The sequence below is a fragment of the Balaenoptera borealis genome (assembly GCF_965194805.1).
Source record: "Balaenoptera borealis genome assembly, chromosome: 9".
In the NCBI taxonomy this organism is placed as follows: Eukaryota; Metazoa; Chordata; class Mammalia; order Artiodactyla; family Balaenopteridae; genus Balaenoptera; species Balaenoptera borealis.
This window is the reverse complement of record NC_138873.1, coordinates 117179518-117323696: the sequence shown is the minus strand read 5'-3', so window position 1 is coordinate 117323696 and position 144179 is coordinate 117179518. Positions and strand designations below refer to the sequence as shown.

At 36.1% G+C, this 144179-nt stretch overlaps 1 long non-coding RNA gene across 1 annotated transcript; it reads right to left on the bottom strand.

Moving 5' to 3' along the window:
* Positions 1-42676: 42676 nt before the first annotated feature.
* LOC309634725 lies at positions 42677-136388 on the bottom strand. The gene is made up of 3 exons (XR_014248375.1): positions 136218-136388; positions 112295-112406; positions 42677-61758 (listed from the first exon to the last, which is right to left on the bottom strand). It is a non-coding gene; the product is annotated as an uncharacterized lncRNA (long non-coding RNA).
* Positions 136389-144179: the final 7791 nt, after the last annotated feature.

Here is a 144179-nt window from a genome sequence, read left to right as displayed (position 1 = left end):
TTCTTAACAACTAGACCAGAGAGTAGTAACTTCTTATGTCAACAGACAGATAGTAAACTTTTAGGCTTTTCAGGGATATCATCTTGCAACTATTCAACCCTGATGTTATAGCATGAAAAGAGCAATAGACCATGCTTACTAGCATTATGTCTGTGTTCTAATAAAACTTAATTTACAGCAATAGGTGGTAGCTGGATTTGGCCCACAGATCATAGTTTTCTGACCCCTAAACTTGACCAAAATATTTGAAAAAAATTAAATAATTTGAGAAATTTATAATGATAAAAATGTTCATATTTTTGGGAAAAAGTAGTAATTGTTTATATTTATAATGTTTATTGGTGTATTTGATGTACTATATTTATTATTTCATTTTTATAACTTATAGATCTGAGAATTATTTAAACTTGTAATCAGTGAAATTATTTGCTTATTAGATCACCCCTTTTTTAGCCTGTTTAAAGAGTCAGATGGTTTTGTATTTTTACTGTGTTTTATCCTAATTTATTTTATTGACTTCATTATAAGAAGTATTCTTGTGAGGAGTATGTCAGCAGTTATTGTGGCTTCCATTTGATCTCTATATCATGTTTTAATGACCCTGGTGTAATCTTAGAACAATAAAAAACTGTGCATAATGCCCACTTCAATCATCAACACTTCATCAGAAAGGAAATGTCTGTACATGTTCCAATGGCACAGCCAGAACAAGCAGAGGACAGAAAACCACAAGGGTTTTCATTTCTTGTTTCTTCCCATTAAAATTCTCTGAGCTGATGATCAAAAACAAAAATTATGATGGCAATGTGGTTTAGGAAATTCACAGCCATCATGTGTTTTGAAATTTTGAGACATTGTCTGGCCCACCAAGACAGTGATAAATAATGGTTCTTTTACCAGGGGACCATATATACAATTTAATGATCTTTCTACACTTGCCCTAATTATGTCCTCACAAAATTTGAAAAATGAATTTTGGTTGAAAATATATTCTGTGGAATCAAGAAAAGACTAAGTCAGAAGATATATAAATGGACTATTGGAAACTGAATCCAGTTTCACCCCAGACTTTTCTAATGATTTATTTACCCTTGTTCTCTTAAAGGATTTAGCTCAGCAATCGAATTTTTGACCTTATACCAAAGAACATGGCTTTAAAAAGTAAGACTATTAATCCTCCATCTGAACTTTAGGGGAAGATTTTTTCTTCAGGATATTTAATATTTCTTTGAAATAACGTAACCAAGAATGAGAGAAAGCATAATATTTTATAAGCTAAATGGACCTCTAAAATTGATGTAAAATGCCTAAGAAAATTTGAAATCTGCTGGAGGTTCTTCATTTTTTTTCTCTTTAGCCTGACCTCTTGAAAAACTATTGTTAATTTGGAAAAAAATATCATTTGATGTAGAATTTAACATTCTGCTTCATGTTGAGATTCTATAACACATGAAAATTAGACCATATATGCATAAAAATGCAACATCTCAAAAGATACATTTTAGCAAACCCAAATTAAACTTGAATATTTTAAGTTGAGCTATAATTTTAGAAGTTATAATGTCTCAGTATATTCAACATTTGTAAAAATAAATCCTTCTGTACTCACTGTAAAGTAGCTGCAGTTTCCTCTGGCAAATCACACTTAAAGGGATTCCCTAATTGACTGATACCTAAGATTTTGTTTTAGACATCCTATCTTGGCCAATGTCTTCTTCAACTTGACCTGTCTGCAAAACTCTTGGAAACCCAAGCCAAAGTTTTATAGCCAGAACAAAATACTGCTCTCATGAGCACCAGGAATTATCAGCAGTGTTGTTGCAGTTTAATAAATTTTGAGAAAGTCAGCCTAGATTTAAGTTTGGCTTATTTTTCCCCTAAGCTATAGTTTTCTATCTCTTGTTTTTTCTCTTTTCTAAAGAAATCATGTATAGAAAAAGAAATGTTATTAAAATGTTATCGTTAACTTATTTAACAAACATTTTCTGAGCACTACTTTGTGTCAGACATTGTTATAAGTTCAGAGAAACCAGATACAAAGGAGCACAAAAAGTTATTACTTTCATGGAGCAATTTTTGATTCTGGAATCTTCACCAATGTCTATTTTGGTTTTGATTTGTTTTTAAGAAAACACATAACATTTGTTTAAGCCAGAAGCTATTATAAGTGCTTCATTTAGAGTAAATCATTTAACCTTCAGAATACCCTTGTAATATTGAATAGATACATAGATGGATAGATCCCCGTTTTTTCAGAGAATTAGAAAACAAAGCGATCAAGTCAATTTTTCTAAGATCACATAGCCAGAAAATGGCGCCGACAAGACTGAGACCAGGAAGACTGACTCCAGAGACTTTGTACCTAATGATCATGTTCTATGTCTGCTTCATGATTATCAGCAGAGACAGATACTTCTCAATATATTTTGTCAATTGTTTTTACACATCCTCTCATCTTTATTCAGATGTTGATACTGTCCTTATAAATGTCTAATGAAAATTAATATAATATTTAAAGGAATTTGTTAACAGTATTAACTTTGGAATCATACAGACCTGAGTTTGAGTTCAGCCACTGCACATTAAACCTTTGTCATCGTGGGCAAAATAGTCTCTCTAACACTCCCTTTCCCCATCTACAGGAATAATGCTAGGTCTGCTTGAAGGGTTGTGGTTAGGGTCAAGTGGGATAAGAGATGTGAGCTTCTAGCTCAGTGTCTAGCACCTAGGGAGTGTTCACTATGTTTGGTTTCTTACTATAAATATTAAATGACCTCAAATATTTGATAGAGTAAAAAATTTACTATAGAACGCATGAGGCATTGGAAATCTTTGGCATAACACAGATATTGGGGTGTCAGAGAGTGTGGGACTTTAGCCAGTCAAAGCCTAACATGGAGATTCAGACCCATCAATGGCAAGCTTTGTAAATTTCAAAACTGTGCATTGATGGAGGGAACCCTTATATCACTAAAATCTAGGACAGGCTTTCTGGGCCATTGCTGTCTAGCTTCTGGCTCCTGATTGGACCACAGCTGTGATAGACAAGTCATGAACTGATAACCTTGGTATATGTGTTTCAAGGTGTGCTGACTACTCTTCCTTTAACAAGGAGCTCTGTCCATCTACATGTGTGTTTATAAAGCACTTGCACTGCTTTGTTGAATGCTATGACAGTATTTAGAGTGATACTATTTGCGGTACACCTATACAGTATTAATGCATATGCATCTCTAAGTGATTATGACATAGCAATTTATGATAACTTGAATTTAGGTATTTGATGAAGAGGGAAAAGTATGCTGACAATTCCTTTGGGGCTCAACAGCGTTTCAGTTATCTCAGTGGTCATTTAAAGATCACTGCTTGAAAAATTAGTGTTTCCAGGTCTTAAGAGTTTCCTCAAGTACAAGCCCCAGATATTCTTCTCCAGAGTCCTTCTTTATGCACACGTCTTCTTCCAGACAGTAATCTGGATGAAGCTTTTTGGATCCCCTCCACATGGGTAGACCGCCTATCTCTTCTGGCACATTAAGAGAAATGAGTGGATTTAAACTTCTCAATCTTATTCCCACTCCCATTTTTTCCCCCATCCACAAAAATGTGCGATTAAAAGAAATGATTGGGGTATGACAAACTCATTTTCAATTCACACAGAATTGTGGGTGCATTAAATTCAGTAAAACAGGAAAGAAAGTTTGGAAGAGAGATTGGTCCTGTTTCATGGTCTTCGAATGAGCCTGGCCCCCATCATCATTTTCGTGTACTTGGTAGGAAGATGTACAGTTTATGATCTCCTGACTGGAAAAGCTCTAAGGCCAACCTCCTCTACTTTTACCTCCCATACAGTAGATACCCACATTGAATGAAGTGAAGAGAGTATCTACATCTGAGTTTTACAGAAACTACGTTAATTTGGCTCACGGATGGAAGAGAGTGAGAGAGGGGCTGATACATGTACGTAGTAACATGACACAGCTCTCCAGGATTTGGGGGAGTTTCATAGCAAGCTACTTTCACTTGAGACTTCGGAGCTATAGAGCATGAATAAAATGGATGCCTACATTTTAAATCACCCCCTCCTTATTAACGTTTAATGCCTTGCAAAACTTTAGTTTTCAAGATAACTAAGCTGGTTAAGTGTTAGCGGCCGTATGAAATTATTTGCGCCTTTATTCCTATTTTAATATGAGAAAATTTTGTCACATAAGGAAGACAAATCACTTTCCCAAGCACACAGAATCAATCAATGGCTAGTGTTGGTCCCACAAATCTTGATCTTTTCCATCTGCTGCTTCTTTCAATAAACATCATTTCAAATGCATGGGTGTTTTAAGAATGTTCTGACACGAATGCAAAGACCTAGGGAGCTATAATTGAGCTGAGAGAATGACTAGGTTTGCAGCTGTCTTTAAAACAGTTCAACAGAGAATCTCAGGAATTAAAGGAACTGTGCTGCTGTAACAGAAGCTAAAATGGATTCTAAAAGTCCTCAAAAAGCTAAAGGTAAGTGTGGAGACACAAAGGAGATAATGATACTTGGAGGCTCCGTATATTGGGAATGTCCTCATCTGTCTCTGATGTACTGAAAAAAACTGGTGGTTTTTAGGTTAGCATCTTCAGTTCCTAACTATATAGATGAGCTTATAGGAGAAGGTGGGGATATACAGGATAGGGGGACAGGGAAGAAAGGAGAATAGACTCATTTCCGGGGGATGGAAGGAGAGGGTAGATGGCGAAATGTGTTTCATTCACTCTCCTTTCATTATGGACCTAAACTGTAAATCTTGGAATGTCATTGCATAGAGATCCTTTCAAATTACTTCATGCATTTTTTACATTATTATCTCCTTTTATCAGCCAGTCTAAAAAATGGGTATGTGTGTGTACATGTGTACATGTACATGTAGGTATGCATATATATGTATACATGCATATAGATACCTACTACTTATTGGTGCTTACCTATAGGTGTCTCTACACACAGATCTATACACATATTTGTAAATATAGCTGTCTTGAGTACTGCTCTGATTCAACCATGTGTGACATCAGAAAACAGCAAAGATACAATCCCTGCCTTCATGAAGCTAATAGTCTGATGAAAGACAGGCAATAAAGAAATACTAAAATTTTATTAATGTGTCAACAAGAAAAAATACAGACAGTTCAATTCTTCTTAATATCTAGTTAATCTACCACTTAAATATGATAAATATGCATAAATCTATTGAGCCTTTGCTAATAATTTTTAAGCTATTGAACTGTTATAAAAGTAATTCAGATTCTTCATGGCACTCAGTAATAAGTGAAATATTAATTTAACTATCAAAAACAAAGTCATATATAAGCTAAAAGAAACATGGACATTGATAAAGTATGGATGGCAGAGTCTGCAATCTTATAAAGCATTTAAGATATCAGAAAGAGAAATATCAATATATGTGCTTACCTGAATTTTGTGGGTTTTTTAAAATTAATTTTTAATGTATCAGTTATACATATACATATATCCTTTCTTTTTTGGATTTCCTTCTCACTTACGTTACCACGGTGTATTAAGTAGAGTTTCCTGTGCTATACAGTAGGTTCTCATTAGTTATCTATTTTATACATAGTATCAATAGTGTATATAGTCAATCCCAATCTCCCAAATCCTCCCACCTCCCCTTTCCCCCTTGGTATCCATACATTTGTTCTCTATGTCTGTGTCTCTATTTCTGCTTTGCAAATAAGATCATCTATACCATTTTTCTACATTCCACATATATGCATTAATATACGATATTTGTTTTTTCTCTTTCTGACTTACTTCACTCTGTATGACAGACTCTAGGTTCATCCACATCTCTACAAATGATCCAATTTAATTCCTTTTTATGATTGAGTAATATTCCATTGTATATATGTACCACCTCTTTTTTATCCATTCATCTGTTGATGGACATTTAGGTTGCTTCCACATCCTGGCTATTGTAAATAGTGCTGCAATGAACATTGGGGTGCATGTGTCCTTTTGAATTATGGTTTTCTCTGAGTATATGCCCAGGAGTGGGATTGCTGGGTCATATATGAATGTGAAATGTTTATTCATTAAAAAAGGAAAGTAAAAAAATTTTTAAGTCTTTATAAGCATATAATAGACCAAATGCTCATGTTTTTAATAGATGTAGAGCTCAGGCCAATAAATAAGAAGCCCCCAGTATTTGAAATGTTTAACTGATATAGAAATGAAAAGGCAAATTTTTTCTAAAAAGTAAAAAACAATGAATACTTATAAAAGATATTCAAACTCACTAAAACTCAAGAATGTGCATTTTTAAATGTAATAAGTATATTTTACATAATAATTATCTATAATTTAACAAATATAAATAATAATATTTGATACTATTATGAGAAAACCCAAACCTTAAAAAGAGTGTAAACTGCTACAACTTGTTTGGGAAAAAAATGGCACTTGTATCCAGAATCTTGAAACATTTTTACCTTGCCACTACTTGGTAATCTTTTGCAAGAAACAATCTATAGCATAATATAAGAAATATTATATATATATATATAAGAAAATAAATAAATATAAAGATTTTTGATGCAACACAATGTGGAGCATAAAAAAGTAAGAAAACGATCTACTCATTTCTATTTTTATATAATGTTTATCAGCTTCAGGTAGTCAGACAAATTTGAACTAGAATCTTGACCTACTGCAAATTACATAAACTTCCAGAACTGACATCATCATTAAAATGGAAATAAAAATAGTATCTATGGAAATAAAAATAGTATCTAACTCATGGAACTGGTTGTAAACTTTGAATGAAACAATGAAAGTTAAGTTATTAGCACAGTGCATGGCAAGAGATCAATTACAAAAAATATATTTTTCTTCAAAATTCACAAACACAAGAGTAATTAAACAAGTATGGCGTATAGATAAGAGCAGTATGCAATCTTTACAACTATGATTTTAGAGAAAATTGAAATAGGATTATAGTACCCATAGTATTTCATAATTTAATAAATGCTATACATAGACTGAAACTTTTTATCAAAATGTGAAATTTTGCTGCAATAAATTGGTATAATAATAAGATTTGTTTCTCTTTCCAAACTTTCTTTAAGCTTTCTAGATTTTCTATTATGATTTGATTATTTTACAGTGGAAGAAAACAAACTTTATTAATACACTCATAAAAGCAAATCTAATTAAGAGTTTTTTAGGTGTCCTCATGGACTAAACTAATGTAATTTGTTCTCATTTGAGATCAACAACAATTTAATTGCATCTTACTATATAGGCCATGTTAAAATTTATGTTCAATGAAAATGACATTCTGCCCTTAGCACTGATCCAAGAGCTTTCATTAATTATACGTCTTTAAAAAGGCAAATGGAGTCATCTCTCAGCCACAAGAAAATAAACTTAAATATGGTAGCAGCAGTATTTTTTTTTCACTTTTTTATGATGGGAAGAATTAAATGATAAATTGTAGCTTCACCTTTTACTAGATCTGTAAGTTATCAAACTAGGGAATAAAAATTACATTTATTATTATATCTTTTTTATCAGAACATTTTTTCCCTTTTCACATTAATCATAATATAATAGATGGAAGGGCAAGATGGCGGAAGAGTAAGACACGGAGATCACCTTCCTTCCCACAGATACAGTAGAAATACATCTACACGTGGAACTGCTCCTACAGAACACCCACTGAACGCTGGCAGAGACCTCAGACCTCCCAAAAGGCAAGAAACTCCCCACGTACATGGGTAGGGCAAAAGAAAAAAGAAATAACAGAGACAAAAGAATAGGGACGGGACCTGCACCAGTGGGAGGGAGCCGTGAAGGAGGAAAGGTGTCCACGCACTAGGAAGCCCCTTCGTGGGTGGAGACTGCGGGTGGCAGAGGGGGGAAGCTTCGGGGCCGCGGAGGAGAGCGCAGCCACAGGGGTGTGGAGGGCAAAGCGGAGAGATTCCCGCATGGAGGCTCGGCGCCGAGCAGCACTCACCAGCCCGAGAGGCTCGTCTGCTCAGCCGCCGGGGCGGGCGGGGCTGGGAGCTGAGGCTCGGGCTTCGGTCGGATCGCAGGGAGAGGACTGGGGTTGGCTGCGTGAACACAGCCTGAAGGGGGCTAGTGCGCCACAGCTAGCCGGGAGGGAGTCCGGAAAAAGGTCTGCAGCTGCCGAAGAGGCAAGAGACTTTTTCTTACCTCTTTGTTTCCTGGTGCGCGAGGAGAGGGGATTCAGAGCACCGCCTAAATGAACTCCGGAGAAGGGCGCGAGCCGCGGCTATCAGCGCGGAGCCCAGAGACGGGCAAGAGACGCTAGGGCTGCTGCTGCCGCCTCCAAGAAGCCTGTGTGCGAGCACAGGTCACTCTCCACACCGCCCCTCCCGGGAGCCGGTGCAGCCCGCCACGGCCAGGGTCCCGTGATCCAGGGACAACGTCCCCGGGAGAACGCACTGCGTGCCTCAGGCTGCTGCAACGTCACGCCGGCCTCTGCCGCCGCAGGCTCGCCCCGCCTCCTCCGTACCCCTCCCTCCCCCCAGCCTGAGTGAGCCAGAGCCCCCGAAGCAGCTGCTCCTTTAACCCCGTTCTGTCTGGGCGGGGAACAGACGCCCTCAGGTGACCTACACGCAGAGGCGGGTCCAAATCCAAAGCTGAACCCTGGGAACTGTACGAACAAAGAAGAGAAAGGGAAATCTCTCCCAGCAGCCTCAGAAGCAGCGGATTAAAGCTCCACAAACAACTTGATGTGCCTGCATCTGTTGAATACCTGAATAGACAACGAGTCATCCCAAATTCAGGAGGTGGAAGATATAACAATTGTAAGTATTTATGCACCCAACATAGGAGCACCTCAATACATAAGGCAAATGCTAACAGCCATAAAAGGGGAAATCGACAGTAACACAATCATAGTAGGGGACTTTAACACCCCACTTTCACCAATGGACAGATCATCCAAAATGAACATAAATAAGGAAACACAAGCTTTAAATGATACATTTAACAAGATGGACTTAATTGATATTTATAGGACATTCCACCCAAAAACAACAGAATACACATTTTTCTCAAGTGCTCATGGAACATTCTCCAGGATAGATCATATCTTGGGTCACAAATCAAGCCTTGGTAAATTTAAGAAAATTGAAATCGTATCAAGTATCTTTTCCGACCACAACGCTATGAGACTAGATATCAATTACAGGAAAAGATGTGTAAAAAATACAAACACATGGAGGCTACACAATACACTACTTAATAACGAACTGATCACTGAAGAAATCAAAGGGGAAATCAAAAAATACCTAGAAACAAATGACAATGGAGACACGACGACCCAAAACCTATGGGATGCAGCAAAAGCAGTTCTAAGAGGGAAGTTTATAGCAATACAAGCCTACATCAAGAAACAGGAAACAACTCGAATAAACAACCTAACCTTGCACCTAAAGCAATTAGAGAAAGAAGAGCAAAAAAACCCCAAAGCTAGCAGAAGGAAAGAAATCATAAAGATCAGGTTAGAAATAAATGAAAAAGAAATGAAGGAAACAATAGCAAAAATCAATGAAACTAAAAGCTGGTTCTTCGAGAAGATAAACAAAATTGATAAACCATTAGCCAGACTCATCAAGAGAAAAAGGGAGAAGACTCCAATCAATAGAATTAGAAATGAAAAAGGAGAAGTAACCACTGACACTGAAGAAATACAAACGATCATGAGAGATTACTACAAGCAACTCTATGCCAATAAAATGGACAACCTGGAAGAAATGGACAGATTCTTAGAAATGCACAACCTGCCGAGACTGAACCAGGAAGAAATAGAAAATATGAACAGACCAATCACAAGCACTGAAATTGAAACTGTGATTAAAAATCTTCCAACAAACAAAAGCCCAGGACCAGATGGCTTCACAGGCGAATTCTATCAAACATTTAGAGAAGAGCTAACACCTATCCTTCTCAAACTCTTCCAAAATATTGCAGAGGGAGGAACACTCCCAAACTCATTCTACGAGGCCACCATCACCCTGATACCAAAACCAGACAAAGATGTCACAAAGAAAGAAAACTACAGGCCAATATCACTGATGAACATAGATGCAAAAATCCTCAACAAAATACTAGCAAACAGAATCCAACAGCACATTAAAAGGATTATACACCATGATCAAGTGGGGTTTATTCCAGGAATGCAAGGATTCTTCAATATACGCAAATCAATCAACGTGATACATCATATTAACAAATTGAAGGAGAAAAACCATATGATCATCTCAATAGATGCAGACAAAGCTTTCAACAAAATTCAACACCCATTTATGATAAAAGCCCTGCAGAAAGTAGGCATAGAGGGAACTTTCCTCAACATAATAACAAACCCACAGCCAACATTGTCCTCAAACCCACAGCCAACATTGTCCTCAATGGTGAAAAACTGAAACCATTTCCACTAAGATCAGGAACAAAACAAGGTTGCCCACTCTCACCACTATTATTCAACATAGTTTTGGAAGTTTTAGCCACAGCAATCAGAGAAGAAAAAGAAGTAAAAGGAATCCAAATAGGCAAAGAAGAAGTAAAGCTGTCACTGTTTGCAGATGACATGATACTATGCATAGAGAATCCTAAAGAGGCTACCAGAAAACTACTAGAGCTAATCAATGAATTTGGTAAAGTAGCAGGATACAAAATTAATGCACAGAAATCTCTTGCATTCCTATACACTAATGATGAAAAATCTGAAAGAAAAATTAAGGAAACACTCCTATTTACCATTGCAACAAAAAGAATAAAATACCTAAGAATAAACCTATCTAAGGAGACAAAAGTCTTGTATGCAGAAAACTATAAGACACTGATGAAAGAAATTACAGATGATACAAACAGATGGAGAGATATACCATGTTCTTGGATTGGAAGAATCAACTTTGTGAAAATGACTCTACTACCGAAAGCAATCTACAGATTCAATGCAATCCCTATCAAACTACCAATGGCATTTTCCACAGAACTAGAATAAAAAATTTCACAATTTGTATGGAGACACAAAAGACCTCGAATAGCCAAAGCAATGTTGAGAAAAAAAACGGACCTGGAGGAATTACGCTCCTGGATTTCAGAACATACTACAAAGCTACAGTAATCAAGACAGTTTGGTACTGGCACAAAAACAGAAATATAGATCAAAGGAACAGGATAGAAAGCCCAGATGTAAACTCATGCACATATGGTCACCTTATTTTTGATGAAGGAGACAAGATTATATAATGGAGAAAAGACAGCCTCTTCAATAAGTGGTGCTGGGAAACCTGGACAGCTCCATGTAAACGAATGAAATTAGAACACTCTGCAACACCATACACAAAAATAAACATAAAATGGATTAAAGACCTAAATGTAAGGGCAGCACTATAAAACTCTTAGTGGAAAACATAGGCAGAACATTCTATGAAATAAATCACAGCAAGATCCTTTTTGACTCACCTCCTAGAGAAATGGAAATAAAAAACAAAAATAAAAAAATGGGACCTAATAAAACTTGAAGGCTTTTACACAGCAAAGGAAACCATAAACAAGATGAAAAGACAACCTTCAGAATGGGAGAAAATATTTGCAAATGAAGAAACTGACAAAGGATTAATCTCCAAAATTTACAAGTAGCTCATGCTTGTATCAAAAAAACAAACAACCCAATCCAAAAATGGGCAGAAGACCTAAATAGACATTTCTCCAAAGAAGATATACAGTTTGCCAAAAAACACATGAAAAGATGCTCAACATCACTAATCATTAGAGAAATGCAAATCAAAACTGCGATGAGGTATCACCTCACACCAGTCAGAATGGCCATCATCAAAAATTCTAGAAACAATAAATGCTGGAGAAGTTGTGGAGAAAAGGGAACCCTCTTGCACTGTTGGTGGGAATGTAAATTGATTCAGCCACTATAGATAACAGTATGGAGGTTCCTTAAAAAAAAAAACTAAAAATAGAACTACAATACGACCAAGTAATCCCACTACTGGGCATATACCCTGAGAAAACCACAATTCAAAAAGAGTCATGTACCACAATGTTTATTGCAGCTCTATTTACAATAGCCAGGACATGGAAGCAACCTAAGTGTCCATCGACAGATGAATCAATAAAGAAGATGTGGCACATATATACAATGGAATATTAGCCATAAAAAGAAATGAAATTGAGTTATATGTAGTGAGGTGGATGGAGTTAGAGTTTGTCATACAGAGTGAAGTAAGTCAGAAAAACAAATACCATATGCTAACACATATATATGGAATTAAAAAAAAAAAAAAAAAAGTTCTGAAGAACCTAAGGGCAGGACAGGGATAAAGATGCAGATGTTGAGAATGGACTTGTGGACATGGGGAGGGGGAAGAATAAGCTGGGATGTAGTGAGAGAGTGGCATGGCCATATATACACTACCAGATGTAAAATACATAGCTAGTGGGAAGAAGCCACATAGCACAGGGAGATCAGCTCTGTGCTTTGTGACCACCTAGAGGGATGGGATAAGGAGCGTGGGAGGGAGATGCAAGGGAGACATGGGGATATATGTATATGTATAGCTGATTCACTTTGTTATAAAGCAGAAACTAACACACCATTGTAAAGCAATTATACTCCAATTAAGACATTAACAGTAAATAAATACATAAAAATAAAGATGAGTTTCAAAAAAAACCCATGAAACTGTAATATTTGTCTTATTCTGTCTTCTATAGTGCCTAACGCATGGTGACCTCAGATGAGAAAGGCAAATGTTTATTCCAACTCTTTGGAGACTTTTGCCTCGTAAATATATATTTGAGTATCAAAGAAAAGTTGAACAACATATATCATTAAGATTTAATGTATGAAAGAATTTTAATTTTCTTTTCTTTTCTAATCAATATCTTCTTTTGCTAACCATCCCACTTCGGGGAACTTGGGGATTGTATTGCAATTTGACTTTAACATATTATGATTTTATTTTGTACAATAGTGGGATAAACTTGCCTTTAATATGTTTCAAAAATTAATGTGCCATATGTAATCTTAAGTCTGGGAAAAGCCTTTCCAAACTTGAAAGGAAAATCCTTAGAGAGCATGATTGACTGGGCTACATTTTGACCAAAAATTTGTAAAAGTAGAATTTAAAAATTACCCTGGAAGAGTTATCTGCATATGTATGATAAACAAAAGTTAATCTAAATTTTAAAAATCTTTTTTTAAGTAAATAAGGAAAAGACCAATATACCACAAGAAAAATGACAATGATCAAAACAATCAAACGATGATTAACTAAATAAAATTCAACCTCACTGTCAAAGATGGGAACAATTCAACATGGAGTAAAATATTTGTTTTCATCTATCAGTCAAATATTAAAAAATGAATCATTAGCATTCCCAAGGACACAGAGATATTGACACATTATAAACACATGCAGGCACACTTAATAATACTATAATGATTTCAAGAAAAAACATTCAGAAATGTACACTTTAAACTCATTACTGTGTTTGCCTTTAAGAGATGAGGCAGAGACAGAAGTAAGATTTCATCAAAGCAGACTTTACACTTGTATGTGATGTGTTAATTTTGTTCTTGCTTTTTGCTTTGTTCAATTTTGAGAAGATATTCTTTTACAGTACTCAGGTGATTAAAATTGACACGATAAAGCCATGCAAAAATTTTCATTCTTTATGATGGCATTTGTAACTCAGAACTTAGTAATAAAATGTACCTGCCAGTCACAGCATCCTAAAACAGAGAGAGACACATGTACCAGTAGTAAAAGTTGACAAACCTTTGGGAGCCAGCCAGGTACCTGGACAGTGTCCAGGGATGCCCCAGCTTCAGCTTCATTTTGGATTTACTCAACTGTAGGTTGAGATTGCATTCATTCAGATGAAAAGCACAATGGTGGGCGTCCAGGTGTCAATCAAAACTTAAGAGTCAACCAGGAAGACTGCCATCTCTGCACAGCCATTGCAAAGACCCAAGTCAGGGGAGGAAGAAGAGCCACCTTGATGCAGAGTAGCAAAGATCCTGAGAATAATGGCAGGATAATTCTATATGAGGTTTGGGCTAGTAGGCAAAACTAGAGAAGGAGGCTGAAGACCAGTCCTGTGGTCTAGGACACAGGCATTCAGAGAAATGAAAAGTTGAGACCCACAGACAACCCAGGCAGCTTGGAATTGTCCCTGGGTTACTTGAGTACCGGTGTCATTAGAGCAAGATGATCTGGGGAGCAAATTCAGGGGGATGGCTTTAGTACTGGGCCAGTTCGTCACAGGTCTAAGTGGGTCATTTATTCTTTCCTCCATTAGACAGTAAGACACTTGAGTGTGACAGATGGAGAACCTCATGGACAAATCCAAGAGGGACCAGAGAAGTAAGCAGAGACCGGAGAAATATATAATATCTGGTTATGTCTGGGTTCTTTTTATTTATGAAAACAATATGTGTGCACCACTTCAGAAAAGAACAAATAAAAAGCGAATTTTCATCCTCCTCCTTCCCTGTCCCACGTCTGATGGGTAGTAAACTCTTTCATTTACTTTCTGATTTAAATCTTGTTATGGTTACTATGCCTAATTCCAGATCTTTCAATTTTGTCTTGATTTGTTGATTTCTAAATCCTGGGACACATAAATGTCTTTTTGCTAAGAAAAATGAGGAATGTAGCTTATGATAGCCCTACACAACTTCCTGCATGATTTCTGTTATGTTATTTTTTAATTCTTCTACTGGCTAATTTTTATAAATGTATTTAATAATCTTGAATTGCTACTCCTTTTTTTTAATCAATTTTGAGCTTAGGGAGTGAGTCTCTATAATTTAACATGTGTTAAACAGTCTTAGTAACTACATAACAAACAAACCCACAATCCAAAAGGCTTAAGATAAAACGTTTAACTTCTCACCCACATCACAGTTTCTCACACATTTTCTCACCCCAAGTTCCAGACTGATGGAGCACGAGCATTTTGAAATTTGCTAGTTGACCTGACAGAGGAAAGGGAGCTTTGCAGAGTTTCCAACTGGTAATTAAATGCTCTGGCCCAGAGGTAATGTTTGTCACTGTGTTCAGAACTCACAGGCCCAAATTGCTAAAACTTAGAATTCATATTTTTACAGTCTTCTTAGATCTCACAAATACACACAGGAATCTTCAGTTGACTTTTACAGCAACAACAAAATGAGATGAAACTACACATTATAGGAACTATGTTTTGTTTTTTTTAATTGGAGTATGATTGCTTTACAATGTTGTGTTAGTTTCTGCTGTGCAATGAAGTAAATCAGCTATATGTATACATATATACCCATATCCCCCCCCTCTTGGACCTCCTTCCTCCCCACCAATCCCACCCATCTAGGTCATCACAGAGCACCGAGCTGAGTTCCCTGTGTTATACAGCAGGTTCCTACTAGCTATCCATTTTACACATGGGAGTGTATTTATGTCAAACCTAATCTCCCAATTCATCCCATCCTCCCCTTCCCCCCCATGTCCACACATCCATTCTCTATGTCTGCATCTCTATTCCTGCCCTGCAAATATTTCATCTGTACCATTTTTCTAGATTCCATATATATGCGTTAATATACAATATTTGTTTTTCTCTTTCTGACTTACTTCACTCTGTATGACAATCTCTAGGTGCATCCACGTCTCTACAAATGACACAATTTCATTCCTTCTTATGGCTGAGTAATATTCCATTGTATATATGTACCACATCTTCTTTATCCATTCATCTGTCGATGGACATTTAGGTTGTTTCCGTGTCTTGGCTATTGTAAATAGTGCTGCAATGAACATTGGGGTACATGTGACTTTTTGAATTATGGTTTTCTCTGGGTATATGCCCAGTAGTGGGATGGCTGAGTCATATGGTACCCAGCATTTTTATTTTTTTAAGGAACTGCCATACTGTTCTCCATAGTGGCTGTATCAGTTTACATTCCCACCAACAGTGCAAGAGAGTTCCCTTTTCTCTACACCCTCTCCAGCATTTACTGTTTGTAGATTTTGTAATGATGGCTATTCTGAAGGTGTGAGGTGGTACCTCATTGTAGTTCTGATTTTCATGTCTCTAATAATTAGTGATGTTGAGCATCTTTTCATGTGCCTCTTGACCATCTGTATGTCTTCTTTGCAGAAATGTCTATTTAGGTCTTCTGCCCATTTTTTGATTAGGTTATTTGTTTTTATGATATTGAGCTGCATGAGCTATTTGTATATTTTGGAGATTAATCCTTTGGCCGTTGTTTTGTTTGCAAATATTTTCTCCCTTCCTGAGGGTTGTCTTTTCATCTTGTTTATGGTTTTCTTTGCTGTGCAAGGAACTATGTTTTTAAACTATATAACTCTCTAGGTAAAAATATATAGATGTAACTCACTTTTTAAAAAAATGTTATTGGAGTATAGTTGATTTACAACGTTGTGTTAGTTTAGGTGTAACTCACTTTTTAAAACCAAATAATATTCTATAGCTTTGCTATCCAAAATAATACTAGCCACAGGTAGCTATTTAAATTTAGATTTTAATAAATTAAAATGAAATAAACTTTAAAATATAGTTCCTTAGTCATACTAGAAACATTTCAATTGATCAAGAGCCCACTATGTCTAGTGTATATCATACTGATGGTGCAGTTATAGAACATTTCCATCATTGCAGAAAGTTTTATTGGTCAATTTTAATCTATTGTGTGAACACACAATAATCCATTCAACCATCTCCCTCTTAATTAATTAGTAGATTGTATCCCGTACCATGCCACTATGAAAAATGCCGAATATACCTACTTGCTCATAATAGCACATATGTTATTTGATTTCTATTTGATAGAATCCCAAAACAAGGCTACTGGACAAAAAAAAAGTAGGTACATTTTAAATGTTAATAGATACTGTGGATTTTTTGTTCTAAAAATATCATTGCCATTTATCTTTCTGCCAGCAGTATATCAGAGGACTACTTTATCGATGCTTTTTAAGCTCTAAGCAATATAATTCTCTTTATTTTTTTTTTCAGGCTGGTGGACAAAATATAGGCTTTTCATTGATATTTTAATTTGCATTTCCCTTATCTCTAGTGAGGATGAGAATCTTTTCATATGTTTAATGGTAATTAGCATTTTCTCTACCAAGGAGTTTTCTATTCATAGCCTTTGTCTACTTTGCTATTGATTTATTAGTCTAGTTTCTTATCAACTGGCTGAACTGGTTTTTTAAAAAAAAATATTAACTCATTTTTGCCATATGTGCTTACTTTTTCACTTTGTTTACTGTTCTTTTGTAAACTTTTTGAGTGTTTATGAAGTTAAATTGTCTTTTCATCAGTGGCATTTGTATCTTTTTATCTAGCTTTTAACACCTCCACCTGCTGGAATTTGGCAACACTGTCCCCCACTTCACAAACTTTTCCTGAAATGTCACCATTGTCTACTTGACAAAGACAGTAAACATAACTCAGTCTTTATGTGACTGACTTTCTTTGCTGAACTGACCACTCCTTTCCTTTTTAAACTTCTTCCTCTTTTCTTTTTTCCTAAACCAGTCTTTCTTCATTTTCCTTCTATGTCCTGGCCACCCCACTTCTCAGTCCCATTTCCAAACATTCTCATTCCATTTGTTTCCTTCTTGGTAGCATTCCTTAGATAATCTTTGTCAGTCTTATTGCTTGATAACCTTCTACATATTATTGATTTCTAAGGTGATAACTGTATCTAACTTTTCTCCTGGAATTCTTAACCACCTATTGCAAATATCCTGGTTTGCCTGAACCTGGAAGCTAATGTTTCAAAAACAGAACTCCTCATTTTATACCTTTACCTCTAATCTATTCCCTGTCTTAATAATCCAGTTATCTACGGCAGAAACTTGCAAGTCTTTTTTCCATTTCTATTACTTTTTATTCGAACATGTCTATATTGCATGTCTTACCAATTATACATAGTTATTCAGATATCTCCCCTTTGCTATTACCCATTGCTTCTGCCTTTGTTCAGGCCCTGATAATTTTTTTCTGATTACACCAATATCTTTCAATAGTCTTCCTATCTTCAATTTTGTTTCTTTCCAGTTTTCTTTCTACACCACCTGTAGAATGATGGAAAGTAATTTGCCCATGAAAAAATACCTAATATTATTAAACCAATAGGAAATTGCAAACTTAAACTAAAATTGGTACATGTCTATTAGAACAACTAAAATTAAAAAGACTGATGATACCAAATGTCAGTGAGAATGTGGAGTAACAAAGAACCTCATAGAGTGAGAATGTCAAATGGTATAACCTCTTTGGAAAACAGGCTGTTTCTTTTCATATTTTTAATATTTTTATTGAGATAATATACACATACCATAAATTCATCCATTTCAAATACACTGCTGAATGGTTTTAATACATTCAGAGTAGTGCAATCATCACCATGATCTAATTTAAAACATTTTCATTTCCCCAAACAGAAACCCCATACACATTTGCATTCTTTCCCCATTACCTTCCCTTCCTCCTCAGCCCATGTCTCAGGTTCAAGTCTTTAATCCATTTTGAGTTGATTTTTGTCAGTGGTGTAAGATAGAGGTCTAGTTTCATTCTTTTCCATGTAAATATACAGATTTCCCAGCACCATTTATTGAAGAGACTATCCTTTCCCAAACTTGGCTCCTTTATTATAAATTAATTGACCATATATGCATGGGATTATTCTGGGGTCTCTATTCTGTCCTATTGACTTGTGTGTCTGCTTTTATGTTGATATCATATTGTTTTGATTACTATAGCTTTGTAATATAGTTTGAAATCATGAATTTGTGATGTTTCTAGCTTTGTTCTCCTTTCTCAAGAGCACTTTTGAGAGTTCTTTTGTGGTTCTCTACAAATTTTAGGATAGTATTTTTCTATTTCTGGGAAAAATCCCGTTGGAATTTTGATAGGGATTGCACTGAATCTGTAGATTGCTTTGCACAGTATAGACATTTTAACAACATTAATTATTCCAATCCATGAACACAGAATACCTTTCCTTTATTTGTGTCTTCTTCAATTTCTTTCATTAATGTGTTATAATTTTCAGTGTACGGGTCTTTCACCTCCTTGGTTAAATTTATTACTAAGTATTTTATTCTTTTTGCTACAATTATAAATGGAATTGTTTTCTTAATTTCTCTTTCTGATAGTTTGTTGTCAGTGTACAGAAACACAATTGATTTTTGTTTTAGATTGATTTTGTATCCTGCAACTTTACTGACCTTGTTTGTTAGTTCTAGGTTTTCTGGTAGTGTCTTTGGGGGTTTCTATATATAATATTATGTCACCTGCAAAAAAAGGCAATTTTATTTTTTCCTTTCTGATTTTGATGACTTTTATTTCTTTTTCTTGTCTAATTTCTCTGGCTAGGACTTCCACTACTATGGTTTATAAAAGTGCTAAGAGTAGGCATCCTTGTCTTATTCCTGATCTTAGAGGAAAAGCTTTCAGCTTTTCACCATTAAGTATGATGTTATCTGTAGGCTTGTCATATATGGTCTTTATTATGTTGTGTTATGTTCCCTTTAACCTCACTTTGTTGAGAGTTTTTATCATGAAAAGATGTTAAATTTTGTCAAGTGCTTTTTCAGCATTATTGAGATGATCATATGATTTTTATCCTTTATTTTGTTTAGGTAGTGTATCGTATTAATTGATTGGTGGATGTTGAACTATTCTTGCATCCCTGGAATAAATCCTACTTGATCAAGGTGTATAATCCTTTTAATGTGCTGCTAAATTCACTTTGCTTATATTTAATTTAAAAATTTTGCATCTATGTTCGTCAGGTATATGGGTTTGTAGTTCTCTTTTCTTGCAGTTTCCTCTTCTAAATTTGTATCTGGGTAATGCTGGTCATGTAAAATGAGTTTGTGTTTCCTCCTCTTCTACATTTTGGAAGAGTTTGAGAAGGATTGGCATTAGTTCTTCTTTAGATGTTTGGTAAAATTCACCCATGAAGCCATCTGGTCCTGGACTTTATTGGGAGACTTTTGATTACTGATTCAATCTCCTTATCGTTATTTGTATCTTCAGGTTTTCCATTGTTCCATTATTCTGTCTTGTTAAATTGTATGCTCCTAGGAATTTATCCATTTCTTCTAGGATGTCCTATTTCTTGGAATATATTGGGTGGGCCAAAAGGTTCGTTCAGTTTTTTCCATAAGATGGCTCCAGTAGCACTTAGTTGTCTTTAACTTCATTCAAAACAATTTTGTTAGATTGTATGTTACAGCTGTCATATCAGCATGCATTTAAAAAAAGACTTATCAAAATTGACGAATTTTTGTGTAGCCATTTTAATATTGAAGATGGAAGAAAAAAAGCAACATTTTTGGTATATTATGCTTTATTATTTCAAGAAAGGTAAAAATGCAACTGAAACGCAAAAAATATTTGTGCAGTATATGGAGAAGGTGCTGTGACTGATCGAATGTGTCAAAATTGGTTTGTGAAGTTTAGTGCTGGAGATTTCTCGCTGGACGATGCTCCACGGTCGAATAGACCAGTTGAAGTTGATGGCGATCAAATAAGAATAATAATTGAGAACAGTCAACATTATACCACGTGGGAGATAGCTGACATACTCAAAATATCCAAATCAAGCATTGAAAATCACTTGCACCAGCTTGGTTATGTGAATCACTTTGATGTTTGGGTTCCACATAATTTAAACGAAAAAACCCTTCTTGACCATATTTCTGCATGCGATTCTCTACTGAAACGTAAAGAAAATGTGCCGTTTTTAAAACGAATTGTGATGGGTGATGAAAAGTGGATGCTGTACAATAATGTGGAATGGAAGAGATCATGGGGCAAGCAAAATGAACCACCACCAACCACACCAAAGGTCGGTCTTCATCCAAGGAAGGTGATGTTGTGTATATGGTGGGATTGGAAGGGAGTCCTCTATTATGAGCTCCTTCCAAAAAACTGAACGATTAATTCCAACAAGTACTGCTCCCAGTTAGACCAATTGAAAGTGGCACTTGACGAAAAGCATCCAGAATTAGGCAACAGAAAACGCATAATCTTCCATCAGGATAAAATACTGCATGTTTCTTTGATGACCAGGCAAAAGCTGTTACATCTTGGCTGGGAAGTTCTGATTCATCCGCCTTATTCACCAGATATTGCACCTTTGAATTTCCATTTATTTTGGTCTTTACAAAATTCTCTTAATAGAAAAAATTTCAATTCCCTGGAAGACTGTAAAAGGCACCTGGAACAGTTTTTTGCTCAAAAAGATAAAAAGTTTGGGAAGATGGAATTATGAAGTTGACTGAAAAATGGCAGAAGGTAGTGGAACAAAAGGATGAATACGTTGTTTAATAAAGTTTTTGGTGAAAATGAAAAGTATGTCTTTTATTTTTACTTAAAAAACTGAAGGCACTTTTTGGCCCACCCAATAATTGTTCATAGTAGTCTCATGATCCTTTGTGTTGTATCAGTTGTAATTTCTCTTTCATTTCCAATTTTTTTTTTTCCCTCGGTTAGTCTAGACATCAATTCAGTGTGTCCACTGGAGGGCATGAGTTCAGGAGTTTCTCATGTCACCATTTTGGACCTTAGCATATTAAGCATAGTTATCTTAAATTCCAGCTCTGCTTGTTCCAAAATTTCTGCCATTTCTGAACCTGGTTCTGATGATTACTTTGTATTTCTATATTGTGTTTTTAGGTTTTTCTCCTTTTGCATGCCTAATTTTTTTTTGTTGAAAGCTAGACTTGATGTAATGGGTAAGTGGAACTGAAGTACAAAGACCTTAAGTGTGCGATTTTATGTTTATCTAGTTAGTAATTAGGCTGTGCTCATTGTTTGCTGTAGGTCTGTACCAGAGTCTATTTCCTGTAATGTCCTTGTGTCTGTCTCCCTTGTTGTTTTTGCGTTTCCCTAGAGACGGTCTTAAATAAAGTCCAAGGTGTGCAGGGAATTTTTTTAGCTGTAGTATCCTGTTATTATACTTGAGGCTTATAGATGTGGTAAGGTATGGGGGAAAGGTAAGCATTCTCTAGTTCTATGAATAGTTCTCAGTCTTTTGGTGAGCCTGTGACCCTGGACAGTGTCACTCACAAGCAAGTCTCAGTTTCACTACCCTTAGGTGAGACTAGAATGCTAGGGGACACTGGAGTTGGGTATGTCCCTTCCCCTCAGATTGTGAGGCTCTCATAAAACCAAGTTTGTTAAGTTCTAGTAAAATCACCTTTCTTGAGGAAAAACTTATGTTGAGGACAGACTAGTCTGGTGGCATCTCAAAATCATTATTTTTTTCTTCTTTCTGTCGGAAGCACATGGGGATTTTTCTTCAGTCTTTACCCTGACAACCTGTTGGAACACCTGAAGATAAAACTCACCAAAGCCTGGGCCCCCAGAAGGTTTTATATCTCAAGCTAGTCCATATTCATTCTCCAGCAATAGGTCAATTACCTTTTTTCAAACTGAAATATAGCTGATTTACAATATTGTGTTAGTTTTAGATGTACATCAAAGTGAGTCAGTTATACATACATACACATATATATGTATATATCTATATTCTTTTTTCTATTCTTTTCCATTATAGGTTATTACAAGATATTGAATATAGTTAGTTCCCTGTGCTATACAGTAAATCCTTATTATTTATCTATTTTATATATGGTAGTATGTATCTGTTAATCTCATACTCTTAATTTATCCCTCTCCCCTTCCTCTTTGGTAACTATAAGTTTTTTTTTCTATGTCTGTGAGTTTGTTTCTGTTTTGTATATAAGTTCATTTGTACTATTTTTTTAGATTCCATATATAAGTCATATCTTGTAATATTTGTCTTTCTCTGTTTGACTTACTTCACTTAGTATGATAAGCTCTAGGTCCATCCATGTTGCTGCAAATGACATTATTTCATTCTTTTCTTATGGTTGAGTAATATTCCATTGTATATATGTACCACATCTTCTTTATCCATTCATCTCTTGGTAGACACTTAAGTTGCTTCCATGTCTTGGTTATTGTAAAATACTAAAAAATGCTTTAATTGTTCCTTCTAGTTGCTGGCTCCAGTAATGGTTTCTGCTCCTGGTAAGCTGTAAATTTCTGTTTTTGCCTGCCTCTCCAGTTTTTTGGGTAGCACTTCATGTTTAGCTGTGGTCTCAATTCTCTGATAGATGTAAGAGAAGAGTTATTGATTTTCATTTGTTCAGCTTTTTTCTTTTTTCTTTTTGCAGGAATGGGATGAATGACTTCCAAGCTCTTTACATGTGACACCAGAAACCAGAAGCCTGTCACTTTTCCTTATTTCTGTTTTTTGAAAAACAAAATTGTAAAACAATTACCCTAATGCTTATTTTTAACAAATGCTGAGTGTCTCCATTATGTTAGACACTGAGCTAAGAACTGGCGACTCAAATCTGAGTCCCTGTCCTCCAAAAACCTATGACTTAATGGTCAACCATGTCCAATGCTACCAAGGGGTCAAGTGAGGTAAGGACAGGGACAATATCCATTGGTTTTGGCAATGGAGACCAGTTTCAGTCAAGAATGGATGGCAGCCAGGCACAGTCTAGAGGCTCATAACTAAGTGGAAGGAGATGGGTAGGAAGTAGATGAATGAGACTATTGAGTTGAAAGCAAGATGTTTTTAAGATCATGAAGATTAAGGAACTTTTAAATACTGATGGCATAAAATGAGTTATGATGGAAATATTGAAAATTAAGGGAAATGAGAGGATAATTGGAGCACTAAGACACTCAAAGATAGAAGAGAATGGGACTCAAAACACAGGTGGTAAAACTGGTTTCTGGCAGGAAAGAACAGAAGATCAATTGAGACACAAGCAGTTGTGTATTTTGGTTCAGAAACCAGTAGAGTTTCTTTCCAATAAATCTAATTTCTTTTCCTCATGAGAGACAGAATCTCTGTTAAAAAGGGAGTCTCTTCTACTAGAAAAGCAAGTATTTGCCAGAAAAGAGAGAGGTGAAGAGAAAATGGTGGGTCAAATCTTTAAAAGTACAGACCTTTGAAATAGTTTTTATTACTGATGAGATTTGACTTAAAAACAGCAACAGAATATAGTGATATTGTCAAGTAGCAATAAGGCTCCCTTGGGTTAGCTACTATAATTGTATAAAAAGACCAAGATATCTAGTTGTGGAGTTTTCTTCAAGCAAGAATGAAGCAGTTACCAGGATTCTTCCATGCATGTGCAAAAAAAATGTCATTGAGCAAATGAGTTTAGAATCTGAACAGGACAATAGTCAGAGATAGCCCAATCTCAGTAAGGAGGAAATGAAGTAGACAGAAGTAGGATGAATAGAAGTTCCAAAGTAGGGAAAGAACATGTACTTGGGTTGTAACTGAGTCTACAACTCAGCTGGACTCAGAAGGATCCCTGAGTTGTAATTTCAAAGATAAGACCAAGGATGCAGCTATGTGAACGCTGACCAAAAAAAAAGAGGAGAAGAGGGTTGTTGGAGATATGGACATAAATGTGCTCAGAAAAGTGGAATAGTCAATCTTGTGGATGTTGGTTTTGCTTGGGACAATATTAACACTTGGAGTGTTATGAGGTTAAGAACAGGTGAAAAAGACTTCAAAAATTAGGAGAATAATCAGGAGGTGAATAGAAGTTAGTAAACAAGATGAATAGATAATTATAGCCTAATGCACTAGCCTCAGAACAGCTGGACTATTTCATGAGGGTGGAGTGAAATGTTCTGAAAAAAAGAACCATAAAAACAATGAGAAAGAGAGAGGTGAAGTAAATGCATAGGACATGGACCCCAGAACTGCTGAGTACAGTGCTGTCTAAATAATGGATTTATTATTTGACATTTTATATACCTTGAATTTAGAGACATAACTTTATCATTTTATGTAACATAGAAGATGTTTCCTAAATACTTTGTATTTATATGAAAACAAATATTGACTTTAGAAAAATAGAAAACATATTTCCCAAAGATCTATTCTTGCTGACCTCAACATTTCCTGCCACATTTGCAGGTCTTTCAATTATGTGAATCTTATTTGGGAAAAGCAAGGCACAGGTTTTCTCTACTCTGAGATTCTAAACTCAAATATGCAATTACATTGTCTTTCTTCACCTTCAAGATGCAGCCCAAAGAGCAGGGCAAAAGAATTCACCTACTTTTTCTAATAACTTTCAACCAGACTATATTTTCTCTTACAACTTCTTTGTAAGTTTGGGAATGTAAAACACTGAATCAGTGTTTTAGGAAACCAATAATTCAATGTTTTTGTCCTTCAGCTTCAACCTGAAAATTCACTCTTAGAGGAAAGAAAAAAAAGTGGTCTTGTGTCACATGACCCAAATGATCTGATCAAGGGGATGGGTGAAGTATGGCTGTTGGTAAAGAGTATCTTGGTTGTTTTAACTAACAAATTATAAGAGGATAAAGAGAGAAAGCTATGAAATGAGAGTCGGCAGACTTGACGTCAAGATGTTTCCTGTGTCTTCCATGATGTAGCTATTTAGAAAGTCATTTAACTTCTTTGTGCTGCATTTCCTACAATTATCTGATCACAAAGGTCCCTTTATAAGTCTATCATAAAATATTTTGTTACGCTTTCTAGACCCTAAATAAACTCATGGCCTCTGTCTAATACAAGTGATGGCACCGCGTTCCCTACTTCAGCTTTGCAATACATTCTCTCCTTTGCTTTGTCACAGGACATCTCGGGTGTCCCAAATTCTGGCCCAAAGCACTCTACTTGGCAAAATTTAGGATAAGGGGGTTAAAAGATTGCACCCAAACTAGATGAGTTAACTTTTGATCATTGCAAGCTAAAGGACTCTAAACTAAACAACTACCTCCTTTGACTAGAAAACGAGATACCCTCTCACTTCATCCCAGCTTAGTAGCATTGACATATATACACTACCAAATGTAAAATAGATAGCTAGTGGGAAGCAGCCGCATAGCACAGGGAGATCAGCTCTGTGCTTTATGACCACCTAGAGGGGTGGGATAGGGAGGGTGGGAGGGAGACGCAAGAGGGAGGGGATATGGGGATATATGTATACATATAACTGATTCACTTTGTTATACAGGAGAACCTAACACACCACTGTAAATCAATTATACTCCAATAGAGATGTTAAAAAAAAAAAACAAAGAAAGAAAATGAGATACCTTCTTGGGTTGTGAAATTGCCTTGATACAGTACTTGGCACATGGTAAGTACTAGTTAAATATTAGTTTCCTTATTTCTGGGCCATATGTGTCTTTGGCTAGAGCCTAATTATATGCCTGCTTTTAGCCAGAGTGAAACCCAGAGTTTCAAACTGAAATTGACTTAAGCTCAAGGCAAGACCAGAGAGGTTACCTGGCCCTGATCCTGTTCCTATAACTCTCTTTTTCACTAAGAGGTGGAGCTTGGTTTGAGATGAAGGTGGGAGTGCCTTTCCCTCCTCTAGTAACAGTTCTCTAAAGCACAAATGGGAAAAATTAAACTGCTCCTTTTAAGCCTCAGCCTCAGCTCAATTTCATACCCAGTCTTCTTGTTTCCATCGCGGAGGCTTAACTAGGCTGCTACTGACAACAGTACAGTTGTTGTATAAAAGAAAAAATATATATCATTTTGAGCAAAGTACAAATGACCAATGCACAGATATATACATTTCACACACACACACACACACACACACACACACACACACACACACACACCTTCAGTGTCCTTGACAGTTCTGCCTGCCCCTCCTCTCCCAATTTGGCTTTTCTAATCACACAGAAAAACAACACTATAAGAAAAGAAAAACACCCTAAGTTACCTTTTAAAGTCTCTAGAAGGGATTACCAAAAAAAAAAAAAAAATTAACCAGGTGCCAAAAAGGAAAATGAAGGCAACTAAAAGCTGATCAGGGGTCAAAGCAATTCAGTCTGCTGTAGGTCACTGACATAGAACAAAACCACATGCAACATGAAATGGTCTGTATATGTCCACACGGTGAAGCAAGGGCACCACAGTGTCCTAAGTACCGTGTTAATGCTTAAGAGCTTAACAGAGTTATTCCACATAAAATAGGATTATCTTGTATTCATAAAAATTGTCATAATAAGTATGGAAATAGTACTTAGCTCTATAATTACTAAAGCACTAGAATGTAATAGAGATTTTCAATATATAGATTTTCCCACAATAATTTTATTTACATGAAGAAATATAATATAGACTCTTAGAAGAAGAAAAAAAATGTGACAAAAATATAGAGAGTGAGCTCTGTGTGTGTACGTGTGTATATCATTATTATACATTTGCATGCAATGAAATAAGTGAAGGTTAAAATAAGTTTTACTTTTGGGATGTATTGGAAGATACATTAGGAGAAAGGTAAGGGGACAGAGAAATAATTCCTGAATGACAGTCTTAAAAACATCACATTAGCCAGAATAAAAGACACATTTTCCTGAAAATTTTGTCTCAGAGTTACCCTGCATCAACTGCCCCGTTGTTATGGATGTACACTAGCACAAAAAACAACAACAAACAGCGTACTGATTTAACTTCAAACAGAAGTTCACACCCTCTTACTGTATCTTCTTCCCGATATGTAGAATATACAAGAGTAATATTTTATTACTCATTTAACTATTGAGCTAACGCTTTAAATATATGGTTAGGTTATCTTTTTCTTGTCCTATACATTTCTTTTTTATAGTTGGTAAAATAATAGTGAATATCCTAATAAATATTCATACTCAATTCTCCTATATAGTGTACTGTATTTACACAAACACATAAAATTATTTTCTCCCCAAAACTACTTTAAAATCCCTTTACATAAATATAAAAGGATTTAAATTCCTTTTTTTTAAGATTTGCATTTTTTAATTAGAATTTTTTTATATCTCTGTCCCATATAGGAAAATATGGGAAATTTCTGAAGACTCAATCCCATCATTAACACAATTCTGGAATGCTAGAGGCTCTCTATAAATATAGGTAAACATAAATATAGATAAATACTAGTCTCATTCACAAGCAACACTACTCAAATTGTGAAAGTAAACATGGTCCTTTGGGCATTTCCTGTTTGATACAAACTAAAAATGAGATAAAATGTCACACTGTCAAAACCGACCATGGGTCTATATAAAATGTGATGCTTCCTTCTATTTGATCCAATGGAATACATTAAGGGAACCGAGTCGAATTATTTTCCATTTGAAAGTGTTAAGTGCATGAAAAATTCACCCAATAAAAGGAGGTGTTAGACACAGGTTACCAATAACTCTAGGTCTAATGGCTAGAAATTTTACTTAATGCCTACCAAAAATGAAATAAATGTTGCCTCTGACAAAGGTCTCATTCTCCATATATTAGCAGCTCTCTTACAGAACAAATAGGATGGAACTGGCCTGGGCCCAGCCTGGCTGAGCCCCATAGATGCCCATCTCATAAGAAAGGTAACATTCCAGTGGCACCACTGAGTTTGTGGATAGAGTCTGATCTCTGCAGTTTCTTCTCCTTGTACTTTATTCTGTTCTCTGGAATTCTTTTTGGATGAACCATACTTGTTCCTATTTTGAAATACTGTAGCTCTTAGATGTTTTTTCTCCAAACATCATCTAGGTTGGTAGCTATCTCTGTGACATAGCAAATCTCTCAGAATAACCCTTATGTGCACGGACCATGACTTTATGTAGAGACAGTACTCACTGGTGCTTAAAAGACATGCTCTAGAATCTGGCTGCAGGTTCAAATCCTGCCTTTTATCACTTACTGGCTGGGTCATCGTAAACAAGTTAATTAATTCGTCTGTGTCTAGGTATCCTTTTTTGTGAAATAAGAATAAGAGTACATTAGCTCAACAATTTGTGACAAATAACATTTATAAAGTGTTTGAAGACTGCCTGGCACATAGTAGGCACTTAATACATATTAGCTGTTATTAATTTGCAGGTGTGAGGTTGCGGCAGAAAGGGAGGGAGGGAGGAATTAATGTTCCCTCTTTGGCTTCTGCTATGTTTTCTGATTATCCTCTCCTCCCTGTGTACAGCCAATGCCTTCAGAAAACAGTCTAGTACAGAGGGCTTATAGATTCTTAGATTATTATGTGCTGGGTAACTCAGATCTATATACAGTGATTTATTCCCAAATTCTCTGTCTTACGAATGCTTCACAGCACTTCAGAGACCCAGGCATTATGCGCTTACTTACACAGAAGCGATGCATGTCTTTTCAAACATGAGATCTTTGTTATCACTGATAAGATACAAAGGGCTTAATAATTTCTTTCCATAGGGGATATTACATCATGCAGTTTGCCATTAAGAAAAGTTACATTTTACCTCTACATTTTTATTATCACTAAGATTTCCCCAGTCATCACTAAAGATTTCCCCCAGTTCCTTATACATCATTTTAAATAACATTTGGCAATAAAACTTTGGCAAAGGAACTTGTTCAATTCTTTTTTTCTCTTTTCCAAAACTGAAACAACATCCACTTATTTTTCCATATGCTCACATGCTCAATTATTTCTGAATTTTTTTACTATAGAGAAACAGACCAAAAGTGTTAAGATTAAAGTGAATGAAACCACAAATGTAATGAAGAAGATAAACTTAGATTTCTTGATTAAATCCCAGGAGACACTAACAGATTTGTGGAATTTCTCTTGAATTTTATAGAATGAATTTTTTAAACTTAAAAAAATATTCAGCAACTCTATGTCAATAAAAATTTGTTTTTAATTTAAAAAAATTTTAAAAATCCTTTCACAGAAAAAAATGGAAACAAAAAAACAACAACAAAAAAATGGAGAGCCTGGATAATTACATCTCCCCACAACATGATGTCATTGTTAAATGTGCATATACACATATATTTCCTTTGAATATTATAGCCAGAACAAGTTGATATTTTATACTTTTAGATATAGTACCAGTTGACTCCCCTCCCCACATCTCTTGGACATAAACCTACAGGTCCCTTGGCTTACAAACTCTCTAGCTGCAAAAAAAAATTTTTTTAATTAAAAAATAAAGTATTCTACTTTAATCAATAGGCAATAAATGAAAGAAATTGTCCACTTCAAAGAAACAGAGCAGGTTAATACTAAATAAGCATATAAATCAAATAGTTCCCAGGAAGATCCCATTCTGAGATACTGGAGAAAACTAGAATTAGCTGATATTTATCTTTAATGATAATTTTTTGACATTTCAGATAAGATGATGTGAGCTTTCGTAATTTGCCTGGGAGTCATCAGGCTCAGACCTATTAAACACAGTAGGGAAATTTCATTTTCAGCCAACCCTTTCTCAGTACTTTTGAAGAATTCCACATTTTTCTTCTGGGGTTTTTATTCAATGGTTATTGCCAAAGCCCTTTGGTTGTTTAGCATCTGGCAGGAGAATCTTGAGAATCTGGTTATTTTAGTTATGTGGGTACTAGGGAAGGGAGGTAATTCTAGATATGCAAATCACATGAGCTTGGACTTACAGATCACATCTAAACCTTTGCATATTTGAGTTTATTTGCCTTTGGCAAAACAAGTCCTTCTGTTGTTAAAAGGGAAAAGTACTGAAACATACCTTATGGGAAGGCAGCTAAAGTTGGTTGTATATCAAAACACTCATAAAACTAAAATTTGGTGGTATAAATGTAAATGAATTAAAAGCACATGCATGAAAATGCCCTTAAAATACACAAAGTTATATGAAATATGTATTGGTTTTTTCTTAGCCTGGCATGGTAGAAAATTAATTTAGGATCATTGGAACATTAAAAATGTGGCCAGGTTCACTGACTCTTCAGACATATGCTGAAAGAATGGCATGTTATTTCAAGAGCAGAATTCTTGTGACCTGAGAGTGTATCCATCCATTTCTTTTTATGGGTCCTCCAATTGTAAAGAGCCTCTGGGACACTTCAAAGATTATGCAAGAAGAATCAGGATCTAAGGCATTCTTGTTACAACTGAGACAGATAAAAAAAGAAAAATCTACCTCTCAATGATCCATGCCAAACCATATGTAGGTCTCTACTTATGATCCATTAAATTCATAAAAATGCTGCCACGGTTGGTAGATCATCAGCTTACAGCATGCACATTTTATTTGGAGTTTCTCTTGTTTCCACAAAACTCTGATATTTTTGTGCCATGCAAGTAGGTTATTGTTGATGAAAAGATTGCTAGAGTCACTCAAAGCTATATATTTTATATCGATCTTAATCTTTACTTCCCTTTTCCTAGCTAAGAGCCGTAGTCACATAGATGGTGTTGCCAATGGATGCAACTTTATAGAAAACCACAGACTAATTTCAAGATTCGCATTTTCTATGTGTGCATACATACAATCCCCCTGACTTCTGTGAGACACGCAGCTCTGCAAGAAAGATGTGCTAGGGGTACAGATGGCCAAAAGGCACATGAAAAGATGCTCATCACCACTATTAGAGAAATTCAAATCAAAACTACAATGAGGGGGCTTCCCTGGTGGCGCGGTGGTTGAGAATCTGCCTGCCAATGCAGGGGACACGGGTTCGAGCCCTGGTCTGGGAAGATCACACATGCCGCGGAGCAACTGGGCCCGTGAGTCACAACTACTGAGCCTGCGTGTCTGGAGCCTGTGCTCCGCAACAAAGAGAGGTCGCGACAGTGAGAGGCCTGCGCACCGCGATGAGGAGTGGCCCCGGCTCGCCGCAACTAGAGAAAGCCCTCGCACAGAAACGAAGACCCAACACAGCCAAAAAATAAACAAATAAATGTAGTCATTAAAAAAAAAAAAAAACTACAATGAGGTATCACCCCACACCGGTCAGAATGGCCATCATTAAAAAGTCTACAAATAATAAATGCTGGAGAGGGTGTGGAGAAAAGGGAACCCTCCTACACTGTTGATGGGAATGTAAATTGGTGCAGCCACTAAGGAGAACAGTATGGAGGTTCCTTAACAAACTAAAAATAGAGTTACCATATGATCCAGCAATCCTACTCCTGGGAATATATCCAGAGAAAAACGTAATTTGAAAAGATACATGCACCCCAATGTTCGTTGCAGCACTATTTACAATAGCCAAAACATGAAAGTAATCTAAATGTCCATCGACAGATGAATGGATAAAGAAGATATGATATATATATATATATATATACGAATATTACTTAGCAACAAAAAAGAATCAAATAATGCCATTTTCTGCAACATGGAAAGACCTAGAGATTATCATACTAAGTGAAGTAAGCCAGACAGAGAAACAAAAATGTCATATGATATCACTGGAATCTAAAAAAAGGATACAAATGAACCTATTTATAAAATGGATATAGACTCACAGACATAGAAAACAAACTTATGGCTACCAAAGGGGATGCGGGGAGAGGGATAAATTAGGAGTTTTGGATTAGAATATACATACCACTATATATAAAACGCATAACCTACAAGGACTTAATTTTAGCATAGGGAACTCTACTGAATATCTTGTAATAACCTATAATGGAAGAGAATTTTAAAAAGAATATATATATTTATATATATGTAAAAAAATAAAAATAAAGTAAAAATTATTCCAAAACAAAAAAAGATGTGCTATGGGTGACCTAGGTTTGCTAAGCACTCTCCCCTGTAGATTCGTCCACACCTCATTCCCTGAACTCTGTCCTCTCTCTGTCACCCGCCTCACAGCTTGCTCTTCCTGCCTGGTTCTTCCAGTATCTTCCCACCCTTCCACTCTCTAAAGCCCGTTTATCCTCCATGACTGCTTCAAAGCCTTCTGTTTCCATGAAGACATTCTAAGGATGGCAGCCTACACTGATTACTCCCTTGCCAAACTTGCATTATCTTATATTTTATTATTTTATATTTCTCCTCTCCACCCGTTTGTTTGATCTATGTGGACAAAGCCATCTCAACAACCCACTCTTAAACGGGTAGAGGACAAGACGATGCTGGCCCTTGCCTTTCTCTCTTTTTCAGAGCACAGAATGGGGAGATGTACGGTGTTTCTGTAATTAAAAACTGCCTTACCTGCTGTTGGATCTTTGACATCAATTTTTGGTTTTTGGAAGCTGGACCCTCCTCTTCCACAGGTAGGTGAAAAAGTCCCGTAATAATAAAGTACACACTGAAGTATGCATTTCTGGGTATGAAAAGGAAGGTAAGGAGGTCCTTGATGATGCAAGACTGTCTCTGTCTAGATTCTTTGCTCCTGAGGAAAGAACGGCCGCTAGTGCAGTGGGGCTATTGTTTGAGGAAGTCAGGCCCAGCTCTCCTTGGACATCTTGACAGCGTTTGTGGTTGGACCGTTGCTTACAGTCTCTCCCTTCTCCTCATCTCCCTTCTCTCCCTCACTTAACCATTTACTATTAATGGTTTAAATATAGTATCTAGTTCATTAATTTGCATTTTCTAAGATGGTATAATGAAAAATAAATCAGTTACTTCTCAATCCACAGCACTTCTCTGGTTACATTGTGAGTATTTACATAGGATTAGAGAACTTGACTCACTGCTTCATCTGATATATTTGCTCTTACAACTCTTTCATCTTATGTTACTCTTTCTGTTCTACGTGCTTTTGTATTTCCTTTTAATCTGGCTTTTTTCTATTTGGATTATAATAATTTTGCTTTTATCTTCTATAGAGTTTTGGAAGATATATGTGCCCATTTCTAATTCAACCACCCTTTAGATTCAACACCTAACAACCAGTTAAGTTTTAAAGATCATAACGATGTTAAGATCATATCAGAGGCATGATCTGATATTTTCATCTATTTAAGATGAAAATTTAATCCACCTTTCCTCCCCACAATTTTCCCCACCTATTGACTAATCCCCTTCTTGGTCTTTTTTAATATATATAGAGTGTGATTCAATTTTAGATTGTTGAATTCTTGGTTTGACATAATATGCCATTGTCATTTTTGACATTTGTATGCATTGTTGTAAGTGATCGGTGTCAGTGATCAAAACTAGGTAAAGGTTACATTTCATCTTTTTGAGGTTTTTTAAATTTTATTTTAACCACTCAACCCACTTGTGCAGTAGAATGGATATGTTACAGAGAAGTAATTAACCTGTATCTAACAGATATCAAGTGGAATATGTCCAGCCATAGATTATCTAAAGCTAAGAGTCCCAGCTCTTGACACTCTGAGATCTTTAGTTTTTTAAAGTGTCAGATTTCTGATTTCTCCAATCAGAAATACCACCATCAGGATCTGTTTCTTCATTATAATCATCACAGATGTGCTTAATGATTAGATATGGGTTGCTAACTCCCACAGGCTCCCGTAACTTTTGGGCTTCCTCATCAAATGCCTATTTGTACAGCGACTAGTTAGTCGTTTACATTTGGGAGATCTCAAGACTTCAATTTTCTTTTACTTTTTCAGTAATAAGAGTTTTCATTCAAATAAATTTTTATTTTTAAGACAATGAAAGGTGTGCTGTATTTCATAAGAAATCTTACAATATTTCAAAGGAATATTTCATAAGGATATATTTCATAAGAAATTTTAAAATATTTCATAAGAAAAACTTCTTATGAAATATTTAACTTTATATATGTGCTGTACATAAATGACATTTTAAAAACATTTTCAACCTTTTTTATTGAGATAACATTTACATAAAATAATAGCACTCATCTTAAGCAGATGAGTTCTGACAAAAGTCAAAACATTCCCACCATCACAATCAGGATAGTACTCCAAAAGGTCTGCAGTCTATCCCACCTTCCTTTGAAGTCAGTCAACTACTGCTCTGCTTTCTGTCACTATAGATTAGTTTTGTCAGTTCTGGAATTTCATAAAAATAGAATAACACAGTAGTATGCACTCTTTTATGCCTGGCTTCTTGTATTCAATATGTTTTTGAGATCCATCTGGAATTTGTTTCTATTTTTTGCTGAGCAACATTCTGTTATATACCACAATTTGTGTAACAATTCACCTGTTGATAAGCACTGGGCTGTTTCCATTTGGGGTGATAATAAATAAAGCCACTAAACATTTATACGCAAGACTTTGTATCAACATACATTTCATTACATTAAAGTGAATTACTGGGTTCTCTGGTAACTCAGTGTTTAACTTTAAAAGAAACTTGCTAAATGTTCTCCGAAAGGGTCATACCGTCATACTTTCCTGCCAGCAATACGTGCAGTTCTAATTGTTCCACTTGCTCAACAAGTTTTGTTTTTATTTAGTGGTGTTTTTATATTTCAGCCATGCTGGTGGGTATGTAATGGTATCTCATTATGACTTGATTTGCATTTTCTGTTGATTAATAATGTTGGGGAACTTTTCATATGTATTTTGGCCATTCGCATATCTTCTTTTGTGAAGCATATATTCAAATCGTTTGCCCATTTTTATTGGGCTGCTTGAGTCCTTATTATTTTAAGGGTGCTTTATATAGTCTAGGTATAAATTCTTTGTCAAATATATGGATTGTACACATTTTCACCCAGTCTTTAGTTTGCTTTTTTACTTTTTTTTAATGGAGTCTTTTAAAGAGCATTAATTTTTAGTTTTCATGAAATCCAAGTTATTAAATTTTTCTCTAGAGCTAGTGCTTTTTTATCATGAAACATTGTCTACTCCAAGGGTGAGAAGTTTTCTTCTACATGTTTTATTACTTTTTTATTTATTTATTTATTTATTTTTGGCTGTGTTGGGTCTTCGTTTCTGTGCGACGGCTTTCTCTAGTTGCAGCAAGCGGGGGCCACTCTTCATCGCGGTGCACGGGCCTCTCACTATCGTGGCCTCTCTTGTTGCAGAGCACAGGCTCCAGACGCGCAGGCTCAGTAGTTGTGGCTCACGGGCCTAGTTGCTCTGCGGCATGTGGGATCCTCCCAGACCAGGGCTTGAACCTGTGTCCCCTGTATTGGCAGGTGGACTCTCAACCACTGCGCCACCAGGGAAGCCCTACATTTTTTATTACTTTTATCTTCACATAAAATATTTAATTTTCTGCCAGTGTTCCTTTTATTGTATTTTTAGATTTTTTGCAATTCTTTCCAATTGTTAAAGCTAGTATTCATCAAATACTTGTAATGTAGAGGGATTTAAAAATAAATGATCTTCCATAAATTTCAAAACAATCCAAGTTAATTAAATACTATTTTTATTCTCACTTTAGAGAAGAGAAATGTGAAACATATTTAATAGGCCACAAACAGGCTGTTTTGTTTAGCCTAAAGTTCAAATTCAATCATGTATAAGCCAGAATGACTTCCCCATACCTCAATATATGAAAATTTCTTCCATTATTTTCCCTTTTAAATTGCAAATCTTTCTATAGAAATAATTGACAATCAATATATTTTTTCAACGTTGCCAGAGTGGCTCAGTTGCCTTCTCTGGGTCCATTCATGTCCCTCAGTGCCAGGCTTACTTTTTGTTTATATATCGGCCTAGTTGTTCACATCGGGGGGAAACTAATCAGACATAACAAGTACACAGGTATGCTGACAGGGAAACATTTTACAGACTATACACTTTATCAATCATACCCAATTGTCAAACAAACATTGTACATGTGCTTCAAGCAGTAGACTTAAAGCCAGCAGTGATACATATCATAAGTAGTTATACTCTGTGACAACTTCACTAGACAATTTATAACTAGAACTATAACTGACAATATAATACCAGAACATATTCAAATTTTAGAAACTTCATATAACTTTTAGAACACTTATATTAATGATATTTACCCATATAGTATAACCTAAGAATGTTTATCTTTATTATTTGACGTTTTCCGTGTAATTTAACATACCAAATAATCCTAATTTGTTTAGAAAAACTTTGTTCTCTTAACAGAGAGAAAACCAAACTCAGCCTTGCATCAGTTTACTATTAGTAGCAAAACTTATTCACCTAATTAAATTCGATCTAATCTTAATCAGTCTTGACAATGTACAAAATTCTTTTTTCAAAGTTCCTTTCCTTACAAACTTTTTATCACTTTCTTTTATCACTTACCTTTTATCACTTTCATTTCATCTGTATTAATTTGTCCCTTATTTTTTTCCCATCCAGAAACAACCAGGTTTAGGAATAAACTAATTCTTCTTTTATCCCTCAACAAAAATATTTTCATTTTTTATACCTTCTCTGGCCAACAACATATATCCTACTAGTTGTACACACTGAAATGGTTCCCTTATCATTCTTACGTATTACAGTTTTTAATCTTTAAAAGACCTTAACAAAACCAAGAAACAAGTAATTGAACTATTTGTTATGTCAGCATTTTCTGATTGGCAAACTTAAGAACATATTCCATAACCTCTAAAAGCATACATTTTTTTCCATAGCACAATTTCTCTTTAATGTGGTACAAGATGCATGCTAAATGAACCCAAACATCTTCTGAAGTTCTAGTAATTAACCCAAGGCAGAAGTCTCAGGCAAAGTGGGTTGTGTTTGTATTTCAAAGACATAATAAAAGTTAACTTCAAGTTTTCTCCTAGGCATATTTTTGTTCTCTCAGGGTCAGAATTCTGAAAACATTATTTTATCAAGCTAGACTTCTCTAACTGCATATGCAAAAAGAACCAATTTTGGAGTTTCAAAAGTGTTTCATCTTAACCAGTTTTCTCTGGAGTCTGAAGAATAGTGTTGCCATACATTATTTTTAAAAAATCATCTTTCTTTTTTTTAGTCATAGGTTCATAGCTAAAATTTTGTTAATGAATTGAACCTGAATTTCCCATTTTACAAAAAAACAAAGATACCAGTCACACAAATGGAATGTACATTCACACAACAGAAGACAAAACTGTCACAAACCCTCCAAGAGGATGATCGATATGGAGGCCCAAACAAACACTTCCCCAACACAAACGGTCCTTGACATCAGACACACTCCAGAATCAATTGGCAGAATACCCAAATAGCACTTCATGCTCAAAAGAGAAGTTTGCCTGGGTGCACAACAGTGGACTTACTCAGTCTTGGATGCTTTTCAACTCTCCAGATGCATGTTTCCATTCCACCAAGGAAAAGTGTAAATTGGCAACCAGTGCTAAGCAGAGGAGAAACAGGGAGCATTCCCAAAACAAATGGTTTCAGCAGCTGTTAGGAAGTTCCCCCCAAAATCCCCCTCCTGGGGCCATCGAGCCATGAGCAGCAGGTGTCTCACAGCTATCCTGGTGCACTGTTATGGTGGCGGCCCCAGGGAGCCAGATATTGTGAGAATGCAGCAGCCCCGCTTTTGGGTGCCAGAAAACTGTTACTGAAGGTAGGGTCTGGCTGCCCACCTCTTAAAGGCCAATAAAGAGGCAAGGTTGGTATAAAAGAAAGTTTGCTTTATTTTGGAGGCTGGAAACAGGGGGAGGGGGTGACTCGTGTCCCCCCACTGACAGTTAGTGGGCAAAAGCTTTTATAGATGGAGGGAGGGGGTAACATACAGAAACAGCACAGTCAGCTCTGACAGTCATCTTGAAATTGGTCATGCAGTGGTCTAAGCAGTATCATCTTGACTGTTTTCAGTACAGTTAGTCTTTTGTTCCAGGGTTGGTTTGTTCTCATTTCTTTGAGGCCAGTTCTCAGAATTGTGGCAGCTTATGTCATCGCTATGGTCCAGTCATCATGTAGTTAACTTCTTCCACCTGGTAGGGGTTTCAGTATCTACAAGACAGCTCAAAGGTTATGGCTCAGAATATTATCTATAGCCTTTGAAGAGGAAATAAAGGTCCTTGACTTTGCTTGATGACTAAACTATTATTATTTGGTCTCATTTGACTGTTTTCCTTTGCTTCTGCGTTTTCTCACTTAGCTGATTAAACTTATTCTCTGACTAAAGGTTTTCTATAGACAAAAGGCAGGTGGAGGACATGGGGGAAAGGACCATAGGGTCTGGCTCTGTTTCACCACTAGATCTGAGGTCTCATGTAGTTATGTTTTTCTTGTTCAAATACAATAAAATCACACTCTTTTATTATATTCAGACTTAAGTTATCAATATAAAGTGTGTTCTTCCCTTGTGAGATTTTCACATACCTCATAAGTGTGTAAATACAGGTTTTCATCTACCTCGATAGTTGAGAGGCAAATGGAGGTCCATGGCTCCTAGTCAAATTTCCATTTTCCTTTCTGAGATAACATCATTTCTTGACCCAATTGCCTGATTACTGGTATTCTAAATCAGTGCAATCTGTGAAGGCTAAAATTTTCATTAAATATTTCTTCAGAAATTTCCCTACATTATAAGCCCCAGCAATATTTTTTACTTGCTGAGTTGAAACATACAAATTTGCAGTCCGCTCCCTCACAGATGGACTGCTTAGTGCCCAGTTGTTTTCTGGAAATTACTATCTGTGAAGGGTTATATGAGGAAGATGAGGTAATGTGAGGAACCAAGTTCTAGTTGTCTTGAAACACGAAAAGATCAGGGTAGAAGGACAGCTGCTCATACCTTAAGTATCTGAGTTTAAACAATGTCCAGTGTTTCCCAGGCATCTTCTGTTGCATGAAGCAAAGCTCTAGTAAAATTTTCTCAATCCAGCTCTAACTATGTAAGTATCTATGTAGGAGGATCAACAATGCAGGCTCCAGAAATAAGTTGTTAACTATTGCTGTTTGGTGGTAATGGAATATCTGTTTTGTGCAGTTTTGATTCTTTGTAAGTATTTTAGTGAGAGTTTAAAAGAACCACCACTGGGGTTACTCATCACACACCATTTTAAAGCAGAATTTCCTTAAGCTATTTCTTCTCATTCTTAAAACTCTTTTACTTTATTTTGTATTTTTATATTTATCTCACATTTCTTAATTCTTTCAGTTTGAATCACATATCTAGCTAGTTTTCAGCTGATTCTAAATTTCACATTTTATTTAGACAATTTTTATTTTAATTTTATCATAATCTCATTTTTGGATTCTACTTCTAGCTTAGCATAATTCTTTTTCTTTTATCTACAATTAAATATCACTTTTCATTTTTGAAGGCCACTACAATTTCTAGTTTTAATTTTTTTCAATGAAAATGGAATCCATATTTTCTTTATTCCTTATTTTTTTTCTTTAATAAATGAGAGAAGCATCTGGAAATACCAGTAAAAAGTGTATGACATTTTCCAAATAATTTATGTAGATACTTCACATAAAGAGTCTAGCTTTGTTCCCCACATCTTCTTAAGTCACTAGGGGCCACACATAGTGACTTCCTTCCAAACAATATAGTATGATTTAGGGAAAAATAATAATTTTAAAGTAGAGAAATTTGACAAACACTACCTCAGCCAGGTGATCAAGGTTAATATCAACAGTGATAACACATGGTGATGGTATGCACCCTTGCTATATGATGGAAATAGCACTTTATTTCTTCCTCCCAGTATTCCATATCCCCAGTCTTATCATGGGAAAAACATCAGACAAATTCCACTAGAAGGACATTGTACAAAATATGTAACCAGTACTCCTCAAAATTGTCAGTATCATGAAACAAGTTAACTGTGTGAAACTGTCACAGACAAGAGGCACTTAAGGAGACATGATACTAAATGTAATGTGGTCTCCTGGATGGGATCATGGAACAGAAAGAAAAACATTAGGTAAAACCAAGGAAATCTGAATAAACCATGAGTTTTAGTTAATAATAATATATTGATATTGGTTCATTAACTATGACAAATGTACTAATGTTAATAATAGAAGAAACTGGATGTGGAGTATATGTGAACTCTTATGTTTGCAATTTTTCTGTAAATCTAAAACTGTGTAAAATAAAAAGGTTTTAAATAAAAGTATATGACATCAATTACATAAATAGATAGGAGTCTTATGGTATCAAAAATATATCTGGACACAAAGTAGGCTCCAAATAAATGATTGTCAATTGATTTCAATTCAATGAAACAAATACTTAACCTGTGCCTCAAAAGACCTGTCTGATAGGATACATCCCACACAGAACTCTGCTGTCTATGGGGGTGACATGACTTATAGTTAAACTATAGGCTAGTTCTATAGGCATTCTAAATTCCAACAGAGAATTTGATTATATTTACACTGATGTTGCAGGCACATTACTAAATCTCTATTGGCCACAGAAGTTTCCAGAGACAAATGGAGAAAATTAAACCAAAAATCTTTCTGATTTATGGTTTCAAATATTTATCATATATCACAGCTGATGGCAGAGTTAATGTTATCTACCCAGTTACCACTCTCATTAACACTGTAGAGTTTGATCCCTAGTCACCGTTACCTTCTCCTGACCTATGACCTATGACAGTTATGCTACAAGGTTTCATACAGCACTATTCATGATGATTGCTATAATCCAGTTCTCTCAATTCTTTGTTTATATTAATCTCTATGTATATTTATAGGTATTAATCTCTGTTTATATTAAATGTTTATAACAAATGATAGAAGTTTTTCTTTAGGACATTGTAAAAAGTGGCATAAAGTTTTATAAATTAAATTTTCCCCATTCTTTTCTCTCTGCTTATGACAATTACATTTTACAATTTCAGCTTTGACCATTTTCCCTTGACAATTACATTCAGTGATGGTGGTTAATGGTTGCCCAAGTTAGAAACAAGAAAGTTGACTCCCAAAAAGTTAAAGTGAAATGGATTTTGTGCTTTAATGTTTATTATATTTGTATTTAGTATTCAATTGATGTTTAATATATTAATATTAAATTAATGCATTCAATAATTTCATATTAAATTAACACATAAAACTAGGAACCATTCTCTTAACAAATAACATTTTTTCTATTTTTCTTGTGGCCCTACATTTATTGCTAAAATAAATCTAGTTTATTGAACCTTAATTTAGAATGAAACATAATGTATATTTAACACTTTTGCATAGTCCATATAATTCATGATCCTTTTGGAACACTTTAAAAGCAGTAGCTGCAGAAACTCAGCCTGGAGGAGAAATATTAGGTGGCAAACAGCTGTTAGAAAAGTTTATGATAAAACAAGAAAATACTTTGATTTCCAACATAGATGGGTATGTTTATATAAAAATATTTTTTTCAAAGGACTGGTTATGCACATAAGAATTAACATAAGCACATATTAATAAAAATGGGCAGCACACATGATGCTAAGTCTGAAGTATCTATGACACCAGTTTAACAAAACAAGAGTTGTTATACCTTGTTTTCCTAGTGAGAGCTGGACCCCCTGACTATCAGCAAGGTGCAGTTAACATCAGGATTCTAGCTATTGGGGTCACGGCTTTTACAAGGCAGAAATAAGAAACACTTATTATCTGAAACAGTCTCTGGTGCTGAGTTCCTTCTGTTGTAAACCTCATAGGCAGCTGACTCTACAGGATGAACTAGAGATGCCTTAATGATGACCGTCCAAGGTCATTGAAGGAGCCTAGGTAAAGACTAAAAAATGTGGCTCCGAGTAAGACAGGAACCCTACTTCTTTTGCAGACGTTCACAAACACACGCATATTGCGATTTATATAACATTTTATCTTTTTTATTTAATTAAGTAAAGAAATGTTGCATTAAAATTGGGAAAACTGGCCCATTCCCCTCTCCTAATCAGGCACAGATCTTGGTATTGTTAAGGATACAGTTCTTGGAGATTACAGGAGGAAGTACAGTCGTCCCACGGTGTCCACAGGGCATTGGTTTTAGGACACCTGCGGATACCAAAATCCATGGATGCACAAGTCCCTTATATAAAACGGTGTAGGACAGTGGCCCTCCATACCCACAGGTTCTGCATCTTCTGACTGGTTGAATCCGCCAACGTCCAACCCACGGAGGACCAACCATATCTATGCTTTTAAGCCAAAAACATTTTTTCACTTAATTATTTTCAGTCTTATTCCCCGTATGCATTGATTCTTGTTTTCTTCTTATTGAAAGACATTACTCAAAAGCATTTTCCAGGAGGTCTTTGTGTGTTAAACTTCTGACCCTTTGTATGATTCCAAACTACACTTGTCACACTCATGTTTAAGTGTTGCAGTTTTATTTTACTGTGGAGAAATCTGATGTGCATTCAATTCTTGTTCTTCTGCGAGTCATCTGCTCTTTCTTTTAAGAAGATTTTAGACTTTTTTCTCTGTCTTCATTGTTATTGAATCTCAAGATGTGTTTATTCCTCTTATTTAACTTAATTAGTGTGAAAGATTTTTCATGAAGATAACCTCTGTAACTTATCCTTCCATGTTTGCTGCTTTGCAATGTGTTTTTAATGCTCCTCCTTTCAAGAGGAAGAGTTTATTTCTCCATCCCTAAATCTAGGCTTAGCCATGTGATTTATTTTGTTAATAGAAAATTAGCAGATGTGATGCAAGTTAAGCCTTGACCAGCACATGCACATTCTGCCCTGTTTTGCAGCTTTCAGAATCCCCAGATTGTGTGAAGGTGTGAATGAGGCTGAGATAGCCCACTGTAGAGACCACATGGAAGACAACCCAGAGGTCTTGGTTTACAACCTGACACCTGCCAAAAATGTGAGGGAGGGCTTCCTAGGCTGAGTCCCAGCCAAGCTGACAGCCAAATGCAGGTCCACGAGGGAGCCCCGGAGAGGCCAGCAGTAAAACCACCCCAGGTAAACTTCTTTGAGGGTATTAGCTATTTCTTGCAACCGTCATCCAAGTCCTATAGGACACTTTCAGCTTTTCAAGAAATTCCCATTATACTTGTATTAATATCCATATCCCTATGTGATCTAGTTCTTTGTAAATTTATCACTATCTATAATTATATCTTTAACATATTTTCCTTTATTTTTATTGTTGGATTTGTCTCTAGAATATAAAGTCAATTTTTCTTGCTAATGGCTACATCCTCTGAGCCAAAACAGTCTCTGCTAGAGTAGGTTCTCAACAACTATGTTGAATTAATATTAAATTTCAATAAATACAGTAAGTAAATTAGATACATCTGTATCTGGAGTCTTTATTACTACATGAGTCTGATTTTTTTTATGAGTCGTTTTTTAAAAACAAGTTCCCAAATTTAAAAAAAATAGTTTTTTTAAATTTCCGTTACCATTCTCTGAGATAAATATTATTTTCTCCTTTTGTAGATGAGGAAAATACAGCTCATAGTTTTAGAACCATGCCTAATGTCACACAATTAAAAACTCATGGAGCATTTTGATATGAGATCTGTCTGACTCCAAAGCTTTCTCTCAATAGATCATTTTGCTTTTATGAAAGCTTGAATTTACTGTGTGACTACAAACTTCATTGTTTTGTCTCTCAATTTCTCTCTATTTCCAGACATTGGAAAAAGTTTTAGGAGAGTACCGATTGTAAAAATAGTGAAATAAGTCAGAAAGAGAAAGACAAATACTGTATGACATCACTTACATGTGGAATCTAAAAAAATACAACAAACTAGTGAATATAACAAAAAAGAAGCAGACTCACAAACATAGAACAAACTAGTGATTACTAGTGGGGAGAGGGAAGGGGGAGGGGCAATATAGGGGTAGGGGAGTAAGAGGTACAAACCATTGGGTGTAAGATAGGCTACAAGGATATATTGTACGACATGGGGAATATAGTGAATATTTTGTGATAGCTATAAATGAAAAGTTACCTTTAAAAATTGTATAAAAATGTTCTTAAACAATGGCATTGTGGGAAATTCTCTGGCGGTCCAGTGGTTAGGACTCCACACTTTCACTGCTGAGGGCCCAGGTTTGATGCCTGGTCGGGGAACTAAGATCACACAACCTGTGCGGTGTGGCCAAAAAAAAAAAAAGAAAAAGGCATTGTGGAGCAAAGAAAAAAATACAGAAATATTTTCTGCCATATGATTCAAGAAATTAAGATAACATTTATTCAATGTACTTAATTATTTGCTGCTAATTTTATGTGAAGTATTTCATTTCTATGCTTTCTATAAATATGCATAGAATAAAGGAGCTTTTTTCCCCCGGAATGAAATAGAGTGTAGTATCCTGGCACTTAATAAGGGTAGCACAATGATGAGAGTTGAATTCTATTACTATGGTCAATATTCACCAAATAAAGATTATTAGGGCAAAACTGAAAAAAAAAATAGTGTTCAACTAAACTTATGCTAATTCTTGATGCCTTTTATCACATAAAATTCCGACATCTTATTTCTTTCTTTTTCTCTCTAGATCCAAGATAGTCATTTACCCTTCTCACTCATTCAATTCCATTTAAGGAAAAATATAAACACTGACACTATGAAAAAAAAAAAAATAGAGTATCCCTCTTTTTATTAGTGTGCTGTGATGTGGATTTGCTCCTTATAAATTTTCCCCAAACTTTTTCCTTAGTGATGAAATATTGTAATTCAAATAAAAAATGTATAATTTTCATTATTATCACAATGCTTTGGGCTTTGCCAATGGAGAACTAAACAGGTTTCTTCTGCATGTTTTCTAAATGTCTCCAGCTGTGTTTCTCAGAATCAGACCAGACAATGGCTAGACAGACAGTCACATCAAAGTGGCATCTTATACACAAAGAAGACTCCCTCCTCCAGCAGCCCCTAACAGAGGGTCTGTGAGAATGAGATCATGCCAGTGAATTCTGTTTGCCTTGCTTTTTTCTTTATTTTCTTAACCGGGAAAGTGTTTGTCCATGAAATGGTTTGGCAGGGTCTGTTATTCCAAAGGCTTTCTTAAACTAATAGTCCTGATTTCAAGCCTCAGAAGAAAAGCAATTATATTTGAATATAGAGTATTCTCCACTGTGAATTGGCAAATTACTTTTTATTTTTAAGAAAAAGTAAATTCTAAATTCTAAATTCTAGATTCTAGATTCTTTTCCCTATTCCCATTTAGGTCCAAGTATGATACTATCAGTGAAAATCCTATCGAATTGGTTATTTTTTATCAGAAGTATAATATTATTTGGGGTTGAATGGGTGCCTCAGTTCTCTGAAAAGCTCTCATACAGCCCAGTTTCATTACGGAACACCCTGGAAAGGAGAATCAATAGCGGATTTGTTTTCCTAAGCTCACTACCTGTTAGGATCTGTCAAACACACTTGTTCTCCATACAAGCCATTTGGAATGTTCACTTCCAAAATAACTGGACTGAAATTAGGAAAAAAATGTTCCCATCCCATTTCGTCCTTTTTTCCCCATCCAACTCTCCCTGCAAAGTGGCTAGGATCTATGGCTAAGAAAATAGTAACACACTCACAAGCTGTGAAGGGTAAAGAAAATTACTACTCAAAATGTAATTCACTTGCCAACCACAATTCACTACTTGAACAACCAGCTATTGATTCATCTAATCTTATTCCCACATTCACATTCATAGGAACATTTTTCAAAAGCCTGAAGGCTCTTGAGCAGATTCTTCTTAAACTAGTACTTGCCATTGGCAGATGAACCACAATTTTTAGCCTACACGGCTTTGTACGCGCTGCCCTTTTTTTCAGGGATACCCACTTTTATTCACCTGGTGAATTTCTATTGAACCTCATCTCAGGTGCATCATTCCCAGAAAACTTTCCTGCTAACTCTTCACTCTAGTCATTCCTGGTAGATGACACCTAGTTGTTCTCAGGTGGTTGTTACACTGATATCTATTATACTTGCATTTTACTTGTTAATTCATCAGTCTCCCATTGTGAGCTCCTTGAGGATAAGTGCTGGGTTTTGCCCATATAATCAACCCCTAATACAGTGTCTAACACATTTTATGGTCAATAAATTTTTGCCACATAAATAAATTAACAAAAGAATTATTAATACATGAGCCAATTAATGCAAAAAATATTTATTCCAGATGACATATTCATTTTTGGTGGACCTTCCAACGTTCATTGTCTACCATCTACCTGACAGCAATTTTCCTCGTACTGGCAGAGAATTAACCCCTCCTACATTTTCAGCCATGTGGATTTGTGGGAATTGGTCCAAGAGGACAAATTTAAGCCAAGGAAAGGCTTAAAACGATTTGGATTCTACTAAGAGCCAAAGGAACTGCTTCAGGGACGTGTGTGTGACCTACTCAGAGCTAGTGAGGGTTTGCAATAGTTTGAGGGAAGGTGAGATTCTTTTCTTTTGCAGAACCTGTTGAAAGAGATTATTTTTGTTCTGATGCACATCATCAAGGAAAAATGAATGCAATCTCAAGAGCTACTGGTGACAATTGTGTGATGAAAACAGGAAAACATGCCGAGAATGGAATGTAGAAGGAGAAAGCAGAGTCAGGAAATGGCAAGACAAGCCAGATCCTGCTCACATTATATAAGCCCAGGGGAAAGATATCCTCAAATTTAGATGTCCCTGGGTTATTCAGTTAGGAGGGTCGATATTATTTTTTTAATTGTTTGAATAGTTTTCTGTTCCTGCAACTTAAATAGTGCTTTTTACTTAAGGAGCTCAATTTTTTCCATCCAAAACTTACTTTAGCTCAATCTCTCATTTGGAAGAATATCTCATCACCTGCTTTAATTCTCCCCTAGGGGTGCAATAGTAGCAGAGTGGAAACGACATAGGTTTTGAATTCAGATAAACAGACATTTTGTTTAAGTCCACCTTTTATTATCTGTGGACACTAGGCAAGTCGTTTTACCATTCTGAGGCTCCTTTTCCTCAACTGTACCTATTTTAGAAGTTGCTGGAGGATTGAACCAGATAAACATATTGAACATTTCTAACTTCATGCCTATGATTTCAAAGGTCATAAAATAATCTAAATCTTTTGTTTTTTCCCTTGTTAATAAGATATCCTCACTAACTTGAATGGCTTCATGGGAATTCTGACATCTCATTGTGACATCTCAAACTTCTCAAGCATCAGCACCATCTTCATTCGACACTTACCGGTTACCATATTACACCCTGAACTCATCACTATTCAGAGCAGTCCATCCTATTATGTCTTCTATTCTCTTATTCCAGCGTCTTTGCCTGTCCTACCACTCACATCTTCACATCACAGTTTTGCCTTTATTGTAAATGCCAGCTCATCAACTTTCCCAAGTCCACATCCACACTCCGCATTCATTGTTCTTGACCACATGTCTTTGTTTAGTTCCACTTGCACTTATTGAGCACCTACGATATGCCAACTTTAGACAGACAGAGCTGAGTAAGACATGGGTTCCTTACCATCTAGAACAGATTCTAAATTAGGTAAATTTAATAAACAGTCAAAAATGATGAGAGAGAGATGTGTGCATGGGATGATACAGGTGCACCCTGAAAAAGAAACTAGTATGGAAGCAGACAATCAAAATAGGAGGCAATTGTAATCATCCTGGGAAGAGGTGACAGTGCTTGACTCAAGGTGGTGCAAATGGAGGAGGTGAGACATTGACAGAATTAATAATCTCCTCTTCATGCCCTATTGGAAATTCTGCCTCTTTTTTTTTTTTTTTTTTTTTTGGCTTAAAATAACAGAAATTTATTCTCGCACAGTTCTGGAGGCTGGAATTCTTAAATCAAGGTGTTGGCAGGGCCTTGCTCCCTCTGAAGGCTCTAAGGAAGAATCTTTCTTTGTCTCTTCATTCTTTATTCTTCTGGATCTCCTGTCCCTCATTACCTGGTAGAAGAATGTACCTCCAGGTGCTTTATTCCCAAAATAAAACAAGTAGTCAGACTATGCTATCATTTTCTTTAACCCAATGGACTATTCTCTTGAAATACTTCTTTATTTTGACCAAATAATGTTTACCTTTGTAATTTTCCTGAAAGCGTAAGGCTGATTTATAAAGAAAAATGTCAGAAAGATCAAAGTTATAGGTATATACACAATGGTAATATTTGAATTGTCAATTTATTTGTAATCACTCTGCTAAAAATTGCTACAACAGTTTTCCTTTCAACCTGTTTTTATCAAACATTGTCACTCACAATGAAAATACTTAATGAACAGATCTATCATGAAAGCGTGCAAAATATGCTTTTACTTAAAAACCAAAATTGTTGATTGGTATCATATTTAACAAAACATCCTGGAGGTTATCTATGTTCCCAAGTGGCAGACATATTTTTTATCCTATATACTATGAAACAGCATGCAGAAACCACTTATATTATATTTGAAGAACATGTAGTTTAGCAATTACATTTTGGAGTACATGTTCTCCTAGAACATAAACTCAAATATTATTAGGTGATGGCCTGCTTAGTTTGATGCTTCTACTTTACCAAAATTATTAACTTTACTCAGATTCCACTACGCATCAGGCAAGGCATGTAGCGTTAAAATGATAGAGCCCTTCTTGCATATTGCTTCAGACTAAAACCTAAAATATATTCTGAATTCTATTAATTACGTAGAATCCAATGCTTTATAGTAGCTGATAAATGGAAAACAAAATTTGCTTGGTTTTTATGACTTCCTAACTCCCACACTGAGTTAACAATTGAGCACCTTATTTTTCCATTTGAATTTCTCAAGTCATGGCACTTCTGATAGGAACAAAAAAGTATGGGGTTGTGAACAAGGACAGAACAATAAATCAGTGTTATTGATTCCTTGCATTTCTGCAAGGTTTTAAGTGCTTGATGAGTCATCAATTATCCAAAGCTTTATGACTGCCCATTGCAAGAAAACTTGACTTTACAAACTCCATCTATTAAGACGTAACTTATAAAATGTAAGATGTATCTTATAAAAATCAACATCATCATCCATTCATTCATTTGTTAAATAGAACTTTACTGAAAAAGTAATTCTTAAAGGAAGTGAGATAGTAAGCCCCCTTGGGGGAGATGGTTCCAAGCAGAGAAAACAACTAAGGCAAAACAGTGCGGCTGGAGTTTGCCTGGAGTGTTTGGAGAGTCTAAGGAAAGTAGTGTGGGTTACAGCAGAGCCAGCAGTAGGGAAATTCGTGAATGACAGAGCAGAGATGCACTGAGACAGGGGCCTTTTGGGCCATGAGGAAAGACTGCGTTTACTTGGAGTGAATTAGGGAAATACGAGAGAGTTTTGCACAGGGGTATTACGTGATTTGACCCATGTTTTAAACTTTTTTATTTTTATTTTTTTTTATTTTTTTATTTTTTATTTATTTTTTTATTTTTTTAAACTCTTAAAGGATCGTTCTGGTTGATGTGTTGAGAAGTGACTGAAGGGAACAATACTGAAAGCCAGTGAGGAGACCACTGCCATGATCCACAGGGAAATGGTGGCAGCAGTAGACGGAGTGAGAGTGGTCATTTTCTCAATACATTTGGAATACATTCAGACAGGATTTTCTGATGGATGGATATAGGGATTAAAAGTAAACTAGAAGAAAGGAATAATTTCAAGATTTACACCAGCAGCTCCCCAGTTCTTAAGCCTTCACCCTTGGACTGGGAGTTTACCATCAGCTGCCATGGTTCTCAGGTCTTTGGACTCAAACTGAATTATACCACAGGCTTTCCTGGCTTTCCACCTTATAGACAGCAGATTATGGGACTTCTTGGCCTCCATAATTGCATGAGCCAATTCCTTTAACCATATATATATATAGAGAGAGAGAGAGACAGAGACAGAGACAGAGACAGAGAGACACAGAGAGAGAGAGAGACAGAGAGAGAGAGATGGAGAAAGAGAGAGACGTTCTGTTTCTCAAGAGAACCCTGGCCAACACAGTACTGAAAGCCATGGGATTAAATGAGTTCACAAGAGAAGGGAGTACAGGTGAAGAAGGTGATCTCTGGGGAGCGACAGTGTTAAGAGGTCAGGCTGATTAGGTATTATCCAAAGGAACTGAAAAAAAGTGACCAGGGGGGTGGGTGGGAAACCAGGAAAATATGATGTCATTATCATTACCATCTCCATCAACATCATTATCATCAATATTAATCAAACGTATATTTGTTATTCATGAATTAAATCAACTAACTACCTTATGAGAGAGGTACTATTATATCTACCTAGCAATTAAATAATTTTTCCAAGGTCAACACTTTATTAAAATATACAGTTTTTTTAAATATAATAAGGAAAACATTAGTGAAAACATTTATTTGACTTTATAATCTTCTCAAAGCATCAAATATTTTAACTTTATTATAGCAATCAGTGAACGTTTATTCCATCACCATCTCCTTATCATTAAAACTTCTGGAATTGAATAAGGAACTCATATCTTGGATTTAAAAACCAACAGGATGTTTTCCCACTGTTTAATAATATTTAGTGAGATTGCTTTTTTGTATCTAATTATGTTTGTGAAAACTTAACATATACAATTTAAAGAATGTCAGCTCTGTGCAAAACATTGTCCTAGACTTATCCGCTTATTCATTTCATTATTATCAAGCCATATGTTTAAGTGCAGCCTATTAAAAACAGATCTTCCCTTGCCATGGATAATATGAACCTTTGTAATTTAATCCAGAAATAAAATTATACAGACAAACTTCCCAGTTTCTGTAATTGTTCTGGGGGTCTCTAAGGCTTTATTCAGTAGCTGCAACCCAGACATTTTTTATTAACTTCATACTGTTAAATGAATTATTTAATTTATCTAAAATTAACAATCATTCACAAAATAAAAAATCATGCTGTAGGCAAATCCCGCCTCTCAAATAACAATTAAACAATATTCAAGGAGATAAGCTAGAATGATCCCAGGTCTGCAGGCTTATCCCAGGGCCAGTTCAGAAAAGTTCATCCTCAGTGAATTTTTTCTTTCAGGTTGGAGTCACCCTTTCCTGTGTTTGAATGACTAGCATTCTCTTCCACTCAAAACTCCCTTTTTCTGCAAAAATCTGAATAAAGTTTTCTGAACATTTGTTTGAAAATCCATTATTCTAAGAGTCTCTAAAGGCATCATTTATGGCACTGTCTCATAACTTCATCATATTTGAATAAGTGGCACATGTGCTCCACAGAAAGCTTGTGGCAAGCTCTAACTGGGAGGGAACGCAAGGAGGTGGGTGCAGGTAAGGGGCATTAAGGCTGGCAGCCCAACCAGGAGCCTTGTCAGCATGTCTGCTGGAGTCAACAGAGAATGTGGCTGATAACACACATCATGTGTACATATAGGAACTGACTAGAATTCAAGGACACACATTAAGAAATGGTGGCTTAGATGTGATAGGGAAAATGCTTGTAATCAAGAATCAGACTTGTATCACTTAGGATCATAAGATATGTATCTTATTCAAATAACCCATTATTATCTATATTATTGAAGGGTGAGGGCTAAGACTAAGATGATGCTCCAGAATATCATAAAACCTCTTTCCAGCTTCAACTTTCTTCCTCCATTTTTATTAATTTAGTTCACAGGTAACAAAATGGAATCATTTTCTGCCTTCCTTCCACCTAAGAGAAATACTAAGAAGTAGTGAAATTTCAGAAGCATGTAACATAAGAGGCAAGGAAGAAAAATCATTACCACCTGAAATACTTAGTAAATGTTTAAAATAAGTCATCAAAGATAGTGAACATTCAAAAAGTGAAGAAATGCCAAAAAGCATGCTGTACAAAAGAAAAATGTTAGACTTCATTACATTTAAAAACTTCTTCTCTGCAAAAGACTGTTAAGAGAATGAAAAGGCAAGCCACAGACTGAGAGAATGTCTTTGCAAAAGATATCTAATAAAGAACTGGTGTGCAAAATATACAAAGAACACTTAAAATTCAACAATAAGAAAGCAAACAACCAATTAAAAGTGGATAAAAGAGCTGAACGGGCAACTCACCAAAGAAAGTTTACAGAAATCAAACAAGCGTATGAAAGGACGTTCAACATCATATATCATTGGGGAACACAAATTAAAACAATGTGATACCACTACATACCTGTTATAAAGCCTAAAATCCAAACAGTGACAACACTAAATGCTGGCGAGGGTGTGGAGCAATAAGAATTCTCATCATTGCTGGTGGGAATGCAAATGACACAGCCACTTTGGAAGATAGTTTGGCCATTCCTTACAGAACTAACCATAGTATTACCATACGATCTCTCAGTTGTGTCCGTTGATATTTACCCAAAGGAGCTGAAAACTTCCACACAAAAAAATCTGTACATGAATTTTTACAGCACCTTTATTCATAGCTGCCAAAATTTGGAAGGAACCAACATGCCCTTTAATAAGTGAATGACTAAACAAACTGTGGTATGCCCAGACAATTGAATATTATTCAATAAAAAAAGAAATGAGCTATCAAACCATGAAAAGATATGGAGGAACATTAAGTGCATATCGGTAAGTGAAAAAAGCCAATCTGGAAAGGCAACATGCTGTATGATTCCAACTATATGACATTCTGGAAAAGGCAAAACTATGGAGATAGAAAAAAAAGATTAGTGTTACAGGCAGAGATAGAGAGAGAAGGGATGAATAGGTGGAGCACAGGAAATACTTTAGGGCAGTGAAATTATTCTGTATGATACTGTAATGGTGAATACTTGTCATTATACATTTGTCAAAACCCATAGACTATGCAACACAAAGAATGAATCTTAATATAAACTATGCAATTTAGTTAATAGTAATGCATCAGTACTGGCTCATCAATTGTACCAAATATTGCAAGATGTTAATAATAGAGAAATTGGAGGATGGGGGGGATATGTGGGAACTCTCTGTGCTTTAGCTCAATTATCCTATAAACCTAAAACTGATCAATTATTTTTAAAGAGATGAAATGATGCTGGATGCTATAAGCATTCATGAGGACAAATAAACCCAGACTAATAACATTTGTGTTGCTGTTTTGTTTTGTTCTGACTCATTTTAGTGCTTGCTTAGAATACTTATGCTAGCAAGATATACATAAAAAAGCAAAATAAACAGGTTCAAGATGGCAGAGTAGAAGGACGTGCACTCACTCCCTCTTGCGAGAGCACCGGAATCACAACTAACTGCTGAACAATCATCGACAGGAAGACACTGGAACTCACCAAAAAAGATACCCCACATCCAAAGACAAAGGAGAAGCTGCAGTGAGATGGTAGGAGGGGCACAATCACAAAAAAATCAACTCCCATAACTGCTGGGTGGGTGACTCACAAACTGGAGAACAATTATACCACAGAAGTCCACCCACTGGAGTGAAGGTTCTGAGCCCCAGGTCAGGCTTCCCAACCTGGGGGTATGGCAACGGGAGGAGGAATTCCCAGAAAATCAGATACTGAAGACTAGTGGGAATTGATTGCAGGACTTCTACAGGACTGGGGGAAACAGAGACTCCACTCTTGGAGGACACACACAAAGTAGTGTGATATTGGGACGCAGGGGAAGGAGCAGTGACCACATAAGAGACTGAACCAGACATACCTGCTAGTGTTGGAGGGTCTCCTGCAGACACGGCAGGTGGCTGTGGCTATTGTGGGGACAAGGACAATGGCAGCAGAAGTTCTGGGAAGTACTCCTGGGTGTGAGTCCTCCCAGAGACAGCAATTAGCCCCACCAAAGAGCCTGTAGGCTCCAGTGCTGGGTCACCTCAGGCCAAACAATCAACAGGGAAGAAACTCAGCCCCACCCATCAGCAGACAAGCAGATTAAAGTTTTACTGAGCTCTGCCCACCAGAGCAACACCCAGCTGTACCCACCACCTGTCCCTCCCATGAGTAAGCTTGCACAAGCCATTTAGATAGCCTCATCCACCAGAGGGCAGACAGCAGAAGCAAGAAGAACTACTGTCCTGCAGCCTGTGGAACAAAAACCACATTCACAGAAAGATAGACAAGATGAAAAGGCAGAGGGCTATGTACCAGATGAAGGAACAAGATAAAACCCCAGAAAAACAACTAAATAAAGTGGAGATAGGCAACCTTCCAGTAAAAGAATTCAGAATAATGATAGTGAAGATGATCCAGGACCTCAGGAAAAGAATGGAGGCAAAGATCGAGAAGATGGAAGAAATGTTTAACAAAGACCTAGAAGAATTAAAGAACAAAGAAACAGATGAATAATACAATAACTGAAATGAAAAATACACTGAAAGGAATCAATAGCAGAATAACTGAGGAAGAAAAACGGATAAATGACCTGGAAGACTGAGTGGTGGAATTCACTGCCGCAGACGAGAATAAAGAAAAGAAATGAAGACAGCCTAAGAGACTTCTGGGACAACATTAAATGCACCAACATTTGCATTGTAGGAGTGCTAGGAGGAGAAGAGAGAGAGAAAGGACCCGAGAACATATTTGAAGTGATTATAGTCGAAAACTTGCCTAACATGGGAAAGGAAATAGCCACCCAAGTCCAGGAAGTGCAAAGAGTACCAAGCAGGATAAACCCAAGGAGAAACATGCCAAGACACATAGTAATCGAATTGACAAAAATTAAAGACAAAGAAAAATTATTAAAAGCAACAAGGGAAAAATGACAAATAACATACAAGGGAACTCCCATAAGGTTAACAGCTGATTTCACAGCAGAAACTCTACAAGCCAGAAAGGAGTGGCAAGATATATGTAAAGTGATGAAAAGGAAGAAACTACGACCAAGATTACTCTACCCAGCAAGGATCTTATTCAGATTCGAAAGAGAAATCAACAGCTTTACAGACAAGCAGATGCTAAGAGAATTCACATCACCAAACCAGGTCTACAACAAATGCTAAAGGAACTTCTCTAAGTGGGAAACACAAAAGAAGAAAAGGACCTACAAAAACAAACCCAAAACAATTAAGAAAATGGTATTAGGAACATATGTATCAATAATTACCTTAAATGTGAATGGATTAAATGCTCCAGCCAAAAGATATAGGCTCTCTGAATGGATAAAAAACAAGACCCATATATATGCTGTCTGTAAGAGACCCACTTCAGACCTAGGGACACATACAGTCTGAGGGTGAGGGGATGGAAAAAGATATTCCATGCAAATGGAAATCAAAAGAAAGCTGGAGTAGCAATACTCATATCAGACAAAATAGACTTTAAAATAAAGAATGTTACAAGAGACAAGGAAGGACACTACATAATGATCAAGGGATCAATCCAAGAAGAAGATATAACAATTATAAATATATATGCACCCAACCTAGGAGCACCTCAATACATAAGGCAAATGCTAACAGCTATAAAACAGGAAATCGACAGTAACACAAAAATAGTGGGGGACGTTAACACCTCACTTACACAAATGGACAGATCATCCAGACAGAAAATTGATAAGGAAACACAAGCTTTAAATGATACAAGAGACCCTGTATATTTAATTGATAAAAGACATTCCATCCAAAAAGAGCAGATTACACTTTCTTCTCAAGTGTACATGGAACATTCTCCAGGATAGATCACATCTTGGGTCACAAATCAAGCCTCGGTAAGTTTAAGAAAATTGAAATCATATCAATCATCTTTTCCAACCACAGTGCTCTGAGATTAGAAATCAATTACAGGGGAAAAAAATGTAAGAAACACAAACACATGAGGCTAAACAATACATTACTAAATAAATGAGAGATCACTGAAGAAATAAAAGAGGAAATCAAAAAATACCTAGAGACAAATGACAATGAAAACATGATGTTAAAAAACCTATGGGATGCAACAAAAACAGTTCTAAGGGGGAAGTTTATAGCAACACAATCCTACCTCAAGAAAGAAGAAAAACCTCAAATAAACAATCTAACCTTACACCTAAAGGAACTAAAGAAAGAAGAGCAAACAAAACCCAAAGTTAGTAGAAGGAAAGAAATCATAAAGATCAGAGCAGAAATACATGAAATAGAAACCAAGAAAACAATAGCAAAGATTAATAAAACTAAAAGCTATTTCTTTGAGAAGGTAAACAAAATTGATAAAACTTTAGCCAGACTCATCAAGAAAAAGAGGGAGAGGTCTCAAGTCAATAAAATTAGAAATGAAAAATGAGAAGCAAAAACAGACACCACAGAAATACAAGCATCATAAGAGACTACTACAAGCAACTCTATGCCAATAAAATGGACAACCTGGAAGAAACGGACAAACTCTTAGAAAGGTATAACCTTCAAAACTGAACCCAGAAGAAGTAGAAAATAGGAACAGACCAATCACAGGTAATGAAGTTGAAACTGTGAATAAAAATCTTCCAACAAACCAAAGTCCAGGACCAAATGGCTTCACAGGTGAATTCTATCAAACATTTAGAGCAGAACTAACACCCATCCTTCTCAAACTCTTCCAAAAAATTACAGAGGAAAGAACACTCCCAAACTCATTCTACAAGGCCACCATCACCCTGATACCAAAACCCGACAAAGATACTACAAAAAAAAAAGAAAATTACAGACCAATATCACTGATGAATATAGATGCAAAAATCCTCAACAAAATACTAGCAAATGGAATCCAACAACACATTAAAAGGATGATACACCATGATCAAAAGGGGTTTATCCCAAGGATGCAAAAATGCTTCAGTATAAGCAAATCAGTGTAATACACCATATTAACAAACTGAAGAATAAAAACCATATGATCATCTCAATAGATGCAGAAAAAGCTTTTGACAAAATTCAACACCCATTTATGATAAAAAAAACTCTTCAGAAAGTGGGCATAGAGGCAACCTGCCCCAACATAATAAAAGCCATATATGACAAACCCACAGCAAACCTGATTCTCAATGGTGAAAACTGAAAGCATTTCCTCTAAGATCAGGAACAAGACAAGGATGTCCACTCTCGCCACTATTATTCAACATAGCTTTGGAAGTTCTAGCCACTGCAATCAGAGAAGAAAAAGAAATAAAACGAGTACAAATTGGAAAAGAAGAAATAAAACTGTTACTGATGGCAGATGACATGATACTATACATAGAAAATCCTAAAGATGCTACCAGAAAACTACTAAAGTTAACCAATGAATTTGGTAAAGTTGCAGGGTACAAAATGAATGCACAGAAATCTCTTGCATTCCTATACACTAACAGTGAAAGGTCAGAAAGAGAAATTAAGGAAACAATACCATTCACCATTGCAACAAAAAGAATAAAATACCTAGGAATAAACTTACCTAAGGAGGTAAAAGACCTGTACTCAGAAAACTATAAGACACTGATGAAAGAAATCAAAGATAACACAAACAGATGGAGACATATACCATGTTCTTGGATGGGAAGAATCAATATTGTGAAAAAGACTACACTACCCAAAGTGATCTACAGATTCAATGCAATCCCTATCAAATTAACAATGGCATTTTTTACAGAGCTAGAAAGGAAAATCTTAAAATTTGTATGGAGACACAGAAGACCCCAAATATCCAAAGCAATCTTCAGGGGAATAAAACAGAGCTGGAGGAATCAGACTCCCTGACTTCAGACTATACTACAAAGCTACAGTCATCAAGACAATATGGTACTGGCACAAAAACAGAAATATAGATCAATGGAACAGGATAGAAAGCCCAGAAATAAACTCATGCACCTATAGTCCACTAATCTATGACAAAGGTGGCAAGGATACACAATGGAGAAAAGACAGTCTGTTCAATAAGTGGTTCTGGGAAAACTGGACAGCTATGTGTAAAAGAATGAAACTAGAACACTCCTTAACAACATACACAAAAATAAACTCAAAATGGATTAAAGACCTAAATGTAAGACCGGATACCAGAAAACTCTTAAAGGAAAACATGGGAAGAACACTCTTTGACATAAATCACAGCAAGATGTTTTCTGACCCATCTCCCAGAGTAATGGAAATAAAAACAAAAATAAACAAATGGGACCTAATGAAACTTCAAAGCTTTTGCACAGCAAAGGAAACCATAAACAAGACGAAAAGACAAACCTCAGGATGGGAGAAAATATTTGCAAATGAATCAATGGACAAAGGATTAATTGCCAAAATATATAAACAGCCCATGCAGCTCAATATTAAAAAAACAAACAACCCAATCAAAAAATGGGAAGAAGACCTAAATATACATTTCTCCAAAGAAGACATACAGATGGCCAAGAGGCACATGAAAAGCTGCTCAACATCACTAATTATTAGAGAGATGCAAATCAAAGCTACAATGTGGTATCTCCTCACACTGGTTAGAATGGGCATCATCGGAACATCTACAAACCACAAATACTGGAGAGGATGTGGAGAAAATGGAACCCTCTTGTACTGTCGGTGGGAATGTAAATTGATACAGCCACTATGGAGAACAGTATGGAGGTTCCTTAAAAAACTAAAAATAGAATTACCAAATGACTCAGCAATCCCACTACTGGGCATATACCGAAAGAAAACCATAATTCAAAAAAAAACATGCACCCCAATGTTCATTGCAGCACTATTTACAATAGCCAGGTCATGGAAGCAACCTAAATGCCCATCAACAGATGAATGGATAAAGGAGATGTGGTACATATATACAATGGAATATTAGTCAGCCATAAAAAGGAACGAAATTGGGTCATTTGTAGAGACGTGGATGGATCTAGAGACTGTCATACAGAGTGAAGTAAGTCAGAAAAAGAAAAACAAATATCGTACCTTAATGCATATATGTGGAATATAGAAAAATGGTAGAGATGAACCGGTTTGCAAGGCAGAAATAGAGACAGATGTAGAGAACAAACGTATAACACCAAGAGGGGTAGGCGGGGGTGGTGGTGGTGGTGTGATGAATTGGAAGATTGGGATTGACATATATACACTAATATGTATAAAATAGATAAGTAATAAGAATGTGCTGTATGGAAAAAGTAAATAAAATAAAATTCAAGTCAAAGAAAAAGGATTAAAAACAACTTATTACATTTTGAGAGTTAAAAATCAAATGGGGTATCTCTGTCTAAAATTAGCTTGATGTACATTATTTTCAAGTAAAATCCATAAAGATATACTTTCTATTTTTAATGTTATTATGGCTTTACTTAACATTTTTATCACATTACATAGCTAGAAGTTACTTATGTAAAGAAGAAAGAGCATATTAATATATCAGAAGTATATAACTAAAATACTGTTGATTTTTCTGTTAAATTTTCTGAATTGTGTTTCAAATATAAGGCAAATAGTTTGGTATTCAAAAAGCAGATTTTAATAATAGATTTTATCTTTAAACATACTGCTCTTAAGTTATACTAGAACCAAACTTAACATAGCTTTATCTTAGATTTTCTCCTAATTAGATAGTTGTATGTTAAAAATGACAGTGAGCAGTTAATTTTAAAATATCTGCAGCAATTTTTCCTAATCACTCACTTTTCAGGAAAGTTTTTCATCAAGTTCTGTTTCATTTGCATTTACATTATCAATCAAAATTTTCTAGTTTCTCTTTAAATTTTCCCACTGTTATTGACATTAGCCCTATTGTCTCAGTATAAAATTATAAGCTGAAATGATATCATTTGGGATATATTCCAGAAAATTAACACTGTTGTTTGCCATTGATAGGTTTCTGGGGAGTCCCAATATATAGCATTTCCATTTTCTCCGCTCAAGTTCTAAACCAACTGGGAAATAAGAAAATCGAGTAAAGCACCTGGGGCCAGAGTATCGCCAATCATTAAGGTGATATTGGAGAATGAGACTTATTTCCAAGGACAAACGGATTTCCTAATCCCAAGCACCAGAATTAATCCAACTTACTCTCAACCATGGCAGTGTTGGCAGAATTATAGTAATAATAGTACAGAGAAGGCTGCCCCTGGAGACGATGTCCAGGTTCCAGAATAAAGGGAAAGGAAAGGGCTGAGCTATACATGCCCAGTTAATATTCCCAAACTCAGCAACCAGTTTGTCCTTCCACCCCATCTTTTTGCCCTCAACTCCCTGTCCCAGGGAAAGGGGGCCTGAAGATGGAGGGAAGCCAGGATTGTTTTGCTAATAGCTCTCCCTTCAGTGAGAGGAAACATCAGAAGAAGAGAAATCACTGCTTCAGCTTTGTGCAATATATTTTAAAATTTGAAATTCTAAATTATGAGCAGTTAAAAAGGTAAACAAACCAATAACCTATATCTGGTAAGCCACAGAAAACATGAGGAACTACTTGGAAAAGTGAAAGATGACAAGGAATTTCAAAGTTAATAATTGTGGTGTAACAGTAAATAGAAGTATAAGCTAAGAAAAGTTAATCTTTTTCTTTTTTTATAATGGCTGTACATACAAACACAGGGGCAAGTCTGGTATATTTGACAGATAAAACACCTCATTTTTAAAGAGCTCCATCTTCTATACAACAAAATTATTTTCAGTAACAAATCCTAATATGAAATCAATAATAACAATGGGAAGAAAATAAATGCAGAATTTAAAATTTATTTTTACTTAAATTTGTATATCTATATTTATCTATCTATATCACGTATATGCATGCATCTTCTATATAAACATAACATCATTCCAGTAAAAAGAGTAAAACCAAATATTATAGTAAAAAAGGATTAGATGAATACTTTTTAATTAGATTAATGTATTTTTGACAAAGTAGGAAAAAAATCTTATACCTACATACTGAGCTGTCACAGTAATAAATAATAACAATATTGTGATTATCAATGACTTCATGAATATGGATTTTGTTTACATATTCATGTTCAAAAGGCAATATAGCCAGATTTTTGTCAATCTATCTTCACTCATAGCTGATTGAAAAAACTTTTTTATTAATGTTTATTTAATTAATTTATGAAGCACCAAATATGCAAATAGGTTAGAAAGGTGTTTAAAAATAAGTTGGGTAGAAGTTAATGAAAACCTCATTTTACACTGAATTTCAGAATTTGCAATATTATTGAAGGCCTTATTTCATCAGGATTGATTGTAGCAGCTTTCAAATGCCTTCGCACTTGAAAAAATTTCACTAAAATATCTTCACCAGAAAAATTCATGATAAATCTTGATTACATTCTGTAAAAACTTCCAAACTTTTTCTTCCTGAAAAAATCAGAGGAAAAGATTAAATGAGGACAAACACTGACATTATTTGGTCCACCTTTTTAGAAAAAAACATTCAATTTTTGGTAAAAACAATGACTACATTCAACTTAGTCATCTTCATTTCTTCTGGCAATGTAAGAGCATCTTTTATCATTTCTAATGATTTTCTTTAACATTTGTGTCCTTTTTCTCTGTAAATACCAATTTCCTTATATTTTATTCTTGCATGGCTAATATTCTTCAGAGATTTTGTCCATCACTAATCATTGGGGAATAATAATTTTAGATTTTGTATTTCACTCTTCAAGGCTAATTGTTTGCAAATATTTTTGTGGTTACAGAAAATGTCAAAATTTAAATAACTGTAGTTCTATTTCTTAGTATTTACAATTAGTGTGCTATTATTGTTTATTTCAAATGTTTAAACATAAGCATATGTAGTACCACAGAATTGGAGGTACTGACAGGACGCAAAAGTAGTTCAAATGGTTCCGAACCATTATAAACTTACTCTGGAACCTAATGCAAGCTTGGGTGTTAGGGGCCATCTTTATAATTTCTTCCCAAAGGAACAATGCTATTAAAATATAAATAATTAAAATGTGCTAATTTCAATCTTATAGATCTGAAGTTGTTTATTTATTTATTTATTTTTTAAACATCTTTATTGGAGTATAATTGCTTTACAATGGTGCGTTAGTTTCTGCTTTATAACAAAGTGAATCAGTTGTACATATACATATGTTCCCATATCTCTCCCCTCTTGGGTCTCCCTCCCTCCTACCCTCCCTATCCCACCTCTCTAGGTGGTCACAAAGCACCGAGCTGATCTCCCTGTGAAGTTTTTAGATATTACATATATAAAAATAAGACATTAACCACAGCAATTGTTTAAAATAAGGATTAACAAACTGTTTCTTTAAAGAGTCAGATAGCAAAAATTTTAGGCTTTTTGCAGGTCAAAAGCAAAACTGAAAGTAATTTGTAGGTAGTTGTATAACAAGAGAAAATTTTTTTCACAATTTTTTGTCAACCACTTAAAAATGTATTTATATTATGTTATATTCTGGATGTGGCCCATAGACCATAGTTTGCCAACCCCTCCCTGTTTAGAGCTTAGGCAAACAAAAAATTGAGAGTGATGAATATTTTAAGCATTGACATTGTTTAGAATGTCAGGGCAATGTAATTTTTTAAAATATAGAGTCAGTTTTATTTTTGTTAATTATTGACAGAAAATGCAATCCCTTTCATTGTTTGCAATTAAACAACTTCTATTGTGCTACCATTGGATATCAGTAAGAGGGCAATGGAAACAGGCTTTTTAAAAATATTTAGCCCATAGAATATGATCTCTCTCTCTCTCTCTCTCTCTCTCTTTCTCTCTCTCGCTCTCTCGCTCTCCCTCTGGCTCTTACTTTCTGTCTCTTGGTGGGTCATTGTTTTGTTTTGTTTTCATTATCAGAGTACATAGTAAACTACTAATAAAAGATGCAAAGCACATTGAAAAGGTCAGAGAAAACCACAGCTTAATAAATGATGGCTTTATTTGTTTATTTATTTTGCCTCTTAGTTAACATTCTCTGAGTTTAGTAGAAAAATCCTTATGCTGTACTTGAATTCAATAAACTCAGAATGTGGGTTCATCTCACTCTGAATAATCCATATCACTACACAAAAAGAAAGGAGGCAGAATATTCAGTTGTTATAGATAGCCTACTTTTAGTAAATAATCTCTTTAAATTGTTTTAATATAGGATTTAATATGTGCTAAATCTGTTAGCCAAATGATAGTTTTTTGCCTATTATTTGCTGGCAATAATATGAGTGCAAAATGCCCATGAGTCTCCAATAGAAAAAAATTGTTTAAAACTGTGGATAATATTCACAACCTGCTGTTGAATGAAGAGAGAAAATAGATGTCTTTTAAGTATTTTTACCTCTGAGGTTCTACGACATTGTTATATAATGTCATCAACTGGCAAATTAAAAAACAAATTATCAGTATAGTATTAGATTATGAACCATTTATAATTGTAACAGAGAAACAAATGAGAGGAAATTAAAAGTACAATAAATACTAAAGTCTGACAAACTAAATCAAGGAAGCTCATTGGTCTACTTCCCTTTTTGAATATCTAAATAAACAAAGATGGCAAATATGCACTTTTAGGGCAAAGTAAATGAATTGGTTTATTTTGTATAATAACGTCCTAACACTGTAAGGGCTAGGTGTAGAGGTTGAGTGGCCTAGGCAATCACTTTTGGCAAGTTTCTCCTCTGAGCCTATAAAAATTGCTAATTATCCATTGTTAACAAATTTTCCTTATTGCAATTCAGGAATAATTCAAACACTGTGTGAACATGTTCAGTAGAGACTTTAAGAAACAGCTTCCTATATGAAACTCAAGTTTGATGTAGTAACAAAGGGAAAACGTGAAGGTGTTTAGATGCCTCATGGGAGAGTATTCTCAGGACATAGATATATTAATAAATCAACTGTTTGTCAAATTACGTGTATATTAATCAAAACCAGAGTTGAGTCTTAAGACACCTTAAAAGCATTTCACGATTAAACTTTTTTTTTAAATTAACCTGTTTCATGTTTTAAATAGATGATTCAAGTCATAAAAAAAAATAATTCTAAGAGTTTAGGATTTTTTTGAAAATATAACAAAGATTAAGAACCTAAGGGAATTGATCTCTGGTCTTTTGCCTCAGCTGGAAATAATGCTAAACCAGGGGTGAAAAGCAAGCCACATTCACTCACCACTTGGTTTTGGAAATAAAAATTGGGGAAACTCAAGCATACCCATTCATTTACACATTGTCTCTGGCTGCTTTTAAGCTACCACAGCAAAGATGAGTTTTTGTAACACAGGTTGTATGGCAAAAAAATCTAAAATATTTACTACCTGGCCCTTTACAGGAAAAGTTTGCTAACTACTGGCCTATACTAACAAATTCAATTTTTGAAAAAAGAAATAAATACTACACGGACATCAAAAGTGAAGTGGGTTAAGTTACTTTACAAATTGTCATCTTTGTACTATAAGCATACGACATTCCTGACACACGTATTAACTACCAACATGATATTTGTGTCCTAATGGGGAAAAGAAACTGGAGTCTCTGAATCCATATGCAGGTTGGGGTCCCCCTTTTAGATCCCAACTATTCTGTTCTCTTCTAAGAATCAACTTTTCCGATCAAAAAATAATCAGTACCTTAAATCCAACTCTCCATTCTACATAGCTCCTTCCCAGTAAAAGCAGAGATGGTTACACCACTGTTTTAAGGTTTTCCAGTTTATAAGATGTTGGAAATTTCCTAAATCTGAAGCTCCCTCTCTGTGGTGAATCATAATAATAATATGCTCTGAATAATGTGTTTGCTGTAGTATAGCAATGTGGTAGCCTGGATCTAAACTGTTCCAAAGAGTTGAGAAAATATAACCTAAGTCTGAGAGTACCCAGAGGAACAGATACGTTAGCTGCAGCTGTCTTGAAAGCAACTGAGAGATATAATTTTGGTTTTTATAAGGTAAGTAAATATGACTAATAAACTTGAGGCTCTTGCATAAGATTCTACTTTACAGTCACAAGCACCCTGGTGAGGTACTAAGAGGTGAAATCCTGCCAAACTCGTTGGATATTAACAAACGTTACTCATAACACAATTTTGCTATTTAGATCTCTTCTGGATCACACTAAAAAGACATTTCCCCCTGGATGAGAATTCAGATGAGATTTGTTTTCATCCATGTGTGGGACTGGATTCAGCTCAGGAAATAAAGTGACGAGGTTAAGATGCAGATTGCTTGGCTGGCTTTGGATTTCATGGCTAGAAAAAGATAGCAAACAACTGGAAAGCAAGGAGCGACTAAAGTAATGCCTTAGTTGGTGCCAAAGTTTACTGGGTCTAATAAATCAGAAACAATAACAAGGTGACACCAAGGGAGAATATCACCTACTTTATTGGGTGTGGGTGGAAGTCATATTAATTTTTAGCTGGCACTGGAAAATAACATAAATTAATATTATCTTTAAAGGTATAACAGAAGAATTGTGAATGGGTAAACTGAATTTTCTTTATTTACGTATGTTACCAATTGCCTATCAATTTAAGGCAGTGAATAAAAAGGTACTGGGCTTCAATAATCACCTGCTCCTCTAAGCTCAATTTGGACTGTGTTCTCTTCTATCTCGACTTCTTTTTCCTTCCTCTGTTATTTAGTTCTAAGAGAAGATTCATGAAAGATGAGCTGTGAAGGTTGACAGAGCTATTATCATATAATGCATATTCATATTGTAATTATTAATGAAATAAATTTTGCTGTTTATATTTTATCACTCATGAATTTACACTGACATTATAATGCAGCCATCCCTCAGTGGGGGTTGGTTCCAGAATCCACCACGATACCAAAATCCATGGATGCTCAAGTCCCATTATCTGAATCTGAAGATTCTGCATTCACAGATTCAACCAAACATAGTACATGGTCTGAGGTTTGTTGAATCTGCAGTTGCAGAACCCATATATGAGATGGATCTGGAAGATGAGTAGGACTTTGCAGGTGAAGATACCACTTTATTACAATCATATTGTATTAAAATAGCACAAATAAGTCACCAACTTTTTTTTAATTGAAGTATAGTTGACTTACAATGTTGTGTTAGTTTCAGGTGTACAGCACAGTGATTCAGTTATACATATCAAAATCTATAAATTCTTTTTCAGATTATTTTCCATTATAGGTTATTACAAAATATTGAGTATAGTTCTCTATAGAGTAGGTCCTTGTTGGTGTCATCAACTTGTCTTTTGGCCTAAAGTTGTAAGATCTATATTCACCCATGGCAACACCAAGGATAGACAAAAAGTTAAAGTAGCCACCATCTGTTTGACTGGCATGAAAGGGTAGGGTGACAGAGAATGAGCCAACACAAAGGCTTTTACCTCGTTGCCTCTGTCTCTCTCTTCCATCTCATTTTTTCTGATTCACTTTTCTTACAGGAATACAGGCTTCTCAACCTCCCAGCACTTCTAGATGTTTACTGTGGCCTGGACCAGCAATAGTAACCTATCCTTCCACCAGCCCATGGTGTTTCAATCCCAACTGGCTTTGAACAGGAATGAAGAAACCTAACTCATTTTCTTGGCCCTGTAAGCAATTAAACTTTGTTTCTTCTTCTTAAATAAAGGATGGGGGAAGGGGCTTATTAACTGCCCTCTCAGTTTCCTTCCAGTTCTAACTTGCTGTGATTGTCTGTTTCAGAAAAGGGATGGGGAAAAGATTAAAAAACACATTTTGTTATCATTCTGTAAATTATCTGTATTTACTCTCACCATCGTATGATAGTTTCTAATAAAAATGGAAATTATTAAGACTCTACCATGACATTTAAGAAAAGCTACATAAAGTTGAAGCACAGATTTCCACCAGTATCAAAGCACAGGTAAATAATGAGGTGAATTAAAATCATACAGCCTCTATTTCTAAAAATAATTTACTTTTATTTTCCTAGTCACTGCATATTATTTTTTCCAACTTCAAAAAAAAGTATAGGCAACATATTAGTTCTGCAAAATATACCTTCTGAATAATATGCGGATTCCCAGAGTGAAGTCTAGCAATAACTGAAAGCTTAATGAGCTCTCTATTAAGGCATATAATTTAGTTGATGAAAATAATAATTAAAAATTATAAAACTATCTGAAGAATTGCAGTTATAATAACATAGTTTTTACCTGCCACCATACAGTCTATAAAGTGCCTCTCGATTTTATTTCCTTACATTAAAATACAAAAGTTACTAACTCAATATTTCATTTTTATATACAAATATAAGAGAAGTTTTTTCTAGCAGTATGCTTGAAATTATCTTTACTGATTTGCAAGCTGTTATTCACATTTTAATACCATGAATTTTAACCCAAAGACAGATTTTTCCTTATTTCTCATTAACTACAACTGCTTTCTTTAACATAGTCAACACAGGAGTGATGTCATCCCAATGCTAGCCCCCCCTCGTTGAAGATGAACTAGCTACTATCCATAGACAAGACACCAGTGTGAAAAACCCATAACTTGAAGGTAATGCTAAAGCACCCTCCTGGACATCAGAGACCAAGAAGGACCCCATAGGAAGGGTAAGAGGAGTGGCTACACTTTGACCGTAGCACCCCTCCTCCAGGCTGACACAGCTGTTGCACCAAAAGGTCTCCCTAGGCCTACAGTTTCTCCAGGATAAAAACAAACACACAAACAAAAAACCAAGGTGGACATCCAGCTTCCTCAGCATAGTGAGATGCTTGGTAGGAGTCCTACTCTGGGTCTCATATCAGAGGGTCACTAGGAGAACCTTCAGAATTAGCTTATGGGGGTCAGATACAGAGAAGGGAGTTGGGGTGCAGATGGACGCCCAATTTGACTAGAAAAAGAACAAATAGGTCAAAGTTAGCAGAACAAAGGAAATAAATAAAACAGAGAATAGAAAAATAATGGAAGATATTAACAAAACTAAGAGTTGGTTCTTTGAAAAAATTTAAAAAATTGACAAACTTTTACCTAGACTAACCAAGAAAAAAAAAGACTCAAATAAGATTGTAAATGAAAGACTAGAAATTACAAACAATACCACATAAACACAAAAAATCATGAGAATACTATGAACATTTATACACCAACAAATGGACAATCTAGAAGAAATGAATAAATTCCTAGAAACACACATCCTACCAAGACTAAATCATGAAAGGTAGAAGAGGTGTGAACCCGAGACAGTTTTTTCATAATCATGTTACAAAGCCGTATAATGGAAAGAGCATTAAATTTAGAGACAGGTTTTGTTTTGTTTTGTTTTGTTTTTGGTGGGGGAGGTCTATTTTAGTTTAATATTACATCCAAGAACTGGAAATATCTATTACATTATCTGAAATTTAGTTTTACTTATAAAAAATGGAGATAATATCTATTTTACAGGCTTGCTGTGAAGAGTAAATGAAATGATATTAAAGCAACTTGAAAATAAATATGATAAAAATGACATAATTTAGGTCTTATATTCCATTAATTTCTCAAAAGTAGTTACTAATTTCCAAGAATACAAGATAAAAAGGCAGTTCATCTAAATAAAGAAAATAATAATAAACAGTCTAGCCCAGATTTCTTCATAGCAACATACAATGCCAAAAGACAAGTAGGAATGCCTATGAGTGAAAAAAATTATGACTCAAGATATTACAAGTAACCACTATGACCATTAGTCATAAAAGCAATGAATAGATACAGGCATACATTGAAGATATTGTGGGTTTGGTCCCAGGCCACTAAAAATGGTGCATACTGCAATAAAGTGAGTCTCACAAATTTTCTGGTTTCCCAATGCATATAAAAATTATGTTTACACTGTAATGTAGTCTATATGTGTGTAATAGAATTATGTCAGAAAAATATACATACCTTAATTTAAAAATACTTTATTGATGTAAAATGCTAACCATCATCTGAGCCTTTAGCAAGTGATAGTCTTTTTGCTGGTGGAGGGTCTTGTCTCAATACCGATTCCTGCTGACTGATCAGGGTGGTGGTTGCTGAAGCTGGGGGTGACCGTGACAAGTTCTTAAAGTAAAAGAGCAATATTCTTAAATGCTAAGTAACTTGGAAAATTCAATATCTAAGAATGTGTCTTTTTAAAAAGTGCCATCCAATTATCAAGGTAATTAAGAGTCAAAGGTAAAAAGAAAAAGAGTCAAAGGTAAATAAATGTGAGGGAAAAGTCATTATACAATGACGGGATAAATCATTGAACAGTTTGAACATGCAAGTATGGGAATTACAATTATAAAAAGAATGTAAATGTTTAATATCTTAACAATGCAACACTGTCAATATAAATTTAAAAATCAAGCTATGAGGGATATAACTTTGTGGTCATTTTATTTTATTTTATATCAGTTCAGTAAAAAATTTAAATATGGTGTTTAAAAATCATAATGATTTAAACTTGTTAATAGTTTTCATTGACTTTTTCTAACCCTACAAGTATGTTTTTAAAAATAATAAGTAGGGCTTCCCTGGTGGCGCAGTGGTTGAGAATCTGCATGCCAATGCAGGGGACACGGGTTCGAGCCCTGGTCTGGGAAGACCCCACATGCCGCGGAGCAACTAGGCCCGTGAGCCACAACTACTGAGCCTGCGCGTCTGGAGCCTGTGCTCCGCAACAAGAGAGGCCGCGATAGTGAGAGGCCCGCGCACCGCGATGAAGAGTGGCCCTCGCTTGCCACAACTGGAGAAAGCCCTCACACAGAAACGAAGACCCAACACAGCCATAAATAATAAATTAAAAAAAAAAAAAAAGAAAAAGAAAAATAAGTATTTTAGTGAGAAAATATTTATAAGAAGATCAATATTTCCTTCAATTTTACTCTGGCTTTTCCTTCTGTAAAACTAAACTTAACATATTTTCTTTTAAAATATCAAGATTAAATATGATTTCATTTTTATGCATTTTTTATGAAAAAACATATTTCTACCTTAACATATTTTCTTATAAAGTCTGCAAACTAATTCCTCACTTTTTCAGCTCCATTTCCACTTAGGAATGGAACTGTAACATATTTTGGTCCATGAGCCACAAGTAGAAACCTGCTGGAGGTGAGATTTGCCTGGATAAATACTTGCTTTTATGATAATAAAGGAGAAGCACATCTCTGGCCAGCACTCCCATTTGTTCATGCCTTGAATAAAGGCCTGGATGTAAAGTAGCCATTTTACCACCATGAGGCAAAAAAGGACATACTAATAATAACACAGAGAAAAGATATCGTTTTTATTTCATCACTGAATCTCTATACCATCTCTAACTTCTTGTCATGTGGGGCTTATTTACCTAAACCATTATTGATTTAGTTTTCAGTGATTTGCAGTTGAAAGCAATATTAATTGAATCATTTTCCATCCATATAAAAAAATATGTGTGCACACATAGAGAAAAATGTAGTATGATGTACTATTAATTATACATTGTATCGAGCTAATGAAATTCTGACTGTATTTTTCCCTTATTGTACTTTGATGAATTGTTTGTTTGTTTTCAAAATGAGAATATATCAATTTTTTAAAACATATTTGTTGGAGTATAACTGCTTTACAAAGTTGTGTTAGTTTCTGCTGTATAACAAAGTGAATCAGTTATATGTATACATATATCCCCATATCCCCCCATCTTGTGCTTCCCTCCCACCCTCCATATCCACCCCTCTAGGTGGTCACAAAGCAACGAACTGATCTCCCTGTGCTATGCAGCACCTTCCCACTAGCTATTTTACAGTTGGTAGTGTACATATGTCAATGCTACCCTTTCACTTCGTCTCAGGTTACACTTACCCTTCCCCGTGTCCTCAAGTCCATTCTCTACCTCTGCGTCTTTATGCCTGTCCTGCCCCTAGGTTGATCAGAACCATTATTTTGTTTTTAGATTCCATATATATGTGTTAACATATGGCATTTGTTTTTCTCTTTCTGACTTACTTCACTCTATGCCAGACTCTAGGTCTATCCACCTCACTACAAATAACTCAATTTCATTTCCTTTTATGGCCAAGTAATATTCCATTGTATATATGTGCCACATCTTCTTTATCCCTTCATCTGTCGATGGACACTTAGGATGCTTCCATTTCCTGGCTACTGTAATTAGTGCTACAATGAACATTGTGGTACATGTCTCTTTTTGAATTATGGTTTTCTCAGGGTATATGCCCAGTAGTGGGATTGCTGGATCATATGGTAGTTCTATTTTCAGTTTTTTAAGAACCTCCATACTGTTCCCCAAAGTGGGTTTATCAATTTACATTCCCACCAACAGTGCAAGAAGGTTCCCTTTTCTCCACACCCTCTCCAACATTTCTGGTTTGTAGATTTTCTGATAATACCCATTCTAACTGGTGTGAAGTGATACCTCACTGTGGTTTTGATTTGCATTTCTCTAATGATTAGTGATGTTGAGCATACTTTCATGTGTTTGTTGGCAATCTGTATATCTTCTTTGGAGAAATGTTTATTTAGGTCTTCCGCCTATTCTTGGATTGGGTTGTTTGTTTATTTGATATTGAGCTGCATGAGCTGCTTGTATATTTTGGAGATTAATCCTTTGTCAGTTGCTTCATTTGCAAATATTTTCTCCCATTCTGAGGGTGGTATTTTCGTCTTGTTTATGGTTTCCTTTGCTGTGCAAAATCTTTTAAGTTCATTAGGTCCGATTTGATTTTTGTTTTTACTTCCATTTCTCTAGGAGTTGGGTCAAAAAGGATCTTGCTGTGATTTACGTCATAGAGTGTTCTGCCTAAGTTTTCCTCTAAGAGTTTTATAGTGTCTGACCTTACATTTAGGTGTTTAATCCATTTTGAGTTTATTTTTGTGTGTGGTATTAGGAAGTGTTCTAATTTCATTCTTTTACACGTAGCTGTCCAGTTTTCCCATCACCACTTATTGAAGAGGCTGTCTTTTCTCCGTTGTATATTCTTGCCTCCTTTGTCAAGATAAGGTGAGTATATGTGCATGGGTTTATCTCTGGGCTTTCTATGCTGTTCCCTTGATCTCTGTTTCTGTTTTTGTGCCAGTTTTGTGTCTTGATTACTGCAGCTTTGTAGTATAGCCTGTAGTCAGGGAACCTGATTCCTCCAGCTCCATTTTTCTTTCACAAGATTGCTTTGGCTATTCGGGGTCTTTTGTGTTTCCATACAAATTGTAAAATTTTTTGTTCTAGTTTTGTGAAAAATGCCTTTGGTAGCTTGATAGGGATTGCACTGAATCTGTAGATTGCTTTGGGTACTATAGCCATTTTCACAATGTTGGTTCTTCCAATCCAAGAACATGGTATATATCACCATCTGTTTGTATTGTCTTTAATTTCTATCATCAGTGTCTTATAGTTTTCTGCATACAGGATTTTGTCTTCTTAGGAAGGTTTATCCCAAGGTATTTTATTCTTTTTGTTGCAATGGTAAATGGGATTGTTTCCTTAATTTCTCTTTCAGATTTTTCATCGTTAGTGTGTAGGAATGCCAGAGATTTCTGTGCATTACTTTTGTATCCTGCTACTTTACCAAATTCATTGATTAGCTCTAGTAGTTTTCTGTTGACACCTTTAGGACTATCTATGTATAGTATCATGTCATCTGCAAATAGTCAGAGTTTTACTTCTTCTTGTCCATTTTGGATTCCTTTATTTCTTTTTCTTCTCTGATTGTTGTGGCTAAAACTTTCAAAACTATGTTGAATAATAGCAGTGAGAGTGGGCAGCTTTATCTTGTTCCTGATCTTAGTGGAGATGGTTTCAGTTTTTCATCATTGAGAACGATGTGGACTGTGGGTTTGTCATATATGGCCTTTATTATGTTGAGGTAGGTTCCTTCTATGCCTACTTTCTGGAGAGTTTTTATCATAATTGGTTGTTGAATTTTGTCAAAAGGTTTTTCTGCATCTACTGAGATGATCACATGGTTTTAAACCTTCAGATTGTTAATATGGTGTATCACATTGATTGATTGTGTATATTGAAGAATCCTTGCACTCCTGGGATAAACCCCACTTGATCATGGTGTATGATCCTTTTAATGTGTTGTTGGATTCTGTTTGCTAGTATTTTGTTGAAGATTTTTGCATCTATTTTCGTCAGTGATATTGGCCTGTAGTTTTCTTTTTGGGCGACATCTTTGTCTGGTTTTGGTATCAGGATGATGGTGGCTTGTAGAATGGGTTTGGGAGTGTTCCTCCCTCTGCTATATTTTGGAAGAGTTTGAGAAGGATAGGTGTTAGCTCTTCTCCAAATGTTTGATAGAATTCACCTGTGAAGACATCTGGTCCTGGGCTTTTGTTTGTTGGAAGATTTTTAATCACAGTTTCAATTTCAGTTCTTGTGATTGGTCTGTTCATATTTTCTATTTCTTGCTGGTTCAGTCTTAGAAGGTTGTACTTTTCTAAAAATTTGTACACTTCTTCCAGGTTGTCCATTTTATTGGCATATAGTTGCTTGTAGTAGTCTCTCATGATCCTTTGTATTTCTGCAGTGTCAGTTTTTACTTCTCCTTTTTCATTTCTAATTCTGTTGATCTGAGCCTTCTCCATTTTTTTCTTGAGTCTGGCTAATGGTTTATCAATTTTTTTAGCTTCTCAAAGAACCAGCTTTTAGTTTCATTGAACTTTGTTATTGTTTTCTTCATTTCTTGTTCTTTTATTTCTGATCTGATCTTTATGATTTCTTTCCTTCTACTAACGTTGGGTTTCTTTTGTTCTTCTCTCTCTAATTGCTTTAGGTGTTAGGTTAGGTTGTTTATTTGAGATTTTTCTTGTTTCTTGAGGTAGGCTTTTACTATAAACTTCCCTCTTAGAACTGCTTTTGCTGCATCCCATAGGTTTTGGGTCATCGTGTTTTCATTGTCACTTGTTTCTAGGTATTTTTTGATTTCCTCTTTGATTTCTTCAGTGATCTCTTGGTTATTTAGTAGCATATTGTTTAGCGTTCATGTGTTTGTATTTTTTACAGTTTTTTCCCTGTAATTGATATCTAGTCTCATAGCATTGTTGTTGAGAAAGATACTTGATATGGTTTCAATTTTCTTAAATTTACCAAAGCTTGATTTGTGACACAAGATGTGATCTATCCTGGAGAATGTTCCATGTGCATTTGAGAAGAAAGTGTAATCTGCTGTTTTCAGATGGAATGTCCTAAAAGTATCAATTAAATCTATCTGGTCTATTGTGTCATTTAAAGCATGTGTTTCTTTATTAATTTTCTGTTGCGGTAATCTGTCCATTGGTGTAAGTGAGGTGTTAAAGTCCCCCACTATTATTGTGTTACTGTCGATTTCCTCTTTTAGAGCTGTTAGCATTTGCCTTAGGTATTGGGTGTTCCTATGTTGGGTGCATAAATATTTACAATTGATATATCTTCTTGGATTGATCCCTTGATTATTATGTAGTGTCCTTCCTAGTCTCTTGTAACATTCTTTATTTTAAAGTGTATTTTATCTGATATGAGTATTGCTACTCCAGCTTTCTTTTGATTTCCATTTGCATGGAATATCTTTTTCCATCCCCTCACCCTCAGTCTGTATGTGTCCCTAGGTCTGAAGTGGGTTTCTTACAGACAGCATATATATGGGTCTTGTTTTTTATCCATTCAGAGAGCCTGTATCTTTTGGTTGGAGCATTTAATCCGTTTACATTTAAGGTAATTATTGATATGTATGTTCCTATTACCATTTTCTTAATTGTTTTGGGTTTGTTTTTGGAGGTCTTTTCCATCTCTTGTGTTTCCTGCCTAGAGAAATTCCTTTAGCATTTGTTGTAAAGCTGGTTTGGTGGTGCTGAATTCTCTTAACTTTTGGTTATCTCTAAGGTTTTAATTTCTCTGTCAAATCTGAATGAGATCCTTGCTGTGTAGAATAATCTTGGTCATAGGTTTTTCTCTTTCATCCCTTTAAATATGTCCTGCCATTCCCTTCTGGCTTGCAGAGTTTCTGCTGAAAGGTCAGCTGTTAACCTTATGGGCAGTCCCTGTATGTTATTTCTTGCTTTTCCCTTGTTGCTTTTAATATTTTCTCTTTGTATTTAATTTTTGCTAGTTTGATTAATATGTGTCTTGGCGTATTTCTCCTTGGATTTATCCTGTATGGGACTCTCCTTGCTTCCTGGAGTTGATTCCCATGTTATGGAAGTTTTCAACATAATCTCTTCAAATATTTTCTCAGACACTTTCTTTTTCTCTTCTTCTTCTGGGACCCCTGTAATATGAATGTTGGTGCATTTAATGTTGTCTCAGAGGTCTCTGAGACTGTCCTCAATCTTTTCATTCTTTTTTCTTTATTCTGCTCTGTGGCAATTATTTCCACTATTTTATCTTCCAGGTCACTTCTCCGTTGCTCTGCCTAAGTTATTCTGCTATTGATTCCTTCTAGAGAATTTTAAATTTCATTTATTTGGTTGATCATCATTGTTTGTTTGCTCTATCGTTCTTCTAGGTCTTTGTTAAACATTTCTTGTATTTTCATCATTCTATTTCCGAGATTTATGATCATCTTTACTATCATTACTCTGAATTCTTTTTCAGGTAGACTGCCTATTTCCTCTTCATTTGTTTGGTCTGGTGGGTTTTTACCTTGCTCCTTCATCTGCTGCATATTTCTCTGTTTTCCCATTTTGTTTAACTCACTGTGTTTGAGGTCTCTTTTCACAGACTGCAGGTTCATAGTTCCCGTTATTTTTGCTGTCTGCCCTCAGTGGTGAGGTTGTTTCTGTGGCTTGTGTAGGTTTCCTGGTGGAGGGGACTGGTGCCTCTGTCCTGTTGGGTGGGTCTGTATCCTGTCCTTCTGGTGGGCAGGGTCACCTCCGGTTGTGTTTTGGGGTGTCTGTAAACTTAGTATGACTTTAGGCAGCCTCTCTGCTAATGGGTTGGGTTGTGTTCCTGTCTTGCTAGTTGTTTGGCATGGGGCATCCAGCACTGGAGCTTGCTCCCCATTGGGTGGAGCTGGGTCTTAGTCTTGAGATGAAGATCTCTGTGAGAGCTCTCGCTGACTGATACTACATGGGGCTGGGAGGTTTCTGGTGGTCCAATGTCCTGGACTCAGTCCTCCCACCTCGGGGGCTCAGGCCCGACACCCGGGCAGAGCACCAAGACCCTGCCAGCTACACAGCTCAGCAGAAAAGGAGGAGAGGAAAACAAAAATAATAACAAAACAAAAAATTGAACAGACAGAACCCTAGGACAAATGGTAAAAGCAAACCTATACAGACAAAGTCACACAAAGAAGCATACACATACACACTCACAAAAAGAGGAAAAAGAAAATATATATATGTATAAAAATATAAGGAAGTGAGCAACCAAACCAATAAACAAATCCACCAATGATAATAAGCACTGAATACTAAACTAAAATAAACATAAAACCAGAAACAAGTTAGATGCAGAAAGCAAACCCCAAATCTACAGTTGCTCCCAAAGCCCACCACCTTAATTTTGGGAACATTCATTCTCTATTCAGGTATTCTTCAGATGCAGGGTTTATCAAGTTGATTGTGGGGATTTAATCTGCTGCTTCTGAGGCTACACAGAGAAATTTCCTTTTCTTTTTTGTTCGCACAGCTCCTGGGGTTCAGCCTTGGTTTTGGCTCCGCCTCTGCATGTAGGCCGCCCTCAGTGGTCTGTTACGTGCCCAGACAGTAGGGGCTTAAAGCAGCAGCTGATTAGGGCTCTCTTGCTCACTCAGGCCAGGGGGAGGAAGGGGTACAGTCATCACAAATGGAATGTGGGGCAAGCCTGGTGCAGCAGAGGCCGGCTTGATGTTGCAACAGCCTGAGGCATGCTCTGTGTTCTCCCAGGGAAGTTGTCTCTGGATCTCGGGACCCTGGCAGTGGCGGGCTGCACAGGCTCCTGGGGTGTTGTGGGTAGTGACCTGCGCTTGCGCACAGGAGTCTTGGTGGCAGTGGCAGCAGTGTTAGCAGTTCATGCCCATCTCTGGGGTCTGAGCTGATAGCCGTGGCTTGCACCCGTTTCTGGAGCTCGCTTAGGTGGTGCTCTGCCTTCTGTGGGCACACTGGGAAGGAATCCACTCTCCTCGCTCACCCCGAAACAAAGGTCTCTTTCCTCTCTGGCAGGTCCAGACTTTCTCCCGGACTCCTTCCCAACTAGCTGTGGTGCACTAGCTCCTCTCATGCTGTGTTCACACTGCCAACCCCAGTCCTCTCCCTGGGATGTGATCTCTGAAGGCTGAGCCTCAGCTCCCAGCCCCCACCTGCCCCGATGGGTGAGCAGACAAGCCTCTAAGGCTGGTGAGTGCTGGTTGGCACCGATCCTCTGTGTGGGAATCTCTCTGCTTTGCCCTCTGCACACCTGTTGCTGTGCTCTCCTCCGTGGCTCTGAAGCTTCTCCCCGCCCACTCCCTGTCTCTACCAGTGAAGGGGCTTCCTAGTGTGTGGAAACTTTTCCTCCTTCACAGCTCCCTCCCAGAGGTGTGTGTCCCATCCCTATTCTTTTGTCTCTGTTTTTTCTTTTTTCTTTTGCCCTACCCAGGTATGTGGGGATTTCCTTGCCTTTGGGAAGTCTGAGGTCTTCTGCCAGCATTCAGTAGGTGTTCTGTAGGAGTTGTTCCACATGTAAATGTATTTTTGATGTATTTATGGGGTGGAAGGTGATCATGTCTTACTCCCCTGCCATCTCGAAGGTCTCCCTGTATGAATTTTTTTTAAATAACTATTCTTCTGAAGTGTTTGAATGCTTTTGAGGCTTGACAAAATTTTTAACACAGAACACATATGATATTTCTTAATATTTGATGGAAAATTATTTAGGAGACAATATTTTAAAACAGCTATTTTGTAGTGGAGAAAGCTCCTGGATAGGTTCAGATTGACAAAAAATATTGCTCATGATGAATCTAATTGAGTGAGCAAAAAATTGTGTTAGTTTTAAAATCGATATGCATGATGCTAATTTGCTTTTATATAACCATTTTTGATGAGTAGTATTGATCATTTTCAGCAATAACCTTAATCTATGGTAGCATAAAGTTGCGCTACATTGGCTTTTATATCTTTTACAATTAAAAAAATTTATTAGTATAGTTGAATTAAAATATTATGTTAGTTTCAGATATAAAACGTACTGACTCAAAATGTTTATGGATTACACTCGATTTATAGTTATTATAAAATATTAGCAATATTCCCTGTGCTGTACAATGTATCTTTGTAGCTTATTTATTTTATACATAGTAGTTTGTACCCCTAAATCCCTTATCCTTATCTTCCCCTCCCCCATGCTCTCTGACCACTGGTAACCACTAGTTTGTTGTCTATATCTGTGAGTCTATTACATTTTTGTGATACTCACTAGTTTGATTTTTTAGATCCCACATATAACTGATAACATACACCATTTGTCTTTCTCTGACTTATGTCACTAAACGTAATACCCTCCAGGTCCATCTATGTTGTTGCAAATGGCAAAATTTCCATTCTTTTTTATGAATGAGTAGTATTCCATTGTGTGTGTGTGTGTCACATCTTTATCCATTCATCTATTGATGGACACTTAAGTTGCTTCCATATATTGTCTATTATAAATAACTTTGCTATGAACATTGGGGTACATGTATCTTTTTGAATTAGTGTTTTACTTTTCTTCCCATATATGCCCAGGGGTGGAATTGCTGGTTCATATGGTTGTTCTATTTTTAGTTTTTTGAGAAACCTCTATACTGTTTTCCACAGTGGCTATACCAATTTGCATTCCCACCACCAGTGTACAAGGGTTCCCTTTTCTCCACATTATCGCCAACATTTCTTACTTATGGTCATTTTGATGATAGCTGTTCTGAAAGGTGTGAGATTATATCTCATTGTTGTTTTGATTTGCGTTTCTCTAATAATTAGCAATATTGAGCATCTTTTCAGGTGTGTGTCAGCTATCTTCTCTGCAAAAATATCTATTCAGGTCTTCTGTCCATTTTTTAATTGGACTGGGGTTTTTTTTTATATTGAGTTGTATGAGTATATTTTGAAAACTTCTTATCCATCATATAATTTGCAGATATTTTTTCCCCATTCAGTTTGGGAACATCTGCTGGCACCAGATGCAGAGGAAGGAGCTGCAACCAGCCTCCGAGAGATCGCAGAGCCAGCAATGACCAGTGACTGAGCCAGCTGAGCCGCTAGGGGCGGTGGGTGGGGGTGGTGGAACACTTTTAACTTCTCACTCTGTTTATCCTTTCTTCTTTTCATTTTGTTGATGGTTTCCTTGGCTGTGCAAAAGCTTTTAAATTGAATTAGGTCATACATATACGATTATTATTATTTTAAGTTGCTGATCTCTTAATTTCAAACACATTTTAACAACTCTGCATTTTTATTCTCCTCTCCTCACGATTACTATTTTGACATCATGATTTACATCTATTTTTTTGTGTGTATCCCTTAACTGCTTACTGTGGATATAGATGATTTTACCACTTTTGTCTTTTAAACTTGCTACTAGCTTTGTACATAGTTGATTCCCTACCTTTACTGTATGTTTGCCTTTACCAATGAACTTTTTCCTTTCATAATTTTCTTGTTTCTAATTGTAGCCTTTTCTTTTTCACTTAGAGAAGTCCCTTTAACATTTCTTGTAAAGCTGTTTTGGTGGTGCCTAACTCTTTTAGCTTTTGCTTGTCTGCAAAATGTTTGACCTCCCCATCAAATCCTAATGAGAGCTTTGCCGAGTAGAATATTTGTGGTTTTAGGTTTTTTCCTTTCATCAGTTTAAATATATCATTCCTTTTTGGCCTGCAGAGTTTTTGCTGAAAAGTCAGTTGATAGCCTTATGGGAGTTCCATTGTATTATGTAACTTGTTGCTCTTCTGTTGCTGCCTTTATTATTCTCTCTTAATCTTTGATTTTTGACATTTTAATTACAATGTGTCTTGGTGCAGTCCTCTTTGGGTTGATCCTGTTAGAGACTCTGTGCTTCCTGTACTTGGATGTCTGTTTCCTTTCCCAGGTTAGGAAAGTTTTCAGCTATTATGTCTTCAAATATGTTCTTTGCCTCTTGTTCTCTCTTCTCCTTCTGGGACCCCTATAATGCAAATATTAATATGCTTGATGTTGTCTCAGAGGTCTCTCAAACTGTCATTTCTTTTCATTCTTTTTTCTGTTCAGTTTCAGTGATTTCCACTGTCTTCCAGCTTGCTGATCTGTTCCTCTGTGTCAATGAATCTACTGTTGATTCTGTCTAGTGTATTTTTCACTTCAGTTACTGCATTCTTCATCTCTGCTTGGTTGTTCTTTTTAATGTTTTCTTACTCTTTGTTAAAAACTTTTAACTTCTAGGATGGGCTGGAGATGCTGGCGCCAGATGCAGAGGAAGGAGCTGCAACCAGCCTCCGAGAGATCGCAGAGCCAGCAATGACCAGTGACTGAGCCAGCTGAGCCACCAGGGGCAGGGGTGGGGGGGGGGTGGAACACTTTTAACTTCTCACTCTGTTTATCCTTTCTTCCTCTGAGTTCTTTGATCATCTTTATCATCATTACCTTGAACTCTTTCTCAGGTAGATTGCCTATCTCTACTTCACTTAGTTCTTCTGGGGTTTTATCTTGTTCCTTCATTTTGAACATGTTCCTCTGTCACCATTTTTTTCTAACTTGCTGCTTTTATTTCTGTGTATCTAGTGAGTTGCTTTTGTTTCCTGACCTTGGAGAAGTGGCCTTTTATAGGACTCATCCTATGCATCACAGCAGCACACTCCCCTCTGGTCACCAGAGCTATGTGCTCTTGGGGTGTCCCCTCTGTGGGCTGCAAAGGTCTTTCTACTGTGGCAGGCTGACTATTGTGGGCAGCATGGTAGGCATGGCAGGCTCTTGATCTGTTTGGTTGCCAGGCCTGGCCTTGTACAGAGACTTCCAGTTACTGATTGGTGGGGCCGTGTCACAAGGTGACTGGCTTCAGGGCTCCAAGGAGCCCCAGGGCTTGTGCTGTGTCACTGGTGGGTGGAGTAAGGGTCCAGGAGATCCCAGGGCTGGTGCCTGCCCACTAATGGATGAAGCCAAGTCCTGGGGTTAGTGCTGGCCCACTGGCAGCAAAGCCATGTCCTAGAGTCTGGCTTCAGGGCCCAGGGTATCCCAAAGCTTGTGTTGGCCAGCTGGCAGATGGGGTGGGTGCCTAGCCAGTCCCGGGGCTGGTTCTTGCCTGCTGGCCAGTGGCCTGGGTCCTGCCATAGCAGGCTGTGGGGCTGCAGTTTTCCTGTGGCTGGTGCCTGCCCACTGGTTGATAGATCTGGGTCCCAGGGTCTCTGGCTGCAAGCCTCTGGGGTTCCCAGGTCTAGTGCCTGCACACTGGCATGTGGTGTCAGTTCCTGAGCCCTCTGGTTGGTATGGCCATGTCCAGGGGCAACTGTGGGCTCAAGGGTTTTAATGCAGCCTGTCTCCTTGTGGGTGGGACTATGTGCCCACCCAGTTATTTGCTTGGCCTGTGGTGTCCCAGTACTGGTTCTGGCAGGCTGGTGGGTGGGGGCAGGGTTGCGTCCCAAGGTTAACAAGCTAGAGGGAGGACTCCAAAGAAGCACTTGCTAACTCCAGTGTCCACGTGGTAGATCAAGCTCCCAAAAGTGGCTTCCAGCAGTATCTATGTCCCCAGGGTGAGCTCCAGTTGTCTCCTGCCTCTCCGGGAGATCTCCAAGATCAGGAGGTATGTCTGACCCAGGCTCCTTTCAAATTATTGCTTCTGCCCTGGGTCTGGGATCTTGTAGGATTTTGTGTGAGCTCTTTAAGAGTGGAGTCTCCATTTCCCACAGGCCCCTGGCTCCCACAAAAGCAAACCCTGCTGGCCTTCAAAGCCACATGTTCTGGGGGCTCGTCTTCTAGGTGCAGGACTCCCAGGCTGGGGAGCCCAATGTGAGCTCAGAACCCTTGCTCCTTGGGGAGAAACTCTGCCTTTATAATTATTCTCCTGTTTGTGGGTCCTACCCAGGGGTATGGGTCTTGACTATACTGCGACTCTCCCCATCCTACCTGTCTCATTTTGTTTCCTTCTTTATATCTTTAGCTGTAGAAGACCTTTTACAGTAGGTTTTGGTCTTTTTCATCAATAGTTGTTCTATAAATAGTTGTAATTTTGGTGTGCCATGAGAGGAGGTGAACTCAGGGTCTTCTGCTCTTGATCTTGGGAACTTCTCCAACTTTTATATCCTAAGTTAGGCTTTATGATCTCACAGATACGAACACTTTTGCACTATTTACGTGGATAGTTATGTTAAAACAAATTAGTAATGGTATAAGACACTCTAAAGACTCTATTTAACCTTTTTAAAAGAATATCTGGCACTCAGGGATATTAGAAATGTCCATTTATTTAATAATAATTGATCATAAATTCTCAGTGTTTATGATGGAAATGTATCTTTTAATCAATTATATGTTTTTAATGTAGCTCATGTTAATATAAATGTAACATGTTTTTCTTTTTTCTATAATTCAATAAGGCTATTTCTCTACATTAGGCTAAATTTTAAAATTTAGTTTTACAGTAGGTGGCACATGATATTAAGCTCTGAACATTTTTAGGATCATATAATTCAATCAACCACAGACACTTGAATATTTAATGCTGATTTTTGGTTTGGTTATTGTTTTTGCCTCATCATTTAATTCATGATATTCTACTTCATGTTAAAAAATAATTTAGTTTTATTATAGATAAAGCATATTAGTGAAGTAGAAATAGCTCAGAAAGGAAGTCAGAATACTTAACCTCACCTGCTTTGAGTGAATTTATATTCTGTAAGCATCAGTTAACACATATGTAAATTAGACCAATAATTTCCTCTCTCTTGCAAGGATCAAATGAAGTAGAGCAGACTGGTTTTATTAGTACTATTGCCCAATTGTAGCAAAGATTCCAAACTAAAATCAAGATACTTTAGACTACTCAAAATATGGGGGATTTTATTTTTATTTTTTCTTTGAAATGCTGTTTCATGAGATTCTTGATCTGTTTTTGTTGTTTTTCCCACTGTTTCAAAGTTGCTTCATGGAATTCCTTCCAGAATATGATAAGGAACAGATACAAGAGTTTGCCAATAGGATTATAGAACAGAATAAAACTTCTGATGCATAGCACACATCTGGTTTAACAGTGACATCAAAGAAGGGAGAGTCTGAAGTCCACACGTTATTTTTAATTTGTTATATTCTTTGGTAATCCTTTCTTCTTTTGGGGTTTGGAAAGAACAAATATACAGAAACCTAATCAGTTAATGGGAAATTTTGAGGCAGAACAACTATTATGTGCATATGAAAAGAAAAAGTGGCAGCATTTTTTTCCCCCAGAAAAATAAAAAAGATGAATCAGGCATTTTTCTTTCATTATTCCTGCTCATGGATAAAGCAATGAAATGATGTTTTTTTCTATACGTCATCAGAAGGTCAGAATCAGGTACGTTTATAAATAAACTATATATATATGGCTAGATTGTTCACTGAAGTTCTGTGAAGAAAATCAAAAAGTATTTTAGAGCAAATGTATGATTGCATGATATCTTTGGCTGAACTGAGCAAAGCACAAAAGAAACCAATTATACCCCATGTTGTTAAATTACTTTAAATTTCTACTTTTAATCCTTGTTGGTTAAACTCCTGATTAACTGTTCAAAATGTGTTATTACAAGTCTGCCAGAGCTCCTGGGGTCATTGAATCTCTGTATAATACCTTACTAGCTAAAGTGCTCTGCCTTTCTCTTCTAATGGGTGATGTGTGTACTGGAGGGCGAGGGGTATTGGAGGAAAATGAGGAGAAATCACCCGCATCACAGACATTATACTGGCATATTTGCCTCCATATATACCCCTTCCACCCTTCCATTATAACATTTTCTTAAATAAGTGTTGATGAATGAGTTACTAAATGAAGTTGGCTGAGCCTCTTTAATATTCAGAAATTCATCGAAGGGGGACAGGTAAAAGGCAAACTCCACCAGATAGCTGGGAAGCTCTGAGAATAAAAGACCCAATGAGGCCTTGAACTTCATCTGGGAACTGTGCCCTGGGAGCTATCCAAGGTACTAACCAGCTATAACTTAAACTTTGTTCCAATTCTGATTAGTTTGTCCTTGGAAAGCAGTGGGGGCAAAGGGGGTAGAGAGAAGGGAGAGATGTTCTTCTCCCAACTATAAATTTAAGGCCTGCCTTTGTTCCAAGTCATGTACACCTGGGGAAATTATTTAATCTTTTTAAGTCTGAATATCTTCACCTGGAAATGAACATAATAACTACCTATCTCATAGGATCATAAAATATTGTGAGGATCAAATTGGTTAACACATGTAAAACATTTAACACAGTGTCTAGCAAAGAATAGGTACTTTATAAATGTTAACTCATTATTATGCATTCAAAAATATAACAAGCACCCATGTACCTACCCCCAGAACAACTAAATGTTACACTTGTTACACAATCCCCAGATTTAATGCCTATCTCTCTTACTAGAATTTTATACTTCATAGGAACAGAAAGCATATCTGCTTTTATCCATTGCTTGCCCAGTACCTGGTCCAAAATAGTAGAGTAGCCACGAAGGAAAGAGAGCGGGCTGCATCATTAAAGCCATTTGAAAGAGGCGGAAATGTACACAGTATGCAAGCTTAGGGAAAAAATGGAGACAGGGACTTTACCCAAAATATGGTCCTGCATTTTTTCTACTTATTAGAAGCCTTTTTTAGTCATTCTTGAAGTATAAAGTAATATTATAAATACCTGGGCCAATTTTCACAATAAAATGCTTTGGGAATTAAGGTAATTTTTCAGCTTTGTCTTAAGGCTGTCTGACCCTACAAGTTCCTCTAAGTTTATAAACTCACCCCAGCACCACACAGGCAGCATAGCATAAAAACAAGCCACTTACACCCTCTTAATGTTTATAGTCTTCATTCTAGCCTCTAATTGTAAACTATTTTGAATTTGGAATCCAAATCTCTTCCTGGGTTCTCCTGTATTCAGACCGCAAATATCGTCTTCCAGCAGACTGTGCTTCCTCACGCTCTGTGCCTGACATCCATCATGCTTCTCCAGCTCTAATATCTATTTTCTTTTAAGATTACAATTTTCTTTTCTCCTGTTATTCCCTATTGATTCAATCTGGATAAACATGCCAAATAGCCAGTCTTAACTGGAAAACACCTCAACTCTGGAACCAGAGACAAGTTAACTCTCCAACTCTCATTCAACATGAAATCAATAGAACTCTGGAAAATGAGTGCCTGAAAGAAGTTCAGTGTACAGATAATTTGACTTATAATCATTCCAACCTCACCAAATACCAAAACAACAAAGAGAGTTTGATATGAATGGAATTCTTAAAACCTATTTTTCTGTGTTCCCTAAAATCTACCTGGATTTTGTGCAGTTATATCAATCTCTTTGTATTCAACATACCATATTTTAAGCACAATAAAGTTCACACTAAAAACTAAGTCTACTTTTTCCTAATTAAAAGGTTTTTTATACTATGGAATGAGCCCCTAAATGAAGCAATAGAAGGATAATTACTGCAAAATCAAGCACACTGAATAAAGAATAATCCAATATATTTGGAATGATGGACAGAATGATCTGCTAGCTTTGTCTCCTTACAGTTTTTATGATTATGTGAGATGTATAGACTGCATAAATGTCTACTTATTTCTCCTTAATTATTATTTATTCTTTTCTTCTTTTAGGATGTCAGCCAAAAGGGACATTAGATCTTTTATGATAATCAAAGATGAACACTCTGCCTACAAATAAATATGTACATAGTCATGATTGCAGGCTGTTGAATCTGAAGTCCTTTGAAGACCATATACTTTCTTACTAATGACTGTAACAACTACACAGAACTAGTACTGAGAGACTAAAGAATTATCTTCATACATGAAATAATTGCATAGCTATGTTGATTTTCATTTTAGTGGCAGGGAAATTTCCTCTGCTTGAGAAAGAATTTAAGCTTTTAACTTAAGTTTTTAAAAGTTTATCGGACTGGTTGTAGGGGTTAGTGGGAAGGGAAATGTGGGTGCTATAAGTTGCCATCAAAGCCATTAAGGATAATTTCCAAAGTCTTCATTCAAATAAAGACTGTTATATTATAATGAGCAATGTTATCAAAGAGCACATTCATGTTCTGTGAATTGCCTCTACTTTTTAATGTCCATTTAAAAGAAAATATAAAATAATATTTTATAGATTTATTTGAAAAACTCTGTCCTACGTACTGGCTTTATAAGATTTTTAGGAAAAGCACCTTCTTAAATCCCATTTAATTACAAATATACCACCCTTCCCAATAAAGATTTAATTGGCTCCCAGAGTACTGGGAATTCGAATAATTGAATCAATTGTATGAACTAGGAGATGAGATATATTCAAAATCATCTTAAAGAGATAGAATGGCTTTCAGGTGTAAAGAAAGATCTTAGGCTAATATGACTAATGGCATTGGGATATTTTTAAGAATGTATGTATACCTCAAAATTGGAGGATCAGCATAGAACAGAAAAAATATCTTCAGTGAACCAAAATTTATAGTGATTCCCTAGTACTATGTAGAGAAGAAGCAGCCAGTTAATTAAATTCAATGTTTTGTACTGTAAGATATTCATGCCTCTTATGGGAATGGATAGGTTATCACAGCTAAATTTTATTAGCCATTTAAATCAATCAAACAACTCTTGTTCCAATTTCATGGTGTCTGAAAAATATGACTTCCTGAATAGAGATTTCTGAACAGAGATGATAGGCAGAACAGCCAACATGAGTATCTAAGTTCATACTGTGTTGTAAATCATTATGAGTTAATAAGTAGGCAACCTATTTAATATATCAGTCTCTTATGATGTTTATTATGAAGAAGTCCTTAAAGACAGATTCACTTTCATGGCACTGAATGAATCAAGTTTGGGGTTCCACAAGCCACTGATAGTTGACACAAAAGCAAGGCACAGCTTTTGAGTTTCCCTTACCATGGCATAAGACAACTAAGCATTTCTTAGATGCTATCTAACCTCATAATTGCCACCTAAACTCTGAAATAAGCAGTGACATATAAGAGGTTTTTGAAGCAAATCATGGCAAATCATGGCCATTCTCCGAGATGTGACCTTAAGGAATAGAGATATAACCCTTGTTACATATTCTACTGCTCTTAAATAAACTACCCTCATAGCATAGAACAAAAACATATCATGCTCAAGGATTCTGTAGGTCAGGAATTGACAGAGTACAGTAGGGATATCTTATTTCTTTTCCTGGAGCCTCAGTTAGGAAGACCCAAATGGCCAGGAGTAACTTGCATACCTGAGCACTAAAGTTATATGGAGGCATTTTCATTGACATCTTGGGCATTTGGGCTGAAATGGTTCAAAGGACTTAGGCAACTGGGACTGTTAATCAGAGCACCTACATTTGACTTCTTCTTGTGACTTGGGATCTCCAGAGCAGGGTTTCCCAGAGGAAACATCCTATGAGAAAGCAACCAGGGAGTGGCCATTCCAAGAGAGTTAAAGAAAGCAGTATGGTCTTTTACGACCTAGCTTCAGAAATCACATAGTTTCACTTCTGCTAAATTCTATTATTAGACTTATTTATAGCAAATCTCTAAAGTTAATCCAGCATTCTATCTTTATTTTCTGCATAACACATAATTATGTTATTTATATGTTATTTATATGTTGACTTTATTATCTCTCCCTGGCACTAAAATAAGCTTAATGAGGAGAGAAATTTTGTTATTGACATACTTATTCACTGACTTATTTGCAACACTTAGCACTATCCTAGCACAAAAAAGGTGCTAAAATCTTATTGAATGAATTAATGAACAAATAAATGTTCCTACATTCCTTGATAGATTAAAATAAGTAGGACTCTTTATAAAACATAGACACACTGAATTTTCAAAGCTAGATGCTATAATACTGTGCTTGAGATCTGTGATTATCATAAAATATTTCATGGAACACTAAATCTATGATACGTTGCATAAAATGGGTTTCACGGTCAAGTGTGTTTGGGAAACACTTAACGCTAGTTAATTCCTGAAAAATCACTCTGCTCTTTAGCACATTAAAGTCTCTGAGAAATCTTAGCATTTAAAAAAAAACGTTTAATTTTGTTCTACTCACTTTACTCAACTTATTACAAAACACCTTAGAATAGTTACTGAGCTCCCATGGCTCTAGCTTTCCACTGAACACATTTTAGTACAACCTCATCCTAATTTAGTTAGTGTTGATTCCTGGATATCTAGGTGCCAGAAGGATCTAAAGGTGAGGACCCCCTCTCTGGAGATGTCACCATATGGTGATAGAATTCAAGCTACTTTTTTAAGGTCACAAGAAGAGTTACTGGAAAGCTGAGAACAGAAGCCTATGTCCCCTTCCTATTAGTGAAATGTTTCTTTTACAACACAGCAGCCTTTTCAGATTCATAGACACAACTCTACCTTGTGCTCATCATGGACAGATGATTATCCTCTTTTGAAAACCCTTTGAGAGATATCGTTTGTAATCTCCCTCAGTAGCCTGCCCCATTATTTATCAGGTCAGACGCAGATTGCAGTAGGGTGGGATTCCATTCCAGAGGGAAAGCATTTTCTTTGTCTGATTTAAAATGTTCCATTAAAAAGTAATTTATGATAAATTCACAAGCACAGTTTGCACTTGTGCCTTGGCCAATAGGGTGGTGGAACTTGGAGCAGGGTCTCCAGCATGCACTCAGTCCTTGGCACCAGGCCCCAGTTTAATGACAGTCTGAGTCCTCACACTTACAGGCCCCGCCCAGTGAGGTTGCCAAGCATTTGTCATAGTCATGCACATCAGTCAGTCACGGGAACGGAATGTGAAATGGTCCAGAGTGCAGCAGACCCTGAGGCAGAGGGTTTTCCAGCGCTAAAATGCTGAACATTTAAAATACAACCTCTACAGAGTCTACTGAATTAATAAAATATGTATTTAAATATTCAGATTCTCTCTTCAGTTCCTCAAAGATTTTAATCCCTCCACTGATTTAGAGACATAACTTCATTTATAAAAAACTTTCCTCTAGGCAGATATTTATCCATTTGTCCCATTATGATATGTAATAAGCAGAATCTTAGGAAGCTGTTGATAAAATATTATGCAAGAAAGAGCATTGGCTTTGCATTCCCACAGGTGCAGTTTAGTATTAATATTAGCTTCATCAGTTGCTATGGAACCCTTAGCAGTTTACTCAACAAAGCCAAGGTTCCCAAATCTGAAAAATAGGGACAGTAAGTACAGCTCCACTCTACTTTTGTAAGAACTAAATAAGAAAACATATTTGAAAATAGCTGACAAAATGCCTGGCACATGGTAGGCTTTCAATAAATATTCTTTCCTGTCTCATACAAAATCAGAGTTATATTTTCAGTCTACTGGGAAACTTAATAATTAAAAGAATCTTGGGACAGTGGAATTGGGAAGTTGTTGTTCAATGGGTATACAGTTTCAGTTTTGCAAGATCAAGAAGTTCCAGACATCTGTTACACAACAATGTGAATACAGTTAATTACTGAACTATACGCTCAAAAATGGTTAAAATGGGAGAGGACATCAGCAAGATGGTGAAATATGAGGTCCCCTGCTCATATTCCCCCTCAGCAACAATAATTCGACAGCCACCCATGGGCAAAATTGCCTTTGGGGGAGTTTTGGGATTCAGGTAGAAGATTCTGAAACAATGATGGAACCCAAGACAAAGAAGGGCTGTTTGAAGAGGTAGGTCTGTGCCCAGGTAGCAGATTTGTTGACTCTAATCTCAGCTACAGTCCTATAAACAACCCTGTCCCTGTGTGGACTTGACTACAGCCTCATTTGGCCATGGTCCTGTCACCAGCACCATCTGCCAAGAAATTTAGAAGTCATGCCTGCCCATGGCCTGGGTAACAGGCCCATTGACCTTGGTTCTGGCTGTGGACCCTGAAGGGTCTTGTAAACCTGCTCCAAGTCCTCTTAGCCACCATTCCTGCCCATCCATGTACCAAAGCAGGCCCTCCAACCTCAGTCCTGTAGACCCTGAAATGTCCCTGTAACTCAGTTTCAGCCTCTCTCAGCCATGGGCCAGAAACACTCCTTCCCTCCCAGGAACTCACCAAGGCTTATCTGTGTCCCCTGACGTAGGCCCATTGACCATGGTCCAACTGTGGATCTTGAAGCAGCCCTGTAACTGAGCTCCAACCCCTCACAGCTAAGACTGGGAGCCCTCCTGACCACACAGGGACCTACTGGGAGTCATACCTGACTATGCCCCCCAGAAGGCAGGGCTGCCAACATCAACCCAACTGCAGATTCTGAAGCAGCACTGTAACCTGGTCCCAGTCTCACTTGGCCATATTCCTGGGGAAGTCATGCCCAACCAAAAACCTAGTAGGAGGCATACCCCCAGAGGCATACTGCAGACCTTGGCGCAAGCCATGGACCATGAAGTAGCCCTGTGACTTCATTCTAGCCCCTCTCAACTGTAGTCAGAGCTCAATCTTCCCTACCCTAAGACCTGTCAGTGATCTGTCAGGAACCATCCTAGAGACCCAAAGAGAGCCACACTCATCTGCACACCTGATAACAGACCTACCAACTGTGAAACTCACATTGGGCCCAGCAGCAGCCATGTGACCCAGCTCCAACCACACTCAATTGTGATCCTGGAGACAATACCATCATCCCAGAGACCCAACAGAAGATATGTTATGATGAAAGCAATCTGTAAAAACTAGAAGAGATGTTCACTTCTTCAAATGCACAGACACCAAAACAGGGCTACATGGATCACAAAGAATCAGGTAAGCATGGCACCACCAAAAGAACCTAATAAATCTCCAATAACCAACCCCAAAGAAATGGAGACTGATGTATTGCCTGACAAAGAATCCAAAATGATCATCATATAGAAGCTCAATGAGATGAAAGAGAGCACAGATAGACAGCTAAATGACATCAGGAAAACAATGCATGGACAAAACAAGACATTTAATAAAGGAATAAAAACCATAAAAAAGAGCCAAGCACAAATCCTGGAGATGAAGAATACAATAACAGCACTGAAACGTTCAATAGAGAGCTCAACAGCAGCCTCGATCATGCAGAAGAAATAATCAGCTAATTCAAAAATAAGTCATTTGAAATTAGCCAGTTAGAAGAACAAAAAGAAAAAAGAATAAAAAAAGAGTGACGAAAACACATGGGACTTATGGGATGCCATCAAGCATTATGGGAGTCCAAGAAGAGATAGAGAAAGGGGTAGAAAGCAATTTTAAAAATCATGGCTGAAAACTTCCCAAATCATGGGAAGGATATGGGCATCAAGATACATGAATCTCAAAGGACCCAAAACAAGATCAACCCAAAGATTACCCCTAGAAACATTACAAATTAATTCTCCAAAGACAAAGAGAATTTTGAAAGTAGCAAGAGAATAGACTCATCACATACAAGGTTATCAGCATACTTCTCATGAGAAATTTTGCAACCCAGGAGGGAGTGGGATGATATACTAAAAGTGCTCAAAGGAAAAAAAAAATAATATCATACCCAGCAGAGCTGTACTCCAGAAATGAAGAAGAGATAAAGAATTCCCATTCAAACAAAAGCTGAGGGTGTTCATCACCACTAGACATGCTTTATAAAAATGCTAAAGAGAGTTCTTCAAGGTGAAATGGAAGGACACTAAGTAACAACATAAAAACATATGAAAGTATAAAACTCACCAGTAAAGGTAAATATATAGTCAAACTCAGAATACTCCAATACTGTAATTATGGTGCATAAATCACTTTTAACACTCGTATAAAAATTAAAAGACAAAAGCATTTAGAATTACTGTAGCTATAATAATCTGTTAATGGAGAAACAAAATAAAAAGACGTAACATAAAATGTGGAGAAGTGTAGAGTTTTTGTATTTAACTGAGGTTAAGTTGCTATCAAGTTAACATAGACTTATGAGAAGTTTTATGTAAACCTTATGGCAACCACAAAGAGGAAACCTCTAGTAGATACAAAAAGATAAAGGATAAGGAATCAAAACATACCACTACAAAAAAACCAACAAATCTCAAAGGAAGAAAACCAAAAAGGAATAGAGAGACAAAAGAATTATAAAACAGACGGAAAACATTAGAAAAATGACAAAAGTAAGTGCTTCACTAAAATAATGTTTAAATATAAGTGGATTAAATTCTTCAATAAAAAGACATAGAGCAAATGAAGAGATTTAAAAAAAAAAAAACAGAATCCAACTCTATGCTGTCTACCAAAGGCTCACTTTAGATTTAAGGACACACATGGGTTGAAAGTGAAGGGATAGAAAAAGATATACCATGTAATTAGTAAACAAAATACAGCAGGGGTAGCTAAACTTATATCAGAAAAAAAATAGATTTTCTGTGAAAATCAGTCACAAGAGAATGTCACTATATAATGAAAAAAAAATTAATTCATCAAGAGGATATAACCATTATAAATATATATGCCCCCAATTTTGGAGCATCTAAATAGTTAAAGCCAATATTCACAGAACAGAAGGGAGAAATTGACAACAATACAATAATGGTAGGGTACTTCAATACCTCATTTTTAACAATAGATAGATCATCCAGAGAGAAAATCAACAAACTTTAATAACACTATAGACTAAAAAATCTAACAGACATATATAGAACATTCCATCCAACAACAGAAGAATGCACACTGTTCTTAGGCACACATGGAAAATTATACAGGATAGATTATATCTTAGGTCACAAAACAGGTCTTAACAAATTTAAGATTACAATCATATCAAATATTTTTCCTGACCACAATGGTATGAAACTAGAAATCAATAACAGAAGGAAAACTGGAAAATTCACAAATATTAGGATATTAAACAACACATTACTGAATAACAAATGCATCAAAGAAGAAATCAAAATAGAAATCAAAAAATATCTTGCAACAAACAGAAATGAAAAACAACATATCAAAACTTATGAGATGTAGAAAGAGCAATTCTAAAAAGAAAGTCTGTAGTGATCACTGCTTACATTAAGAAAAAAGAAAGATCCCAAGTTAAGCTATCTAATTTTACACTTCATGGAACTAGAAAAAGAGGAACAAATTAAGCCCAAAGTAAGCAGAAGAAAATGATAAAGACTTGAGGAAAAATAAATATAATAGAGACTAGAGAGAAAACAGGAAAGGTCAACAAAACTATGAGTTGATTTTTTGAAAAGATAAACAAAATTGACAAAACTTTAGGTAGACCAACCAAGAAAAAAAAGAGAGGAGGCTAAAAAAAAATAATTGTGTAAATGAAAGAAGAGAAATACAACTGATACTACAGAAACACAAAGGCTCATAAGAGACTGCTATCAATTATATATTGACAAATTGAATAACATAGAATAAATGGGTAAGTTCCTAGAAACATTAAGCCTACCAATACTAAATCATGAAGAAAGAGAAAATCTGAACAGACATTAACAAGTAAGGAGATTGAAGCAGTACTAAAAAATAAAAACTCCCAACAAAGAAAGACACAGAACCAGATGGCTTCATGTGTAAATTTGACCAAACATTTATAGAAGAATTAATGCCAACTCTTTTCAAACTCCTTCAAAAATTGAAGAGGAGAAAAGACTTCCAAACTCATTTAAGAGTTCAGCATTACCCTCATACCAAAGCCAAACAAGAACACTACAAGAAAAGAAAACCACAAACCAATATATTTGATGAACACACATGCAAAAATTCTCAAAATAAAATACCAGCAAACTGAATTCAACAGTATATTAAAATAAACACACATCTTCAAGTTAGATTTATCCCTGGGATGCAAAGATGGTTCAAAATACACAAGTCATTGTGATATACCACATTTATAGAATGATGGATAAAAACCATGGGATTATCTCAATAGATTTAGAAAAGCACTTGACAAAATTGAATATCCTTTCATTAAAAAAAAAAAAAACTCAACAAATTAGTATAGAAGGTTTAGAAGAAATGTACCTCGACATAATGAAGGCCATATGTGACATGCCCACAACTAACATCATACTTAATGGTGACTAGATGAAAGACTTTCCCCCAAGATCAGAAACAAAACAAAGGTGCTCACTCTCACCACTCTTATTCAACATACTAATAGAAGTTCTGGCTAAAAAAATCAGGGAAGAAAAAATAATAAAAGGCATCCAAGTAGGAAAGGAAGAAGTAAAATTGTCTCTGTGTTGCAGATGACAAAATTTTATTAATAGAAGACCGAAAAAACTCCATCAAAAAACTGTTAGAACTAATAACCAAATTCAGTAAAGTTGTAAGATACAAAATCAATATAAAAAAATCAGTTGCATTTCTTTATCAAACAACAAACTATCCAAAAAAGAAATTAGAAAAAAATTCCATTTACAATACCATCAAAAAAGAATAAAATACTTAGGAATAAATTTAACTAAGGAAGTGAAAGAGCTGTATACTAAAAACTATAAAACACTGATGAAAGAAATTGAAGAAGGCACAAATAAATGAAAATATATGCCATGTTCATGGACTGAAGAAAGAATTAATATTGTTAAATATTCATACTACCCAAAGTGATCAACAGATTTGATGCAATCTCTATGAAAATTGAAATGTCATTTTTCATAGAAATAGAAGAAAAACAATTATAAAATTCATGTGGATCCACAAAAGATCCTGAATAGCCAAAGCAATCTTGAGAAAGAAAAACAAACCTGGAGGTATCACATTTCCTGATTTCAAATTATATTACAAAGCTATAGTAATCAAAACAGTATTGCACTGGCATAAAAGCAGACACATAGACCAATGGAACAGAATAGAGAGCCCCAAAATAAACCCACACATGTATGCTTAACTAATCTTGACTAGAGTGCCAAGAATACACAATGTGGAAAGGATTGTCTCTTCAATAAACAGTCTTGGAAAAACACTATGCAAAAGAGTGAAATTGGACCCTTATCTTACACCATACAAAAACACTTACTCAAAATGGATTAAAGATTTAAATGTAAGATCAGAAACCATAAAACTTTGGTTTTGGTGGGACTACTCAGACTAAAAATCTTCTGTACAACAGAGGAAATAATCAATGAAATTAAAAGGCAACTTATGAAATGGAGAAGATAGATACATCTGATAAGTGGTTAATATCCAAAAAACATAAGGTACTCATAAAATTCAATAGTCAACGGGAGGGGGGGAAGGGTAAGCTGGGACAAAGTGAGAGAGTGGCATGGACATATATACACTACCAAATGTAAAACAGATAGCTAGTGGGAAGCAGCCGCATAGCACAGGGAGAACAGCTCGGTGCTTTGTGACCACCTAGAGGGGTGGGATAGGGAGGGTGGGAGGGAGGGAGACGCAAGAGGGAAGAGATATGGGCGTATATGTATGTGTATAGCTGATTCACTTTGCTATAAAGCAGAAACTAACACACCATTGTAAAGCAATTATACTCCAATAAAGATGTTAAAAAAAACAAAACAAAACCCAATAACCCAATTATAAAATGGGCAAAGGACCTTAAGAGAAATTTTTTCCAAAGAAGACATATAGATGGCCAACAGGTATATGAAAAGATGCTCAGTATCACTAATGATCAGAGAAATGCAAATCAAAACCACAATGAGATGGTTAGTAACAAAAAGATAAGAGCTCACAAATTTTGGCAAAGGTGTGGAGGAAAGAGAACACTTGCACTGTTGGTGGGAATGTAAATTGGGCAGCCACTATGGAAAACCATGAGAAAATTCCTCCAAAAAAAAAAAAAAATAGAACCACCGTATGATCCAGCAATCCAACTTTTGGTTATATATGCAAAGGAAATGAAATCACTATCTTGAAGAGATATCTGCACTCATATGTTCATTGCAGCATTATTCATAATAGCCTATATATATACACATATGTATACAAATATGTGTGTGTCTGTAGAAAATTGGAATATTATCCAGCCATAAAAAGAAGGAAAGCTTGCCATCTGTCACAACATAGATGAATCTGGAGGACATTATGCTAAGCCAGGCATAGAAAGACAAATACTATATGATCGCACTTATACATGGAATCGAAAGACGTTAAACTCGTAGAACCAGAGTGCAGAACAGTGGTTGCCAGGCATCAGGAGACGGAAGAAATAGGAATGTTGGTCAAGGACTATAGACTTTGAGTTATAAGATGAATAACTTCTGAGGATCTAATTACAGCATAATAATTATAGTTTATAATACAGTGTTGTACACTTAAATGTTCTCACCAAAAAAAAAAAAAAAAAAGACTCGTAACTATGTGACATGATGGATGTGTTCAAATTGGGAAAAAAAGGTTAACATAGTTTTTTGTTATATGTTTTTTACCACAATTGATTTTTTTAACTAAAAAAAGAGGAAAACATCAGAAAAATTCCAATTGAGGTACATTCTACAAAATACCTGACCATTACTCCTCAAAACTCTCAAGGTCATGAAACACAAGGAAAATCTTAAAAACTGTCACATCCAAGAGGAGCCTAAGGGACATGATAACTAAATGGAATGTAGTATCCTGGATGGAATGGGGCAGGGGGACAGGGAGAGGTGGGGCCTTACTTAAAATCTATGGGAATCTGGATGAACTATAGACTTTAGTTAATAATGATGTTTCAGTATCAGTTCATTAATTGTGACAAGTGTACCACACTTGTAAGATATTAATAATAGGAGAAACTCTGTGGAGGATATATGAGAACTCTCTGTACTATCCTCTCAATTTTTCTGTAAATCTAAAACTGTCCTAAAAATAAAGTTTGTTTTAGAATAAAGTTTTAAGAGATTGGAGTTGATCCTTTTGTAAAGCAATGTAGTGTTTTAATATGAATAAATACCTATGTATTTACTTGTTCTGAAATGTCAGATTTTAGCACAGGCAACTTTTTAAAAGGAGAACAACTTATATTATGTCAATAATTCTTCTGTATCACTTGTGGATAAAATCTAAAAACTAAATATACTTATTTATAATTTTTTAAACTACAAAAGGACTGCTTATTCTTTATCTCTTCATAAAATTACAGTACTTATACTTCAGAGTGAATATTTGGGAAATTGTAAATGTATAACAGAGGAAAGAAACACATAATTAAGCCTCCATGTATGAAAACTTTGGCCAAAAGTAGGCCAATAGAATAGTAGGCCAGGTAAAGCAAGGAAAGGACAGATCTGTGATATGCTTATGGTGACAGAAAAATCTTTGGGATTGGCTAATTAATAAAATTACAAACTTTAGAAAACATTAAGTTTCACTGATACATGACGCACCCATTCCACTCTATAATATCCACGGAAATGTGTACATATGTTTACCAAAAGACATTACTAGAATATTCATAGCAACACTATACATAACAACACTATACATAACAGCACCAACAGAAGACGCCACCTAAATGTTCACCAATAGAAGCGCTAAAAGGAATTAAGATATGTTTATACAATGGAACACAGCATTAGCCAAGATAATAAATGATCTATGACTAACAGCAACATTGAGGAATCTCACAAGCATAATACTGAGCCAAACAAACCAGCCATGAAAGAATACATATTCTATGATTCATTCCACATAAAGTAGAGAAACATACAGAACTTATCTATTACCAGGAGAGCTGTCATTCTTTGGGAGTTAGTAAGTAGAAGGAACTAAAGAGGCTTCTGGGGTGCTGGTAATAGTCTCTTCCTTGATCTGGGCATGTCCAGTTTGTCAACATTGATGAGTTGCACACTGATAATGTGCAACCTTTCCTGGTGGTACTTTATACTTTAATTAAAAATTCCAAAAATGTTACTTGAAATTAGTTTGGCCATGACCCCAATATTTAAAAATTTGTAAAATATCAAACAGACTCTACCGTATAGCTCTAAGTACATCAGATGAAAAATGGTTCAGAATTCAGCTTGTAAGGGCTCAAGGTCATGTAGAAGAAGAAAATACCATGTATTTAGATTACATCCATATAATCCTAAAGTATAAGATTAATTGAGCCAATTAATCAGACCAATGAAAAGGAAAACTGTAAAACCAGTCCATTGACTGAGGGAAAAATATTTGTTCTAGATTCCTCATGTGATTCTACTTCTGCTTATTCATCACTAGTCACTGAGGATCCTCAACCATAGGTTCCAGCCTCCTTGGTCCTTAAGCCAATGACACTGAGAGACCATCTCGCAAGTAATCAGTGGGGCCTAGAGTTAGCTGGGATCCCCATAACTGAATCACTAAAACTCAGCCTGTGTTTGTGTCTCCTCCATCTGTGCAAATTCTGTATATTTGGGTTTTGCCACTCTTCCTACTTTGTGTTCCAAATATCTCTGGGACCAGAATCCTAAAATCTAGCCAGTTTGGCCAAGATCCTGCAAGCCTGCCTGTCTCTAGCCAGCTCCCTCTCCTTTGGGAGTTAGGTCCTGTCCCAGTCCTATTGGATACTGGCTGAGTTTTATTTAAAACTGTTTGAGTTCCCCTTGGACTCAAGAGAGTACCACCAGCCTAATTATAAGGGTATCATTTGCTGCCAGGCACCCACCACCAGGCAGGGCCTTTTAATTATGAACACTGTGTTCTCAAATACTTTAACTTTGCTTGCTGACCTCCCTTCTGAGCATGAGCCCTAAGCCAGGCCATTTTTTAGAATGGTTTATTCCCCTTTTCCTGATATGCCACCATTGTATTCCAAGATCCATAGGCAAAGCCCATGAAAAATATGATATGGTGAAAAAAGCTCCTAGTCACTGCCTTCTTGGCTACAGAGTCAACCAAATAAAAATGTACCAGTTTACATTATTTTGATGCTTAGTAACCTAAAGGCATGGAAAATTCTCTAAATAAAAAGGCATTTAGGCCTGGCAAAGCCTGGAAATGCAGACAATGATTGCAGTTCTACATTTCAACTCATTTTCCATAAACATGTATAATCATTACAAGGTTAAAATTGAAGTTCACTTGTGCCTCAAACTATAGAAATCACTTTATATCAAATGTCAAACAAATCTGCAAGCTATTTTCATGTAAGGAAGAAAAACATACTTTGATATTTCACACCAAAAATATGCTTTCTGGGCACGTTCAAATCAAAATAAAATTATTCACCTTAACAATTCAATCTAAAAGTAAATTAAGATAGTTACATAACCTAATTTGAAAAGACTATAAAATTTTAAAGCAAAAATTACAAATGGCTGTATTCTGAAAGTATATATCAAAGGGAGTACCTGGAACCACAATTACATTTCAAATGATTCTGTTACAGTAAAGTCAAGCTTAACAGTCCAACTAGACTATTTCCCTGAAATAATCATTTTTTACTGTTTTGTGGTTGCCCAATTATTCAGGTGCCCTTATACTGTGTGTTCATTGGCTCCTGTTGGCCTGAAGTTTCCACTGCATCATGGTCTACCTGGCCTGACCACCACAAAATGAAAGGTGAGCAAATCCACTTATTGTAAGGTGATAAAAGGCACTGTTCACAGGCTAGGCAAGATCATTGCCCATAAAGTGGTTGATGCAGGAATAGATAAAGATATACCAGGTGGGAAAAACTTTGGATAATGTCAAAATGAATACATGACCGAAGATCAAGAGAACCAAGCTACTTCAAGGCTACTTCCAGGTGTAAGTAGCTGTAGGATTGAATAAATGGATGCATTTCTAAAACTTAGTAACTGAGCATAGATTTTGGTACAATGAGGTGCTGTCAGCAAGTTCTATAATTATAGAATAATTTCGATAATTTGTTGTCCTAGTCAGTTCAGGGTGCTATAACAGGATACCAAAGATAGGGTGGCTTAAACAACAAATATTTAAATTTTTTTGTTGTTGAAGTATAGTTAATTTACAATGTTATGTTAGTTTCAGGTACACAGTAAAGTGATTGTTATATTTTTCTGATTCTTTTCCCATATAGGTTATTACAAAATATTGAGTATAGTTCCCTGTGTTATACAGCAGGTCCTTGTTGTTTATCTATTTTATATACAGTAGTGTGTATGTATTACTCCCAAATTCTAATTTATCCCTTCCCCTTCCCCCCTCCTTTCCCCTTTGATAACCATAAGTTTGTTTTCTATGTCTGTGAGTCTTAAAACAACAAACATTTATTTCTCAAAGTTCTGGAGACTGGAAAGTCCAAGATCAAGGTGCTCAATCCAGCATCATGTAAGAGTACTCTTCCTGGTTTGCAAATGACTGGCTTCTCATTGTGTCCTCACATGCCAGAGAGAGACAGAGAGACAGAGGAGAAAGCTCTCTCCTGTCTCTTCTTATAAGAGCACTAATTCCCTTCATGACCTAATTACCTCCCAAAAGCCCCACCTCCCAACATCATCATATTGGGCATTAAAATTTTTCAAAATATGAATTTTGAAGAGACACAAACATTCCAACCATAACAGTTGTCATTCCTAGAGCATGAAACTGGAAAAAAGAAAATTTCCCAGTGCAGTGAAAATGGTTTCTCTGACAGGAATTTAGAAAAAGCTACATGACTTTGTTAAAATTGTAAATATTTGCTGTGGGCACACTGGACCATGATGTTTCTGGTTCACTCTGCTTAACAGAAAAACTTAACAATAAGAGGTGTCTGCTCTAAACTCTCTCTTTTCAAAATTCATTACTAACCAAACTTAATGGTGGTCTGGATTAATTTTAAAAGATAGGACATAAATTTTCTTGATATATTTTTATGAATCACTTTATATACTGCACAATGCATAATGAATTCAAGGTTTCAATGATTTAAAACTAGTTAAGCTGTAATTTAATATACTGTCTCAGTATTTTTATCTTAATTCCAGCTATAATGTTTATTTCCTAGCTTTCCATTTACTCATTTAGATATCTTAGGTAATTTATTTACTTTTTTGTTATTTTTATTTTCATATGTGTGCAGGCAGTAGGAAACATTTCTTACCTACTTCACAAGACTATTAGATCAGCTGAATTACTCTTTATCTCCAAAGAAGGAATAAATGACATTAGCATAGGTTACAATTTTTCCAAATAGACAATGACTATTGTTATATTTAGTTATATTCTCTATACTCATAGTCATATATGTTCCAATATTCTGTAAAGAGTATATATGCATGAAAAATGCTTATAATTAATTTTAAAATTTTATTCAAAACCTCAGGTAGGTAACAGAGCAGATGAGGTAATGTATTAAAAAAACAATCCCAAGGAGACAGTGAGTGAGAAGAGTTTCTAGATCAAGACTATTCTTTCCTTTGACCTTATTTTCTTTAAGAATAAGGAATCCAAGAACTGATCATAGCCAACAGATCCACTTGGATCAGGAAATCAAAAGTGATGCAAAAAGGCAAAAATAATCATTTAGGTATTTCTCAAGAAGTGTGATATATAAAAAGACCCTTAGACTAGATTCTTTGATTTTTTATTTCTCTCTGTGAATATAGACTTTAAGTACAGTAGTGGATAAGTTAAGGCTTGATCATAACTCCTTATACCCTATTGTTCAGTGAAGGGCTGAGCTTTAACTATAAACATAGAAACATAAGATGTCTTATCCCCTTATTTTACAGATGACGATTTCTAGTTCACTGGGATAAATTTACTTGTCCTAGAATAAAATAAATTCAGGTCAGACCTAGAATTGGAATGCAGAGTTCTCATTCTTTGTTTAAGATCCTTTCCATTAACCCAAATTCTCCCTAAATTATTCTTCGTTGGACCTGATAGTTATTGAGATTATTAAATTCGTACTTAATTTGTACATTTAAATGTTGTATATTTATATACTATGTCACTTTCTAGCAAGGAGTTATTCCTAAATTATGGATAGTTTTAAGGAATTAAGTCTTATCTGAGTTTAGAGCAGTTCTTCTACTCCCACATTAATGAACAGTCACCATCAAAGCTGAATCTTCTTTCGCTCTAAGTAAAATAGACTCTTTTTTTTTTTTTGACAGGAAAGTAGGATTTATTGGTGGGCATGAGTAAGGAGGGGACAGCGCCAAGGCTCTCACGAGCGCAGGGCCCGCCATGTGTCCAGAGGGCCACGATTAGGGGTGTATTCGACCCCACAGCCATCAGGGATGAGCCGCTTTTCTGCCACCATGTTTTCAAATTCGTCTGCATTCAACTTAGTAAATCCCCACTTCTTGGAGATGTGGATCTTCTGGCAGCCAGGGAACTTGAACTTGGCCCTGCGGAGGGTCTCAATCACATGCTCCGTGTTCTGCAGCTTGATGCGGATGGACATTATGACTTGGCCAATGTGGACCCTGGCCACTGTGCCCTGGGCTTTCCAAAGGCACCGCACATACCTGTCTGGAGCCTAGACTGGGGACAGCATGCCGGTCATTAATGTCCACTGGAAAGAGCTGTCTCCAAGGTCCCTTAGGGCAACCCATACAGGCAACAGGCTGGTACACTACCAAGGAGGCCGCTGTTTGCAGCCATTGCGCACTTTTCCCATGGGGAAAAGAACACAGTCGGCTTAATTGGCTGCTAAACTCTTTTTTTAATCATCAGTACTTATATTTAAAAATTATCCAAATTCAAGATTTCCTAGCAGGCTAAATTGATCCTAAAACATCACAATCAGAATTAATTGAAATAAGACATTATTCACATAATAGATTTGTGTAAGTCTATGTTGCACTGGTTCCATTAGAAATAATTTTCTACTTGCTTAAAAAAAAATGAAAAAAACTCCCCATTCAAGATTCCTGTTCTAAATAAAAGCAATTATGTGTTACCTCCTCTGATTTCTGCTCCATTTGGAGTTTGTTTTAGATATTTCACTTTGGTGTTCTTTAAGAAATACTAATGCAATGAAAATGAGCCTTGTCTAGTTTTCCTACTAATAATTTATGTATGTATACATAATTTCCAGAAAAATATTCAAATATATTTCAAATCTCTCTTACTATTAATACAGGTTCTGTTAAGCTTTCCAAGAAATGTGAGATTGTATTAAAATTTTAATTGGGGGTTTTTCAATGTTTGGAGTTGAGAAAAAGTTATCTTGATTTAGGCAGTGTAATTCAACTCCTGCAACTACTAAAATAAACTCAAATAAAACATATGAATATGGTTATCAGACAGCCAACAAAAGCAAAGTTTTCCCTCTGTCAGGAAAGTTTCTGGTTGGAGAGAGAGCATGCATAAGATAAAATGTGTTCCATAATCAAATGGATGAGGCTATTTATTGAGAAGAAAATAAATGAACCATAATGTTATAGATGTAAAGACTTTGACATCCCATAAATTGAGTCTGAGTCAAAAACTAGTCACCAAAATAAATGACCTAGAGACTAAAAGTAGTTCAATGGTCTGCCTGTTTCCTGCCTGCTCCTCTAATTCTTACCCAAGTCTAATCATCCTTCATCTCCAGACTCCGTCCTGTGCCAGACTTGGCACTCATTCGGCCTCAAATACTGGAGCTATAAGCTGGCCTATGGCAGGAAAGTGGCAGCTAAGAATCTGTTCTGACCTTGGGATTATATTACTTACTCCATTCATTCATGTATTTAAGAAATATTTATTGAGTGCCTACTATGCACCAGGCATGATACCAGTCCTAGGAAAACAGGAATGAGTAAAAGTTATATCACAAGTTGCACTTCACCTTCTGTAGTAGAGAGATTGAGGTAGATATTGATAAAATATTATTTCAGAAGTATAAGATTAATACTTCATCAATTCATTCATGTTTTAAAAAACATTGTAAGTGTCTTTTATGATCCAGGGTTTATCCTGGATTCTGGGAATAAGAGGATGAAAAGGGCAGGCAAGGTATTTGCCTCCCAGGTGTATTGTATTCTGTAGAGGAAAGGGGAAGTGGAGAAGGCAGAGCTGGGCAGATATAAACACATAAAAGCAGTTTTAAAAATTCAAAGAAAGATATTGTGGTTTGTGGTAAATGTGAAGGAGAAAGGCTAAGTGGTGAGACAGAAAATAAGGGGGGATGAGGCTACTTTAGGCAGGGTAAGATGAGAACTCTTTGAGGAAGGTGATTTGAAATCTGAAAATACTTTTCTTCAGATTCAAACAGGAAAGAGTCAAGCTTATGAAAAGTCAGAGTATGTTCTACATAGAGGAAAGTAAGTGTAAAGTCCTAGAAACAGGAAAGGTTTGTGATTATTCAAGGAAAAGGAATAAGTCCTCCATAGCTGGAGCATAGTAAGTGAGACAGCAATTAGTAAGAGAAATGATTTGGGGAGATAGAGAATTATGTAAGCCATAGTAAGGAATTTGAATTTTCTTCCAAATGAAATTGGAAGCTATTAAAGGGTCTTAAGTGTTAAAGTGAAATAATCTGATTTATGTTTAAAGAGATCAGTCTGGCTGCTTTGTAGCAAATGGAATACAGAAGGGCAAGAATGGAAATAGTGAGCAAGACAAACCAGACAGCCCTTATGATGTTCTAGGCAAGAGGTGATGTGATGGTGACGGTAAAAATTAAGACAAGTAACCAATTTGAGATACTTTAGGGTAGAAGAAACAAAGATTACAGATGGATAAAATAATATGGAGTTTTGAGTTTCTTGCTTGAGCAATTGGCTAGATGGTATTAACATTTATTGAAATGAGGAAATCTGGGAGAGGAACAAGTTTGTTTTTTGATGGTTTGCTTATTATTGTTGTTGTTGTTTTTCTTTGTGGATGGAGGTAGAGCAGTAATGAAGAAGTCCATTTCATTTTCTTGCAAAACATTCACTATCAATAAAACCTAGCTCTCCAATAAGGAATTGGATATATGATTCTGGATCTCAGGTGAAAGGTTAAAGCAACAGATAAATATTTGGAAGTAATCAGCATAGAGATATCGCTGAAAACTGAGGTTGCCCAAATTATATTACTTATTGGGAAAATAGAGCAAAAGCTAATCATCTGTAGAAAAAAGTAGAAGCCAACCAATGAGACTGAGAGACAGTAGCCAGTCAGATCAGGGAGAAGTGGTGTTAAAGGATACTTTTTTGGGAAGTAAAAACCATAACTCTCATACAGACATGAAATAAATATGTGTCAAAACTTTATCTCATTAATTAAGGGAACCAGACAGATGTCACAACCAATTCAAAGGAGAAGTCAAAGAATCACAAGCTTATATGGATTAAAGAAATAATAATAAATTTATAAATGGACCCCCAAACTGGGTTTATTAGTAGGAAGGGGAGAGGGTAAGAATTATTTCCCCCACCAGATAAAATTTATTTTCATGTCTGTAGACAAGAATTATTTCCATTGCTTTCAGTTATCTGCAATTCCCAGTTGTAAAACAGATCAAAGGCAAGGCTCAGAATCCCCATACAATGAGACAATCCCTCTAGACTGCAGCATGGCACTAAAAAGATATGCGGTGATCACTTTTCTTATTCCAAAGTCAAATTATTCCTTATGTGGATAACCAAGAGAATATGGTGTTCTGGAATCCAAGAAAAAAATTATTTCAATGTAAAGTGAGTGGTGATCTGTGTTGAATACTAAGAAACACAGGGAAATGAGGACAGAGAAGTATCCTTTGATTTGATAACATGGAAGTCATGAAACAACAATTTTAGAGGGGAATGGAGATGAAAACCAGACCACTGGAAAGTGAATGAAAAATCGAGAAGTCAAGACTGGAAATTTAAGCGAAGTCTTGAGAGGTTGGGTTTTTTGTTGAGCCTACTAAGGAAAACATTAAAATGTGATGGAATCTGGAAGCAGACTTCTGATGAAAGAAATTTTTTGCTTTTTTGATTATACAGAAAGATCTTGGATTATGTTTGAATTTCTGAATGCTTTAAGAACATGCAAGAAAGAGGGAGAAACTGCTAAAGTAGGAGAGAGAGGAAAATAAATATATATACAAAGTGCCTATGAAAGCAAAATTTTTAAGAGCCTGTGTGTAAGTAGAAGGGTATATACAACAGGAAGAAAGACAAGGGTAATACAAAATGGATAGTATCTGGAACTCCACTCCACCCCTCCAACTATGTAATCTGAGTTCTGAGATTCTTTTTCAATATTCTACCCAATTACCAAGTTTCCTTAGAGCCAGTTCTTCCATTAGCTGGGCATTCCATTCCTACAACCCTCTCTCCGTGTCTGAGGCCCTGCATTTTATCTGCCTTTCCATTTCTAGCTGTCAAGATTGCAATCAAATTCTCGGTCTAGAGCCATCTACAAATTGCCAGCCCTATGCCTGCTTAAATCAAATCTCCTAGATTCACTTGAAACTTATGACTCATGGTGATCATTTCCTGTTTGTTCTTGACCTCTTGAAGGATATCCCAACGTTTGAATTTTTCTTGGCCCCAAAGTCTTCATGACTCCATGCCTTGAATCACTGGCCTCTGATGTTGCTCCTGTGTTGATGTCTTTGTTGGGTAAGCATCCTTCTTCCTAACGGTCACAACTGACTCTCTCCTGGAATTTCTTTACCAAATCATAATGACAAGTAGCTTAAATGCAAAGAATTGAGAAGACTTTATATTCTAACTAAATTGTAGAGATTTAGGAACAGTATAATCAAGTTACAGAATACAATCAAAAGGTATCTATCTTATTTAGAAAATTTACACAGAAAAAAAAGCCTTATGTTTTATGATATCGCATTAACATGGTCTTAGAGAGATTACGTATATCTGATGTAATCAGGTTAGACTGGGTATATGAGAGAGAACCTTGCCAGGCATTTCTAGATATTTTCAAATTTTGAAATAATTTGTAGCAATTGTTTTCCTCCTGTCTCTGAAGACAGTGGTCCTAATATTTTTTAGAAGCAGTCAATATAAATGATATAGTAAAGTATCTTGTCAAATCATCAAAAGTAGCCAATTTTTGATAAACTTTTCAATCCAAAAAAATATATATATCCTATGATTACCATGGACTTAAAAGTATCCAGCTTCTTAAAATTCTTAATAAAATTGTGAATGTCTATGCATAAGTTTTAAAAATCACAATTCTAGTTGTTGGGCTTGAACTAGATAATATAAACAACTGAGGATATATTTTATGTATTTCTAAATCCTCACTTATACAAGTCACTGTATTCTGTACAGAAGAAAAGACATCATTGGTTAATCTGGCGACTTAGCTCTGTGAAGTTCTTTAAAAGAGCTTCTGATGTATTTTATCCTTCCAAAGGTTATTTACCTTTCCCCATGGCACCAATAAGCCAGTGTTAGTATAAAGTTTGTATTAAGGCTATATTATAAGATTAATATTATTATTCCGAGGACTGGTTTAAATAAAAAGAACATTTGAAGTCAGATCTTAAGTCATGTAGAACTAGGCTTGAACACCACCACCTTGGTGAAGATCTCAGGCCATAGAGTATCTCTGACCTTCATCGTTATGTTTGAAATAAAGATAAGAAGCCATTCCCCATAGGATGAGGGGATTAAATATTTATAAACAGCCCAGTGACTGGCATACACTAGATGGTGGATAAATGTTGGTTCCTTCCCTCCCATTCAAATTGAGAAAACAGATGCAAAGAAGATGCAATAAAGTACTCAGCATCTCACAAACAATTAACTAAATAAAAAGCATCTAGATCAATATCCTTTGTTTTCACTTACAATATCTACCGATTAATCACTGGAACATGAAAAGTCCAGTCAACCAGTGTGTTACTGTTTCTAAATATTAGCACAATTAGTTACACACAACAATAACAGATCCTTGCTAAGAACCTCAGCCCACCCTTAACCTCAGTTAGCTCTCCAAAAATAGAAACTATCTGGTGACCAGACATAGATTGATGTTTGTCCACAGCCAGTGGTGAAAACTGAACAGTCTCTGTGATGGTGGGTCAGTAGCGCCATCTATGTTTGAGAAGAATAACATATGTTTCTTGGTGCTCCTTTTCAATATAATGACTGGCTGTTTGGTAATAGAGAAAGGAAACAGAGCTCCAGTCTACGGCTCAGGTTCTGAGCCATCCAGCTTCTGCAGAGGCCCTGACTGACTTTTTAATTTCAATTTTCTAAGTGAGTGGTTTAGGTTAGAGCTATGAACAGTTAGACTAGGCAGGTAGATCAAGTTGCTGAAAAGACTTACAGCATGTTGAATTAACTTTTTATGAATAAAGAATAGAAATCTTTGGACATTGTTTGTTATAGACAGATATTCATGCTCTGCCTAAAATACTAATAAATCATGCTTACATAAAAACTAAGTATTTCTAAATGTTTTCATCTTATATTAGTATAGAAAAGAGCTTTAATGTCCACTATCTTTTGAGCCTCACAATAACAAGGAGTAAGGAAAAACACCCATTGATGTACTTCCTACTTTGTGCAGAGACAAAACTACTTATAATTATACTTATTTGAAGTTAAAATAGAGCAAAAATACTAAGATGCCTCTCCAGTTATGGGAGTAATTAATTCATATTATTTGTTATTTTAAATTACATTATATTTATCATTTTCTTCCAGGAAAAGAAGTAATTTTTAGGCTTCTCTGAAAATTATGTCAATTTGCCCTCCATAACTAAACTCAGTTTTTCTTCAAAAAGGCTTATTTTTCAGAACATATATAAAATCACTGAAATTTTAAATAAGATAAACTTATCTCATTTGATCATTTTCAAGCATTAATTTTTAGTATGAACACAATAATAAATAGTGTTCACATTAAATATAATTATATCCTAGTTTTTAATACACTGACATCTTAGAGAGTAACACTTACTCCACTAAATTTAAGACTGAAATAATGTCTGAGAATCCATCAGCCAATTGGGGAGGAGAGAGGAAAGAAATCACCTCCAGGAGGTGGGGTTTTACATCCAATCTCCCTGCTTTATAACTTCCTGTCATTAGCACAAATCATAGGTCATCTGACATTTCCTTGGACATCTGGTAAAATCTGAAGTCTTCCCAATTTATATCAGTAGAACTGCAATATATTTAATTTGCTGAAATTTAAAGGAAGGAAAAAAACTGTGATCATTTAAAAAATTCTAGCAAAGATTTTTGTGTTCCTTTAAACAACACATGGATCTTCCATGATGAAATCTTTTTTAGGTTTCAAGTGGAATAATAGCTTTGTGGTTTGTTTTTTTTTTTCCACTAGTACATTTAAATAGAAAAGGTGGGAGGCTGAAGAACGGTGGGGTGAAGAGACTAGCGATTATTAAGCTTCTACTATTTTTCCAGGTACTTTACACATAGTATCTCATTTAATCCTCCCAGCAGTCTTTTAAGAAAGTATTACCACTTCCATTTTAGAGGTGAAGAAACAGGGTCCAAAAGGGTTAAGTACCTTACTGAAGGCTAATACAGTTAGTAAATGGCAGACTCAAGATCCGCCTTCCAGTTTCCCCAATTTAAATATGTTCATTCCATGACCCTACACAGCATACCTATAAAAGCAAAAATTAATATTAAAACATCTACACTAATTTTAAAAGCCAGGCACAAAAATTTTCGTTATGTATCATTCTTTTAATAAAGCGTTCAAATAATAGTAAAAACTAACCTGTGGTGTTAGAAGTTAAAACAGTGATTTTCCTTGGGGAGTAGAGACTAGAAGGGGGTACAATGGGATCTTCTGAGGTGTAGATAATATTTTGTTTTGTATTCTGTGTGCTAATTATGCATAAGTGTTTGTTTGGTGATAATTCACCAAGTTGTACACTCATGCTTTCTGTGCTTTCTCTTTGTATATATATAGTACTTCAAAAAAAATTTTAAATACTCATTTTTCAGTTGGATGAGACATCTATTCCATGATATGTAGGCTTGAATTGATTCCAACACAATGCCTCTCTTTAGTTTATACAAAGTCCAAACATCTTGGATTTGAAGAGCTAGGCAGAATATCTTTCCAAAATGATTTTCATGTGAGGCATCTGTATTTCTGTTTCTGATCCCATCAAATCCTTGGAGGTCAGAGGTAAATACTTAAAAATAAAAATATGCCACCAGCCACTTCAAAGGTGACTCAGATCAAGAACTGGCTCCTGCCTTGAAGATGATGTATTTTTTTCTTGTGCTATGTCAGGCTGCTTGGCCCAACCTTACACAGAAAATACACTGCAGTACTGACTTTTATTTTTATATTTAATACAAACGCTATAACAAAAGAAAGCATTTGAAATAAATTTAACTCAAGAAATCTCCCTATTCATTACTTACTTCTGGATTGATTGGTTCTATAACCTAAAGTCTGTGTGTGGGTAGCAGTTTTCTTAAAAGAGACTATTTATAACCTCAGTATTGAAAGGAAATTGGAAGGAAGGAAGGAAGGAAGGGAGGGAGGGAAGAAGGGAGGGAAGATGGATAAGGGAGGGAAGAAGTTAGAAGTGAGTTCTGGTTTTAGAGATGAATTCTGAAATTTCTTGATATGTTATGGAATTTTTTTCTTTTGCCCATATTTTAGAGATAATACCTATAAAAATTACAAATTTACAAGTCAGAAAACACTGTGAAGTGTTCTACAAATATTTCAATAAGACAGTTTAAGAATGATTTTACACTTGATCTTACCCAAAAGGACAAGAAGAGATGAGAATGATTTTTTAAAAGTAGGTAACATTAACAAATCTCACCAAAAATATTTCACTTGAATACTAATCAAGCCTTTACACTTTATTCTGGGCTACATGAAAGAGACAGGACAGAGAGGAACAAACTAAATGACACTCCTCACTCTGAACAATCAGAGCAAATCTGAAATGTAGGATATTTCACAAGACAACTGATTCACTCCATGCAACATTTCAGCATCATAAGTAAAGATATCACTGGAGAGTCAAATAGATTTAAGGGATATATCAACCAATGTGATGTGTGCCACTGGGTAGGATCCTGATTTGCACAGACCACCTGTGAAAAACATTTGGGGGACCAACCAGGGAAATTTGAATACGGACTGGGTATTAGTTGGAACTGTCACTAATTTTGTGAACTGTGATATTATTTTATCATCTAAAAATATGGCCTTAATTTTATAAGAGGCACAATGCGTATTTAGAGGTGAAATGTCATGATAACTATAATTTACTTTAAAATATATTACATTACAAAATAAAAAGCTGTGAAACTATTTTTAATATTTATAAGAGAGCTCATAGAGCCCAACTTACACTTACTTCAATGATACCAGATATTTTTTCAAAAAAATTATAGAAGTCATATTCTTTTAATAAAATTATGAAATCCATTCACATTATTTACAGAATTAGCTTAAAACGCGGTTGGTTCCCAAATTGGTCCCTGTATACAGAGGGCAAGGAGAGCCTGAAGAAAGAGGCAGACTTCCAGATGGGTAGGTGGCAGGTTTAATAAGCAAGAAAACTTACTTATGATCCTTGTTTTTGCAGCCATAAAATGAGTAGATCTCGCCGAACCCTGCAGACAGAATCTCAATGTTTATATAGAGGCTTTAACTGGGTTCAGTCACGTATACTGTCCAGATGGTCTCAACAACACAGGGCTCTCTCAAGGCTGTGCCCTTGAAGAAGGCTCTCACTGTGGAAACTGTGGGCGGAATGTACATTGCAAGGACAAAGGAGGGGTGCGGAGCCTCCCATCAGCCGGGTCCAACTTGAGGATCAACCTGCAGTCACGTTCTCTCCATCACCTCCTCCAACATACGCTAACACAAAAATGAGCTTCTACTTTACAATTATAATTTTTAGTTTCAGAAAGAAGATAACCTCAGGTATCGCCTACCTTAATTGCCCTCTTATTTACCAGATATTTCTTAGAAGTACCTCTGACTGTTTGAAAAGCCAATATCTCTGTCAAAGGATAAAAGCACTACACCTAGGATTCAAAATGAGTTTCAAGAGAGTAGTTCAAAGTTTCTGGGTAGCAGGCGTAATCATTTCATTTATGGAGTGCCTATTACACGGCAGTCGCTATGTTTTGCATTTCACATCATTTTGTAGCACTCTTAACAATACTAAAAGGCAGTAACTGCCATCATAATCTTACCTGTGGAGGGAACTCAGGAACAGGAAACTGAAGCTTGTAAGCAGTTGAAAACTAAAACATGAAATTCCATTTGTTCAACTCCAAAGTTGATACTTTCATTCTGTCATGTTGCCTACAGAATATAAACATATTTAGAATAGGCATACAAGCTTTAGAAGCTTGGAAGTGAAAAACTAGTTATTTAAATATACAAAACCCAAGATTTTCCTCTAAAAATTTACATTTAACTTACCACATTTTTAAGTGCTTATAGTTAAGTATTACCATAAAGTCTGAATCGTTGTCTAGTCCAAGTTGAAATGATACATAAAAAATAAATCAAATACATTTACTATATCATATTTTTACTTTAAATTAACTTGTTTTCTTTGCTTTCTTTTTTTTTTTTTTTTTTTTGGCCTGGTTATATCTGCAAATTTATTTACAATCTCAGATCATTGTTTGTGAGAAAGGGTTAATTACAGTAATCACCACCACAATATTGAAACTAAGGCTTCTCAAGGTCTTCAACAGGGGTGGTCTAGTGAACTCTATCCACAGCCATCCTTTGACTCAATTATTCTATTTGATATTATTCTAAGAGCCAAGGGAAAAACTTGTTTTGCAGGGGTTTTTTGTTTTGTTTTCAGTTTCCAATGTTTATGCTATACCTATAAATTGAGTCAAATTTGCATGTATTATCCTATAAGATAACCATTTTATTTTGTTAATTGAGTAAGTCAATTATAGAATAATATGTATGCCATCACCACTTCTGTTTTAAGGGGAAAACCACTGTTTAAAATGCTTTTGACTTGTTTGTATAAACACAGAGAAATTGTGGAAAATACACTTAAATCCTTGCTACTCAAATGTGGTCCTCAGATCAGCAGCATCTTGGGATTATTTTAGAAAGGAAAAATCTCGACACTGGATCTGTTCAATATGAATCTTCATTTTAACAAAGTTCCCAAAGTGATTTATATGCCCATTAATGTTAGCAAGGGCTGTTCTGAACAATTAATATTTGTTATAACCAAAAGGTGGAATTAAAATAGGAAGGAGAAATTATTGAATTTTTCTGTATACCTTTCTGTATTCTTCAATAGTTTATGACAGATAAATATTACTCTTACAATTAAAAAATAAAATAGAACAATTTTGGAATATATGCATACATCAGACTACACAGGCTGCCATAACAAAATACCATAGATTGGGTGGTTAAAACAACAAAAATTTATTTCTGACAGTTCTGGAGTCTAGGATGACCAAGATTAAGGTCCTGGCAAGGTAGCTTTCATTCTGAAGCCTCTTCTCTTGAACTGTAGGCAGCAACCATTTCACCACATGCTCACATGACCTCTTTTTTGTGAGCTCCTAGAAACTGAATGAGTTCTCTGGTGTCTCTCCTTAAAAGGGCACTAATCCCATCAGATCGGGACCCCACCCTCATGACTTCATCTAACTGTAATTACCCTCCAAAGACCTATCTCCAAATACCATCACATTGGTGGTTAGGGCTTTAACATACAAATTTGGGGGGAACAGAAAAAAGCATTCAGTCTGTAACAATCCATACATACATACTATCCCAAATTATCATCTAAGAATAATTATGAAGCAATCCTTCTGAATATCTGTTTTGGGGAAGTGGAATCTTATTCATTTAAAACTGAGCAAGGAGACTAGAAACTTATCTGCTCTATTTCATAGAAAAGTGTCCCCTAAGTTGCTTTTTTCACCTTTTAACTTCATTAGACTTAATGTTGCATTAATTTAGTACTGCTCCCCTAGGAAGAGTATGAAAGTCCTTTTTGTCTGCTCAGATGTTCAGAATCACCCGTGAAGTAGGAGCTTCTTTATAAACTATGCCGTATGTAAATGAAATGGCCCTTCAGGCATTGCCTGCTGTTATCACGGAAGATAGATCCAAAACAGTTCACCACATGCTGGCATAGAAGGTGTTTAAGGTAGGCAGTCTTACGAATGTCTGAAAGACTAACCAGAGAAATCTCAGAGCTATTCTACCAGAGCTCATAATAAAGACAGTGATGTACACAGGAGATTAAATTAAATGATCCAACAACTCTGCAAAATATATATTCTTGTTCACATATCATTTTCATAAACTGTTTCTGAAAACCTGTCAGTTTTGATTCTTTAAAAAAAATTGCAAAAATCTCTAAATACATACAGGAACGTCATTAACCCTTTAAAGAGTGTATATGTAAAACGTAAACTAAAATCATACTGATGAGAGATTAAACACTTTTCCCCTAAGACTGAGAAGAAGGCAAGGATGTCCTCTTTCACCACATCTATTCAGCATCATACTGGAAGTTCTTGCTAGTGCAATTAGATAAGAAAAAGAAATTAAGTATGCAAACTGGAAAAGAAGAAAAGACAGAGTTTTGATTAAGGGTGGACTCTGCTCAAAAGCTTTGAAATACCTAGTGACTTCAGCAACATTAAGTTTTACCACTTACAAGATAATCTATAGGCTAATCAATGGGAACTTCATTTGCAAAACTCATTCACTGTCTTTCTCTAGACTTGCTTTCATAGCACTGTGGACACAGGAAGATTTCTTTTCAGAACAATAACAAAAGACTTACCCCATCTCAGGGTTTGACTGTAATGTGTGATTTTGCTATTCAACATAAAAATGGGAAGATGTAAAGTATGGTAAATAAGAAATAGACTTTGGTGTCAGGGTCTCCTGGGTTTGATAACCAGGTCTACCTCTCACCAGCTAAGTGACCTTGGGCAAATGGCTTGACTTCTCTAAACCTCAGTTTTCTCACATGTAAAGTGTGTGTTGGGAGGAATATATCAAAAATTTATATGAATTTAGCATATAACAAATACTCTATACACAAAGTAGTTATTATAATTACCCTTATTTCTATCATCCTACTTCCTTAACTCTCATATTTTTTCTCATTTCAACATTTCTCTAATCTGGATGTATCTATCAAGTGAGATAAAAAGAAACTTGTCAATGGGATTAAAGGGGAGACGCAACATATAAATAATTGATGTTCTGTACACTTGTATGATTTTTTTTTAAAGCCATATGTTAAAAGTCATCTGTTCACTCAATTTAAACCATGTTTGAGTTATTTGCATTAGCAGTGCCTCACACAGTTGAATTTTACTTTAAATTCAGATCCCTAATAACAGATCTTCAAAAATTACGTGATTCATCCTTGAACTAAAACATGATGCCTGCAACTTACTAGCCAGTGCAATGAAAGGCAATAGAAATCACCATATTTTTATCAGTAGTCTTAAGCTTTCCTGTATATTAGAATCCCTTGGACTTTTTTTTTCTTAAGTACCAAGGCCGCAGATTCTGCCTCAGACCAACCAAATCAGATTTGTGGAGGGGTGTGGGGAAGACTAAACATTTGAAGGTTTTTTAAAGTACCCCTAGGTGATTCTAATATGCAGCCAAGTTTGGAAACTACTAATTGGCAGAGGACTTTTCAAAGTTAGAAGAGGTTGGTAAGACTTCTGGCTGAATTTCAAGATAAACTGCTTAACTTCCAGCAATAGGCATTCAATGTAAGTGTAATATTTCACTTATGATGATTGAAAATCAGCAAAACCCAGGGGTATAAAGATGGAGGTTTGCTGTTTTTCTTTTAAGATTCTCTGTATCTGAAATTTACTCTCAAGACCCCATTTTTGTCAGCAGCAAAAAATGTTAAATTAACTAATTAATAACACCTAGATACTTTCAGGTAAATTCAGTTCCATCCAATGGTTTGAAAAGCCAGCTCAGTGTTATTTTCTCAACCATCTTGCTGATCACAGGCACCACATAAACTTTCTCTCCTTCCTCCAGTCCTGGCCCTACTGGTTGTTTTCAAACAGAGGGAAGGAGGGGGAAGAGCCCCTTAAAAAAAATTGAGCTTGCGTTCATTGTGAGGAGATCATGGGTGATTGTGGTGTCCTTTCCCAAGTCTACTGCAGATCCAGCTCCTGGAACTTTTGTAGTCTATTTTCTCAGTGAGGGTGATATTTAATACTGGTCCTACCAGGTGGCACATTGGGTACTGCGTGGGTGTCCATCTTGCTTCTGTACACCTTCTTGGTATGAGTAATTTCCAGAAGCCCAGCTGCACTCTGCATCAGGTAGACCCTAGCTGGGGGTCCATACCTCAAGCCTCTCAAAGGCTCAATTTTCCGTTCACTGAGTCATTGAATTTGCTCCTTGGGATGATTAATTTTATGTGTCAGTTGGTTAAGCTATGGTACCCAGTTGCTAAGTCAAACCCAGTCTAGATGTTGCTGTGAAAGTATTTCTAAGATGTAATTATTATTTAAATCAGACTTTGAGCAAAGCAGATGATCCTAAATAACGTGTCAGCCTCATCCATTCAGTTGAAGACTTGAGGTTTCCTGGAGAAGAAACATTTTTGTCTCAAGATTGCAACATATATATATATATACCACATCTTCTTTACCAATTCCTCCATCAATGGACACTTAGGCTGCTTCCATGTCCTGGCTATTGTAAATTTTGCTGCAATGAACATTGATGGTACATAAATACAATGGAATATTACTCAGCCATAAAAAAGAACTAAATAATGCCATTTGCAGCAACATGGATGGACTTAGAGATTGTCATACTGAGTGAAGTAAGTGAGAGAAATACAAATATCATATGATATCGCTTATATGTGGAATCTAAAAACATAGTATAAGCAAACCTATTTACAGAACAGAAATAGAGTCACAGATGCAGAAAACAAACTAATGCTTATCATGGGGAAAAACAAGGGAGGGATAAATTGGGAGATTGGGATTGACATAGACACACTACTATACATAAAACAGATAACTAATAAGAACCTATTGTATAGCACAGGGAACTCTACTCAGTACTCTGTAATGACTTATTTGGGAACATAATCTAAAAAAGAGTGGATATATGCATATGTATAACTGGTACACTTTGCTGTACAGTAGAAACTAACACAACATTGTAAATCAACTGTACTCCAATAAAAATTAATTAAAAAAAAAAAAAGACTGCAACGTAGATCCCCCACCTGAGTTTCCAGCCTGCAGATTTTGAACTCAAGACTGCAACATCAACTCTGACCTGAACTTCCAGCCTGCTGGCTTGCGGCACAGATTTTAGACTTATCAGCCCCCATAATTGCATGAGCCAATTTCTTAAAATAAATCTCTGTGTGTGTGTGTGTGTGTGTGTGTGTGTGTGTGTGTGTGTGTGTGTGTGAGAGAGAGAGAGAGATCTTCTATTGGTTCTGTCTCTCTGGAGAACCCTGACCAATATTTTAATCAACTCTCTCATATATTTTGTGTGCTACCACTTATACCTGTAGGAATGAAACATTTTAACATTTCTGATCTCTATGCCAGCAAGGTGCTTGCTTGCTTTCTCTTCCACTGACCGCCCTTTCATTAGGCCATCCTGTTACTTCTCTTGCTTTCTTCAAGCCCTCATAGGGTGGAACTCAACTTTCTTCAAGCCCTCGTAGGGTGGAACTCAGGCTTTCATATATTGGAACTCAAGGCAAAATAGGGTGTGGTACACAACCACACTCTGAATTCCGCCAAAAAATAATTTATGAGAAAAATCTAATTGTTCTTCTCTGCCCCAGTTGTTCTTCTCTACTTCTTCTGTTACTTTGGGTAACAGAAACCCTCATTCTCTTCACTTCAGTTTGTTTACCATTCCCTGACCCCTCAGCCTCCTCCAAAAGGCAAAAAGCTGCATGGGTATAGGTAGGATGACCAACTGTCCCAGTTTGCCCAGGACTTTCCCAATATTAGTACTGAAATCCCAATCCTAGGCAAACTGGCATGGTTGACCACATTCCAGGGCAGAAGGCAGAGGGGCTCAGACCAACCTATCAGATTTTCTCACTTTAAAATTACTTTGAAATCTTCTCCATCCATCATACAGTAGGCTTTTAATCTCAGGAGTCAAGAATCTTTCAGGTTTGAATTCTTGAAGAATCTCCCATCAAATGGAAACTTCATTTCTCCAACCTGAATGGTGGGAGGGGTTGCTGCAGAAGAGCTTACATACTATATGATATCTCAAAGTAGTAGTCCGTCACAAATCAATTCTTCATATATTAAGCTAAGAGTATACTTTGATAACCTTCCAAATAACTTATTAATCCTCCAAAATAATGAATCTGGCATAGATTGTGAAAGAAGACATAGGCTATGGCACTAGCAAAGTGGCTTTTTGAAAATGAATAAATGCATATTAGTGCCGGTTCATAATAAAGTTGTGCCTATATTTAACATAAAGATTCTACATTGAAGATATATCTTAAAATCAATAATGTCTTAAAAGTGAAGAAATTCATTATTATTGTTAATGATTTAGTAAAAGCAATGTGGAAATGGCACCATCAGTCCACAGAGTTCCTCAGTCACATCCAGGACACGAACAAACAGACCAAACAAGAACAGAAGAATGAGAATCCAGATAAACATGAATGACTTTCCAGCTGTCACTGAGTACATAAGGTCGCAATCTCAGAGAAATTAACTAGAAAGGCAGTAGCAGATCCTGTAGATGTAGGAAGGCAACTCAGAGTCAGGTGGTATGAGAAGCATTGGTTTCAGAAATATTGTGTATATTATGAAACCAGTTGTAATTCTAAAGGTAAAGTCTGACTTTAATTTATGCAGAGGCAGGAAGGTTAAAACACAGGAATAGAAGTGAAAGGGCATATGGGCTGACACCTTGCTAATACACCCCTGCTCTGAATAGATTTTTCAAGGTTCAAATGAGAGCAAACTAGTACAATGGAAATGTGCCACATAGCCAATATCAGTCTAAAGATCTATCATTATAATTGTATTATATGTACTCATTCAAGCATTTATTACACTTTCAGTAAATTAAATAAACACTATTCTGATTTATACACAGTTTATGTTCTATGCAATAACTGAGAATTGTTAGAAAAACAAATTCTTATCTTTTTTATTGCAATGTACTTTTCAAAAACTTCACAACTGTTTGTGCTACTTTGGCTAAGGTTTTATTATGAAATAGATTGATCAGGGGTAAGTACTTCAGAATAAATATCAAGATGTAATATAAGAAATATATATATATAAGAAATGCTTTATTTGCTAATAATTAATGTTTACCATTTTAGACAAAGCAAATACTAATATATATGAGCCGAAAGATATAAACAGAGTCCACAGAAGAAATGACAGGGAAATACAACATGTAACTTGGATTTAGTTCAGATGGCATTTTCATCTTACTGATTCACAAAATTAAAGAAAACTGAACTTCCTTGTCAGTGATTTTTTTTTCTTTGTTGGGAAAACTTCTATCATAAAAAGACATTGTTTTATTTTATTTACTCTTCTTAATAATTTTTCAAGGGTTCAATACAGGTTGAAAAATCCCATTCACCTCCATCCACAGTTGAAATCTTTATAATAGCATGTGGGTTAAAATGCTCTTGGTGAGGGAAAAAAATCTTAATTATTGAGAAATTATTGAGACAATGATATGATACTAGTACCTTAGAAGCTCTCAAGAGAGAAAATTTCATCTTAATTCCTTCTCCAACAGCACTGAGTTCACATGGAAGTTGCCCAATAAAATATTTGCTTATTTGATTTGTTTGTTTGTTTATCCTACCTGGGGGAAGCATTGCACCATAATAATACTAAACCATGCACCTTATTACACCTCTGATAAAATGTGAATGCTTATGCTTCAAATTATACTTATATCCTTTAAATTATATAGGATCAGAATGGACTAAAATCCCATAATTTTCATCCTAATAAAGGTTTTTCTTTTCCCTGTTGTCATCTAATTTAGATCCTCAATCCACATGATACAAAACTTGCAGTTACTATGTTAGGACTTCTCTCCTGTGTCACTTAGCCTCACAAAATTTCTCAAGTAAATTATTATGAACAATTAAAGCCATGTTTTAAAATTACAGCTTAAACTAATTTGAAAAGTGACACCAAATGTCAGCATACAATAGGGCTGAACATATAAAGACTGAGGAAATAGGATACTTCACAAAAAGGCAATAAAAATTCCTTAAAATATTAGGAGATTTTTGTACAATTAGATCCATAATCTCGGAAAGAATTTTGTCCTCATCCCCATATAGTATGTGTTGAGAGACATTTACTTCTCTGAAAAAAATAAGAATATATTCTCCCATTTTCTCAAAAGACAAATTAGAGAAAACCTAAAGTCTGTCCACATCAATTGCTTTCTCAAATTTATTATCAAATCTTTATTGGGTTGAACACTAAACTTGTGACCTTAAAGTCCTTAAACTAACTATATATCCAAGGTGGAATTATGGAGTCAACAAGGCTGCCCTGGATATCATTTTGGGAAACTTAAGTATTTACCACTTAAAATGATAGCTCGTCTTGTGCTCCAATATAACAGATCAGAATACCAGCAAGTCAAGTTGCTGACTACTCGCATTAACTTTTGTAACTATAACATTCTCCTGAATTTTACCTTATTGCATGTAGTAAAGTCCTGAGAAAAAAGGTATTCACATTTTCAAAATTGTTTCTCTCATTTAAACAACACCCACATGGTAGCAACGGGTTGCTAAATCTTTCACAAAATGCTACCTGATGTTCTTTAAAATACCTAGCAGCATTGGACATTCATTTTGGTTAACCATTATAGTCATTTTTTACATTTTTGTATCCTTTTCCAAAGGGGGAGAAATATGGCCCTATATAAACCTAATGCCAAAAAAAATGTAAGCTAGTGCTCATTAAAATACCTAGTCTTTGCCAAAGCTAAATTCTGCCTCAGAATTGGGAGGGCAACGCCCATTCACAATGCCTTTGATGCCACAGCAAATTGTTTCAACCATCTTCATGCTATTTAAAGTATGAAAAAAATACAGACAATCATCTGGAATGCATTACCTTGAAAGTGTTTGACATCCTGGCCATGCCAAAATGAATATGATTGCAGCTCTTGTGGTACAAAACACTTTTACCTCATTATAGTCTCCAGACAACTTCTGTTATAATCCCATTTTCACTTACTATTGCTCTCAAAATACTCCATTGAGAAACTTTCATACTACAAACACAGACTTAAATTTATCTTTTATATTTTTTAAACATGGGGAAAAAACTCCACCCCCACCACCAAAAAAAGTCCTTAAGAATGTCAGAGATTAGATATAAGATCTGAAGATTCCAGACTACCACAGTCATTTCAATGATCAGAATCACACCTACAGAGCACAAGGAGAAGCGAAAATAAAATAAATTCTGAGTTAATCAGTGTTAATGTTTAATTACCATCTGATCTGTTAGAATGAAATTTGAGATTAAGATGTGAAAGAAAGGTATTTTAATTATACACAAATGATCTATGCGCTCCTTCTACCGTATTACTTGCCACCAATAATGAAGTTGATTTTCTTGCCAGAGTAAATGCTATTTATTAGTAAAGAACAATATGCTTAGAGAACATTCACAATTTAGAGAATTTAAAATGTATACATTATAAAAATGTAGGAATATAATATTTAAACTAATGGTATTCAAAACTGATTGAGCTATGACTCAATAATAAGTTTAAAAGATTTCCTATTAATAGAAAAATGTACTACTTTTCCCCCACTCTACAATTATGCCGTCTTCTTCTTCCAGGTAACGAATCTCCCTATATCCTACCAGATGATCCAAACTCCTCATTGTGACCTGCAGTGTCTGACCCTGCCCTGGCTCTTGCATGTCTGCTCTCACCACCCTGCTGTCTTTCTATGCCTTCACTCATGCTGTGCATCTGCCCAAATTACCCTTCCTCTGCTCTACACCTCCTCCAACTGCCTGTGAACACAGACTCATCTTACAGACTTAACTAGAGCATTACCATCCCCTTTCAAGTCTTTCCTGGTGCTCCATACACTTTGAGAAGGATTGACCACTCTTTCATCTGGGCCATTTAGCATTACACCTATAACACTTTCCTGCACATATCAATTTACAAATTCTATCCATCAGCAAGCCCCAGCAGTTCTACATCTGACATCTGTCTTAAATTACCCACTTCTTTTCATCTCCTTTACCACCACTCAGCTCAACCCATGGCATCATTTCCGGTCTTGCTGATCACAATATTCTCCTAACTCGCCTCTTACTTTCCACCCTGCACCTTCCACTCTTTTCCAACCCATACTCCATGCAGCCTCTAGAGTGATCTTTTTAAAATATCTTCGGATCAGCAATCGCTTTAAGTCCTTGACTATGTTCCTGTTGCTGTAAGAAGCAAACCTAAAGTCCCCATGGCCTGCAAGGACCTGTTTCCTTGCAGCCAAAGATCTGGCTCCTCCTGTCTCTCCAGCCTCAGCTCAGATCGCGCCTGACCCCAAAGCCTCATCATTCTCCAGCAACACTGGAATCCTTCCGCTCTTCAAAGACTCTGAAGTCCCCCGTGTTCCTCTCTCACTTCTCCTGGCTCACATAGTGCATTCCCACTGTCATTCCTCAGGTCTCTGCTTGATATCACCCGTAGAAGAGTCCCTCATCACTCTGTGTAAAGTGGTCCCTCCCTCAATTACCGTAGATCGCATTACCCCATGTTTCCATACATACTGAAGGCTCTGTGTTGATTTGTTTACTTGCTCACTCTCTGCCTTCATTCCTAGAACATATAGGTTTCGTGAGGGCAAAACTTTTGTCTGATTGGATATACCGTGGCCTCAGTCTCAGCTCCCTGTCTGACCCATGGCAGATGCTCATTAAATATGTTTAATTAATTAATTAATTAATGACTTAGGTTTTTCTCCCTGTTACACTATAAACTCTTTGAAAGCAAGCATCATGCCTTATTTGTCTTTGTGATCCAGAATCTAGAAAAGTGCTTGGCATAAGATAAATTGTCCATAAATGATTGTGGAATAAATAAATGAAAGAATGTATTTTACAACTTGGTTAGCGTCTTTAGAGACACAAAATGTATAAATTGAACCCTCGAACAGCATCTGGACCTTTGAAGGTATTCAATAAATGTTTGTTAAGTGAAAGAATGAACAGAATATGCACATAGATAACTTACTCCTCTTGCTGCTCTGGAACCTGAAAACATACACGATAAACCAGGATATTAAAATTCCTTATCTAAGGAACAAATCAAAACGTGTCAGGACTTAAAGTTTTAGTTTTGTGCTGATAGTGAGAATCTCTCATTCAAGGCCAATGTCTTTCAGGTGTTCCCATTTTCTCTTCCCAATTAGAGCAAAATCTGAAAACATCTGGAACTTTATACAACTATGCTCTGTGATTTCAGAGAATGTTAGTCAAAAAGTCTGGCCTTGAAAGCACTTTTAAAGTAAAACAGACCAATTTGGTAAGCACTGTTGCTGAAGAGTGCATGTTCTTTAATGATAAAAACCTCTAAATTGTTTCAGTTGTCATTCAGAAAATGAAAAGAATCTCTTTGAACCAAGCTATTGATAACAAGTTCATAGCCTGAAAGTGAAGTTTGAGGCTTGGAGGGGTGTGAAAGCAGGAAAAAGCATTCTTTATAAATAGTTTTTTTTTTTTTTTTGAAGTAAAACATGTGTTTGGATTAAAAGCAATCATCCTTTCGTGCTTATATTTTGGCAAAGAACCTTATGTAGCAATCACAAGATTAAGACCATAAGTGATAGACTTAATAAAAGATCAGTCCATAAAAAAAAAAAATCTGCAATTAAAATCCAATATTTTCCTATTAACCTTGACCCTACCTGGAAAACACACTTTTTCTGTGCTCATTTCACAGGAAAAATAGCCATTCATTTTCTTTTCTTTAGATTCTGCTTTCAAATGACTGCATATACCTTAACTATGCGGTTAAGGGAACTATGTATCATAACAAATAATAGTCTACACAAGATACATTTGAACAAAATAATGTTTTAAAAATATAAAACTTCTATGTGGTACATATATACAATGGAATATTACTCAGCCATAAGAAAGAATGAAATAATGCCATTTGCAGCAACATGGTTAGACGTAGAGATTTTCATACTAAGTGAAGCAAGTCAGACAGAGAAAGACAAATATCATATGTTATCACTTATATGTGGAATCTAAAAATTTTTTTAAATGATACAAATGAACTTTTTACAAAACAAAAACTGACTCACAGACTTCAAAAAACACTTATGGTTACCAAAGGAGAAACGTCATGGAGAGAGAGAAATTAGGAGCTTGGGATTAACATATACACACTACTATATATAAAATAGATAATCCACAAGGACCTACACAGGGAACTCTACTCAATATTCTGTCATAACCTATAAGGGAAAGGAATCTGGAAAAGAATGGATATATGTATATGTGTAACTGCATCACTTTGCTGTACGCCTGAAACTAACACAACATTGTAAATCAACTATAGTCCAATATAAAATAAAATTTAAAAAAAAACAAAAAAATATATAAAACTTCTAAGAAGTCAGAGAAGACTACCAAGATGTTGTTTTATGAAACTTCAGAAATTCCAGAGGTGATTAAAATTTCAGTGTTGCATATTTTGGGTCTTTTCATTTGCATCCTGTAACTGTATTGCTCTTTCCACTACAGCCGCCATATTTTGAATTGCTAATATGAACCAGGCACTTGACATCTGTTATCACTAATCTTTATTCCAGACAGTCAAGTTAGACATTGTTTCCCTTTTGTTGATGAGAGAAGTGAGGCATGGAGAAATCTGACCACTTGCCAGGCAGGATTTAGTACCTTCAGAATCTCCACAGAAGTCTCCAAACCCCCGACAGAGACAGGCTCTCTCTGTGAGTGGTTCTCAGACCAGCAAGAGAATTCTTACTGAAGACCTTGTTAGAAATGCAAATTCTCAGCCCTCCCAGTGGAACCTTCTGAATTAGGAATGCTGGGGTTGGAAGGTGGAAGTCAGTCATCTATGTTTTCAGAAGCCTTTCAAGTGATTTTGCTGCAAACTCAAGGTTGAAATGACTGCTCTAGTTGAAATCATTTGCTTTGAAACGTAACTTCAAGGCAAGCTCCTGGCTCCTTTTCAGGTGAGGACTGCTTCTCCTAAGCCCTATGTGTAGCAGAGCCCTAGCACCTCCACTCTCTGGTCTGTTGATCTCAGTGCCTGTCCTTTCCTCCACACTCCCTGCCTCTTGATCTGTTCTGCATCTCTTCCCCTTATTCTTTGCCTACATCTCTTTTTCCTTGTGATTTTTCTCCTCTGAGATCAACTTTGCAACTTCTGAATCTGCCGTTGTGACATCCCAGTCCTGAGACCACTCAACTACTCCCCTTGGTCTTTTTCTTACAGAAGACTTCCCACTCTGGGAAGTGACCATTAGAAGGCTACAGAGGGCCTACAAAGTTCATCAGAGAACAACAAAACAACCCTTTCCATCAAAGGCTGCTCTGCCATGGCAGACCTAGCCTGGCTATATATACAGCTTGTTGACTTCCACTGTTATCTTCCTGGGGCCTCAATAGCTGGCTTTGGCCAGAAATGGTTACACTCAACGTCAGGTTGGGCCCGGGGTTCAAAAATACAACACAAATATCATGGCTTATCCAGATATTTTAATCTGACATTTAACATCTCATGTAAAGTTAACATCAGCTATGTAAATATGTGTACTCTTTAGACAGAGTTACAAAAATCATGAATAATCTCAAGATTACATCAGCTTTGTAACCAGAAACAGAGGACGTTTCAAGATAAATATCAATGGAGGAAAATGCAAAGTTTTAGATTGTAATCCAACACCAAAATGGCCAAAGGCCAAAGGAGTAGGATTATCCATCAGATCACATACTTAGGCACTCAACAGAAAAAAAAACAGTAAGTTGATAGATGATTGATCAGTTGGATATTTCTCCAATTAGTTATATTACTTTCTGAAAGCCATAATAATTGTTGGAATACTATGCAAAATAGGCTGATTATCAGAAAAAAAAATTTATGTAATAGTTCCCTAATTTATAAAAAAAAAAATTTAAGCAAGAAAAATAACTAATCATAGAAATCTGAAAAAACAAATCCTTATTGATCTTTCTAGTTTCACAGAATTTGTGTGCTCAAATATTCGATGGAAGGCTATGACAAAGTAAGGCTGTTCATATATTCCAATTGTATGATCCAAGTTAAAAATACAGAATGTGACTAAACCTGATTGACCTCCCATGACTGCCATGGGAAGAAAAATTATTAATGACAAAAATCCTAAGTCAAGGAATCTTTATTGATTACATCACAATTTCGTAGGAATGGGGAAAAGATGAATGGATGTTCACCACCCCTCATAACTGTATTAGAAAAGAAAGCAAAGGCATAATCCGCCATGTACCCCACATTACTTTTTTCTTGCAAAAACTACATTAAAACTCTTGGACCGACCATCAACAGATGAATGGATAAAGAAGATGTGATATATATACACATACACACACACAATGGAATACTACTCAGCCATAAAAAACAATGAAATTTTTCCATTTGCAGCAGCATGGATGGACCTACAGGTTATTATGTTAAGTGAAATAAGCCAGACAAAGACAAATATTGTATGTTATCACTTATATGTGGAATCTAAAAAATAAAACAAATGAATATAACAAAACAGAAACAGATTCCCAGATATAGAGAACAAACTCTTGATTACCAGAGAGAAGAAGGAAGGAGGGAGGGGCAACATGAGGTTAAGGTGTTAAAAGGTACAAGCTACTAAGTATAAAATAAACAAGCTACAAGTATATATTGTACAGCACAATGAATATAGCCAATATTTTAAAATAACTTTAAAAGAATATAATCTTTAAAAATATTGAATCACAATGTTGCACACTTGAAACTAATATAATCTTGTAAATCAGCTATATTTCAATTAAAAAAAAAAACAGTGGGACCCAAATTTTAAGATGTACTATTGTAAATGTACTAAGTCCGCTTCATCTCTAATTCACTTCAGAGTAAGAACAATGGTACCTTGCCACGGCATAGTTTTGCCATACTTTTTGTCAGCATATGATGAAATCTTTTTGAGGCAGAAACAATAGTCCAGGAAATTTCCAAATATTTCTGCAATATTTCATGAAGTATCAATACTAGATCCTGGATGTCGAGGCTAACTCTGGGTCATCAATTCATAAACAAATACCCAACCTGCCAATTAATTTCTCAGGCAATTAGTACCAAGAATAATACCGATGCCTAGTCTTTATATAATCCCTAGAGAAAACAGTGATGGAATTCATAAAAATGGTTCATTGTCAAGTACTGACAGAGTAAAAGAGCATTTAAAAAGAAGCCATCAAATTTTATTTTCAATATGAACCACAGAGATTGTTAAGGAAATTTCAAATTCCAAAAAAATTTTTAAAGGAAGTTGCTCTGCTTTTTACTTCCAAATATGTACAGCTGCTTAGCTCTTGGCAAAATATTGATAAATGAAAATGCGTGTCAGAATTTTAGGAGAAAGAAAAATCTATCCATAACGTTTAGTGAAATGAATTATCAGTATTCTATTGCTGAAAAAATCATTTTAATAAAGTATTTTTAAAAAGTGTTGTGCAACCAAGATGCTATTGATCTCTATTTATATGACATAATTATAACTAATCAAATAAAATCGGCATAACATGAAATGTGTTTAATAGTTTGATGCTATCCAAAGGATTGGCAAATTGAACACTGTGTTTAAATTATTTATCTAGATAAGAGAGAACTACTACCAGATTAATAACTTCACAAAAAATAAGTTTCCTGTTACTTATATGATTATTTGCTTCTTTGCTTCTGTTTTATTGTATGTTGTGTTGTTAGGGAAATATTTGTAGCTCTATCCTCCAATTGTCCAAACGTAATCTTCTTATGATACTGAGACACACTAAAATTAACCCAAAAGAGAACACCACTGTCATTTTTATTATTTAATACAACCTATTTACAGGCTATTTGAGAACATGCGTGACTTTAGCAAGTTATCAAGATGTTTGGAGAAAGAGCATGTCGTATTTTTTTGGAAGTAATAAAGTGGAGAATAATTATGAGTTACACTTTAGCTACCAATTTTTCTTCTGAAAAAAAAAATTATTTCAAATCTGTTAAATAACTCATGTTCCTTAGCAGCTAATAAAACAAATAGAATGTAAGCTCCATGAGCACAGAGATCATTGTCTGTTTTTTCACTGATACATTCCAAACACTGAGAAAAGTGCTTGTTACATAATAGGTACTCAATAAATATTTGTTAAACAAATAAGTAAATCATGCCAAAGTATCTAAATGTATTTCTCTAACAAATTCTGACCCTATTGATTCCAGGCAACAATAGCTTTGACTTAAGATTTTCAACAATTTGTCACATTATTTTGTTACCTTAATAAACATAATGTAGAATATCACCATGCTCACTTATAGAGGTTATGGTTTCAAAGTAAATACTATCATATCTCAAAACATTCTCCCTTTCAATATTTACAAAGTTCTATGAAGAAGCAAGGTCTTTAATTGTAAGAAAAAATCATTTTTGTTCCCAGACATACTTGAACTAAGAGACTTTTAAGCCTCAAACCCTGAGGAGAGGGGTCCTTAGTCACAAGAGGGGAATCTGCCTAAAATAAGAGCAAACATTTCAAGTCAGCCTTTCAGGTTATTAGGATTGAGAACAGGAACCTCTGTTCTAGGTGGGACAGGCCAATACTGGGAATGATAAATTTCAAATTTGAGAGTAAATACAGATCTTGGAGATCATCTACCTCAAAGTTTCATTGTACAGATAGGAAAAATTAAAGTCCAAGAAGATAAATTAATTGCCTAATATCATATATTTAACAGTGAAACTAAATTTGAACTCCATTTTTACTTCATCCATACAAAGAAACATGGAAACGGAAAAATGTATTTTTTATAATCTCCATCTTGGAAAAAATTATTGAAGCCTGAGAGAATCAACTATTGCAACAACACCAGATTTTGAACCGACACTACACTCCACAAACAGAAATGGTGATAACTGCCCATACTTACCCAATAACGGCCCAGATACACTTGACAGTATCAGCTCTGTATTATTTTCCATATCTCATCATCTATAAATGCCTCCATGTACCCCTCACCTCTTCCATCCCCACCTTACTTCTTTTCTTCTCTTATACTATTTCACATGTTGTGGGAAGCTTATTTTTGCTATAACAACAGAAACCCAGCTCAGTGCAAGCATAGCAGCCCATATTTCTGCTATAGACCTGGAATCTGCCAACTGGCTGGCTTCACAAGCTGCCGGAGAAGGGAGATTGAAGCCATGTGTCAAGTCATCTCCTCCAGAAACAGCTCAAATATAAGCCCTGCTGTTAACAGGAAGACTGGCTCAGAAACAAAGAATCGGCAGTATCACGTGCAACCATAAAACAAGGCAATGGTAAAGGGTGAGTTTAAGAGTAATGTACTTGGGCAAACAGTTGTTTAAAATGAGTAATCGGTCCTCCCTAGAAGACTTCAGGGGGATGATATCACACTGATACCCACTAAAATTAACAAAATAAGTCCAAGTAATTCCGTTTGTGTCATCCCTCGAAGATTTCATTGCCTGGAGAACACTGACACAAGTGAGATCTGAGTGCATTATCTGCTCCCCTTCCAGATCTTTTCAGTGATTTGTCATTACTGCAGAAACGCAGACCACACACAATGTTAGTTCTTCCTACACCACCCCAGAAATGCCCGAAGGAAGAACTTGAGCATTGTCCTTAAGATTTGGACTCAAAATACTTCACCCAAAATAGATGCCTATTCCTACTTGTAGAATGCTTTTTGGGTGGTTGAAAGGTTGTGGTTCCCCATAAACTCAAGAAACTTTCTATTTTAAGAGTCATTATAGTTTGGTTTAAGAGCATTTTCATTTGATTTGAGACTGAGGAGATTCATGGGGAACTACTTGGTCTATGGCAATCATGTAAAAGGGTTGAATTTTGCTTTTAGATACTTTGCATTAAGTTACAAGTTAGAGTAACTTTCATTGTAGGTTACTTTCACTTTTTAAAGCTATTTTTTCAAAAGGCCTGAATAGAACCTAAAAGTTATTTTGCAAAGCATTTTTGCTTCTAAGTTCCAAATCTACATTTCTAGTTCCTTTATACACAGGACATCAAGTGTTATTTAAAGAGCAATTTTTATGTCCAAAAAAATTTTTCCAGCATTTTAGAGACCTTTTAAAATATAGCTTTAAAAACTAGAGGTCACTTTTTTTACAAGATTAGATGAACCCAAACTTAGATCAACCCTACAAATGCAAAAATTTTAGTAGTCTCCTAGGCTTGAAGAACGAAGTTCTTTCCTGCTAATACACTTCCCGTTTTTTAAAACAATAAACAAATGGTTTTAATAGGATTTCCCCTCCACCACCAAAGTTGAAATTTAAAGGCATGCAATACTAATCCATAATTTTATACAGTTGTTTATTAAATTGCGTATTTTTTTAATTTCAAAGGCAATACGTGATATTTGTAGTAAATTGGAAAATAAAAATACGTGGAAGAAAATAAAAACCACTTATCTTGCCACACAGATAATCACTATTAACACTTTGTTTCATATTCTTCCAGTTTTTCTATGAATATTTATGTATTTTTTATAATTTAACTTTCACATTTTAACAAATATTTTTCAAGATCTTAAATTCTGGAGTTTTCCCCATTATAAAGCAACAGTGTATTAGAGAGACTTAAATACCACTTGGTTCTTCGGTTTTACAAACACTCTATCATTTCCCTTATCTTGTTTATTATTCAATCAAGTTTATATCTCTACTACTCTATTTAAAATCTCCTTTCCCTAGACACTGTTAATTATTTTACCTATTTCTCTTCTTACTTGATCTTTTTTGAAATGTTTCATAATCCTTTTCCTACTCTTTCTGAAATTGTGCAGACTTTTTGCCACCATCCTCTTCGTAAAACACCTTCTTTAATTTAGTGCCTTTTGCCATTTTTCATTGACCTGTTCTGACCACATTTTCTCACTTTTCACCAATTTCTCTCCCAATGCGGCCTTTCGATCTCAGTAGTCTTGGGGAAGTATCCTGGCCCCTCTTTTCAATATTTTCCTTCCTTTAATGATCTCTTCCACTCCCATGCCTTGGAAAATATGCTGATATTATTTTTAGGAAAATTGCAAAAATACTGTGGGCTTAATATTTTATAACTTTTAAAAATTTAATATTGTGATACTTTTGCTAAGTCATTTACTATTTAATATGTAAAGTCCAGATAAAATTCTATTATATGGAAATATATAATTATTATTTAACTAATCTATTATTAATGGACAGTAAGGAGGTTTTTTTGTTGTTTTTTTTTGTGTGTGTGTGTGGGATCTTCCCAGACCAGGGATCAAACCCGTGTCCCCTGTATTGGCAAGTGGATTCTTAACCACTCCACCACCAGGGAAGTCCTTTCTTTTTTAGAAGTAATTTAAAATAAGGCTTTTGTAACATGTTACCGCTGATACTTCTGCATTCGTTTTTTTTTTTTTTTTTGTTAATATTTATTCGAAACAATGCTGCTATGAACATCTTTATATAAACATCTTTGTATATGTTCTGATTATGTTCTTAATTTAATTTTTAAATGGGTATTTCTAGGTTATGGGCATATTTTTAATATGCTTAATTAATTTTGCTAAAATGCCCTCCAAAAAGGTTATATAAATAAATGAATTATTCCCTTTCCCTACTCTTTAGCTATGTTAGGCATCAATATTTTATTTAATCATCAGGTTTTGATGGGGGGGCTGGTGAGGAGTAGACACTTATATGTAACATTATTCTTTCCATGTGTCATGACAGTTGCCCTTCTGGTTACATAAATCTACTGAGTAAATCTCTGAGTCCAGTCACACAGGCCAGCTGGAACCTAATCTCATAAAACCTCCTTTTTTATCTTAATAGTGGGTGCATTCTTCATTGAGCTCTGAGGAGTGTTTTTAATGATTTTTGAAATAAAAATCCTGGTTGTCACAATTCAGATACTTTCTAGAAACATCCTTATTTAAAACCCCTGTTTATTTCAGTTGATGTAGAAAAAGGATAAGGGTTGGTCAGGAGTGGGGGATAAGCAGGAAGAATACATCAAACCAACTCTTGTGGTCTGTGTTCTTCCAAGTGTTAAAAAGTTTAAAAAAGGATTCTTTTCTGAAACAGTTCCAATCAAATCCTCAATAATTTGTTATAAGGCAAAACCTTGGGAGTGGGACCTGTGTTGAACAAGTTACCTGATAATCAATCGTCTTCAACTCGATGTCATGCTGGTTTTTTTTTTTTTTTTTGGTTTGTTTTTTAACATCTTTATTGGAGTATAATTGCTTTACAATGGTGTGTTAGTTTCTGCTTTATAACAAAGTAAATCAGTTATACATATACATATGTTCCCATATCTCTTCCCTCTTGTGTCTCCCTCCCTCCCACCCTCCCTATCCCACCCCTCTAGGTGGTCACAAAGCACAGAGCTGATCATGCTGGTTTTAAAATGGCCCTGCCTCCTGATTCTCCTGTCACACTCAATGGCGTAATCATTGTCCTACATGCCTCGAGTGAAAATCTTGAGTCATCCTTGAATCTTTACTCTCTCAATTCTATATCCAAAATACTTCTTACCTGTTTCTTCTTTCCCATTCCTCTTATAACCACTCTAGGTCAGGATCTCATTGCCTTTTACTTTGACCAGGGGCTTTCTTACTGTTATTGAGAATGCATAAGGGACAAGGGAGAATTGGAAGTGGACCAGAGAGGGACATGTTAACCAGGACTCTGAGACCCATCTCTGCTTCAACTTGATGCAACTGGCAGGGTTGTGGGTAGGGTTGTCAGATTGAGCAAATAAAAATAGAGTATACCCAGTTAAACTTAAATTTCACAAAACTAATGAATAATATTTTAGTATAAGTATGTGTCAACTATTGCATGGAGATACTTCTGTTAAAAAATTATCTGTTGTTTATATGAAATTCAACTTGAACTGAGCATCTTGTATTTTATCTGGCAGCCCTAGTTGTGAGTGGCAGGAAAGGGGGAGGAAGTGGTACCTGAATCAAGGACCAAAGTGCCTTACCTGTGTCTTATCACGTCTAACATATGTCCACGTGTCTTGGAACCTAAAAGCCCAGGCAGTCGAACTCCATGAGATATAGATAAATGTTTGAAATCAGGCTCGAAGGCCTGTAGAGAATTTAGATCACTTTATCTGCTTAATATGGAATAGCAGGAATTAGACTTTATTTTTAAAACCAGGGTAGTCTCAAGCCAAAAAAAAAAAAAAGAGTTTTGAAATATAGATTTTAAAATATTTTACAATGTGAAGTTCACTGAAAGAGTAGGATACAAAACTGTGTGTGTGTATATAAGATGTATCAAATATACAGAAAGAGATAGAATAGATATATTGATATATATTGTCATCATTACATTTTTATACAAGCACACAAGTATACATACATAGAAATAGTAAAAGACTAGAAGAAAAGACACAGGTATATTAACTAGTTATTTCTGGGTGGTGGGATTATGACTGAATAATTTACATATTTTGGCATTTTCCAAATTTTCTCTACAACCTTCAAAGAACAGTTGTCTAATATTGCTCTGTCTCGATGTGGAATTTTCTTCAAATATACAGCATGACTTTTAAAAAATCCTATTTCCCCCAAATACTCTTAAAAACCCATCATACCTCCCAAAGTCTTTCTTTCTTCCCCCCCGGCATTCCAAAGTCTCCTCAAATCTGCTGTATTAGTCAAAACATGTTCTATTCCAAGTCTTAGATAACCAACTCAGAGTAACTTACACTTTAACTGAAAAGTCCAAGGATGGTTTTGACTTTAAGCATAGCTATATTGTCAAGCTGAGTTTTTTGGATGTCCTAGAGGGTGGATTTTTGAGCCAAAACAATTATTCACTGGGAACCTTGGTATATTATTATTCCCCTTTTTAAAGTTACCAATTCAAAACACTTCTTCCTTAATCTTTCTGTTCAATTCATAAATCTTATTATTCTATGTATTAATTGAGCCTATTTTAATAATCATTGGCAATAGAGATTTTACAATGTAATTATGTATATTTCCCTTCAATATTTTAAAACTGTAATTACAAATGTAATAAATTTAATTTCCTTTTGAAGGACACCCAGATGATTAGAGAAACCTTCCTATGCACCTCAGTAATTCTCATAAAGACATGCTTATAAATACAAGCTTTGAGATGTTTTATGTGGTCAAATCTTATTTTATAATATTATAAGACTTCAACTAACAATCAGAAGTTTAAGCATTCGTTACTCAGTTACTCATTTGTTACTCTACCAGGATAATATCTCCATAAGTTTTTTTAAAAGCTTAAACTGCTGAAATCTGCACAAATAATATTTCACCACCAAAAACTGCAGTCCCGTACGTTTGGTTGCTTCATCCCTCTATGCTTAATTCTCAGAGCTAGAGTTTCAGTTCTCCTTGGAGTTAAAGACATTTATCCCCTAGGAGGCAAGCACCTTCTCAGTTGGTGAGGTTAAGGTGGCTTGAAAACCCGAGGTTTTGTCTCAGGTGTGACATCTGGAATTGTAATTATCCAGGGTCATTTTTGTCAGGACTCTAAAAACTAAGCTAAACTTATTTTTATGACTAATGTGTCATGGGATCTGCTTAGAAGTCCACAGAGTTCATGTCTTTGGGTTAAATCTTATCATTTCCTAACTCTTCCACCTTATCCCAGAAAACTAAAGCCTTTCAGATAAACTACTACTTCTCAGAGTGAACAGTGGATATCTATATATACATGATACACAACAACATAGTGTATATGTATGTGTGTGTGTGCATATACTGGATATATATGTAGATGTATGTATGTGTATACACACACACACGAAATTAACTTCCTTAAATGATCTGATGGTCTTGTGTTTTTCAGCTCTCTAGAAGTATTTATGTGTCTCTCTTGCAGCTCTAATACTGCATGACACATAGCACATGCACAACCCCAGGAGGCACCAGAGACCATAATGTGAACCAGACATTCTGAAACTGTGCATCTCTACAAAGATATTAAAGCCATGGCATGGGATTTCGACATTCTTTTAATTGGAAGAAATCCTGCATTACTTTATGTTATTCTCATCAGCTAGCTTTACCACCCTTAAAAATATTAAAATCTTCTGATTAAATTCTCTCATGTGTCTTAACCTTCAGTGACAGCTTCTAAGATCATTCTAAGGACAACCACGGAGAAAATAAAAAATCCAGGAGACATCAGTCTTCAGATGCAACTTGACCCGGTACAATCAGGGCTGTCTCTTCCCATCTCTCAGTTCTCAATTCTGGTTTCTCTCTTTGTCTGTCTCTCTCTGTTTCTCTCTCTCTCTCTCTCCTACTCTCTCTTTACCTTCTAGTGAATATATTGTCCTTTGTTCTACTAGTGTCTTTCTTCCCCTTACCAAAGAAATCCCCAATCCACTTTGATTTCTTTATTTTTTTTTTTTACTCCATTATTCTAGCTTACTTAACAGCCTCACTGAAGCTTCTTAGGCAACCCAGAACTTGCCAAATTTTATATTTAGAAAATATCAATGCTACAATTTTTGAGGAACACAAATACCTTTCTTAGAAAATATCTTTAAATTCTGTCTATAAGAAGAAATTGGATCAAACACCAACAAAAGAAAGTAATAGCTCTCTCAGAACAAGACGGCAGAGGAGTAACATGGAGATCACCTTCCTCCCCACAAATACATCAGAAATACATCTACATGTGGAGCAACTCCTACAGGACACCTACTGAACGCTGGCAGGAGACCTCAGACCTCCCAAAAGGCAAGAAACTCCCCACGTACCTGGGTAGGGCAAAAGAAAAAAGAAAAAACAGAGACAAAAGAATAGGGATGGTACCTGCACCTCCGGGAGGGAGCTGTGAAGGAGGAAAGGTTTCCACACACTAGAAGCCCCTTCACTGGCAGAGATGGGGGTGGGAGGCAGGGAAGCCACGGAGGAGAGCGCAGCCACAGGGGTGCGGGGGGCAAAGCGGAGAGATTCCCGCACGGAGGCTCGGCGCCGACCAGCACTCACCAGCCCGAGAGGCTTGTCTGCTCCCCCACTGGGGCGGGCGGGGGCTGGGAGCTGAGGCTCGGGCTTCGGTCGGATCGCAGGGAGAGGACTGGGGTTGGCGGCATGAACACAGCCTGAAGGGGGTTAGCGCGCCACAGCTAGCCGGGAGGGAGTCCGGGAAAAAGTCTGGAACTGCCTAAGTGGCAAGAGACAATTGTTTCAGGGTGCGCGAGGGGAGGGGATTCAGAGCACCACATAAAAGAGCTCCAGAGATGGGCACGAGCCGCGGCTATCAGCACGGACACCAGAGATGGCATGAGACACTAAGGCTGCTGCTGCCGCCACCAAGAAGCCTGTGTGCAAGCACAGGTCACTCTCCACACCTCCCCTCCCGGGAGCCTGTGCAGCCCGCCACTGCCAGGGTCCCGTGATCCAGGGACAACTTCCCCGGGAGAACGCACGGTGCACCTCAGGCTGGTGCAACGTCACGCCGGCCTCTGCCGCCGCAGGCTCGCCCCGCCTCCTCCGTACCCCTCCCTCCCCCCGGCCTGAGCAAGCCAGAGCCCCCGAAGCAGCTGCTCCTTTAACCCCGTCCTGTGTGAGCGAAGAACAGACACCCTCAGGTGACCTACACGCAGAGGCGGGTCCACATCCAAGGCTGAACCCCGGGAGCTGTGTGAACAAAGAAGAGAAAGGGAAATCCCTCCCAGCAGCCTCAGGAGCAGTGGATTAAATCTCTACAATCAACTTGATGTACCCTGCATCTGTGGAATACCTGAATAGACAACGAATTATCCCAAAATTTAGGCAGTGGACTTTGGGAGTAACTGTAGACTTGGGGTTTGCTTTCTGCATCAAATTTGTTTCTGGTTTTATGTTTATCTTAGTCTAGTATTTAGAGTTTATTATCATCGGTAAACTTGTTTATTGATTTGGTTGCTCTCTTCCTCCTTTTTTTTATAGATATATAGATATATTTTTCTTTTTCCTTTTTCTCTCTTTGTGAGTGTGTATCTGAATTCTTCTTTGTGTGATTTTGTCTGCATAGTTTTGCTTTTACCATTTGTCCTAGGGTTCTGCCTGTCCGTTTTTTATGTTTGTTTGTTTTTGTTTGTTTTAGTATAGTTTTTAGCACTTGTTATCATTGGTGGATTTGTTTTTGGGTTTGGTTGCTCTCTTCTTTCTTTTTTTTTTCCTTTTCTTTATTACTTTTTAATTTTTTTAATTTTAATAATTATTTTTTATTTTTTATTTTAATAACTTTATTTTATTTCATTTTTTTCTTTCTTTCTTTCTTTTTTTCTCACTTCTCTTCTGAGTTGTGTGGCTGACAGGGTCTTGGTGCTCCAGCCAGGTGTCAGGCCTGTGCCTCTGAGGTGGGAGAGCCGAGTTCAGGACATTGGTACAACAGAGTCCTCCTGGCTCCTCATGATATCAAACAGCAAAAGCTCTCCCAGAGATCTCCATATCAATGCTAAGACCCAGCTCTGCTCAATGACCAGCAAGCTACAGTATTGAACCCCTGTGCCAAACAACTAGCAAGAGAGGAACACAACCCCACCCATTAACAGAGAGGCCACCTAATATCATAATAAGGTCACAGACACCCCAAAACACACCACTAGACGTAATCCTGCCCCCCAGAGGGAGAAGATCCAGCCTCATCCACCAGAACACAGGAACCACTCCCCTCCACCAGGAAGCCTACACAACCCACTGTACCAACCTTAGCCATGGGGGCAGACACCAAAAACAACAGGAACAACGAACCTGCAGCCTGCAAAAAGGAGACCCCAAACACAGTAAGTTAAGCAAAATGAGAAGACAGAGAAACACACAGCAGATGAAGGAGCAAGGTAAGAAACCACCAGACCAAATAAAGAGGAAGTAGGCAATCAACCTGAAAAAGAATTCAGAGTAATAATAGTAAAGATGATCCAAAATCTTGGAAATAGAATGGAGAAAATACAAGAAACGTTTAACAAGGACCTAGAAGAAGTAAAGAGCAAACAAACAATGATGAACTACACAATAAATGAAATTAAAAATTCTCTAGAAGGAATCAATAGCAGAGTAACTGAGGCAGAAGAACGGATAAGTGACCTGGAAGATAAAATAGTGGAAATAACTACCGCAGAGCAGAATAAAGAAAAAAGAATGAAAAGAATTGAGGACAGTCTCAAAGACCTCTTGGACAACATTAAACACAACAACATTTGAATTACAGGGGTCCCAGAAGAAGAAAAAAAGAAACGGACTGAGAAAATATTTGAGGAGATTTTAGTTGAAAACTTCCCTAATATGGGAAAGGAAATAGTCAATAAAGTCCACGAAGCGCAGACAGTCCCATACAGGATAAATCCAAGGAGAAACATGCCAAGACACATATTAATCAAACTAACAAAAATTAAATACAAAGGAAAAATATTAAAAGCAGCAAGGGAAAAGCAACAAATAGCATACCAGGGAATCCCCATAAGGTTAAAGCTGATCTTTCAGTAGAAACTCTGCAAGCCAGAAGGGTGTAGCAGTACATATTGAAAGTGATGCAAGGGAAAAACCTACAACCAAGATTATTCTACCAAGCAAAGATCGCATTCAGATTCGATGGAGAAATGAAAACCTTTACAGACAAGCAAAAGCTAAGAGGACTCAGCACCACCAAACCAGCTTTACAACAAATGCTAAAGCAACTTCTCTAGGCAGGAAACAAAACAGAAGGAGAAGACCTACAATAACAAACCCAAAACAATTAGGAAATTGGTAATATGGAAACACATACTGATAATCACCTTAAACGTAAATGGATTAAATGCTCCCACCAAAAGACACAGACTGGCTGAATGGATACAAAAACAAGACCCACACATATGTTGTCTACAAGAGACCCACTTCAGACCTAGGGACACGTACAGACTGAAAGTGAGGGGATGGAAAAAGATATTCCATGCAAATGGAAATCAAAAGAAAGCTGGAGTAGCAATTCTCATATCAGGCAAAATAGACTTTAAAATAAAGACTATTACAAGAGACAAAGAAGGATACTACATAATGATCAAGGGATCAATCCAAGAAGAAGACATAGCAATTGTAAATATTTATGCACCCAACATAGGAGCACCTCAATACATAAGACAAATACTAACAGCCATAAAAGGGGAAATCGACAGCAACACAATCATAGTAGGGGACTTTAACACCCCACTTTCACCAATGGACAGATCATCCAAAATGAAAATAAATAAGGAAACACAAGCTTTAAATGATACATTAAACAGATGGACTTAACTGATATTTATATGACATTCCATCCAAAAACAACAGAATACACGATCTTCTCAAGTGCTCATGGAACAGTCTCCAGGATAGATCATATCTTGGGTCACAAATCAAGCCTTGGCAAATTTAAGAAAATTGAAATCGTATCAAGTATCTTTACTGACCACAACGCTATGAGACTAGATATCAATTATAGGAAAAAATCTGTAAAAAATACAAACACATGGAGGCTACACAATACACTACTTAATAACCAAGAGATCACTGAAGAAATCAAACAGGAAATCAAAAAATACCTAGAAACAAATGACAATAAAAACAGGATGACCCAAAACCTATGGGACACAGCAAAAGCAGTTCTAAGTGGGAAGTTTATAGCAGTAAAATCCTACCTCAAGAAACAAGAAACATCTCAAATAAACAACCTAACCTTACACCTAAAGCAATTAGAGAAAGAAGAACAAAAAAACCCCAAAGTTAGCAGAAGGAAAGAAATCATAAAGATCAGATCAGAAATAAATGAAAAAGAAATGAAGGAAACGATAGCAAAGATAAATAAAACTAAAAGCTGGTTCTTCGAGAAGATAAACAAAATTGATAAACCATTAGCCAGACTCATCAAGAAAAAAAGCGAGAAGACTCAAATCAATAGAATTAGAAATGAAAAAGGAGAAGTAACAACTGACACTGCAGAAATACAAAGGATCATGAGAGAATACTACAAGCAACTATATGCCAATAAAATGGACAACCTGGAAGAAATGGACAAATTCTTCGAAAAGCACAACTTCCAAGACTGAACCAGGAAGAAATAGAAGGTATAAACAGACCAATCACAAGCACTGAAATTGAGACTGTGATTAAAAATCTTCCAACAAACAAAAGCACAGGACCAGATGGCTTCACAGGCAAAGTCTATCAAACATTTAGAGAAGAGCTAACACCTATGTTTTTCAAACTCTTCCAAAATATAGCAGAGGGAGGAACACTCCCAAACTCATTCTATGAGGCCACCATCACCCTGATACCAAAACCAGATGAAGAAGTCACAAAGAAAGAAAACTACAGGCCAATATCACTGATGAACATAGATGCAAAAATCCTCGACAAAATACTGGAAAAAAGAATCCAACAGCACATTAAAAAGATGATACACCATAATCAAGTGGAGTTTATCCCAGGAATGCAAGGAATCTTCATTCTACGTAAATCAATCAATGTGATAAACCATATTAACAAATTGAAGGAGAAAAACCATATGATCGTCTCAACAGATGCAGAAAAAGCTTTCAACAAAATTCAACAGCCATTTATGATAAAAACTCTCCAGAAAGTAGGCATAGAGGTAACTTACCTCAACATAATAAAGGTCATATATGACAAACCCCCAGCCACCATCATTCTCAATGGTGAAAAACTGCGACCATTTCCACTAAGATCAGGAACAAGACAATGTTACCCACTCTCACCACTATTATTCAATATAATTTTGGAAGTTTTAGCCACAGCAATCAGAGAAGAAAAAGAAATAAAGGGAATCCAAATTGGAAAAGAAGAAGTAAAGCTGTCACTGTTTGCAGATGACGTGATACTATACATAGAGAATCCTAAAGATGCCACTAGAAAACTACTAGTGCTAATTAGTGAATTTGGTAAAGTAGCAGAATACAAAATTAATGCACAGGAATCTCTTGCATTCCTATACACTAATGACAGAAAATCTGAAACACAAACTAAGGAAACACTCCCATTTACCATTGCAACAAAAAGAATAAAATGCCTAGGAATAAACCTACTTAAGGAGAGAAAAGACCTGTACACAGAAAACTATAATACAATGATGGTAGAAATTAAAGATGATATCAACAGATGGAGAGATATACCATGTTCGTGGATAGGAAGAATCAATACTGTGAAAATGACTATACTACCCAAAGCAATCTAGAGATTCAATGCAATCCTTATCAATCTACCAATGGCATTTTTCACAGAACTAGAACAAAAACTTCCACAATTTGTATGGAAACACAAAAGACCCCGAATAGTCAAGGCTATCTTGAGAAAGAAAAATGGAGCTGGACAAATCAGGCTCCCTGACTTCAGACTATACTACAAATCTACAGTAATCAAGAGAGTATGGTACTGGCACAAAAACAGATAAATAGATCAATGGAACAGGATAGAAAGCCCAGAGATAAACCCACCCACATATGGTCACCTTATTTTTAATAAAGGAGGCAAGAATATACAATGGAGAAAAAACAGCCTTTTCAATAAGTGGTGCTGGAAAACTGGAGAGCTACATGTAAAAGAATGAAATTAGAACACTCCCTAACACCATACACAAAAATAAACTCAAAATGGATTGAAGAGCTATATGTAAGGTCAGACACTATTAAACTTTTAGAGGAAAACATAGGCAGAACACTGTATGAGATAAATCACAGCAAGAACCTTTTTGACCCACCTCCTAGAGAAATGGAAATAAAAATAAAAATAAACAAATGGGACCTAATGAAACTTAAAAGCTTTTGCACAGCAAAGGAAACTATAAACAAGACAAAAAGGCGACCCTCAGAATGGGAGAAAGTATTTGCAAATGAAGCAGCTGACAAAGGATTAACCTCCAAAATTTACAAGCAGATCATGTACCTCAATATCAAGAAACCAAATAACCCAATCCAAAAATGGGCAGAAGACATAAACAGACATTTCTCCAAAGAAGATATACAGATTGCCAACAAACACATGAAAGAATACTCAACATCACTAATCGTTAGAGAAATGCAAATCAAAACTACAATGAGGTATAAGCTCACACCAGTGAGAATGGCCATCATCAAAAAATCTACAAACAATAAATGCTGGAGAGGTTGTGGAGAAAAGGGAACCCTCTTGCACTGTTGGTGGGAACGTAAATTGATACATCCACTGTGGAGAAGAGTATGGAGGTTCCTTAAAAAACTAAAAATAGAATTACCATACAACCCAGCAATCCCACTACTGGGCATATACCTGGAGAAAACCACAATTCAAAAAGAGCCATGTACCACAATGTTCACTGCAGCACTGTTTACAATAGCCAGGACATGGAAGCAACCTAAGTGTCCATTGACAGATGAATGGATAAAGAAGATATGGCACATATATACAATGGAATATTACTCAGCCATAAAAAGAAACAAAATTGAGTTATTTGTAGTGAAGTGGATGGACCTAGAGTCTGTCATACAGAGTAAAGTATGTCAGAAAGAGAAAAACAAATACCGTATGCTAACACACATATATGGAATCTAATAAAAAATAAAATAAAATGGTTCTGAAAAACCTAGAGGCAGGACAGGAGTAAAGACTCAGATGTAGAGAATGGACTTTTGGACACAGGGAAGGGGAAGGGGAAGCTGGGACGAATTGAGAGTGTGGCATGGACATATATACACTACGAAATGTCAAATAGATAGCTAGTGGGAAGCAGCCGCATAGCACAGGGAGATCAGCTCGGTGCTTTGTGACCATCTAGAAGGGTGGGATAGGGAGGGTGGGAGGGAGATGCAAGAGGGAGGAGATATGGGGATATATGTATATGTATAACTGATTCACTTTATTATAAATCAGAAACAAACACACCATTGTAAAGCAGTTATACTCCAATAAAGATGTTAAAATAAATAAGTAAATAAATAAATAAATTATAATAAATAAATAAGAAAGTAATAGCAAATATTCTAGTGCCATTTCCTGATTTCTTTTACATTTAGAGGGCTGTCTAAAACCCTGGGCTTTGTTGACTTATAGTTGGACAACATTAGCCTTGTTTCATATGAAATCACTATTTTCTTTGAGCTACTAAAGTATATTATTTCTCTTTCCGGTTGACGGTAAGAAGTCTAAATGGCAATCAGGTACCATGATTTTTACTCATCTTTGTATTCTCCCCAAGTCCTGGCACAGGACCCAGCATATGCCAGCATTCATTTAATCTCCTGTAAAAAATGCAAGGAAAACATAGGTATCTGGGCTTCCCTGGTGGCGCAGTGGTTAAGAATCCACCTGCCAATGCATGGGACCCGGGTTCGAGCCCTGGTCTGGGAAGATCCCACATGCTGCGGAGCAACGAAGCCCATGCATCACAACTACTGAGCCTGCGCTCTAGAGCCCGTGAGCTACAACTATTGAGCCCACATGCCACAACTCCTGAAGCCCACGCTCCTAGAACCCCCGCTCTGCAACAAGAGAAGCCTCCCAATGAGAAGCCCACGCACCACTACAAAGAGTAACCCCTGCTTGCCGCAACTAGAGAAAGCCCATGTGCAGCAATGAAGACCCAACGTAGCCAAAAATAAATAAGTAAAAACATAGGTGTAATATGCTTATCAAATTCAAACACGACCTGGAACCAAGGGGACAACTCAATTTGATTAACTGACTAAAATAAGATGCACAAAGGATCTAGGATACCATAGAAAGATTGGGAAATCTAACAAGACAATATGTAACAGAATAAAGTGTTTTCATTTAGGAAATACT